This window comes from Adiantum capillus-veneris, chromosome 25 (assembly GCF_014529385.1).
Source record: "Adiantum capillus-veneris isolate H3 chromosome 25, ASM1452938v2, whole genome shotgun sequence".
In the NCBI taxonomy this organism is placed as follows: Eukaryota; Viridiplantae; Streptophyta; class Polypodiopsida; order Polypodiales; family Pteridaceae; genus Adiantum; species Adiantum capillus-veneris.
Genome location: NC_140955.1, coordinates 59,853,771 through 59,975,666, shown reverse-complemented (window position 1 = coordinate 59,975,666; position 121,896 = coordinate 59,853,771). Strand labels below are relative to the sequence as shown.

General features: G+C 43.4%; 1 protein-coding gene across 1 annotated transcript; it reads left to right on the top strand.

Moving 5' to 3' along the window:
• The first annotated feature begins 16,355 nt into the window (after positions 1-16,355).
• Positions 16,356-92,580, top strand: LOC147424963 (HVA22-like protein k). Its single transcript, XM_086500445.1, has 9 exons — positions 16,356-16,462; positions 16,565-16,708; positions 22,890-22,948; positions 23,051-23,148; positions 73,301-73,352; positions 73,507-73,570; positions 73,651-73,746; positions 92,018-92,090; positions 92,185-92,580. The coding sequence occupies exons 2-9, from the start codon at positions 16,676-16,678 to the stop codon at positions 92,334-92,336; spliced, it is 627 nt and encodes a 208-aa protein (XP_086356571.1). The 5' UTR covers positions 16,356-16,462; positions 16,565-16,675; the 3' UTR covers positions 92,337-92,580.
• The last annotated feature ends 29,316 nt before the right edge of the window (positions 92,581-121,896 follow it).

Sequence of the window (121,896 nt, the reverse complement as noted above, 5' to 3'; positions counted from 1 at the left end):
GAGTGAGAGAAAAGAGAGATAGAGAGGAAGGGAGAGTGAGAGAGGAACGAAGGGAGGGTGGGGGGGAGCTGTAGGGTGAGTGAGTGAGTGAGTGAGTGAGTGAGAGAGAGAGAGAGAGAGAGAGAGAGAGAGAGAGGTTGGTATGGATAGAGAGAAAGAGAGAAGGAAGGATAGACAAAGGAAGTGGGATTGAAGATAGAAGGGAGAGAGAGCAAGGGTAAAAAAGAGTGGATCTTCCATAGAGAAAGGGAGAGAAATAGTGGTAGATCCACAGAGAGGGAGAGGGGGTTGTAGAGATCCGAAGGGAGAGAGAAAAAGGGCAAATTCCACTTCTTTTTTGTAGATCAGAGAATTTGTGCTTCACTTTTATTTGAGACTTAAGATGGCCAATAAATCTAATGTTGGCGTTTACGTTGAATTTATTTACAATGGAGAGGCGATTGGTATAGGTCAAATAGACAAGACTTTGAACTTGGTTAAGCTTCAGAGGAAAAGATTTCCATCTGGTTGCTTCTCTGTTGCATTTTTAGAAGTATATGATGGCAAGGATGCTCCTCTCCCTCATGTTCCTTCGACGAACAAAGAAATGACTACACTGAAGAAGGCATAAAAAAGTCTTATTGCTTGGCCTAAAAGCGATCTGGTACTTTTAGGGTTCATCTCGATAAGTCTTTGAATTGGCTTCTCTTTGAGTATAAACTCTTACATGTCCACTGTAAAATTATTTATTGAATGATCATTACTGTATTGTTTGTTGATCAGCGAGTTACGAAGACAGTAAGGAAAGAACCACGAGAAATGCCTCCATCTGCAAGTGTATCTCTATCCAAGAGCAATCCAATTAGTACTATGCCATCTCCATCTATTGCGACATCAAAAAAAATCTAAAAAAGGAGCAAAAGGAAAAGCAAAAGTGCAGGAAGGAGCATCATCTGGATTAGTAGCCAATGTTGACAACTCCAAAGAAGAGATTGATGAGAGAGAAATGGAGGCATACATGACAACAAGGGAAAATGCTGGGGGTGAGTTTCCAATTAACAAAGATGTTACAGTTCACCAAGATATGTTATCAAAACATCTTGGAAATTTGAAGATACATAAGAGTATTTGAGCTTAAAGAAACAATAATTGTTGCAAAGATAGGGCTTCAACATATTTCGGACAATGCAGGTAGAGCACAAAAGTCCACTGCCTTGCGTACCTCTTTGCCGTTTGGTAAAACTAGAGAAAGCAAGACAAGTTAGTTGGGACCCCAAGCGACTGCAACCATTGGTTGATACATTCTTGTTGGAGGGGTATTATGAGCTTAAAGGATGCTTCATATGCTCTCTTGATGCACCGGGCCATCCTTCCATTGATGTAGACAACACTATCATGCAAACATGGGATCCCTTATGGCGGGTGGCTAATGAGGAGTTCGAGGCCAAAATCAAAGACACTTGCTGGGTGACCTTTGTGGAAAAATGTTGTAAACTTGGGATGGTAACCATAGGCTAGCAGCTTGGATGGGAGTTCTTAAAGATAGTAAGTTTTGTTGTTAATGGTGTTAATTAGCTTGTATGTTCTAAAATACAATTAATGTGTATTCTTCTCTTTGGTTTTAGGTGTTGCCTACAAAAAAGACGTCAATATGCACCCAAGGGTTCGAATTGAACTAGTGACAGTAGATACTTTAAATGAGGCTGATATGTTGAGCATTGTCATGCGTATAAACAAGTAATGTCCTTTGATTTTGCTTGCTTGTGCAGCTAGCTTTAGTATCAAATTGTCTTAATGGGTTTTTTCCTTCAATCCCATGTAGATTGAACAAGACAGGACACGTGGATACCTCTTACAAAGACATGCTTTGGATGGTGCGGGCAATGGGCCTTGCTTCAAAAGAGGCTATCATGGAGAAACTATTGTGTGCAGTCTATAGCTGGATGGAGGCAGACATTGACAAGAGAGTTGGAAAGAAATCATGGTACAATGTGCATGTCTCTCTAATGTCACAGCTTCTTTATCTTGTAAGTGGCATCGAATAGTTCAATTACTAATTAGCGTAAATTGTGATTGTTAAAGAATAAAATTATCATTGGCACCGTGTGTGTAGGAAAAGTATACCCTTCCCCTGAAAAAGATTATAGCAGAGAAGATAGAATGTGTCCCTCAGAGTTTCAAGCCCAGTACAAAAAAGCGTTCTTTGAAACCGACAGATCATCCATAAAAATATCAAAACATGCTTTGGCCATTGTTGATCTTGCCTTGGGAGATGATTGGTGGAGGTTGATTGTTTTGAACTCTCGAGTGGTATAAGTAAATATGCTTAGAGTACAATTCAAAATTGATCCTTCTGGACGTCGGTGCACGACATTGCGCATAATCAAGTGGACCAACCGTCGGAAGTGGGTGAGAGAGGAAAGATTGTACGGGCTAGCCTGTGCAGGCCTTCTCGCTATCAAAAAAACCTACTTTCTTCATGTGATGCTTCTAATGATCCAACTGATGTTAAGAGTTTGGACATCCCTCATACTAGTGTGTACATTAGCTGTCAACATTGTTGTTCTCTAGTTATGCAGAGAAAATATTTGTAATGCTAATACATGAGAATCTATTGTCTTTTGAGAGTGGTTGCGGATCAAGGTTAGTCATCAATTGTAAAAGAGGCACTATTTTAGGAGTATACATTTGAAATCGATGCCCGGTCTTAACCTTGACTCGTTCCTCGAGGATGCTAAACAACTACGTAGGGGCAAAACCTTTGCTTATGAGCTAGGTCTAATGAAAAAGGGATCACAATCTAAGGTGTGCAAGGCATTGATAGATGCATGAAAAAGATGTCTTTGCAAGTATGTACAATCTATACATTAAGAATAAACAGGCTACTTACAATACTATTGCTTGTGTTAGATGGTTATGAAAGTGCAACTTCCAACATTAGAAGTGTTAGAAGCTTACAAACAATGCTGAAAATTGAGAAAGCGGAGCATATTTGCAACCCAATGCAGATAGCACGCAAGTTCCATAGCAAAATTTACCAGGATCAACATTAGAATTGTCAGAAGCTTACAGACAATGCTGAAAGTTGAAAAACCGGAGCATATTTTCAACCCAATGCAGAGCGTGCAACTTCCAGAGCAAAATTTACCAGGATTTTCCATGGTTCTTGGAGTATAATGAGGGATGTGTCCCTCCCAACGAGGAAAAGCACACAATGAAGCTGGGAAAGGATAGGGAAGAAAGAGCGCAAGGAGGGACACAAATGTACATAGCGGCAGAGTCTAGTGTGCAAATGTCTAAGGGAGAGGGGTTTGCTACAACATCTCAGGTAGCAAAGTTGTTAGTTTGTGCATGACCTTTTTTTTGTACCTACATGCAAGTTAATTTTCGATAACCATTTGATATTGTTCTACAGATGGAGCATTCCAAGGAAGCTTCGGGCTCTCGAAAAGAGCAACTCCTATCAAGGAAAAACATGAGTGTTGGTGATGTACATAGGATTAAAAGGCATGATTCACTTCTTCATTGCTATCATTGTCGTGTTCACAAAAAAGAAGTGGAATATCTGCAAAGGAAGTAATTGACCTCATAACGAGTCTAGAAACAAAAATTTTGCATGTCTCGGACCTACCATTGGTTACCACCGGTAAATGGCCTTCTTGAATGGAAGTTGTAGTGTGGAGCAGGATCTTGATTGATATATTTGAGGGTTTTTGCAGATAGTGATGGCGACCATATTCAAATTGTACATTTCAACTCGGACAAGACAAAGGATGACTTGAAGAATGCTTTGTTGAGCACTATGAGGCCACACATTGTGGAGAATGCCTTCGTCCTTTACGTGATGGGTCAGTCGTTGAATCTATAGTGAATGCTTCTATTCTGTTTTTGCCACCCAATACTCCTGTGTATGGGCTATCTGATTTTGATGTGCCAGATCGGAACAAAATAGAAGTATGCCAGTTTGGACAACTCGCTTGACTCGTGCTGGCAATAGCCAACGACAAAGGCATGTTTGTAGTTGTTTGTCAGTCAGATAGTTATGGCATGGTTCGTGATATCGTTGTTGCTACTAGATGGCGTGAAGACCACCTAAACGTGATTGTCTATAAAACACCAATATGCAAGAAGGAAAGTAGGATTGTGCGCACAATGCTGGTGTCCGCAATGAGGAAAGAGAACACTTGGACATTAGAGGCCATTGACATATCGTTGGACGAGGCTTGGTTTGATTCGCTAGAGGAGGAGGATTCAACGAAAGAGGAGGATGGGACACCTATGCGAGGTACACTTTGTCACCCACTATCTTTAAATAATGTTTTCTAGCTTGCTTTAACTTTCATTTGTTGTGCAAGGAGTATGGAATGTGGGCACTAGTTTGTTTGGCAATTGCTCGTGCAGTATACAAATGTGAACGACATTTTTCATCCAATACGGAGGAGATTGTAGAGCGTTGGCTTTTTTGGGGAGCCAGATGGTCCGTACGATGACAATATTTGAGAGCAACGGAGAGTTCTTCACCAAACTACACTCTATTTTGGAAATGCAAGCCCATCGACTGAGAGAGATGCAAGAGCAAGAAAAGAGACATGCAGATGAGGTGGATCGTGCCATGAAGACATCATCTCTGTTGGAGCCGCATCCAAACATTGTGGAGTTAGATCCACTAGCCCATGACTTAGAGTAGATATTTCAAACAGCACCTTGCATTGTGTGGACAATGATCTCTTTTGTAAACCATTATGAACGATCACCACTGTTAACATTCTTTTGAATAAAGAGATATGCTTATTCTCAAGTAGTTTGATCTTGTAATTGAGTGGATTTTTCTATTCCTGTAACCCTTTCTATGAACCATGAACTGTGACAGAGTATATGGACTTGTTTGTTCTTGTAATTAAGTGGATTTTTTTAATTCCTGTAACCCTTTTTGTGAGCTGTAAGAGAGATATTGAGAAGGCGTACGCACTTGAGTGCCATATTTAGAGGGTTGGAGTCATAATGTTAACTTGGAGTTCATTGTGGTGCCGTTTCTTGGTAGTCGGGCTTGCCACTCGCAAGTTCCCAACTCTCACATCGTGATTGTCCTCTCTCCTTCTCTCTCTCTCTCTCTCTCTCTCTCTCTCTCTCTTCACTTAGGACATAAGACCTACTCTTCTTTTCGTTGATCATCATTTGGTATTTGTGGATTGCTTTGAACACTCGCGTAAGATGTTTTGTATGCTCTTCTTCGGTGTCAAATGTTCTTTATGCTCTTGTGCAGTCTTATGCATTGAGCACAACAACGGCAACCTTGCTTTACACGCTACCCACCATTAGATCGTTTCTCTTTGATGCGTTTGACCCAGTTGATTGTGTCCGTCTTATGCACTGAGCACGATCTCCAACCACCCGACCGCCACTCTATAGCATGAAAAGAAGCGCATTGCTCATCATTTACCTTACAACAACAATAGTCTTTCTTTACAAGCTACCCACCATTAGATCATTGCTCTTTCGTGCGTGCTAAATTTGTGCCCTTAGGAAAGCACCAAAGATCATCGATAGGCTTCTTGCTTGAAACCTCGCCTCTTAGGTTGTGGATATGCCCAACATGGTTGTGGCAAGGAAGCTCTTTGATAATTTAACCAAATTTGAGGGAGGCCTTATCCATATGCAGTCGCTTATGGAGACGATGCAAGTACTCTCTCTCTCTCTCTCTCTCTCTCTCACACACACACACACACACACACACAATATTTTTTGTTGCTTGTGTCTTCCTCACAAACCACATTTGTCTCCCCCCCCCCCCCCCCCCCCCCCCCCCCTCTCTCTCTCTCTCTCTCACACACACACACACACACATGTCACTTTCATATGTGGCTTATTGTTTTGAGAATGGATACTTGTTGATATTTAAGACTACATGGATGGTAGGTATAAGTTAAAAAGGTTTTAAGTAGGACATGGATAACAATCAATAGGTTTGTTGACACCTGTAATACGTATCTAAGGCTAACAAATCTATTGTCTTGTTTGAAGGAGTACGAGCGGAAGTGTGACGTGAGAGAGAGTGCGAGAAGAAGAGCACGACGATATGGTGAACTCGCTCTACTGTAATGTGTAGAGCATAGTGAGTTCTTATTAGGTTTTTACAAAAGAATATGTGTACATACCTGGCGGCCCGCCCACTTACCTGGGCGACCACATTGGGCTTTATACCCCAACAACCTCCTACTTAAAGTCCAATGTGGTACTTTAAGTGTGAGAGAAGCTACTATACAAGCTAATATACAAGAGATGTAGAGAAGTGATGTACTACCCTACACCTAACTGCTTGCGAAAGTGCGCAAAGCTCTCTGAGGGAAGTCCTTTTGTAAGTAGATCAGCAGGATTTTCTGTGGTGTGAACTTTGACAAGCTGAAGTTGCTTATCCTCGAGCATCTCCTTGATGAAATGATACTTCACATCCACATGCTTTGTCTTTGAGTGATAAACTGGATTGCGAGCCAATTGTATAGCACTTTGACTATCACAATATAACACAGGCATCTCTTCTTTGATTCCCAAATCTGTTACTAGTCGATTAAGCCAAATTGATTCTTTGCATGCCTCTGATGCTGCAACATATTCAGCCTCTGTAGTAGACTAAGTAACACAATCTTGTAATCTAGACTTTAAGTGTGAGAGAAGCTACTATACAAGCTAATATACAAGAGATGTAGAGAAGTGATGTACTACCCTACACCTAACTGCTTGTGAAAATGCAATGTCTGGGCGAGTAGCAATCATTGCATACATTAAACTACCCAATGCAAATGCATATGGAATCTTATCCATTTCAGCATGTTCTTCCTCAGACACAAGACAATCTTGTTTGCTAAGTTTCACATATGGTGGCAATGGAACACTCAATGCCTTTCCCTTCTCCATATTGAAACGTTGCAAAACCTTGTCAATATACTCTGTTTGAGATAACCAAATCAACTTCTTTGATTTGTCTCTCTCAATGCGCATACCAAGTATATGACTTGCCTCACCCATGTCTTTCATGTCAAACGATTTTTCCATCTTTGACTTCAAAGCTGAAATTTCTTCCAAGTGCTTGCCAGCAATCAACATGTCATCCACATACAAAATAAGGATCAGCCAACTGCCATCCTTAGCCTTCTTTGTATATAGACAGTGATCGAACTCACTACGTTTGTAGCCTTGAGAAAGCATAAACTTGTGGAACTTATGGTACCATGCCCTCGGTGATTGTTTTAAGCCATAAAGACTCTTTAACAACTGGCATACCAAATCTTCCTTGCCTTTCTCAACAAACCCTTCTGGCTGCTGCATGTAAATTTCCACATCTAAATCACCATGCAAGAACGTTGTCTTGACATCCATTTGGTGCAACACCAAATCTAATATGGCAACCAATGCAAGAAAGCATCTCAATGTAGTCATCTTGACCACCGGAGAGAAGACTTCATCAAAGTCAATGCCTTGTTCTTGCTTAAAGCCCTTGGCAACAAGCCTTGCTTTGTACTTTGGCTGATTATCATGAGCGGTGATCTTATACCTATAAACCCATTTACAAGGTAGAGCCTTTTTGCCCTGTGGTAATTTAACTAGCTTCCATGTCTAGTTTTTATGCAGAGCTGTCATCTCTGATTGCATGGCCAGTTGCCAATTCCCAGAGTCCTTCATTTACACTGCTTCCTTGTAACATGAAGGCTCATTGCAATCAGTCAACATGACATAGCTCATAGATGGAACAAACCTATAAGGAGGTCGCGTGATACGTCCAGATCTACGCACAATAGGTGGCTCACGCTCAGCCACAACCTGTGGTTCCAATCTATCCTGTCCTTGCTCCTCTTGAGCCCTGACATTTTGTCTTGCACGTGCTGGTCCATCTTCTTGGAAGACAACTCTTCTAATCTCCTCAACCCTCTCTGGTTTAGAATGATATTTGGATTCATTAAAGTGAACATCATTGCTGCGGACAACCTTTCTGGATTCGGGACCCCAAAGTCTGTACCCCATCTCACCAGAATTACCATAGCCTAGAAAGATGCACTTTCTACTCTTTAGCTCAAGTTTGTTCCTAAATTTCTTTGGAACGTGAGTATATGCCTCACAGCCAAAGACTCTGAGATGCTTGTATGAGGGCATTTTGCCTGACCATACCATCTCTGGCACTGAATCCTTCTGCAAAACCTTGCTAGGAGATCTATTTACAAGATGAACAGCTGTTGATACAGCTTCAGCCCAAAACCCATTTGGCAGTTGTGCATTAGACAACATACTTTTGACCTTCTCTTGTATGGTCCTATTCATCCTCTTAGCAACACCATTTTGAGGAGGATTGTAAGGAACAGTAAGTTCACGTTTTATACCTTTTGACTCACAAAAGTCCTGAAAGGCCTTTGAAACATACTCTCCACCATTGTTAGTGCGTAAGCATTTAAGCTTCTTGCCACTCTGATTCTCCACAAGTGTCACAAACGTTTTGAAAACACTAAACGCTTCATCCTTGTGCTTGAGAAAGTAAACCCATACTTTCCTCGAGTAATCATCTATAAATGTCATAAAGTAAGAAGCTCCCCCTAGAGATAGGTTAGGCATAGGTCCACACAAATCACTATGAACAAGTGCCAACTGTGTATCTCTTCTACTGCTTCTATGCTTATGTGGCTGCTGTGTTTTCTTACCATACAGACAATGGTCACAAAATTCAAAATCATTAAATGAAAAGCCAGGCAAATAACCAGAACGAGACAAGATTTCCATTCCCTTCTTGGACATATGTCCTAACCGGCTATGCCACAAAGAAACGTTCGGCTGCTCGGTTACATTGATTACATTTTTAGAGACATTTGATACATAAATCATGTAAAGTCCTCCAGAGTTTACTCCATGTGCTACTGTCATAGAACCCTTGGATATCTTCCACATGTTCTGTCCAAAAGTGGTGACATAGCCAGCATCATCAAGTAAACCTGTGCTGATCAAGCTCTTTGTAATTGCGGGAACATGTCTCACATTCTTCAGCGTGAAAGAAGAGCCATTCTGAAACTTCAATTGAACATCTCCAACACCTAAGATCTCACATGTCTGCCCATTGCCTAGCCGAACATGATCTTTAGTGGTCACATAAGAGGTAAACCACTCCTTGTTTGGAGACACATGAAGTGATGCCCCTGAGTCTATAATCAAGTCACTCAGTGCATTTCCATCAGATGCTGTAAGAAGAGCTGAGTCCATTGTATTCTTCAAGAAGTAGATGTCTCCTGACACTAGACCGTCACCCTCTGCAACAGTGTTTGTCACATTTATTTCTTGAATCTTCACTAAGGACTTGTTCTTCTCACCATGGTCTTCAGCTTTCTCTTTGCCTTTTTCTGCTTTCCATTCTCTGCAGTCTCTTTTCATGTGACCCTTCTAGCCACAATGGTAGCATTCTATGTCACTCTTGCCTTTAGCACTGCGGGACTTGCTACGAGACTGATTCCTCTTTCCACCTTTGTACTTTTCTTTGGTCCTTCCCCTGACAACTAAGGCTGTTCCTTTGCCTTTGTCCATTGTCTTTCTATTGGTTTCTTCAGTAAGCAGACTTCCTTCTACACCTACTATGTTCAAACCATCTGGAGGTGCAGAATTACTCAAAGCTGTGCGAAAAGTGTCCCAAATTTTCAGCAATGTGATCAACAGGAACATAGCTCTAACAGGTTCATCAAACTTGACACCTTGAGCTGACAATTGACTGTAGATTGTGTTGAATTCATTTAGATGATTGGACATCGGTGTCCATTCTTTCATCTTCAAGTCAACAAGCTTCTTAAGCCAGTATACCTGTGAAGCTGCACTCTGCTTCTCATAAAGATCACTCAACTTTAACCATGCTTGATAAGCCGACATCTCGTCTGCTACATTGAAGTAAACGCTTTCTGCCAAAGTCAGCATAATGGTAGAAAGTGCCAATTCATCCATTTCGCTCCATTCATCTTCGTCCATATCTTCTGGTTTTATCCCCTTGAGCTTTATAGGTTTTATCTGCTTCTTTTGTACCAACACGTGCCAAATCTGCTTCTTCCACAATGGGAAATTGGTTCCATCCAGCTTCTTGATATTGTAAAGAGCAGTGTCCTGTGATCCAGCCATAGCTACGCTTCACAGTAGTTTACTTTCCTGGGAAAAATTCGGCAGAGTTTCCCCTGTAAACTGACCTCTGAACCAATATCAACCTGTCAAATGAACCAAGAAAGCTTCAGATTCTGCATAAATTTCAGCAAAGTCTCCTTTGTAAAATGGCTCTAGTGTACTAAAAAATAGACCAAAAAACAGCTCAAAAAACCACAGTCTCTCTAACACTGTAAGCTATGGGTAAGCCTGTCTTGCACCTGTACTGTCTCTCACTGTCGTGTCACTGTCCTGTAAGCATAGACTGCGACAATGCCTCAACGGTAGTAAAGCAAAGATGCAATCGCAACTGTCTAACTCACAGTCAATACATCCTAGCTGCCTATCTAAGGGTGCTCGAGGGATCGCTCCAAGACATGTATCACCGAAAGGATCTCAACATTCGAGAATCCCCCAGCTCAATAAAACCTCACTCGACCCTCAACAATGGCTGCAGTAAATCTGACAGTACATAGACTTCCCACAAAGTCATACATCCACAAATTTCCCACTATATGCTGTAACCACTGCGGCGGTTGTTTGCTGCGTGACTCACAGCCAGCAAACCCTCAACTGACATACATCATCTCTGACAATAAATCCCATGTGGAAGTACCTGCAATGTCAGGATGAAATCTGGAATATCAAGCAGCAAACACAAGCTACCTGATGAAGTCGCCTACAGTCTGTGTGTAGATGTGCCCGTGTCGTATGTGACACGCCTCCAAGAACTGTGAGCCATCCTTCGATGTGTAGACAGCCACAAATCAACACTCTGGGAGTGCCAATATCCTTAGCACCTGCAGTCATAGGCCGAAACCCCAAATTTGCAGAGTCGGATCTGCACCCCCTGAGACCACGTAGTCGAAAATGGCCTGCGTAGAACTTTGTTGAAGCCGAACGGTGGCCGAGATGACCCCACAAGATTTGGGGCCGTGTCTTCGCCTGTTGAATCTCACTCCAATCTGAGCAGGTGACTCTGGCTACCTGCAAATGCTGCCCCGAGCCTCGATCTGAGCTCTGATACCAGTTGAAGGAGTACGAGCGGAAGTGTGACGCGAGAGAGAGTGCGAGAAGAAGAGCACGACGATATGGTGAACTCGCTCTACTGTAATGTGTAGAGCATAGTGAGTTCTTATTAGGTTTTTACAAAAGAATATGTGTACATACCTGGCGGCCCGCCCACTTACCTGGGCGACCACATTGGGCTTTATACCCCAACATTGTTTATAAGGATGCAAGTGAGGACTCTATCTTTACTTAAGATCGTTTTGGCTTAGTTGTTGTCCATCACTGTCGAACCTGGCCTCTTTCACTTTAGAATAAGTTTTTCTTGACTATCTTATATACAAAACACTAGAATCATACCAAATGAATCAAAGACTGAGTTGTTTTTGTGCTAATCATTGTCCTTTGTCTAAAGCCAGCTATCTTTTGGACTATTATGTTCTTTTGTGTACAAGTATAAGTCTAAAAACAACAACATACACGTCCTAAACACAAGGTTTTCCCAAAAATCCGAGAAACCAGGACGTTGGCTCTGGAGATTTTTGTCTATAGGCTTTGATGGACCCAATGCCTATAATTCCTTATTAGGTTTGACAAGTGTTAGGTGGTCTTTCCTTGTCTATAGATCGGATTTCTTCTCATAGCTATTGTAGTCTTTGACTCTGTTGGTTTTAGGTTGTAGGTTAATCCTAAATTACTTACCCTTGTGTAATTATTTTAATCCTTATAATTTCAGGAACATTTTACCTATAAATAGACTACTCTTGGATGGATGGTTCATTTGAGGACTATCCATAGAAACTGGTTAAAGCATGGAAAAATTCTACGACTGACTATGAACGGCATCCATACTATTCTCTACTGACTAACAAAACCTTAAAACTCCGACTGGAGTATAATCCTCTCTGTTAACATTGTACTTATACCTTTGATGAGACTCATGGATTTTTTGATATGATACAGCTCTTTGGCTTTAGGCTTGACTATTTGATTCTCATCAACTCGATGAGGCAATAGGCCCATACTCAATGGTTCTACTGTTGACTTATTGAGTATGGTGCTTGGGTTAGGGTGGGTATGGGTGCGCGCGCGCGCACACACACACACACACACACACACACACACACACACATGTCACTTTCATCTATGGCTTACTGCTCTGAGAATGGATACTTGCTGATATTAACACTACATGGATGGTAGGTATAAGTTAAAAAGGTTTTAAGTAGGACATGGATAACAATTGATAGGTTTCTTGACACCTGTAATACGTATTCAAGGGTAATGAATCTGTTTTCTTGTTTATATGGATGCAATGAGGACTCTATCTTTCTTAGGATCTTTTTGGTTTAGTTGTTGTCCATCACTGTTGAACCTGGCCTCTTTCACTTTAGAATAAGTTGTTCTTGACTATCTTCTATACAAAACACTAGAATGACACCTCATTCTCACTTACATTGATCCCTACATCCTTGCTAGACTCCTTGAAGTCTATTTAGGCGAGGCCAACCATAAGCCCTGGACTCTTGGCAATTTTGCACTTCTTGATCCCCTAATTGGAGGGCTCTTGCTCACCCTTATCAATGATAGGGACAAAGATGTAGTGAGGATAGGAGCATCACTGAATCTTACTTAATGGCCTACCCTTTTAATATGGGCATCTAAGAGACACAAAGATGCAATGCTAATGTGGGATGTCTCCTTGGTGTGAAGGGCCTAATCAACACTACTGGGGCAGCGACTCCAACTATACAACCCAACTCTGGAATGTTCACATGCCATTTATAAAATGTGGATGTGACCATGTAGGTGAAGGAGACTTTTGCAAGGATGCCAACATCCTCTGGTTTGATCATGCTCTGTGGATGATTATGCATAACGTCTCAACCTTTTTCCCAGCCCCATCCCTTAAAAAAATCCATGCTTACATTTTTAAGGTGGATTGTTATTGAAGCACATGAATCTATCAAGGCTCTCTTAATCATCTTTATTATAGGGAAAAGCTCAAGGATGCAGTGAAGCAATTAGCTTTATTTGGGAAGCTACATGCCTCAAATAGGGGCATAAGAAGATCTTCTTAGTCCTGGAAGAGGTAGAGGAAGACATACGGGATCCACCAGGCTCACTCATTCTGCACCAATCACCAACCCTATCTAGAATGCCACATCCCCAGTTGACTATGCTGGTAGCTGCATGACCCACACTGCCGCTCTCACCCCTAATCTCTTTGCTAGCATGGGGTAACCCTCTACAACCTCTAATGGTTATGTTCGCCATGCTTTCAATCGTAGATGCATCCCAACTGCAAAGTCCTTGTTGTACAACTGATTTTTGATCATTGATGTAGGTGGAGAAATTCCCTCGACTAGAAAAATTGGCCGACTCTTTTTATCTTTCAAGTACTATAACTCCTTGATGGACTTACCTAGTCTAAAATCCTTTTTTGTCCTCTTCTTTTTTGGGATGTATTTCATTTTGACAACATTATGGGATCACTATACGTTCAGTTGGAGCTTCATGCTCTCCCTAAAGCTAATCCTTTGTAATTAACATGTACCTACAGGTACATAGAACCTAACGAGACCGCCTAAAGTTAAGCAAGTCCTTCAATATGGTTTAAATCATATCCCCTCATGTCCCCCTGTCTTGGATAAAGGATGCTCCAAAAGATATTCTATGATTACTATCATGTTTGGTTGCCTATTTTTTTGGATATGTTCCAGATATTGATATGAATTTGATTTTTCATAAACTAAGAAGTCGATTTTTAATTACTAGCATTGATAGGGCCACAAATAATCCATTATTCAATCAAAAATTCAAAAAAGGCTTTCTAGCAAAGATTTTACTCTTTGCTCTCAGGACCCCACCCCTCTTGTGAAAGATATGCTGCAGAGGATGAACATACCCTATACTGCTCCTCTACCTTTTCTTATGGCTTCCTACAAATTACACAAAAATAGTTCCGGATGGCTTACATGTGGTGCCAAGAGTGCTTACTCTGAGATATCCTTACTCATGACCTGCATCTTAAAGACTTGCATCCTAGAATTAAAGCATAGGGCAAGAATTCTTAACCAAAAAGCTCTTCTCTGCCATAATCTTAAAATCCAATCATGATGGATTGTTGACTTTGTTTATAACTGTATTCTAAATCTACCGAAGGAAGCCTCCTCCTTCTTCTTTGCTAATATTAAAAAATATTATGATAATATTCCTCATTCTGGTGATTTTGAGCTAGTACCCCTATTGAATGACCTGATTTCAAATGCCTTTCAATCAATGGATTTCCCTTTTAGCTCCTTCAAATCCTTCCCCATTTTTTTCAAGATGGGGTTTGGTCTAAAATCAAATATAAGAATGGGCTTTCTTTTTTGCTTAATGAAGTGATCAACATGAATACTTGGTTAATTAACCACATGTACATCCAATGCTACCAAACTTTTTACAAACAAGCTAATGGAATCCCTATGGGCTTAGCCTGCTCCCCTATATGCGGGGTAACCTCTACTTACATGCCCTAGAATACAACTTCTTTCAGCATATGCTCTTCTCTATTGATACTAGGGACAAATTATCAGATATTTCTTACCTTTTTAGATACTTTGATGACATTCTATGGATAGATTTTCATAATCCAGACTTCTTTTTAGATGACATAAGGATTTATCCTCCTTTACTTATTATTGATAGGCAAAAATCACCGTATGCATCTTTTCTTAACCTCTGCTTAATATTAAAGATGGTAGGTGCATAAATCTTTGACCAAAAAAGATGCCATGTTACCCTTTGCTCCTATAAGATATATTCACATGGCTAGCAATAGACCTAGTATGTGGGCACACAAAGTTATCTTCTCATAAGTAAAACCCAGTTTGTTTTGCAATAGCAACTCCCTAATTTTTTGTAAGGACATCCTTCAATTAGTGACTACTTTTTTAACCATGGTTTTAGAAAAAGCTAAGCTTTGGAGACTTATAAGGCAAGCCCTACAAGGGTACATTTCCTCCATATTCACCTGTGATCCTCTAGATGTCTTGCATAATCTGTCTCTTCATGATGGGCACTAGGACCCTTGAGAGGGGGCCTAGTCCTAATGTGGGTATGGATGGAGGGACACACAAACTGAGCCCAAAATACTTATCATCTACCCTAAGGCTCAGGCACCTTGGACTTGGCAGTGCCTTGGCATAAGAACGTACTCCTATTCTTCTTGAAACACCATTTAGGTGTGCATACCTCCTTACTCCAGTACTAGGGTAAAACCCCCAATAAAAGGACAGTTCCATTACAGGGACACATTTTGAAGTCATGATGGGATTAGCATGGGGTATGAGGAGATTTTGACAAGGGATTTCTTTTCACATAAGTTTCACTCAAATCCATTACTTCAAGTGGAAGACTCAATTACCACAATTTGAATTTCCCTATATTGGCCCCTACTTTTTAATTGTCCTTAACTTGGGGGTTTTACCCTAAAGTCACTTCATGGGGCCATCATTTTTTTACATGTGGATTATTGAAATCTCTCTCCCACTACTCCTCACGGGTCGGCTTGCATGCATCCCTTCTCCCACTTCCTGCAACGCGGGGCTCGCACTCCCTGATAGTTACAATTGGGGGCGAACTCCACCTTACCACAAGCTTGTGCTTGTGTGGCCATGGCTTTAAAGGAGGTTTGGTTCTTAGATTTGGTGCAGAAGGAGACTTAATATTTGAGGATTTTTGTGCATGACATTACCACCTTGGAGTTCATAGAGAAGCTTCTTGGCCTCTATACAACCTACGTCAACTATGGAGAACTCTCCGCAGGTTTCCCTTTAAAGCTTCGCGTATATTTTTTGCATTGTGTTTTGAGCTGACATCTATAACTTGTGGGTTACTTTGATAAAAACCTGCTTTCCACTACCTAACACATCCCTTTGTTGTTGTTGGTTGTGATGGCGGGAGGTATAGAAAGAACCCTTACTCTTAACACTTTTGCAAAGAGGTACTCAAATAGAGATGGAAATCCTCTCTCTTGCATTGCTTTGTATTTCAAACCAATGTTACCTTAATTAATTAAGTTTTGTTGCTCTAGTCCTTCTGTGCTTTTTTAATGGGTAAAGCCAACTTTTGTACCTTTTGCAAACCCCCCCCCCCCCCCCACACACACACACACACACACACACACACACATGGTGTTTCCTACTGCTTGGCAATGTGTTGGTTCATATGTATGCTAGATATTGTGTCGGTTGATATGTATGTTAAATATGTGGCCTTAGAAAGCACACAGAATTATCGTTAGGGCTTCCTGTCCAAAACCTTGTTTCCTTCTAAGGTTTCAAACGTTTCACCATTCACTTTTGAAGAATTCTCAATAAAATTGAATTGGGGAGATATTAAACGTTCGCTTAATAACATGCAACTTGTTTTGGAGCAGGGAAAATTGACATGACTTGCTTTTACCGAATTTCTCCATGGAAGGACGAAGACGAGAGCTACAGATCCTTCTAAGTCAAAGCTCTGAGAGAGTCCGTATTTGCAGCTAGGCATGGCCCTTCTCAGCTCCTCTCTTGCAGGCGAGGTGCGTTCCCCCCCGTGTACATAACATGAAAAATCTGGCAAATATTTTGCATATATGTATTGTGAAGGGAATTTCTCGTAAATTATCATTGGCTCAATCGCTGAAATGCCGAGAACAATCCTTTTTATAGGTTAGATACAGCAAAAGCTCATCTATGAAGTGTGACATGTACAGCTTCTTGAAGCACTTGATCTTGTTGACCTGCAACAAACGTGCTTGATAAATTGCATGAACCTCTATCCATCACTTCCCCTTGCATCATGATTTGTGTTTGTCCGATGTGTTGTGCATCCTTGAACATGGACAAACCAAATTATGCTGGCGGTCCTCCAGCTGTAGCTGAAGGAAAGTGTGAAGAACTTATGTGACGCTGCCCTTGCATGTATGTGGAGTATGGTGAAGGCATGTCCTTCTTGGACTGATCTCTAATCGTAGTGTCATCGATATGCGGAAGAGCACCTTGGCGACGGAGATGTGTGGGGTATAGAATGATGCATTGTGAGAAGTATAGGTATAGAACAATGGCTGCGTTGTGAAAAATAAGCCAGCTTCTAGGTAAGTAGAAAAAAAATATAGATGAGATTGACATAAAAAAGATAGAGAGAGGATGTTCTCTCTCAAAAAGAGCTTAGACTTGGTATAACGACAGGGCGGAGAGAAGAGAGCATGGTATGCTTATGAGAGAAAGGGGGAGAGCTAAAGCAATTGACTTATTTTTATTCAAGAGTAGAGGCTTTCTAAACCGCCTAGATGGCATTGCCACAATTGCCGTGGCCAACCTTTCCAAGAATGGAATGAGGGCCCACAAGGAGGTCAACAGATGTACTTGCCAAACTATGCCTTACATTTTGAGTTTGGCACAAGTTTGCTTTAGAATGAATCATCTTTCCCTTTCAAGGTTAGAAAATAAGAACTTAACAAACCTTTAACATAATACGACAAAGTTTCCTACATTTTCAACATTCCCCCCTCTTGAAAGAATTGTAAGTGCCCTTGATTACGCTTGTGAAACAACCATAGGACATAAAACTTTCTTTAGTAGATACTGTCACGGGGACATGCACCACGTGTCAACGGAAAAGAACAGACTGAACAACTCTAAGCACTTCAAATAACAACTGAACTGAAAGAGATGTACGACACACGAGACGGGCAGTGGCAGAGTTTCACCCCAAGAGAGCATTGGCCCCAAACCTTGGCGCCCTTTTCGATATTTCTTTATATTGTTGAACTCAGTACGATGCCGGTGCTCGCGCTCTGCACCTTGAAGAGTGCCAAAGATTGAGCCCTCTGCACATATTTAAAGGCCCTTGGCCTATGAAAAGAAGTTACATCAAAAGCTTCAAACTCAAAGGCATCTGGTTCCAAAAGCTGGTGCCCAAAGCTGCCCAACGTAAATCATGGAAATCCGTATACTTGCCATGTAAGCATGTCAACGCAAATTGCAGAAATCCGTACAGGTTGCCAGGTGGCACTGCCAACGCAAATCACGGGCGTCCGTACAGTTGCCATGCCATCATCTTCTAGGCAAGAGAGTGTGGCCTTGCTTTATTTTAATCTCTTTAGGTCACTTGGGCCCCATTAAACGGGGTCCCATAAGTTGGTGGAAACTCTTCTTTAAACATAGGCAACTCTTCCATTTCACATTTCAATCAAGTAAACCATGCCCATGACCATCGCCACATGACATACATCCACATAGCATGCAATTTGCAAATCACACTTAGTTCACACTAACACCGTGTTTCAATCATTCAATCTAGCCATCTCATTCCGTTTAAAACTCTTGAAGCACCTAGATCACTGTGCAACCATCTCATCCTTGCGGAACTCTTGATGCACTCACATCTCATCGAGATAGACATCTCGATGCACTAGAATCTCATTTAGTTCACATTCAGTTCTCATTCACTTAGCCATCACATCTAGGTCTCGCTGATCTGTCACGGGACAGGCACCACGTGCCAACAGAAAAGAATAGACTGAACAACTTTAAGCACTTCAAATAACACTGAACTGAAAGAGATAGAGAGTGCACGATACACGAGACATGGAGTGACGGAGTTTCACCCCAAGAGAGCAGTGGCCCCAAACCTTGGCACCCCTTTCGGTATTTCTTTATATTGCTTGAACTTAGTATATCGCTGGTACTCCATCCTCTGCACCCTCCCGGGGAAAAGATGCTAGAGAATGAGCCCTTGGCTCATATTTAAAGGCCCTTGGCCATGAAAGCAGTTACATGAAAAGCTTCAAGTTCTAAAAGCATGAGGCCTCCCAAAAGAAGCCTAGCGCTAATCATGGAAATTTGTATAACTGCCATGTCAACATGCAGCAACGCAAAACGCGGAAATCTGTACAGGCTACCACATGGCATTGTCAGCGCAAATCACGGGCGTCCGTACAGCTGCTGCCACGCCATCATCTTTTACGCAAGAGAGTTAGAGAGTGTGTGCTGGTCCTATTTTATTTAATCTCTTTAGGTCACTTGGGCCCCATCGGATGGGATCCCGTAAGTTGGTGGGAACTCTTCTTTAAAATAGGCCACTTGACAAAACTTTGCAAGTTGCTTCTGCTTCTTCTATTGCTTTAGCTTCTTCTATGCTTTTGCTTCTTAGGGTTTAGGCCCCTCGGTCGGGATTTGCATGTTGGCTCAGTGTTCAAATCGTTCATCAGACAAAATGCTGCAGACATTTCATCTTTCTATACACGTCTCTAACAATACAGACATGAAAGAGAACATGTCTTCAGTTCAATTAGTACATCTGTTCATAAAGTCATTCCGCAAAATACTGTCAGCTTGTCAGTTTCCTAAAATCTCAACGAGAAATTCGTGACTTTATTCAATCTAGACAATCTGTGACAAAGGAGTGGAGTGGCTCCCCTCTTGTGCACTCCGCACCGCACCAGATTCAACCTCCTGATTCATCTTTAACTTTTGGCATAGACACTGTTAATAGCCCAAAAGCTTCAAGATACAACTCTCTCTGAAGAGAATTTGCGATGTTCTCCTCCTCCATCTACTTTACATCAAGGGCCAAAAAGTACCCTTGACCAAATCCGGTGGACCTAGCTTACCTTTCTGTGCTTTTCTTGTGCCCTATGACTTGTTGGTAGCCCTGTTGGCGTCTCTATCCTTGGCACCTATTTGGTCCTCTGGAATCCTTGATTTACTGATTCCTTCTACTTTCTTTCGTTGTGCCCTGGGACCTGGGGGTAGCCTCACTAGTCTCCCCTGTCCGCTGGCTCGCTAGTCTTAATCATTGGAACCTTAAGAAACACTATCATGTGATCCTTCTTCTTCTCTGGAATCCTCTAATGAACTTGCATCTGGCTCGGATAAGCCACCCTCTGATTCCCTTACTGCTCCGGAAGCATGTGATGAGCTGTCATCCGGTTCCCCTAACTCATTCTCTGCACTGGGAGACTCTTGCCTTGTTGAGGTGGATACTACCCCGTTCGTAGGATAAGTCAATGAGCCGGCATGCATTCCAAATCCTTGCTTAGCATGTCCCAAAAGTTTGTGAACAGAGTTAGAATTCTGTTCCATACAATACTGCCGATTCTCTTTTGCTAAACCACAACAATACTGTTCCATACAATACTGCCGATTCTCTTTTGCTAAATCACAACAATACTGCGCAAATAAGTATCCCAAAACCTGTGGCTGTAGTTATCCAACATGTCTTTCTTAGTCATCCTCAGATGATGCCAAGCCGTGATGACATCATCTTCATATTTGTTTGATATCCAAGTTGATGTGAAAATTCTCTGAATTTTACCCACGTCATAGGTGCTTCTCTGCGTAACAACATAGTAGACCACCATGTTTGTGCATTTCCTTACAAGTACGATGCCGCCCTTTGCACCTTGGAGCGTTCTGAGAACCGACCTCTTGAGAAGGTGATGTCAAACTGTTGTATAAACTCGAGGGCTCGATGGGTGTCCTGGTAGCCTGAAAACGTGTCAAACTTGATTGCTTGACCCCATCACCCCATCCTTGAACTCCTTGGTCTTCTTGTTCTTTTTCTCATTGTCAGAAGAGGACGAGCTCTCATCCTCCGAACTGCTACATAGCCTCCCATGCCGTCTAGGCCTTTTCAGAAATCTGCTTTTCTTGCTTTTTCTCCGCTTCTTCTGCCTTTTCTCATCCTCATTGGAACTATAGGATGACGACCTGTCAAAACTTTCTGAAGACGACGAAAAGTCGGGGTCATCCTTGAAATGAGCACGCTTCTTGGATTTGGGTGCCACCTGGAAAGTTGACTTCTGGCCCAAATAACCGGGGAAAATCCACTAATTTCCTCTTCTTCCAAGAGTGCTTCAAGCGTTTCATTATTTGGTTCATCTTCTTTTCAAGAGCTTTGGCCAGCTCTTTCTACGAGTATAGTCTATCCTTTCAACTTCTTTCCCAACCTGAGAGGAGAGTCTATGGTCTCATGCCATCTGAGTGAATCTCATATATCGGGTAATTCTTAGGTGTTTCGCAACTTTCGGGTCTCTAGAGTACTTGATTAGTTTTTTGACATACCCCAAAACCTAGGCGCTCCTTTCGAGATTTCTCTATATTGCTTCAACTGATTACAAGCTCGGGGGAACTTCTATGCTTCTTGCAAACGTGGAATGCCAGAAGGAGACCCCCCAACTCATATTTGAAGGCCCTTGGCCTCCTAAGAGAAGTTACATGAAAAGCTTTTGGCTTCCAAAAGCAAGCAGACCAAAATCTGGCGCCTAGAGGGTTGTTCTGTAAAACGCGGACGTTCGTACAGTGCTACATTAGCATTTCCATTGTCACTTGCATGTGTAACCCTATGTGCATGTGGACAAGCTAACTCCTACTTATAGGGTTTAGGACAGCCTAGGAAGTGTTCTGGCACCCTTGTGAGCCTATACACAGGACGTGCATGTCTAGGCACTTTAGTGTAGTTGCATACCCTCTGATTGCACATAAGCACAACAGAGTTTGCTAGGTGTAGGCACTGGGAAGTGTTCGCATAGTCTAGCATCTACCCAAGCCTAGGTAGTATCTGCGTATGAAGCACCTCTTATCAGTAGGTTATTAAGGGACATATTAGCATTCTTGTAGCAAGTTGGGGGGTTTATCAGACATCTGCTTGGCCCAGCCTTTATGTACTATAAGGGTGTACCCCAGGGTCTCCCATTGATCATAAGTTAGTAGCCCCAGTACCTCATCATTCATGGGCAGCCAGCCCATTAATACCCTCATGCATGGCGCTTTCCATCGGCAACACCATCCAGTACCTAGTGTTTTCTGCATACAGTACCATATCAGCACCTCAGACCAGCCCTAGCGTTTTGCATTCCTCAGCATCCTGTTAGAAGTTGCAGATTTCAGCCTCCTCACAGCAGTGTTTTTCAGCTAGCAGACCATCATCATCATCATTGCCAGTAGTTTGCAGATCTCAGCCCTCGAACCCTAGCATTTCCAGTTTTGAGCCTTAACATCGTCAGGTTGGCATCAACGTGCAGATCCAAGCCACCAGCGTTTTCAGTTTTCAGCCGTCTTCTTCGTCAACATTAGTATACACAAGGAGCATAATTGAAGATAACTACTTCTCACAATATTAGGAGAATAATGGATTATTATCATTTGTAAATTGGGTTCTTGTTAGTCACAACATACTTTGAAGTTATTTTTTGTGCTTATTTTTATTTTTCAATGATATCCCAAGTGGATTGTAACTATGGATGCATCTGATTGTTCCTATAGGTCAGCTGTGGGCTTCAAAGGACGTTAATAGAATCTTTTTTTTCCATTCTCTCTCCTCTCGCCCCAAAGAAAAAGGAAAAAATGTCTTGTGCCCCTTTTTTCAAGGTTTCCTGCTCTCTAAATGTTTGTTTCTGCAAAAGTTCAGCTTTGTTACTCCCTCTCTTTCAAAATTGGAATTTACTAAAATCCAGCTCTCTTTTGAAAGGCTGAATGCCTAGTAAAATCAAACTTGCATTGAGAATAAGCCTTTAAATTGTCAAGAATGGTTTGCATTTTTGATTATCAAGAATAGATCCCTCTTGGTAGTGTAGCGACATATATTGGGAAGAAGTTACCCTTTTTCTTTCTTAATGTTTTAAAATGTTTGCGGCAATAATTGGATGCTTAAATGCACAACTCGAGTCAATTTTATCATTTGTCACTTCAACTTATAATAGACTGTTTTGGTTGCAGGTAGGCATTCGATTACTCTTTTCTCCTCTTGGATCAAGGGTCTTTGCTCGATGGGCATGGTGATTTTTTTTTTCAAAACACTCGATATATATTGTTTTGTTCAGTTTCAGTCAGGTATGGTGTACAGAAGTAATGTTACTTGTACTTGCATGTCTATGCAGTATTGTTGGTGGGATTGGCTTTCCAGTTTATTCCTCATTCAAAGCTATCGAATCCAAGGAGAAGTCAGAGCAAGAGCAATGGCTGTGCTATTGGACAGGTCTGATTTTCCTAGTAGAATCTTTTTGTTGTCAATTGAAATTCTTTTTCTGTCCTATATTCTATGGTTTTTTGGGTTAATGTTGACAATCAGCGCAGTTGCTTTAGACGTGTGGTGTGCATGAAGTACTGTACGTCTTTTTGTGTGTGAAACCCTGCTCGCATCTGCCTTGCTGGCCCATCCTTAGTCTGCTGCAGCGTTTGCCTTCACTATCCAGTATAATTGCTGCCCCATGCCCGCTGCATACCTCTCTTTATTCTAGGTGGCTGGGGCACTTTTACTATCTTTAGCAGGTTTTTTCCTGTGGCCGTCTTTACAGGTTTTCAGTTTCCCCTGTGACTAGTTTGTACGAGTTTCTACAGTTCTATTTTTACAGTTTCCCACTGATCTCTTTGTACATGCACTAGATATTCTTGTATCACGACCTATGGTAGATTTTTATGTAACACAAAAGTATACAAGCCCTATTTTTTTACAAAAGAAGATAGGGAGTCAAGCTGTGTCTCCAAGAGGCAGTGAAAGTGGGCATGTATCTCACATATATAGTGGAGCTCTATCTCCTCCTCTCTGACACAGCTCTATCTCATAGTATGTTGTACAGTGGCATACATAGTGGAGCTCTATCTCTGACACAACCGGCACAACCTGGCCTCAGCTAAAATGCCTCAAAATCGGCCAGTCTTGATCTCCAGCTGGTGTGATGATGTTCGAATCTGTCCAATTTCACATCCTAAGATGTGGGACAAGTGAGTGTCCATGTAGGCCTAGATAGGAATCCATCTTTTGTGAGCTGGAGAAAATGCTCTTTATATGTAGTCATCTTCGTGGGATAGGAATCCATCCTTTGTGAGCTAGAGAAAATGCTCTTTATATGTAGTCATCTTCGTGGCCAGATCTTGTATTGGCTGTATCCATGTCCTTCGGGTATCCAATTGAAACAAATCCTTTCGTTTAAGTCTAGTGACCTCCCTCCGTTCTAGAGAGAGAGGGTGCATCTAGAGAATATTGAAAGGGGGGAAGCCTGTCCATAGAGAAACCATGTAGCTCAAACCATGCTGCTATCTGTGCATACAACATGATGTATCTCCCTGTGCTGTCAAGTGCCGTGAGGAGTCCAGGGCCAGGTGAGCATAATGATCTTGTGGAAGCTCCCATAAGCTGTGCATGAATGCCATTGATCTCGTAAGAGCCTCAATCACCAAAGGAGGGGCAGCCAGCTCTGTTCGGATGATCTCAGGGGAAACTGAGGCCTTAGCCTTGATCATCTTGGAGATCATGGAGATAAGTGGCCTCTCCATGTCTTGCCACCCATCTGTATGTCCATGCAGATGAGTCTGATGATCTGCTGAGGGTCTCCATATCTGCATTCGTGACTCCATATAGCATAGCTGAGGCAACCAAAGTATCAAAAGCCATAGCTTGGTCCTGGAATTGAACCTGTGAACACATCCTCTCCTAACCTCCCAAAGCTGCATATGCTCTAGTCAGTCTAGTCTCTGTCGCTCTTCTCATGGAGAAAATCAGGCCAGTAAAAACGACCCCAAGGTAAGTGTACATAGCCGTATACTCCACTCGGTCCTCTCCATAAGTAAAACTGGGTGCTGATCGCCGGACCCATTGCGCTGTAGTATTGAATACCTGTAACAAACTTGGACAATCCAAGTCAAGATTCTACCGCGACACAGCAGACATTCACTTCAAAACACTTCACAAATATACAATTGATGCGACACGGCCGGCGGAGTTCCGTGCCTAAGAGGTATTGGCCCCAAAGACTGGCGCCCCTTTCGGTATTTCTTTTTATATTAATCTTTGAGCAAAGTACAACTCCCGTGTGTGCTCGCTCTCAGACTCTGCGTCCAGATGCTCTACAGAGGGAGCCCCCTTGGGTTTCTTATAAAGGTTACATGGGATGCTAAAAGCAGAGCCCCCAAAAGCTTCAAAATCAAAAGCTTCTCTTAAAAAGTTCTTAAAATAAAGCAATGCCCAAAAAGCTTTTATTTTCAGCTTGCGGAGGATTTTGCTGCTTTATTTCCATACAACATTCAGTGCGAAAAGCGGGTCCGTACGGCCTGCCACGTCAGCACCTTCTCCGCAATTTTCGGATTTCCGTATAGTGCGCCATGTAGCAGTTTCAGCACGTTTTTCGGGACTGCCAGCAAGAGAGAGAGAGAGTGTGTATCTGCAGCCACGTCACCCGTTTGTGACATACCCCCCCCCCCCTTGAAAGCATTGTAATCGCCCTCGATTATGCATGCAAAACAGACAAAGGCAATAAATTGTCTTAGCAAACACTGACTGTTAGTACCGACGCACTAGGAACACACATCTAGCACATGTACCAATCGACAGTCACGTCACAGGACATCACTTGACGTCACAGGACATCACATGACAAATCACATTCAAAATTCATTCGGATCTTAGACCATGATTAATCGGCAACGTATTTAGCAATCGCATCTAGATCCTCTGGAGACCTCATAGATGCCCGATTAACTAATCCTTATTGCAACCACGTCTATCGAGATCTTGCAGACCGAAATGCTGCAGTCATTTCGTCTATCAAAGTCAGTATCGGGAATTTCATTTCATTAAGTCATACAACAGAATACTGTCAGCTCACAGTATCCCTGAAACTCAAAAGAGACATCAGTGACTTTAGTATCAAAATCGGGGCAATTTGTTGACAAAAGGAGTGGAGCCACTCCCCTCTTGTGCATACCGAGTTCGGGGTTCTGTCACAAGGCGGGCACCACGTGCCAATAGAAAAGAACAGACTGAATAGACTTTTAACACTTCAATAACAACTGAACTGAAAGAGAGAGAGACGACACGCGACACTGAGTGGCGGAATTCCACCCCAGAGAGTATTGGCCCCAAACCTTGGCGCCCCTTTCGGTATTTCTTTATATTGCATCATCAAAGTACAAGCCGGTACTCTAGACTCTGCACCTTCTCCAGGAAGCATGCCAGAGAATGAGCCCTAGCCTCATATTTAAAGGCCCTTGGCCTAAAAAGCAGTTTACAGTAAAAAGCCTTCAAAATTAAAAGCTTCTGGTCCAAAAGCAAAGCCAAAAATCTGCCAGCGTAAATCACAGAAATCCGTACAGCTTGCCACGTCATCAGGCAGCGCAAATTTCGAAAATCAGCCTACCGCCCTTAGGGTTAGGGTTAGGGTTTTTGCAGTTTTAGGGTTAGGGTTTCCCGAATTAGGGTTTGCAGGTTTTAGGGTTAGGGTTTCCAGAATTAGGGTTTCAGCAATTAGGGTTTCCAAAATTAGGGTTTCAGCAATTAGGGTTTTTGGCAGAAATTAGGGTTAGGATTTTCTGCACTCGGGCAACCACATCATCACTTTGTGACACTTCTTCTATTGCTTGTTCTTCTTAGGGTTTAGGCCCCTCGACCGGTAGCTCCGTTCTTCAATAGGTCGACACGTCAGCAGTTTGTTACAGGTTCAATTGGAATAGACTATGCTAAACCAAAAGCTTCAAGGTAAAGGTTCACAATCTGAGGAGTATCTGCCAGGTCCTCTTGCTCCATCTACTTCGCATCCAATGTGGGATAGTTCTTTGAATTTAACCAAGAACCGCCTTATCAATTTACCTTTTACCTTTCTTTCTTTATGTGCCAAAATCTGTTTTGGAAGCAGTATCTCCTCGTTTTCCTCCACTTCGGGTTGCTCATCAGGCTCCCCATCATCAGGCACATTGCCTTTAAAAGGCTTTAGGAGACTCACATGAAAAGCATTGTGAAGCCTCCCAAGTATCGGGCAACTTCAGTCGAAAGGAGACATCATTTATCTTTTCGAAATCTGGAAAGGTCCATAGTATCTATTGCTAAGCTTTGGAAAAAGCCGCTCCTTTCTCTTTTTCTTTCTTAGACGTGCCTTCTCAAAACGTAAGAGCACCCAATCGTTCTCCTTTAATTTCAAATCACGAAGATGTCGATCAGCTGCCTTTTTTTGTCTTTCCTGAGATTTCTCCAAAGCCTTCCAGACCAAGTCCAAGTCCCTCCTGAACTGGTCGGCTTCAAAAGCAAATCTTATCTTTCGTGCTAAGGAAGGGTGGAACCTTCGTAGCACATTCAATAATCTCAAATGGCGCCTTCCCCATTGAAGAGTGTATCTTGTTATTGTAGGCAAATTCCACCAAAGGTAAATACTTTTCCCATTGAGTCTTCTGATTTGAGATGTAAGACTTCAATAAATCTAGTACCATTGAACTAGCAATCTTTGGTTGCCCGTCAATCTGCGGGTGGAACGATGACGAGAACTGCAACCGCGTGCCAATGTTCTCCCAAATAGCCTTCCAAAACAAACTCGTGAATTTGGGGTCTCTGTCGGAGACAATCGTCTCAGGCATGCCATGTAATTTGAAGATATGGGCCACAAACAATCTCGCTAAGTGATCCGGCTTGATTGTTTTCTTCACTGGAATGAAATGAACTTGCTTGTTAAATCTGTCAATAACAGTCCAGATACCATCGTGACCACTCTGTGTTCCTGGGAGATCAAAAATGAAATCCATTGCAATACTTTCCCAGGGGCGGGTGAGTATGGGTAAAAGCGGTAACAACTCCTGTGCTTTATGCCTGTCAAACTTGACCTTCTGGCATACCAAGCAACTGCGTACAAAATCGTCCATGCCCTTCTTGAGTCTCTGTCAACAGAAGTATCTCTCCACACCTTTCAAGGTGGTAGCAATGCCGCGGTGACCCGTGAAAGGTGGACAGTGGCATTCGGTTAGAACCTTTTCCTTTAACGGTTGTGTAACGCACAACATGGTTTTCTTCATCAAGTAGCCATCCTGAATTGAATATCCCGCTACTACCTCCCCATTCCGTATCCGAGTGAAAATATCTACAAAATTTGTATTTGTGGCATACTGATCGACCATATCCTCAAAGCTCCTATGATGTATCATGGAAAATAGCCAGAACCAACGGCTTCCGAGACAAAGCATCTGCCACCAAGTTCTTCTGTCCCTGAACATGGACAAACTGGAAGTGAAACTGTGACAAGATGCTCGTCCACTGCATCTACTTTTCCAATAGCTGCTTCTGTGACAAGAAGTAGCGTAAAGTCTGATAATCTATGAAGACCGTAAAATCCGCTCGGAGTAGGTAATGTCGCCATTGATAAGAGCATGGATAACCGCCAAAAGCCCTTTTTCTGTGCTGTCAATTCCGGCCTTCAGAACAATCGGCTCTCGTAGGCAATTACATGACTTTGCATTAAGACCGCACCCAGACTACGACCACAAGCATCACAATATACTTCGAATGACTTTTGCAAATCCGGCAAAGTTAAAAACTGGTCTTGTGGTCAATTTCTCTTTCAATGTCTGAAAGGCAGTCACCTCTGTGGGTCCCCATGAGAAAAGGACTCCTTTCTGTGTCAAGATATGCAAAGGGGAAGCAACCTCTGCAAACTTTCTAATGAACCGCCTATAGTATGAACTTAAGTCCAAGAAGCTTTTAACTTCATGGACATTCTTCAAATCGTGCCAATCACGGATAGTCTCTATCTTGGCCGGGTCCATCTGCACTCCTGTTTGCTGAGACGATGTGTCCCAAAAAGTGTATCTCGGGTAGGAAAAATTCACTTTTCTTTGCATTAATCACCAACTTGTGATCTTGTAATGTCTGAAAGACCTGTAGCTGTTCTCTATGTTCTGCCTCATCCTTGGAGAAGACAAGAATGTCATCAAAGAAAGTGCCCACAAAAGATCTGTACTCTGTGAAAATCCTATCCATCGTTCGGTTAAATGTTGCTGGAGCATTGGTTAGGCCAAGAGGCATGACCAAAAACTCAAATAAACCAAAAGTCATCCGAAAAGCTGTCTTGTAGACATCTCTTGGTGCGATTCGGATGTGATGATATCCGCTCTTTAAGTCGATCCTGCTGAAACACGAGGATCCCTGTAAATCGGTCAAGAATATCATCGATCCTAGGAATCGAAAATCTGTTCTTGATGGTGATTTTATTGAGAGCTCTATAATCGATGCATATTCTCCAAGATCCTTCTTTCTTCAAAACCAACAACATTGGAGAGTAGTACAGTGAAGTACTCGGCTGGACAAGACCCTTTTCCAAGAGGTTTTTCACTTGGTTCATAATTTCTTCATTTTGGGCTTGGCTCACTCGGTAAGGTGGCCGGTTCGGTGGTGTGCTTCTAGGTATCAGATCAACGGTATGATCCTCGAAACGAGCTGGTGGCAACTCGCTTGGCAGGCCCTCTGAAAAGCAATTGACATGGGAGTGGAGAAAATCTTGGCGTACTTTATCATGGTCAAAACATATTCGACCTTCAATCATCATTTAGTTCTTTCCAGAAAAATCGAGTAAAGAAACTGAATTTCATCAAGTACAAATTCTGTGCCCTTCATTTGTCAAAGTCGCTTTCTCGGCCCGGTAGTCAACCACGGCGTTGTTCTTGTGGTACCAAGGGATTTCGAGTAGGACGTCACAACCTCCCAAGGGCATTACGTAGAAGTCCTCTTGCCCTAAACACCCCTGACATTGCAAACGAAGTTTGCCAATGATCGGTGTAATGGCATCATCCCGTGTCCGGGTGCCGCTAGAAGTACCTCCGTCTATGGCTTCAGCCTGTCGAGCGTAATTCCAAATCGAGCCGCCCATTCAAGGGCTCCTCCATCAAAGCAAATGAGGGCTTTCTGATCTTTCTTTTTGCCCTAAATGTGACAAATTTCTACTTTCATTCATACGATTCGGTTCGGGTTCCTTGCAATGTGGTACCAGTTATGTTTTCATGTGCCTTTTCTGCCACATTCCTCTCCTGCTCTAGAACTCTTTGGCCTGTCTCGAGTCTGTTCTTGGTGTGCCTTTGCGGGGCACTTTGCGGAGATGTGCCCATGTTCTCCGCATCCAAAACACTTCCGCTCTTTGAGATAGATAACCCTTTCTCTAAGAGTCTGTCGGAAACGTGTATCATTCTTTTCTTTGTTCTGGGAATTCTCTCTCTTTCTACTTTCATTGTGAGAGGTCTGTTGGGTTCTTTGAGTCAAGATCTCATCATTGGGGTAAGTCAAATTTTTCGAAAGTATCGCAAAAACCCCGTTTCACATGACCCATTAATTCTTCAAAAGAATTCAACTTCTGTTCCAAGCAGTAGTCTTGGATCTCTGTAGGAAGTCCGCAGCAAAATCGCTCAATCTGTTCCTTAAACAAGACCTTCGTAAATGAAGAGGCTGGTAGAAAAGAGTTCCAAAACCTCTCGCAATAAGCGTCCAAAGAATCTTCCTTGGTCATCCGAAGATGATTTCAAGCAGTTCGTATACATCTTTCGTACTCCCGAGTCAGCGAAGAAGAAATAAAAAGACTTTTAACCATTTAACGGGAGCTTCCTTTTTCAGTAGAAGAGTGAACCACCATGTTTGAGCATCTCGGAAAGGATTCAAATCGAGTGTCCACCTTTAAATTCTTTTACTTTCTTGCTTTTATCTTTGAGGAAGTCATACTGGTTGGCTTTTAGAAATGCTTCTTCTTTGCGTAAAATTTGTGATCGTCGTAGTTCGAACTGTTTGAGGATGACTCCTCTGTAGAACTGTCAGAAACTGGGCGAAAACTAGGCTTCTTTGCCTTTTTCTTGCCCTTTCCGAAGCTTTGCTTTTTGCTTTGCTTGTCCATGTTTTTCTGCGAGTACAGGTTATGCTTTTCTGCACTCGTCTGCCTTTTCGACTTTACTCCCTACCCGAGAGGAGAAGCAATGGCCACACATCGTCTCGAGTAAATCTTATCAATCTGGTAATTCTTCAGGAGTATCACCAATCTCGGGTCCTTGGAGTACTTAATCAATCTGTTCACACATATGCCAATCTGCAGTTTGTACTCCTTTTCTAGCAAACTTGTCCGAAAAACATTTGCCCAAATCTTCATTCTTTTCTTCAGTTCCCGTGCCAGATCTTCAACTTTTCTTTGCCTTCCCACTGAGAGGTGTCATCTTTGTCAGATTCTTCACCATAACCCATGTGTAATCTGGGATTTTTAATGGCTTTATGCCCTGCAAGACAGAGCGATGAAGACGGGAGCGCTCTCGATGCGCGATGTATGAAGGGTGGGAGTGGCTAAAAGTTCCGGGGTTGGCAGCCGGAGATTCTTTCCCAAAAGCTGTGCGCGCTGTAAAAAGGATCGGATCCTCCGTAGAAGAAGAATCTTTCTGCGCTCTGATACCACTGTAACAAACGTGGACACTCCAAGTCAAGATTCTACCGCGACACAGCAGACATTCACTTCAAAACAGTTCACAAATTTACAATTGATGCGACAAGGCCCGGCGGAATTCCGTGCCAAGAGGTATTGGCCCCAAAGACTGGTGCCCCTTTCGTATTTCTTTTTATATTAATCTCTGAGCAAAGTACAACTCCCGTGAGTGCTCGCTATCAGACTCTGCATCCAGATGCTCTACAGAGGGAGCCCCCTTGGGTTTCTTATAAAGGTTACATGGGATGCTAAAAGCAGAGCCCTTAAAAGCTTCAAAATCAAAAGCTTCTCTTAAAAAGTTCTTAAAATAAAGCAATGCCCAAAAAGCTTTTATTGTTAGCTTGCGTAGGATTTTGTTGCTTTATTTCCGTACAACATTCAGCGCAAAAAGCGGGGTCCGTACAGCCTGCCACATCAGCACCTTCTCCGCAATTCTCGGATTTCCGTTTCAGTGCGCCACGTCAGCAGTTTCAACGCGTTTTCCGGGATTGTCTGCCAGAGAGAGAGAGAGTGTATCTGCAGCCACATCAGCCGTTTGTGACAATACCATAGCCTTGGTCTTCCCAAGGTTACTAGACATACCCATATCTTGCGCAAATGTGTGTAAAGCATCAAGATGATGTTGCATCCCCTCAGGTGAATCCAGAATAAGCACATTATCATCTGCATACGACAATAGGCGTATCCATGTCCCTACCAACTGTGCTCCTTTGTCACCCTCCCTCTCTATGTAGTCTGAAGCCTCATCCACATACATGCCAAAAAGAGTGGGGGTAATGGGCAGCCGCGTTTCACCCCAATGGTGGAGTGAAGAATCTCTGATACCCCCTAGGGGCGTACGCACTCGTCCTGTAATTGTCCTGTACAAGGTGTTAGAGTTACATCTCCGGCTGCTTCACACTTCATGTTGTACGGCTAGTATGGTCCGGGTTGGCCACCCATGTCATGCACTTAGCCTAGGGTCACATGTGCACATTGCACATGGTCATTCCTTTTTCCATTCACCACACCCACATTGGATGGTTTTATACCTTAGGGTATTTTTCCATGAGGGTCGTGGGGCCTTTTATCTCATGAGGTCGTGGGGGCCTTGGGGCCTAGTATATATGCTAGGCCCACCCCACATGTATTCATTATCTTTGTACACTTACGATAGTAGAGAGGTTCCATTGGGAACCCGTTTACTCACTCTCTCTCCATTCCAGCGTTGGCACTCTCTCTCTCTCTCTCCATCGCCATTCTCACATGGTATCATCGCTTGGACTGGGAGCACCTTACACCTGTGATTGAGGCATACGAGGCTAGCGCTGAACCTCCTCTTCACTTCTATCTCGAAGAAGCATCAGTTGGAACAGCAGCGTTTTTGCCACCAGCGTTTTTGGACCAGCCCCCCTTGCGTTTTTTCTTGGGATTAACTCCAGCGTTTTTCCCTCATCATCGCATTGGGCAGAGATTAACTCCAGCGTTTTTTTTTTTCCTTCATTGGTCCATCTTCCCCCCTCATCGCCACTTGGTGTTTGTGTTATTCAACAACACAGTTGGAGGTTTTATCGTCTGTTGCAGTTGGCTTCAGAGTTCCCCTTCATCCCCTATCACTTACTCCTCATTGCCCCTCATCGGCTGGGCATTTACCTGAGCAATTCGGCAATTTTCAGCTTGCTGCGTTTTTTGCTACTGCAGCGTTTTCAGCGCACACACGAGGTGAGGACATTGATCTTGTTGGTTCTTACGGTACCCTCTTCATCGGGCATTTTCCCCTCTCTTCCGGTGCGAATCTGGACGAGTATTGCTTGCTGTTTTTCTCTCATTTCAGCCTCTTTAGAGCTGAGATACACAGGGATTACTCAACATCCGCTTCTGCAGCGTTTCCATCTTGTTCGGAGACGTACAAGCTTGCTGTTTTTTACTGTTCAGCAGTGATTTTCAGCACCTTAGCAGTTGCTCTTGGGTAGACAGCTTGCCTCGCACTTATCCTCTAGCACGGCTGATCACGGTACCCTCACATCGACTTGATCTCTTTGCTTTCTGGGCATACATTTCCGCACGGAGATTGACGAGACATGGCTGCCCCTGCAGCATATGGTTTTACGGTCTTCGCAGAGACCTCCAAGCTGGATAATTCCAACTACAGTGTTTGGAAGACGAAGGTGAAGACCCTGATCACCTACAATGGATTCTGGGATTGGCTTCAGGTCAGCACATTGGCTACGATGCCGGTTCTTACTCCAGGATCTGTTTCACAGGCAGATATTGATTCATGGGTCGACACTGACCGTCGGGTGTACACTTTTCTCCTTATGAACCTCTCTGACACGGTTCTACATGAAGTTAAAGCGGAGGAGCACGCACACAAGCTTTGGCAACGCATTACGGAATTGTTTGAGGACAAATCAGTTGCCAGGTGTCTTCGGCTAGAGCGGGAGCTTTACCTCCTGCAGTTCAGCCAGTTCAACTCACTTCTGGGGTTGACTCGCAAGATGCGGGAGATCTGGGACGACCTCGTTGCCTCTGGAGGCAGCATGACCACACAGCAGATGGCCAAGCACTTACTCTTCAAACTCCCTCCTCGATTTGATTCCTACTACCAGGGGATCATACGCTCACGCCCCGCAGCCCCGTCTACCTGGGAAGAGGTTCTTCCCGAGCTCATGCAGATTGAGAGCCACTTCGAGTTTCGGGCCGGAGGAGCTGTTTGGCGCGGATGGTGCATTGTTGGCTAAGGGCAAGGACAAGGGAAAGAAGGCCCAGACATCAGATTCGGGCGAACCTTCTACGTCGGACGACAAGAAGAAGAAGAACAACAACAAAGACATCGAGTGCCATTATTGCAAGAAAAAAGGGCACAAGCAAGCGGAGTGTCGGAAGAAGAAGCGGGACGAGGTTGACAAAGCTAAGAAGAACATAGCTTCCACGGCGGTGACGACTGCCAAGCCATCTGAGGGGATTTCTCTTGTTGCTGCTACCGGTGCGGCATTGACTTCTACTCAGTTTGGAGCATGGATTGTGGACAGCGGTGCTACCGCCCACATGACTCCTATGAGGGACTGGTTCAGTTCCCTTACAGCTACGTCAGATCAGACTATCACTCTTGGTGATTCCAACACGGTACCGGTCTCTGGTACAGGCCACATACCCATTTTCAGATCTTCAACTGACCCACGATACAGTGCTTTGGAGGCTTTGTATGTACCTGACTTAGCCTTCAACCTCCTTTTAGTGGCTTCACTTGATTCACAGGGGGCACAAGTACTATTTGGAGGAGGTAAGGTTGTTATCTCCGACTCTGCTACTGGCACAGTGCTAGCCCATGGTGAGCGAGAAGGTGCCTTCTTCAAGCTCACAACACTACTATCACATGGCTCGATATCTTCTTCATTGTGGCATGCCAGATATGGCCACTTGAACTATTCCTACATGCAGCAGGCATCCATGGAGTCCTTGGTTGATGGGCTTCCTAGCATTCGCTCTCCTACGGGTGTTTGCACAGCCTGCCAGATGGGCAAGCAACATCGTGACGCCTTTCCGAAGCAGGATGAAACCAGAGCTTCGAGACCACTAGCCTTGATCTACACCGACATTTGTGGCCCTCAAGCCACTCCTTCCTTCAGCGGAGCCCTCTACATGTTGGTGCTAGTGGATGATTTTACGAGGTACACTTGGGTTTACTTCTTGAAACTCAAGTCGGAGTGCCTATGCTACTTCAAGGATTGGAAGACTATGGTGGAGAAGGAGAAGGACTTAAAGATTGTCTCTCTTCGCTCAGACAACGGAGGTGAGTTCACTTCCAAGGAGTTCGCGCAGTTCTGCAAGTCGAAGGGCATACAGCGCCAGCTGACTACTCCTTACACTCCATCTTAGAATGGAGTGGTCGAGCGGAAGAATCAGATTATTGTTGAGATGGCTCGGACGATGCTCGAGCATGCTTCTCTGGCTCGGGTTTTCTGGGCAGAAGCTTGTTCCACGGCGGTCTACCTTCAGAACAGGTCGCCTACATCAGCAGTAGCATCTATGACCCCTTATCAGGCTTACTATGGGCGCAAGCCCTCTGTGGCACACCTACGCGTGTTTGGATGTCCGGCCTTCATGCATGTGCCGAAGGAGAAGCGGACGAAGCTGGATCCTAAGTCCAAGAAGATGATCTTCGTTGGATACAGTCAGGAGTCCAGTGGATTTCGCCTTCATGATCCGGTCACCAGGGCCACTACAGTGAGTCGTGATGTTGTCTTTGATGAGCAGTTCATCGGCTCTTTAGAGGGGGCGTCTACATCGGAGCCTTCTACATTGACACCTCTCTCCCTTCCCGCACGAGTCAGGCCTCCACCTCCACCTCCACCACTACCTAGACCTCTACCACAGCAGCCAGTACCTACCTTGGATCATGCTGATTCTGACACCGACTCTTTCCAGTCTGCAGACGATGCTGAGGACCCTCCAGAGGACGTACCTCGGGAGCGACTTGTACCTGGTTGACTTTATTCGACAGTTTCTTCTTCTGGATTGACAGAGTTACCACAGCCGCAGGAGCCTGGTCAACCTAGACGCTCAGCACGCCTTCAGCAGCGAAGGCAGGTATACGAGGGCAACGAGTTCGTGAACTTTGCTCTCATGATGCGGATTTCTTTTGCGGCCCCAGAGCCCTCTTCAGTGAAAGAGGCCCTTGAGTCTAACTCTTGGAAGCGTGCGATGCTTATGGAGCTCGACGCTATTGAGCGGAATGGTACTTGGAAGCTTGTTCCTCGACCTAAGAAGCGGAAGATTGTTGGGACGCGCTGGATCTTCAAGACGAAGTTCAAAGCTGACGGCTCCATCGAGAAGCACAAGGCGAGACTTGTGGCCAAGGGCTATGCACATCGCCTTGGCGTTGACTTCGACGAGACTTTCGCTCCGACCGCTCGGATGACTACTATACGGATGTTACTCTCATTAGCAGCCCACTACGGCTGGCCTATCTATCAGATGGACGTCAAGAGTGCCTTCTCCTCAACGGTACTCTTACAGGGGAGATTTATGTTGAGTAGCCGCCGGGTTTTGCGAAACCTGGCTTCGAGGACTACGTCTGTCGACTGTACAAAGCGCTATACGGCCTGAAGCAGGCTTCCAGGGCTTGGTATCAGAGGATTGATGAGTTTTTCATTAGTCTCGGGCTGAAGCGTACACATGGTGACGCGAACTGCTATGTGGCATCAGAGGGCAGTTTGGTTGCTATTGTTATTGTATATGTTGATGACTTGATCTTTTCAGGTTCTTGGACAATCAGGATCCGCTCCATCATGCAGTCTTTGGAAAAGACATTTGAGATGACGGATTTGGGCTTGCTACACTTCTTCCTGGGTTTTGAGATTTACCAGACACCTCACGGCATCTTCTTCTCTCAGCGGAAGTATGCTACGGATATACTTGCCCGAGGGCCGACACAGAATGGGACAATGCAGACCTATAGGCACTCCACTTGAGCCCGGGGAGAACCTTTCTATCCATGATCCCTCAGCTCGGGTTGACCAAACACAGTACCGCAATGTCGTAGGCTGTTTAGTGTGGCTTACCTATTCATGCCAGACATCTGCTACGCTGTTTCCATACTCAGTTCTTTTTCCTCCAAGCCTCGACAGCGACATTGGAAGTGTGCTCTTCGTACGATGAGGTACATTTCTGGCACGGTTGATCTGGGGATCTTCTATCGTCGCTCAGGCGGTTCCACACTTCGTGGATGGTGCGATTCGGATTGGGCTGGCAATCCCGACACTCGGCGCTCGACTACTAGAGTCGTTTTCACACTTTGCTGAGGACCTATCTCATGGAGCAGCAAGAGGCAACCTACTGTTGCGCTCTCATCTACAGAGGCGGAGTACCGCGCAGCTTGCTACGCTGCGTGCGAGGGCATTTGGCTACGGAGACTTCTGGGGGAGCTGGGGTTTCCACAGACTGCAGCGACACTTCTTTCCTGCGACAACCAGAGTTGCATCGCCATCGCCAAGAATCCGGTCTTCCATGCGAGGACCAAGCACATTGAGGTGCAGTATCACTATGTACGCGAGAGGATTCTGGCCGGAGATTTGCGATTGGAGTACGTCCGTACGGCGGACAATGCTGTAGACATCTTCACCAAGGATGTTTCCCAGCAGACTTTGGCTTCTATTCACCGCATTCTTTCTGTTTGCTCAACATCCGGTGCTGAGAGGGGGTGTTAGAGTTACATCTCCGGCTGCTTCACACTTCATGTTGTACGGCTAGTATGGTCCGGGTTGGCCACCCATGTCATGCACTTAGCCTAGGGTCACATGTGCACATTGCACATGGTCATTCCTTTTTCCATTCACCACACCCACATTGGATGGTTTTATACCTTAGGGTATTTTTCCCATGAGGGTCGTGGGGCCTTTTATCTCATGAGGTCGTGGGGGCCTTGGGGCCTAGTATATATGCTAGGCCCACCCCACATGTATTCATTATCTTTGTACACTTACGATAGTAGAGAGGTTCCATTGGGAACCCGTTTACTCACTCTCTCTCCATTCCAGCGTTGGCACTCTCTCTCTCTCTCTCCATCGCCATTCTCACACAAGGGCATGATCCCCCATATGAGCTCTACCGGCACTCCCAGCTCCTACAGTCTGTGCATCAATCTACCCCTCGGAACTGTATCAAAAGCTTTGCAGAAATCCACAAAGCTACAATAAATCCCCCTTCCATGAAACCTGCTCTCAATAATAGCTCGTAGTGTGAGAATGTGATCTAGGGTAGAGAAATCCCTCTTGAAAGCAGCTTGTCTTGGTGCTCGGATGCCCTCTCTTTCTGCCCATCTGCTCAGCTCATGCTCAATGATGGATGCATATGATCTGGCTAGTGTGTCTCCAATCATGATAGTGCAGTAATTCTCAGGCAAAGTAGGGTCCCGAGATTTGAAAATAGGTACAATCGTGGACATGCTCCGAGTATCAAGGAAAGGGTCATACATAGCTCTATTAAACATCAATGCAAGAAGATCAGCCAAAAGATCCTTCGCATGTATAAAATGCTCAGCTACCAGGCCGTCATGGTCATATGCTCTCCCAATATAGCCTTCTTTACCATCTCCACAGTAAAGAAAGCTGAAGTTTTGTTGGGGGTTAAATGCCTAGACGTCACTCCAGATATTCTCCGAACTGTTTCCACTGTGTAGATCTGATTGAGAGCTTCATAGACATATTTTCAGTATATTTTTGGACCACTATTTTGGGCATGTTTAGGCATTTATTGGCCGTTGGGCCACTTGGACTATTTTTAAACTGTTGACATTGTCCAAGTGTCCAAATGGGCCATTTTAAGAAAAGGTCCCAAAACCTCATCATTTTTATGGTCGTGAGCTCCTCTCTGCACTAGCGAACAGAACCCCCCCCCTCACTCTCTCTCTCTCTCTCTCTCTCTCTCTCTCTCTCTTTGCATTTGACCTCCATGCTCACACACCGCTGCTCAATCTCACTCAATCTCGGTTTGCGAACCTCCTCTTTCAAGTGCGTGGGGATGCCTATGGTGGATCTGGCGCCATGTAGAGAGAAGTTGCATACTCACTCCATGTGTCTAGTTTAAGAGCTGGTACTAGGGAGTGCTCATGAAACAATCTCCAAGTCTCACCTGAGTCCTAGCTCAAGAATAATCGATATAAGTATCTCTCCAGCTGAGTTAGGTAAGCTCTCTTGTTTCATCGCACAAGGCGCTAGAAAGTAATCCGTGACTGTCTGTGAGTGCTGACGCTCATGAGCACCTCCCGCTGCAGTCTGACTTGTCTCTCTACACTCCTTATCATATCAACTGTTCTGGGGCATCTTCCCAGAACAAGGCCTCTCTGAAAGGTGGCTATGTGGGAAGGCATGTGTTCTTGCATCATGCACTGTCTGTGTCAGGATTTATGTGAGCTCATGAAGAGGGCACCTTGGATCCTCCACGTAGAGGTGCATGTATATCTCAATAATGTAGACAGAGTTTGTCCCCCTCGTAACGTATAGCGAGTGGGCCTGGGTGCCTGCGATGGTGCAGCTATATTGTAAGAGAACATAAACGAAAAAGTCAAGACAGCATGATCCACTACAGCCCTAATTGGCCTAGGGCCCACCACAAAATCATCAATACATGGAATGAAACTGGGTGTAGTCATGACATAATCCATTGAACTAGCTCCATGACGATGAGAGAAACAAGTGAAATCGCTAGGCTCGAGGAATCTCCCTCTACCATTCAAGATGGCTAAACCATGTGCACTACCTAGCTTAGTAAGAAAATTGCCATACTCCGTCTGCTCTCTATTGTGTGAGACTCTCGCCAGACCCATGTCAGTGGTATCAAGCTCTCTCGACATCTCCGCAAAGGTGTCATAGAAGACTGACTGGTAGTGCGCTGTCTTTGCGGCGAATTTTCCAAAATTCCCATATATATTCTCATCAAAATAGTAAATGGGGATTTTCCTCTAGGTGCTGCATAAGCTGACGTACTAGGTGCAAAATAGCGTATAGCAAGATAGGTATTTGTGAGTCTCTGGCCTCAGTCTCACCCACATATACCTGGCATGATCACCTCTGTGAGCAATGTGTATCATCGGTTGTAATTCCTCTCTGTGAAGTACAACCACTGTGCTAGACCGTCGTCCCGATTTCTTCTCTTGTCAATTGGCTGACTCCCATCCATATCCACTAACATGTAGTAAACTCTGAGAGAGAGAGAGAGAGAGAGAGAGAGAGAGAGAGAGAGAGAGAGAGAGAGAGAGAGAGAGAGAGAGAGAGAGAGAGAGAGAGATCTTCACATTCCTCTTGGTTCCACACAGCGCTTGCTTGAGGAGTGGCCTCAGGATGCTTATCTCGCTGTTAGACAGACAGAGCTCACAGAGGAAATTCGTCGCGTACAGGAGGCTAGGTCTGAGTTCACTCATCATGCTTCAGTATCTCATTGGATAGCTAAAGCTGATCGAATGAATAAAGCCTTCTTCGCTGCGCATAAAGAGCGCCCTCCTGGCACCACCCTTCGGACTTTGTGCGATGCTCAGGGGACACTTCATATGCATCCTGATGTTATTCTCGATATGTCTGCAGATTATTTTGAGGCATTGTTCACTACTGATGTATGCACTACTGAGGTTTTACTTGCCCGTGAGAAGATCTGGCATCACACTCGACACCGTTGTACAGAAACTATGGCTGAGATCTTGTTGGCACCCTTTACACTTGCAGAGCTTCATGTTGCTATCGAGAGTCTAGATCCATCCTCCTGCCCAGGAGAGGATGGCCTCACTAGAGCTTTCTTTTTGACTTATTGGGATGTATTGCATATACCACTGCTTCGTGGTTGTCATGACATCTTTGCATCAGGATATATGCATCCGGATCTTTGCTCAGGTCTCATATCTCTTATTCCGAAAGGGGGTGACACAACTCAGCTCCGCCAGTGGAGACCTATTACCCTACTCCCTTCGGTCTATAAGATATTAGCGTTACTGATCAGTCATCGCTTGCGACCGTTCTTACCAGATATTATTCATACTTCTCAGACAGGCTTTGTCATGGATCGATGCATACTGGATAATATCTTCACTTTTTATGAGGCAGTAGAGTGGGCTAGATCATCTTCTGAACCTCTCGCTTTTTTCATTCTTGACTTTGAGAAAGCATACGACCGTGTTGAGTGGGACTTTCTCGAAGGATCATTAGCCAGGATGTGTTTCCCCTCGCAATGGATCCCACACATTTCCGCTCTTTTCAGGACTGCCAGCAGTGCTATTACTATTGGTGGTCGTGTTAGTCGCAGTTTTGAGCTCTCTCGATCTGTCCGACAGGGATGTCCTTTAGCAGCATATCTGTATCTGTTTGTTGGAGAGACTATGTCAGATTTTCTTCGTGCTCAGAGTCATGCATGTCGTGGCTTGACCATGCCAGTATCTTCAGCTCCGGACCTTATCGATCAGGAGTTCACTGATGACACTATGCTGATGTTGCACTATTTGCTACCAGCTCTTGATGCCATGCGGGAGGCCTTGACGGTTTTTTGCATTGCTAGTGGTGCACGTATTAACTGGCATAAATCCTATGGGTTACTAGTTGGCAGTGATGACATACCTACTTGGGGGGTAGCTGATGGTTTCACATGGCTGCAGCCGGGTCAGACATGCAGATATCTGGGCTTTCAGGTTGGATTTGATGTTTCCTCACAACAGCAATTTGCACCCGTTCTACAGTCTATTCGCAGGAAGCTATGTCATTGGTCTTCACGTCATCTATAGTTGGCTGGCCGTGCATTGGTCATCAACCAGGTCATTCTGGCTACAGTATGGTATACGGCCTCTTGTTGGATGCTACATTCAGGAGTGATAGCTCAGCTCCGCAGACTAGTGCGGAACTTTTTATGGAGTGGCACAGATGGAACTACTGATACTGGTGCTCGGGTTCGCTGGTCCACGATTATTCGAACTCGGTCAGAGGGCGGCCTTGGCATTATTGATCCAGAATTACAGAGTCACGCCCTTCTTACCAAGCTTATTGTTCGGGGTCTTTTTCCCGGCCAAGAACCTTGGAAGATGCTTCTTCAGGCCGCTATTTGCACAGCAACTCCACGCCTTGGCACTAGAGATGGTCATACTTGGCGTACAGGGTATCGTTTCCTCTTTACGGATGCCCCCTTGTCCACCAGCACTCTCTCACCCTTCATCCGATCACTCCTTCAGATTTGGGTTTCCATGAGACGAGCTCTCATACGCTCACCTCCCTCATGTCGTGAGGAGATTGAGCGCCAGCCTCTCATTTGGAATGATGTAGTTCTTGATTCTTCGGTTAACCCACCCCGTCAGCTTGGAGAGAGGACTCACATTGATTGGGTTGCTTGGGACACTGGCCCTGCTGCCTCTATGCGGTTGTTTCATGAGACGCGTATGCTAGATGCAGATTTTGTAGCAGAACATTATGACATTGGTCGCGGGGTGACAGACAGACTTCTTGAGATTGACTCCGCCATTCCTTCACAGTGGGACGCAGTCATGCGAGGCACGGTTCAGATGCCTCCACATAGTGGCTGGGAAGGTCTCTTTGCTCAGAGCACTCTGTTATTAGTTCGTTTAGACGCCATGCTATTCATAGTTGATTCAGACTCCTCTCAGGGGATTCATGCTAGATTGACATTTGCTCCCACCTCTCCGCACCTTGTCTACACCGGCGCTCGATGGGAGGCCATACGAGTAGTTGGCTCTCGCGGAAAGCGTCGTCGTGTTGACCCCCGTTTCGCATCCGCTGATGCCGCCCTTTGGAGGCTTTGGGTGTGGGAGGGTCGTGCCTTATCTCAGCTTTATTGGGACCCAGGAGAGTGGCATTGGCCTCACTCTAACTCCACCGGTGCACATGTATCATTTTTTGAGTACACTGTCAGAATTGGAAGATTAGCATTGATGAGACAACACCCGGAGCAGCCCACTCGTATGCGTTTCTGGTTACATTCAGGTCTCTCCCATGCCTATCTACAACAGTTTTGGTCAGCCATCTGGGATTTACATGCGGCTCGTCGTATTCCTTTTTTCATGTGGATGATTGCACATGCAGGACTTCCAGTTGGGACTTGGCTAGCTACTATGGGTCATGATCCGTTATGCACTCGATGTCCTTCGCGACTACATGAGTCACCGGCCCACTGTCTTTGGTCATGCTCCTCTTCTCATACAGTGTGGCTACCAGTTTGCTTTTTACTTAGCAGAGCAGGTGTTCAGGATGGATTTCTCACTTGGGGCTCTGTCTCATGGTTGATGCCGATGCCCAGACCGCATCTTTTCTATGAGGGCTCAGACACAGATCCAGCTCTTATGCTTACCTCGACTGGTTATCGGCGCGGAACTTTGGCTATGTTACCACAGATTGCATGGTAGGGGGATCCTCAGACACGCGATGAAGTTTTTTCAGTCATCACTAGCATTACACTATGGAATATTTGGAGAGCTCGTTGTCTTCACATTCTCAGTGCTGCTCCACAGCTCCTTCAGGATATCCTTACTGCCATTTGGCTGGACATCATTCACACCCTGATTTGGCAGTGGGATTCTTCCTCAGGTACATCTAGAGCAGCCGAGGCTCGACGATTTTCCTTTCTTTGGCGTTGGGCCCGAGCTCCACTCTTTTTCACACTTACAGGTGGTCAGATTATATGGCATTATGCCCCCCCTGAGTGGTTTCTACTCCAGTCATCACACAGACCACCATGAGATTGTACTAGCCGAGTTGTCACTATAGTGGCTCTCACCCTTACATTCAGCTTGTACACCCCACGTGACAGGCTATTTTGGCATCCGTTGGGGATCATATTGTACTCAGTAATATATAGCTCTTATTTTTCCCAAAAAAAAAGAAAAAAAAGAGAGAGAGAGAGAGAGAGAGAGAGAGAGAGAGAGAGAGAGAGAGAGAGAGAGAGAGAGAGAGAGAGAGAGAGAGAGAGAGAGAGAGAGAGAGAGAGAGAGAGAGAGAGAGAGAGAGAGAGAGAGAGAGAGAGAGAGAGAGAGAGAGAGAGAGAGAGAGAGAGAAATATTGATTGATTTAGGTTTGGTGGGTATGGGCTGGTGGGTGTGTTGGGCGGTTCCAACCTCGCCTATAGATTTGCACCATGTACTCCTACTTGCAGGTTGAAACATCTCATAGCCCTGTTGATCATTGCCAGGGATGGCTAGAGGCTATCTCTCTCCCGGATTTTTGGTACAGAGTCTTCTTGTGGTGGTGTTGTCTCCTCTGTTGGGATGCGTTGCTGTATACGGCCTTGGAGATCTGGAGTTAGCTATTAGAGATTCTTTGGTGGAGTTTTTGACCTCTTGACGTCAAGGTGGCTTGTTTCTGCTTCAGCTCTGTGCTACTTTCTTCCCTCACTCCCCTGCTCCTAGCTTTTGTTGTATCACTCATCTTTTGTAACTTTGCATCACTGGTAGTTTTTTCCCTATGGTTTGTTATCATTGAATATCTCAGGGGTTTTTTCACTATCAGATCCGTTATTTGTGTATGTCTATTGGCTGATGTAATGCCTTCGGGCTTGTAATTTTGGTTATGTAACACAAAAGGGTGCCAAGTTCCACTTTTTTTTTTGTGTGTGTGTGTGTGTGTGTGTGTGTGTGTGTGTGAGAGAGAGAGAGAGAGAGAGAGAGAGAGAGAGAGAGAGAGAGAGAGAGAGAGAGAGAGAGAGAGAGAGAGAGAGAGAGAGAGAGAGAGAGAGAGAGAGAGAGAGAGAGATGAAATGTTATATTACCGTCTTCAAAAGGCCAAAATGACCTATGAGACGGCAACGTTACAATGTGGTGGATGTGATACAAAGTCAGAGTAACAAAATGAAATGAAAAAATGATAAAAGAAAAATACTATGGAATCCTAAACAGGTAGGTGTGAACTAAACAGCTAGCTGGGATAGCTAAATCACAAGCACAAGAGATCCAGCATCGGTTGTTGGCGGATCTCATCAATCTCCTCCATGGTTAGCAGTCTGATCGGGCGTCGTGCATGTCGGGCCAAAGTGATCTGAATCCTCTGATGTAGCCTCCGTCGATGCTATGTAGACCTCCGTAGTCGTGGGCGTCTGGATCTCCCCAGCTCAGTCGCTTGGTCGATTAGTGTGCCTCTGGTGTGAGGCGACAAGATCTACTGTGGTAGTAGCTTCTCTGGGTGTCCAGTGTTTGCTCTGAAGAAGTCTGTGGTGTGTCTCTGAGACTGGCTGGTCTCTCCTCTCATCATGCTCTCTCTGTGTCTGCGTAGCTCAAGCAGAAACAAACCCAAGCATCTCTGATCCTCGTACCTCATGACTTTGGAGAGTGGTCCAAAGCCCTCTCTGAACAAGCAGTGGAAGCGGCCTCGTATCTCGTAGTAGACGGGACAGTGGCATGTGTAGTGTAACTCTGTCTCAGGCTCCATGTCCTGGCCTTTGCTGGTACTCCGCTGTATTTCTTAGTCTCGATCCGCAGCTGGTGTGAAGATGTGCCAATAGCACACCGTATCCCATGAGACAAGTGGGTGTCCATGTATCTGGCAAAGCTGTATGTGTAACTGACACGTCGCTTGCTTCTTTTTTGTCTCACGCACGCACGGAAGAGACAAAAAGGATTTGGATCCCATGAGACAAGTGGGTGTCCATGTATCTGGGCCTCGTCACAAAACTGTCCGCCGTAAGCTGGAGAAGATGCTCTCTGTAGAAAGCCATCTTTGTACCCAGCTCCTGTGTTGGCTGTATGTATGTCCTCTTGGTGTCTAGCTGAGTCAGGTCCTGGGGGATGAGCCTGGTGATCTCGGACTGTGTAAGAGTCAGAGAGGGTGCATCCAGTGAGTATTGGAAGGGGGGCAATCTGTCTATATTGAATCCATGCGCCTCGAACCATGATGTCATCTACCCATACCAACATGCTGTATCTCCTTGCATGGCTAATTGTCGAGAGGACTCAAGTGCAAGGCGTGCGTATCTGTCTCTGGGAAGTTCCCACATGCGGTGTGAAGGAGACAGATCTGGAGAGCGCCTCAATCACTAGTGGGGGGGCAGCTAGCTTTGCTCGGATAATGGCACGTGGTACTGAAGCCTTGGCTCTAATGAGCCGCGAGATCATAGAGACCAGAGGCTTCTCCATGTCCTCCCATCCATCAGTGCGACCTGTCCCCTTGTGATGATCCAATGAAGGTCCCCATATCTCAGCTCCATAGAGCAATGCAGAAGCCACCAAAGTGTCCAAGAGCCTGAGCTTCGTCCGAGGCTCCTGAAACTGAACCTGTGAACACATCCTCTCCAATCTACTCAATGACGAATGGGCTCTCGTCAATCTAGTCTCTGTTGCTCTCCTCAATGAAAATGCTGGTCCACTAAAAACCACTCCAAGGTAATTGTAAGCATCAATATATTCCACTGTCTCCTGGCTGTATGTGAATGCGGGCGCTGACCTTCTGATCCATTGTGGGGTGGTATTAAATATCATGACCTTGGTTTTACCAAGGTTGATAGACAAACCACTTTCATGGGCAAACCTATGCAAAGCATCTCCTCCGGAGAGTCGGAGATCAACACAATATCATCAGCACATAACAATAGCGGAATCCATGTCCTTGCCAGCGGTGCACCTCTATCACCATCTCTCTCAATGTAGTCAGAAATCTCATTCACATACATACCAAATAGAGTAGGAGAGCGGGCAGCCTTGCTTCACCCCAATAGTGGAGTGAACCGATGTAGATAGACCCTTTAAGGTGCGTACATGCCCTACTATTGATCTGTACAATGCCATGATCCCCCAAATGAGCTTTGTGGGTACTCCCATCTCCTGTAATCTGCACATCAATCTAGCTCTGGGTACTGTGTCAAATGTAACAGACTTGGACACTCCAAGTCGAGATTCTACCGCGACACGACAAGATTCACTTCAAAACAGTTTCCAGTTTACAATTGATTCAACACTGGCCCGACGGAGTTTCGTGCCTAGAGATATTGGCCCCATAGACTGGCGCCCCTTTCGGTATTTCTTTTTGTACCAATCTGTTGCAAAAGTACAAGTGAGTGGGAGGCTCTCACTCTCAGACTCTGCGTCCAGATGCTATGCCACGTGGCTGCCTGCCCGTTTTTCCCGCAACCAAACGCGTCGCTTTTTGCGGGCCTGTCCGTATGCTACAGCCACGTCATCAATTCTGCTCGAAATTCTGCAGCAGCTAGCCGGGCAGTCGATAGCCACGTCACCACTTTGTGACATACCCCCCTCTTGAAAGCATTGTAATTTCCCTCGATTACGCCTGCAAAACAGACAGAAGTCATAAACTGTTTTAGTAGACATTGGCTGTTAGTACCGACGCACTAGGAACACACATCTAGCACATGTACCAATCGACAGTCACATCACACGACATCACAGGACATCACTTGACATCACAGGACATCACATGACAAATCACATTCAACATTCATTCGGATCTTAGACCATGATTTATCGGCAATGCAATTAGCAATCTCATCTAGATCCACTCAGGACCTCATAGATGCCTGATTGACTAATCTCTATTGCAACCATGTCTATCGAGATCATTCAGACCAAAATGCTACAGTCATTTCGTCTATCAGTTCCTGCACTTAAACAAGTCAAGAACAAATCAGTATCATATTATCGGGAATTTCAGTTCATAAAGTCACTACAGCAGAATACTGTCAGCTCTCAGTATCCCTGAAGCTCAAAGAGACATCAGTGACTCTAGTATCAAAAATCGAGGCATCTGTTGACAAAGGAGCGGAGTAACTCCCCTCTTGTGCATACCCATTGCACCAGATTTCCGGCCAAGCTGAATTTGAAGCTGCATTTGGAATAGACTATGCTAAACCAAAAGCTTCAAGGTAAAGTTTCACAATCTGAGGAGTATGTGCTAGGTCCTCCTCCATCCACTTCGCATTCAATGCAGGATAGTTTTTGAATTTAACCAAGAACCGCCTTATCACTTTACCCTTAATCTTTCTGTCTTGTTGTGCCAATATCTCTTCTGGAACAAGGATCTTCTCGTTTTCCTCCACTTCGGGTTGCTGATCAGGCTCCCTATCTTCGGGCACATTGCCTTTAAAAGGCCTCAGGAGACTCACATGAAAGCATTCTGAATCCTCTGTCACAAGACGAGCACCACGTGCCAATAGAAAAGAACAGATTGAACAGACTTTTAGCACTTCATTAACAACTGAACTGAGAGAGAGAGAGAGAGAGAGAGAGAGAGAGAGAGAGAGAGAGAGAGAGAGAGAGAGAGAGAGAGTGTCACAAAGTGATGACGTGGCTACCGGTAGCAGAAACCCTAATTTCTGCCGGAAACCCTAAAATTCTTGCAAACCCTAATTTTTGCAAGAAACCCTAATTTCTGGAAATCACGGAGGTAGGAAAAAAATTTAAATAAAATAAAAATTTGAGCAACGCAAATCCTAGCTTTTGGGCTACGCTTTGCTTTATTTTGCTCTCATTGAGAGAGAGAGAGAGAGAAACTGCTTTTGAACTGAAAGCTTTTGGGGCTCTGCTTTTGGGCATCCCTTGTAATCTTTATATACACGGTTTAGGGCTCACTCTGCAGAGCATCTGGACGCAGAGTCTGAGAGTGAAACCCTAACCGCTCTTAGTGCTTTGACATCGATTTAATACATAAAGAAATATCGAAAGGGGCGCCAGTCTTTAAGGCCAATATCTCTAGGCACGGAACTCCGTCGGGCCAGTGCAAATCTATTGTGATCTGTGAATTGTTTTGAAGTGGTTATTTGGTGCTGTCGCGATTGATTCTTGACTTGGAGTGTCCAAGTCTGCTACAGTGGTATCAAAGCACGACCGATTTCTCTTCTATGGGAAATCCGATCCCCAACTTTTTTTTTTTCCCGCGGCACCTATGGCTTCACGCAAGGATCAATCGACTCCCTCTGCATCTGGAGATGCGGGCAGGGATCACAACGAAGATTTAGACAGAGAGTATGGCCCGCCTCGGCCTACTCAGGCGGAGCAAAGAGAGATGAAGCGTCGTCAATTGATCGGCGATGCAACAAAGATGATGCTCAGTTTTTGCGAAGGATCCGAAATTGGCAAAATATATGAGCGAGACTTCTTTTCAGGAAGTGTATGCACAATGGCAGAAAACCACTACACCACCACTGAAACCCGCTCTCAAGAAACCTTCTGATCACAAACAGTATTCAGAGAAGGAATTACAAGAGGTGGTTGATGCACGGATTGCTCAGCTTTTGACGCGCAAAAGAAAGCCAAAAAGCACGGCAAAAAGCAGAAGAAAAGCACTGACTTCCTGCAATATTTGGGTCGTCAGTCGACTTTTGACAAGGTAAAGAAACAGAAGAAGCGTGTTCGATTTGAAGGAGTACCTAGTTCTTCTTCTTCTTCTGACAGTTCTTCTAGCTCTTCTGATTCGAGCGAAGACGACAGAAAAGGTAAAAAGCGAAGCAAGAAACAAAGCTTTGGAAAGGGCAAGAAAAAGGCAAAGAAGGCTAAATCTCGCCCAGAGCCTGACAGTTCTACTAAGGACTCGTCTAACAGACAGCTCCGATTGAGATAATGGAAACTTCTATGCGAAAAAGAAGAATTTTTACAAAGCCAACCAGTATAACTTTCTCGAAGATAAAAGCAAGAAAGTCCGAGAGTTTAAGGAAGATGGCCACTCGATCAAGTTTGATACTTTTTCAGGATACTCAGATGCTTCGAAGGCTTTGTCTTTTATACAGCAGTTTGACATTGCTTTCGCGGGAGGACGCTATTCAGAGCACTCTAAGATTCGGAGAGCTACCTCTTACCTCAAGGGGAATGCTCGTACTTGGTGGTCCACGCTTCTTTTCAACAAGACTGCGCCAGTTAAATGGCTGAAATTCAAAAAGCTTTTTATTTCTTCTTGGTTGACGCAATATGAACGAGATATACGAGTTGCTTGGAACCATCTTCGGATGACCAAGAAAGATACAATCAATGCTTATTGTGAAAGATTCTGGAGCTCTTTTCTACCCGCCTCTTCATTCAAGAAGATCACGTTCAGAGAACAGATTGAGTGGTTCACCTTGGGTCTACCTACAGAGATCCGAGGTCATTGCTTGGAGCAGAAGTCAGCTTCTATTCAGGAGTTGATGAGTCATGCGAAGCGGGGCTTTGCCATTCGGCAATCTGACTTACCCCACAGATGAGAACATGACACAACGAGCCGAACAGACTTCTGGGAATGAAAGTAGAAAGAAAAAGAGCAACCCAGAGAAAAAGGATGCACAACCCAAGCTTACTCCTCAGGAGCGAGCTCGATTCATTAAAGAGGGGAAGTGCTTTGGATGCGGGGAACAGGGACACATCTCCGCGAAGTGCCCTAAGAAGGCACAGAAAGAACAGAATGATAAAGATGACGACAGGCCTGAGAGTTCGAGAGCAGCTGAGGAACGTGGCAGAAAAGGTAGATAGAAAAGCAAAATTGGTACCACATGGCGTGGGACATGCACCGAATCAAATCAATAAAAGTACGAACTTTGCCGCTTTTTGGGGCAAAGTGAAGGAATCAGGAAGCTCTTTTGAAGGAGCCAGGGCCAACTTCTTTTCACTTCGAATTGGCGGCTCGATTTGGAATTACGCTCGACAGACTGACGCCACAGGCGGAGGTAGTTCGACTAGCACCCGGATGGGATGTTGTCATTACACCGAGCATTGGCAAACTTCGTTTGCAATGACAGGGGTGTTCAGGGCACGCGAGTGATGTTCTACTCAGGATCCCTTGGTACCACAAGAACTACGCCGTGGTTGACTACCGGGCCGAGAAAGCGACTTTGATAAATGAAGGGCTCAGAGAATTGTACTTGATGAACTTCAGTTTCTTTACTCATTCTTTTGGGAGAGAGCTGAACGATGGATAAAGGTTGAATATGTTTTGACTTGATCAAAAGAACGCCAAGATTTTTCTCCACACTCATGCCGATTGCTTTTTAGAGGGCCTGTAGATCAGACCATTGACCTGATACATGGAAGCACGTCATCGAACCGGCCACCTTATCATGTGAGCCGAGTACAGACTGAAAAGATTATGAACCAAGTGAAAGACCTCTTGGACAAGGGTCTTGTCCAGCCTAGTACTTCAGCGTACTGCTCTCCACTGTTGCTGGATTTGAAGAAAGACGGATCTTGGAGAATGTGCATCGATTATAGAGCTCTCAACAAAATCACCATCAAGAACAGATTTTCAATTCCTAGGATCGATGATAGACTCGACAGGTTACAGGGATCCTTGTGCTTTAGCAGGATTGATCTGAAGAGTGGATATCATCAAATCCGAATCGCGACGGGAGACGTCTCCAAGACAGCCTTCCGGACTACTTTTTGGATTATTTGAGTTTTTGGTGATGCCTTTTGGCTTAACCAATGCTCCTTTGACATTTAACCAGATGGTGGACGGGATTTTTCGAGAGTACAGGCTATTTGTTGGCACTTTCTTTGATGATATCATTGTTTCTCCAAGAATGACACAGAACACAGAGATCATCTGCTTCAGAGACTTTTTGGGACACTTTGTCTTAGCAGCAGGAGTGCAAGTGGATTTGGCCAAGATAGAGACTATACGTGATTGGTCCGATTTGAAGAATGTGTTCGTACTACAGACGGTTCATACAAAAGTTTGCAGAGGTTGCTTCCCCTTTGCATACCTTGACATAGAAAGGAATCCCTTTCTCGTGGGGATCGACAGAGGTGACTGCCTTTCGAACCTTGAAAGAGAAATTGACTACGGAACCAGTTTTGACTTTGCCGGACTTGCAGAAGTCATTCGAAGTATATTGTGATGCTTGTGGTCGTAGTCTGGGTGCGGTCTTGATGCAAGAAGGCCATGTCATTGCTTACGAGAGCCGATTGTTCTCTAGGCCGGAGATGACAGCACAGATTTATGAGAAAGATCTTTTGGCGATTATCCATGCTCTTACTCAGTGGCGGCATTACCTACTCGGAGCGGATTTTACTGTCTTTACAGACCATCAGAGTTTGCGCTACTTCTTGTCACAGAAGCAGCTTTCGGAAAAGCAGATGCGGTGGGCGAACATCTTGTCACAGTTTCACTTCCAGATTGTCCATGTTTAGGGACAGAAGAATGTGGTGGCAGATGTTTTGTCTCGGAAGCCGTTGGTTATGGCTATTTCCGCGATACATCATAGGAGCTTCGAGGATATGGTCGACCAGTATGCCACAGATACAAATTTTGCAGATATTTTCACACGGATACGGGATGGGGAATCAGTAGCTGGATACTTCCTTCGGGAAGGCTACTTGATGAGAAAAACCATGTTGTGCGTTACACAACTGTTGAGGGAAAAGGTTATGACTGAATGCCACTGTCCACCTTTACGGGTCACCGCGGCATTGCTACCACCATGAAGGGGCTAGAGAGATACTTCTTTTGGCCGAGACTCAAAAAGGATGTGGAAGAGTTTGTGTGCAGTTGCTTAGTATGCTAGAAGGTCAAGTTTGACAGGGATAAGGCATAGGGATTGTTACAGCCTTTACCCATACCCACCCACCCCTGGGAAAGTATTGCAATGGATTTCATTTTTGATCTCCCGAGAACACACAATGATCATGATGATTTTCCGATTACATGGCACGTTTGAGACGATTGTCTCCGACAGAGATCTCAGATTCATGAGTTTGTTTTGGAAGGCAATTTGGGAGAACATTGGCACGCAGTTGCAGTTCTTGTCATCGTTCCACTTGCAGACTGACGGGCAATCTGAGATTGCCAATTCAATGGTTTTAGATTTATTGAAGTCTTGTATCTCGAATCAGAAGACTCAATGGAAAAAGAACTTACCTTGGTGGAATTTGCCTACAATAACAATATACACTCTTCGACGGGGAAGACGCCATTTGAGATTGTTGAAAGTGCTGCGAAGGTTCCATCCTTCCTGAGCACGAAAGGTTAGATATTTGAAGCGGATGAATATTCGCGAGATTTGGATACGGCTTTTGCCAAGGTTCGTAAGACTTTGCAGAAGTCTCAAGAACGACAGAAAAAGGCAACGGATCACCATCGTCGCGACTTGAAATTCAAGGAGGATGATTGGGTGCTCTTACGTTTTGAGAAGGCACGCCTAAGAAAGAAAAAGCGAAAGGAGAGGCTTTTTCCAAAGCTTAGTATGCGATACTACGGACCTTTCCAGATCACTGAAAAGATAAATGATGTCTCCTTCTGATTGAAACTGCCAGATACTTGGAGGATTCACAATGCATTCCATGTGAGTCTCTTGAAACCTTTTAAGGGTGATGTGCCTGATGATGGGGAGCCTGATGAGCAACCCGAAGTGGAAGAAAATGAGGAGATCCTTGTTCCTGAACAGATTTTGGCACGTAAGGATACGAAAACTAAAGGTAAAGTCCGAAGGCGGTTCTTGGTCAAGTTCAAGAACTATCCTGCACTTGATGCGAAGTGGATGGAGGAGGAGGACCTAGCAGATACTCCTTGGATCGTGAAATTTTACATCGATGTTTTGGTTTAGCATAGTCTACTCCAAACGAAACCCAGAAATTCAGCTTGGCCGAAGATCTGGTGCAGTGGGATGCACAAGAGGGGAGTTACTCCGCTCCTTTGTCAACAGATGCCTGGATTTTGATACTAAAGTCACTGATGTCTCTATGAGCTTCAGGGATACTGAGAGCTGACAGTATTCTGCTGGATGACTTTATGAAATGGAATTCCTGATAATGATACTGATTTGTTCTTGACTTCTTTTGAGTATAGGAACTGATAGACGAAATGACATCAGCATTTTGGTCTGATTGATCTCGAATAGACATGGTTGCAATAGGGGTTAGTCAGTCGGACATCGATGAGGTCCCGATTGGATGTAGATGTGATTGCTAGCTACATTGCCGATAAATCATGGTCTACGATCCGAATGAATGTTGAATGTCATGTGATGTCCAGTGATGTCTAGTGATGTCTTGTGATGTCGTGTGATGTGACTGTCGATTTGGTACATGTACTAGATGTGTGTTCCTAGTACGTAGGTACTAACAGTCAGTGTCTGCTAAGACGGTTTATGGCTTTTGTCGGTTTTGTAGGCGTAATCGCGGTCGATTACAATGCTTTCAAGAGGGGGGTATGTCACAAAGTGATGACGTGGCTACCGACAACAGAAACCCTAAAATTCTTGCAAACCCTAATTTCTGCCAGAAACCCTAATTTCCGGAAATCACGGAGGTAGAATTTTTTTTTTTTATAAATAAATTTTTGAGCGACGCAAATCCCAGCTTTTGGGCTACGCTTTGCTTTATTTTATTGAGAGAAAGAGAGAAACCGCCTGAACTGAAAGCTTTTGGGGCTCTGCTTTTGGGCATCCCTTGTAATCTTTATATACACGGTTTAGGGCTCACTCTGCAGAGCATCTGGACGCAGAATCTGAGAGTGAAACCCTAACCGCTCTTTGTACTTTGACATTGATTTAATACATAAAGAAATACCGAAAGGGGCGCCAGTCTTTGGGGCCAATATCTCTAGGCACGGAACTCCGCCGGGCCCGTGCAAATCTATTGTGATCTGTGAATTGTTTTGAAGTGGTTATTTGGTGCTGTCGCAATTGATTCTTGACTTGGAGTGTGCAAGTCTGTTAGAGAGAGAGAGAGAGAGAGAGAGAGAGAGAGAGAGACGACACGCGACACGGAGTTGCTCAGTTCTTTAGGCTTTGACACGACAGCAGTTTGTGACATCCTCCAGGTTTCGGGCAGCTTCAGTCGGAAGGAGACATCATTTATCTTTTCGGAGATCTGGAAAGGTCCGTAGTATCGCATACTAAGCTTTGGAAAAAGCCTCTCCTTTCCCTTTTTCTTTCTCAGGTGTGCCTTCTCAAAACATAAGAGCATCCAATCGTTCTTCTTCAATTTCAAATCACGACGATGGCGATTTGCTACCTTTTTCAGTCTTTCTTGAGATTTCTGCAAAGCCTCGTGGACCTTGGCAAAAGCCGTTTCCAAGTCGCGCGTGTACTCATCGGCTTCAAAAATCTTATTTTTCGTGCTTAGGAAGGGTGGAACCTTCCTAGCACCTTCAATAATCTCAAATGGCGCCTTCCCCGTCGAAGAGTGTATCGTGTTATTGTAGGCAAATTCCACCAAAGGTAAATACTTTTCCCATTGAGTCTTCTAATCCGAGATGTAAGACTTCAATAAATCTAGTACCACTGAATTGGCAATCTCAGACTGCCCATTAGTCTGCGGGTGGAACGATGACGAGAACTGCAACCGCGTGCCAATGTTCTCCCAAATAGCCTTCCAAAACAAACTCGTAAATCTGGGGTCCCTCTCGGAGACAATCGTCTCGGGCATGCCATGTAATCTGAAGATCTGGGCCACAAGCAGTCTCGCTAAGTGATCCGGCTTGACTGTTTTCTTCATTGGAATGAAATGAGCTTGCTTGCTAAACCTGTCAATAACAGTCCAGATACCATCGTGACTACTCTGTGTTCTCGGAAGATCAAAAATGAAATCTATTGCAATACTTTCTTAGGGGCGGGTGGGTATGGGCAAAGGCTGTAACAATCCCTGTGCTCTATGCCTGTCAAACTTGACCTTCTGGCATACCAAGCAACTGCGCACAAACTTGTCCACATCCATCTTGAGTCTTGGCCAAAAGAAGTATATCTCTACCCCGTTCAAGGTGGTAGCAATGTCGTGGTGACCCGTAAAAGGTGGACAGTGGCATTCGGTCATAACCTTTTCCCTCAATGGCTGTGTAATGCACAACATGGTTTTCCTCATGAAGTAGCCAGCCCGAATGGAATATCCCGCTACTATCTCCCCATTCTGTATCCGAGTGAAAATATCTGCAAAATCTGTATCCGTGGCATATTGATCGACCATATCCTCGAAGCTCCTATGATGTATCGCGGAAATAGCCAGAAGCAACGGCTTCCGAGACAAAGCATCTGCTACCAAATTCTTCTGTCCCTGCACAGGACAATTTGGAAGTGAAACTGGGACAAGCTGTTCGCCCACCGCATTTGCGTTTTCGATAGCTGCTTCTGTGACAAGAAGTAGCGTAAACTCTGATGGTTTGTGAAGACAGTAAAATCCGCTCAGAGTAGGTAGTGCCGCCACTGAGTAAGAGCATGGATAACCGCCAAAAGCTCTTTCTCATAAATCTGTGCTATCAATTCCGGCCTTAAGAACAATCGACTCTCATAAGCAATGACATTGCCTTCTTGCATTAAGACCGCACCCAGACTACGACCACAAGCATCACAATATACTTCGAATGACTTCTGCAAATCCGGCAAAGTCAAAACTGGTACTGTAGTCAATTTCTCTTTCAATGTCTGAAAGGCAGAGACATGAAGTGGGTGAGTCCTCAAGACCACCACAGACAGATGACGATATATTCAGGACCCAGTTGGCTGTTGCTGTGGCTATGTTCACACAAGTAATGCAGAATCCGAGGTTTTTAGCCTTTCTGCAACCTCCTGTTCCGTCTCAGCAAGTTGGGTCACTGGATCATATTCAAAAGCCTGTTAAGGCTCGAGCACAGGTGATTCATACTGCACAGTCAATGGAAACACCTGTACACTTGACGGAGAACATGCAGTCTCCACAACCTGTGCCTAAGGTGCAAGAACAGGTGGCTGAGATGTCAGTTTTTCAAGCTGTACCAGTTCAGCCCGCCACCTTTCAGTAGTCTATAGCTGGTTCTAATGGACAGGGAAGCAACTTACAGGCTATGCAACAAGTCTTCCCACCACCTTCAGTTCACCCTGGCTATTTTGGAGGTGGATCGGTATTCCAGAGCATGGTTGGTCATGCACCTGGAAATCAGTTTTATACGCCAGGAACAGTGTTCGGGGGTGCTCAAACGATGATGCCTAACCCCATGTACAGTGTCATGGGTATGCAACCAGGGTTTCAGAGCACTCAGGGCCAATTTGGGATGCCACAGGCAAATTTTGGTATGGCTGGAATTACAAATCAGCAGCCAAATATGGCATTTTCAGGTCAAGTTAATAGCGGCCAAGGAACACAGATGAACCCTAATAGTGTTCCCATGTTTCAGTCACTTCCATATGACAATTTAACGCCGCTGGAGAGGCCAACTCCGTACAAAGAAGGTGGCAAAGGTGTGTCTTTCACGACCTTTACAGGGTTTGATGACAGGAAGAAGGCTCTCTCATTCCTCCAGCAGTTTGACAAGGCCTTTGCAGGGGGAAACTTTACAGAGGCTTCAAAGGTCCGCAAGGCAGCCACTTTCTTGACAGGGAATGCGGGACAATGGTGGACAACTTTATTGCTTTAAGGGCAAGCTCCGTCCACATGGATTTACTTCAAGCAGATTTTTGCAGCAGCATGGTTATCTGATGACTTTGAAGCAGATGTCATGACAGAATGGCACCAGCTTAATGCTGCCACTTGTAGAAATCTGGATGATTACAATCGGAAGTTTTGGAAAGCTCTACTTCCAGTAACTTCCTATAGGTTTGTGCCATTGACAGAACAGATTGAAAAATACTGTTGTGGCCTACCTAAAGGATTGAGAAAGTACTGTACGAAGATAAAAGTCACTACTTTGACGCAGCTCATCGAGGTAGCAAACACTGGCAATGGTTTGCTCAAGGGAGAAGATTGTGAATTTAACACTGGCATCAAGGCAGGATCAGGCAAGAAAAATTCAGCCAAGAAGCACGTTCCCAATGAGGCTCCTAAAGGGACTCGGGAGTCGGCCAACGCAGGGAAAGATAAAGCTACGGCTGAATCAGAAAAGGGACCAGCAAAGAAATGGAAAAGACGTTTTCCTCGCAAGTCAGAAGAGCAAAAGAAGGTCCTGAGGATAGAGAACAAATGCTTTATATGTGAGCAGCCTGGCCACATTGCTTACAACTGTCCTACAAAGAAAAGGCCAGCTGATTCTGAAGACAAGGAGGACAGGAAAGGAAAGAAGCCCATGGTTGGTCTAGTGCCAGATATGGTGGGCGATAAGCCAAATTCAGATGCAAGTGAGCTTTGCGGAGCATGGGGAAAGGTCAGGGATCAAACAGTGCTTATCTTCTTTGATCCAGGTGCCAAAGCCAACTTCATTTCCCCAGAATTGGCTTCAAAGTTGGGAATCAGGCCTGAAGAGATGGAGTATACAGCAGAGGTAGGTTTGGCATGTCCTGGCCATACAGAGGCTGTGACGCCCATCATTGGAAAGTTGCGTCTACATATCCAATCCTATGTAGATGCTGAAGAATTTTACATCATGCCACTGGACGGATGTGATGTGTTGTTAGGTATTCCTTGGTTGTTTCGTGTACAGGGAATCATGGATGCCTACAACAAAAAGATCACTGTACAGAGCAGGGAAAAGACTCACATTCTGGATGTAAAGCTTAAAGGGGAGTCTATTCCTACTGTATCAGCTTCTGCTATTACTTCTGTAATGACAAAGCATCTTTCTGCGTACTTGGTTTTTGCACGTGAAGTGTCAGATTGTGATGAATCAAATTTATCTATGCTAGATAAAGAAAGGTCAATGTTTTTACAACAGTATAGTGACTGTTTTTCCGATTCATTACCGTCTCAATTACCGCCAGAGAGACCCGAGGACCATGCGATAGATTTGGTGCCAGGCAGTAGCCCACCAAATAAGCCTCCGTACAGGGTTAATGCGGCTCAACAGAAAGAGATAATGGGCCAAGTACAGGAGCTGTTAGAAAAGGGGCTGATTCAGCCCAGTTCATCTCCATTCTGTTCTCGAGTGTTGTTGGTGCAGAAAAAGGATGGCTCATGGATGTGCATAGACTACCGTGCACTGAACAAGAATACCATCAAGAATAGGTTCCCTATACCTAGAATTGATGATATTATGGACAAATTAGAAGGAGCAGCTATGTTTAGCAGGATAGATCTAAAGAGTGGGTACCATCAGATCCGCATTAGATCAGAGGATGTGCACAAGACTGCTTTTAGAACGACGTTTGGCCTTTACGAATTTTTAGTGATGCCCTTTGGTCTCACAAATGCTCCTGCTACGTTCAATAGGATGATGGACAGAATTTTCCGTCCACACCAGCAGTTTGTTGGTACATTCTTTGATGACATGATAGTCTACTCAAAGAATGAAGAGGAGCATAGGCATCACTTGGCCATTGTGTTTAAAGAGTTACGCAGTCATAGGTTGCTCATCAATGCAAAGAAAGGTTAATTTTTTTTTGGAAGAGATCCACTTTCTGGGACACATTGTCTCAAAGGATGGTGTCAGAATGGATCCTGCAAAAGTTGAAGCGATCAAGTCATGGCCAGATTTGAAGACGGTGCATGATGTCCGAAGCTTCTTGGGACTATGCTCCTATTACAGCAGGTTTATCCGAAATTTCGCTGAGATTGCTTCACCTTTACATGCTCTTCAAAAGAAGGCAGTCACCTTTAGATGGACACAGAAAGAGGTTTCAGCTTTTAATCTCTTAAAGGAAAAGATGACTTCAGATCCAGTCATTGTGTTGCCAGATCTTAGGAAGTCATTTGTGGTCGAGTGTGACGCCTGTGGTAGTAGCATTGGTGCAGTGCTAATGCAAGATGGCAGGGTAGTAACCTATGAGAGCATAATTTTGCAAGGGCCAGAGATGACCATGCAGGTCTATGAGAAAGAGTTACTGGCTGTGATTCATGCGCTTTTAAGTTGGAAACACTACCTGCTAGGTGCAGACTTTGTTGTCCAAATGGACCATCAAACCTTGCGATACTTCTTGACACAGACAAAGCTATCAGAGAAGCATATGCGATGGGCAAATATTTTGTCCATGTTCCATTTTCAGATTGTGCATGTGGAAGGCAAGAAGAACGTTGTGGCTGATGCCTTGTCAAGGAAGCCACAAATTTCAGCTGTGTCCATTCCTTATCATCATGAACTTGATGATATGAGAGAACAGTATGCAAATGATGAAGATTTTGCAAGGATCTTCGAGCAGCTAATGGATGGACAACGTCATGAACACTATCTTCTCAAAGATGGGTTCATGATGATGCATGGCAGATTGTGTGTCACAAAGCCATTGCGACGCACAGTTATGGAAGAGAGTCATGTCCCACCGTATGCAGGGCATCGTGGCATCGATGCTACAGTTAAAGCGGTTGAGACATTCTTCTGTTGGCCTACATTGAGAAGAGATGTGGATGCCTTTGTGCGAGAATGCCTAATATGCCAAAAGGTCAAGTTTGACAGGCAAAAGGCACCAGGGTTATTGCAACCACTACCTATTCCAGATAAACCATGGGAAAGTATTGCTATGGATTTTATCTTTGATCTTCCGAGAACGCAGACAGGAAACGATGGTATTTGGACCATTATTTGCAGATTTAGCAAACAGGCTCATTTTATTCCTGTCAGGAAGAAGATAAAACCAGATCAGATGGCACGCTTGTTTATGAGCAATATTTTCAAGTATCATGGCATGCCACAGTCGATTGTTAGCGATCGTGATCCACGCATGACAAGTTTGTTCTGGAAAGGCTTGTTTGAGAATATGGGCACCACACTCAAATTCTCTTCGTCATTTCATCCTCAAACAGATGGGCAGTCAGAAGAGGCAAATTCTACTGTCCTAGATCTGCTGAAGTGTTATGTGTCAGAGCATAAAGGAAAGTGGGAGCAGTATTTGCCATTGGTGGAGTATGCATACAATAATACGGTGCATTCATCAACTGGAAAGGCACCTTTTGAGATAGTTGAAGGTGGCAAGAAAGTTCCTCCCATACTGCATACAAAGGACAAGATATTTGAAGCATATAAATATGTTCAGGACATGGATGAAATGTACAAGAAGGTCAAAGTGGCCTTAGAGAAGACTCAGGCAAAGCAAAAGAAAGCAGCTGATCGTCACCGTCGTGAAGTGGTATATTCACTTGGTGATTGGGTGCTTTTGCGCTTTGAAAAGGCAAGGTTAAAGAAGATGAAGGGCAAGGAAAGACTGTTTCCAAAGCTCAGCATGCGTTACTATGGGCCTTTTCAAGTATGCGACATAATCAGTGATGTTGCATATAGGCTGAAATTGCCTGACAGTTGGAAGATTCACAATGCGTTTCATGTGAGTCTTCTCAGCCCCTATGTGGGTGATGTGCCAGAAGATATGCCAGCTAAAGATCAGCCGGAAGTCGAGGAACTTGACGAGATCTTGGTCCCTGAACAGATTTTGGCACACAAAGAAAGAAAAGTGAAAGGCAAGGTTGCTAGGCATTACTTAGTAAAGTTCAGAAACTATCCACCAATGGATGCTAAGTGGATGGAAGAAGGTGAACTTGCAGAGTCACCAACTGTGTTATCACTTTACTTTCAAGCCTTCGATTTGCAACCTACCTTGACCCCTTGAGTTTCAAAGCTACATGGATTGTCAGTGTGACAATGGCTTCTGAAACAAATGATGTACATGGTATTTAAAGTGAGCTCAAATGAAATACCTGTTACATGAATGTTAGAGCTGTACAGATTGTCAGTTTGGCAATTGCTCTTATGGAATGTCCAAAAGTTTGGTTAGTGCTATAGAAGTGAGTATTTTTTGTCAGTTTGTCAAGGATACAGTGATTGCTTCTATTAAAGAGTACATGTGTAACTGCATTCTTAAATTGTCGGTTTGGGTATGCTCGAAAGTGTTACGGGATCCAACGTGCACTATAAGACAGTGGCAAAATGTGCAGCTATCATTTTGTCATTGGAAAGTTAGTGACTCAAAGCAATGGCAGAGTGCGAAGATACCACTATGTCATTGGGACAGGGTTCACACGCAGGCAATACATGAGTCGACGAGGTGTTGAATACACTAGGGTTGACAATGAGCATGTATGTGTCGTATATGTGTCGACAGGTGTTGAATACATCAGTGTTGACAGTAAGCATGTACGACATAGATGCAAACGAGGACGTTTGAGATTTCAAGAGGGGGGTATGTCACCAGCGTGTGACTACTATCTATCCTTTTTGTTGATTTCTTTCTTATTATCTATTTACTTTCACTTTTTGGAAACACCCCTCGGGAAATCTAACTGCCCTGCATTGCATAGCTAGTGTGGAACTGTCAAGAGGGAGTCCAGGCCTGAGGGCAAGAGAGCACTAAGGTTGGACAAGGACTATGGTTAGCCAAGTGGGGTCATTGACTAGCCAAAGTGGAATCCTTTGCTACAGAGGCTACATTTCAGTTCTGGATGTGGCCGCAGTGTACAAAGAGGGTCGAATGACCTAGAAAGATACAATGGCAGTATCTCCTAAAATTTAGGGAACTGCTATTTTGGGGCCTGAAAATGTGTTGGCGTCATTACCTCCGGAATGACAAGGGGAACATTTTCTTACTCTGCCGTGAAGTCAACTGGGCAGCCGGTTGGGAGATTTTTAGGCGGCAACCCCGAAACGGGAAAATGCTTGTGAATGTGCCAAGTGGCACCTTCTGGTGCACTTGCCTCATGCAACAAGAGTTGGTGCTGAATTTAAGAGGGGGATAGCCTCATTTTCAGTTTTTGTCACAGGTTAAGAGCTATGGAGTGCTTGCTTTCCCTCTTATGCACAGTGCGGTGCCAGGAGTGATGCCCTGCACGCTACGCACTGCCCTCTCTCTCCCCTTTGGCAGTATGTTATGCCCCTCTAGTGGGCTCTTCATTTGACCAATGTACAGTTGTGTGGGTTCATGCGTGATTGCCGAGGCAAGAGCCTCTTGTACAGGTACTGGATTAGCTAGTGGTTAATCCCCCCGCAGGTACAGGTGAATTCAGAGAGGTTTCACGCCAGAAATCTCGTCCGATTCAAAGGGCAAGTAGCCCTACAGGTGCGGGAGCTCGAGGACTTGCTACGGATGCGACCGGCACGCGAAACGGAGCCCAAAACAGTAAATTACAGCCTGCTGTGTATTTTTGCAGGTTTAGGGTTTTGGCCCTAAACGGACCCTAATACCTCCAGGAGGTTCGGGGATGCAAGGGGACTGCTGTACAGTTGATCTGGTGCATTTTCAAGGCTGAAAACAGAGAATTCAGCGTGCTGCAGATTCTCACCAGGTTTTGCAAAGTGCCCATATACGTCGGGAAAGTCAGTCAATGCGTGGGAATACTGACTGTGAAGGGTTCTAGTACAGTTATGCTGCCGAAATCGGGCTGGAACAGTGGAAATTCAGCCGAGTTTGTGCAGGGCAGCTTGTAGGGAACCACAACGTTTATTCCCTCTTTTGAACAATAAAGAAATACCGAAAGGGGCGCCTAAGTTAGGGGCCAATCTGGTGTCCGTCTACTCATACAGGTGCAATCTAGCAGCCTGTATCCCTCTCCCCTTTGTTGTGTCTTGAAAGTACAGGTAAAATAGACGACTAATAATGGGTGAAAGCTAAATCAAGGTTTAAAGTAAAGTCTACCGTCCTTTTTGGATCATACAGGCCTCATGCAAAGAAAAGGGCGCTGATTTTTAAGCTGGGAGAGGCTTCATTTGGGTTTTTGTCACAGGTTAAGAGCTATGGAGTGCTTTCTTTCCCTCCCATGTACAGTGTGGTGCTAAGAGTGATGCTCTGCACACTACACACCGCTCTCTCTCTTGTTGAGCTTATATGTGAAGCTACTCAATATATGGCTTCTCTATATATGGCACCCAGGTCCCTCTCTATATATACATCATCTCATGTGTGCATTCTACACACTTTGGGGTTCTATTTCTGTGCTCTCTCTTTCTCTCTCAACATGGTATCAGAGCAGTACGTTTTTGTTTTCCATTTTGCTCCTGATCAAAACCGATTTTGCAGAAACTACCCGCGGGGGGGACCGGAATCGATGTGGTCTACAACTTTGCAGAAGGAAGTTTTTTCAAATTTTGCACCAATTTTGAGTTATCGTTGGCGGACTGCGTACACACCTGAAAAGCAACTTTCATTTTTTGTTTTCAATTTTTCTGCTAATTGAAAACGATTTTGCAGAAACTACCCGCGCGAGGGACCAGAATCGATGTGGTCTACAACTTTGCAGAAGGAAGTTTTTCAAATTCTGCACCAATTTTGAGTTATCGTTCGCGGACTCCGTACATACCTGAAAAGAAACTTTTACTTTTTGTTTTTGATTTCTCTGCTAATTGAAAACGATTTTGCAGAAACTATCAATTTGAGGGACTGGGATCGATGTGGTCTACAACTTTGCAGAAGGAAGTTTTTTCAAATTCTGCATCGATTTTAGTTATCGTTCGTGGACTGCGTAGATACCCGAAAAGCAACTTTCGCTTTCTGTTTTTGAGTTTTCTCATGATTGAAAACGATTTTGCAAAAACTACCCGCATGAGGGATCGGAATCGATGTGGTCTACAACTTTACATCTACATTTTTGCAGAAGGAAGTTTTTTTCAAATTCTACACCGATTTTGAGCTATCGTTCGCGGACTGCGTACATGTCCGAAAAGCAAGTTTCGTTTTATGTTTTTGATTTCTCTGCTGATTGAAAACGATTTTGCAGAAACTACCCGTGCGAGGGATCGGAATCGATGTAGTCTACAACTTTGCAGAAGAAACTAGCTGTTGCAATGCATCGGAATCGATGAGAAACTATTTGCTTGAGCCATCGTAATTGATGTGGTCTATAACTTTGCAGAAGAAAGTTTCTCTAAATTCTGCACCGATTTTGGGTTATCATTTTGGACTGCGAATATGTTTGAAAAGCAAAATTTTACTTTTTGCTTTTGATTTTTCTCATAATTGAAAACTTCTCAGTTATATTTTTTCTTCATCAATCATATATTTGTTACTGACGTAAGTTTGCTGCAGAAGCTAGTTACATATCGTTCCGATTCAGTCGAGCCGTTGATGATGGTCCAAATTCTATCGAGCTACTGTTGGTACATGATTATTTGTTATATGATATACTCGTTCATTGATTCTCGTATAATTATTCTTTTAGAGATATAGTTTACGTCGTTTTATTGATTTTCTCGTTGATACCATAGTGATTTTGATGGTACCATGATGATGTTTTGTTAGTACTTTGGTCATGGTGATTTTCGTTGATACCATGATGATATTTCATTGATACGATGGTTATTCTCGGTGATGCCATGATGATGTTTCGTTGATACCATGGTTATTCTCGGTGATTCCATGATGATATATCGTTAATTCCATGGTGATTTTTGTTGATACCATGATGTTCTTTCGTTGATACCATGGTTATTCTCGATGATGCCATGATGTTGTTTCGTTGATACAATGATTATTCTCGGTGATATCATGCTTTTCGTTGATACCATGATGATTTATTGATACAATGATGATGTTTTCTTAATACTTTGATGATATTCATTGATCACTACGTTGATAAATGTTGTTTTATGTAGTATATACACATATCATTTGCATCACGTAATCACACATCTTGTACTTTTACGTTCATACTTTATGTACCATATACTGTCGTGCGTATATATGTCGTCAAAAGAGTGGCGTCGCGAACCATCTCTTATGACATTGTGAACGTAATTATTTCACTAACGATGCTAATAATTTTCATGACTATGTTTTTTTTTTTGAGTCTATGATCTATGTAGGATTGATCAAAGAATTGATTTCATGAAGAAAAACTTGGTGACAATAAAAAATTTATGAAGACATGTTTGGTGATGCCATATTGATGACAACATGAAGATATGTTTGGTGATGCGATAGTGATGACAAGCTACACAGCAGATTCTTCGAGACACTTCTGATGACGAGCTAATCGATAGCCTTTACACCTCTTCATTGAACCTTTGTATTCATTATTGTATTTGATAGGATAGGAGTAATGTAACTCCTCATAAAACATTCATTGTACAAGGAGTGATGTAGCTCCTCATAAAATATTCATTGTAAAAAGAGTGATGTAGCTCCTCATGAACATTTGTATAATCAATGATTTTAATAATATACGGTGGGTGTATATAGAGCTGTGGGTTTTTCCCTTGATCCCCCAAGGGTTTTTTCATCCACAGTTAGGGACCCTTATTTGAGCGGGGGTGTCGAGCTTATATGTGAAGCTACTCAATATATGGCTTCTCTGTATATGGCACACAGGTTCTCTCTATATATACATCATCTCATGTGTGTATTCTACATACTTTGGGGTTCTATTTCTGTGCTCTCTCTTTCTCTCTCAACATCTCTCCCCTACGTGCAGTTATGTGATGCCCCACAAGAGGGCTCCTCGTTTGATTGATGTACAGCTGTGTGGGTTCATGCTTTTGTGCTGAGGCAAGAGCCTCCTTGAGCAGAAACAGGGGTAGCTAGCTGCTACTCCAAAGCAGTCACCGGTGAGGGTCATAACCTCACCGTACAAGTGCAAATTCAGCGCTGTGTATGCGCAGAAAATTGATTGTTTTTCAGCCATACGCACGTGAGAACCTTTGGGAATCGTGCCCCACTGGCAGAGAAAGTTTAGGGATTGTTTAGGACTGGAAACAGGGCAAAAACGAGTAAATAGAGCGAGCTGAATTTACTGTTTTTGGGCAGGAATCAGAGGGTTTATGCCAGTGCAAGTGAGATCCAGCAGGGGAGTTGATTTCGCGCAAGTTCTGGGGTTGTTATGCTACCGAAATTTGGCCAAATCAGGTAGTATCTAGTGTGATACAGGTAAAGGATTCCGAGGACCTTACTTTGTAAATTTCCCTCTAAAAGAATAAAGAAATACCGAAAGGGGCGCCAATTTTGGGGCCTACAAGTTGTCGGCATCTGCTCGGGGCATTCTAGCTTTCGAGCCGTGTGTGTATTTAAGTGTTAATTCCCGTCGCAGGTTCTCTTTGCAAAGTGCTTTGTGTGTGTGTCTAATGTAAAGAATTTCGGGTGAGAGCCAACGCCCTACCGCCCCACGGGCCGGTTTCATGGTTCCGTTGCCAGGATATGAACCCGGGTCGTCTGGGTGAAAGCTGTGTTAATTCCTTATCATCATGAGCTAGATGACATGAAGGAACAGTATATTGCTGATGAAGATTTTGCAAGGATCTTTGAACAGTTACAAGAGGGACAACATCATGAGCACTAGCTCCTCAGAGATGGTTTTATGATGATGCATGGCAGACTTTGTGTCACAAGGCCACTGCGACATAAGGTCATGGAAGAGAGTCATGTCCCACCGTATGGAGGGCATCGTGGCATTGATGCGACAGTTAAAGCGGTAGAGACATTCTTCTATTGGCCTACCTTGAGGAGAGATGTGGATGCCTTTGTGCGAGCATGCATAGTTTGCCAAAAGGTAAAGTTTGACAGGCAAAAGGCACGAGGGTTGTTACAACCACTGCCGATTCCGGATAAGCCATGGGAAAGCATTGCTATGGACTTTATCTTTGATCTTCCAAGAACGCCAATAGGAAATGATGATATATGGACCATTATCTGCAGGTTCAGCAAGCAAACCCATTTTATCCGTGTCAGGAAGAAGATAAAATCTGATGAGATGGCACGCTTGTTCATGTACAATGTGTTTAAGTACCATGGTATGCCACAATCGATTATCAGTGATCGTGATCCTCGCATGACCAGTTTGTTCTGGAGAGGATTGTTTGAGAACATGGACACTACGCTCAAGTTCTCGTCTTCGTTTCATCCACAAACTGATGGACAGTTAGAAGAGGCTAATTCTACTGTCTTAGATCTGCTGAAATGCTATGTGTCAGATAATAAGGGCAAGTGGGAATAGTATTTGCCTATGCTTGAGTATGCGTACAATAATACGGTACATTTGTCTACTGGCAAAGTACCTTTTGAGATTGTTGAAGGCGGCAAAAAGGTTCCTTCCATTTGGCATACAAAGGACAAGATCTTTGAGGCAGATCGATATGTTGAGAATATGGATGAAATGTACAAGAAAATCAAAGTTGCCTTGGAGAAGACTTAGGCAAAACAGAAAAAGCCTGTTGATCGTCACCGTCGTGAATTGCTGTTATCACCTGGTGATTGGGTTCTGTTAAGGTTCAAAAAGGCAAGGCTAAAGAAAATGAAGAGCAAGGAACGGCTGTTTCCTAAGCTCAGTATGCGTTACTATGGGCCTTTTCAAGTGCTCGACAAGATCAGGGATGTGGCTTACATGCTGAAATTGCTTGGTGCGTGGAAGATTCATAATGCGTTTCACGTGAGTCTTCTAAGACCCTTCGTGGGTGATGCGCCAGAAGATATGCCAGATGAGGATCAGCCAAAAGTTGAGGAACTTGATGAGATCCTTTTACTTGAGCAAGTTTTGGCACATAAAGACAGAAAAGTTAAAGGACAAGTTGCAAGACGTTATTTGGTGAAGTTCAAGAACTATCCGCCTATGGATGCAAAATGGATGGAAGAGCATGAACTATCAGAGTCACCAAATGTATTGCAGCTTTACCTTGAAGCCTTTGAGTTACAACCTACTTATGCCCCAACCCAACGTGTGCAAAGGAGGGGTAATGATAGAGCTAGCACATCAAATGTACATATGAATTCAGTGTAATAGATGGAAATGACAAAAGTATGAAGGTCTCGTTAAGTCATTTGTATCTATGTGTTGCGACCTTTCTTGCGGATACATGCGATGATAAAAGAGTGTTAATAGCACAAGATCATCAGTGGCGTGTATTTATGGTATGCAATCAAGGACGTTTGCGATTTTAAGAGGGGGGTATGTCACGGGGACGTGGTAGCTGTTAACTATGTCACGAGGATGTGGCAACTGCTAACTTTAGTTGTTGGTTTCTTTCCAATGGGTTTTGTTTTATTTTTGAGACCCTCTTCTTGAAGTAGCAAACGGTCGGACATTGTACGGCCAATGTGAACGGTAGTTTCACCCGCAGACGGGAAGTGGTCGGCACCGAAATTCGTATAGTAAGAGGATGTTTAGGCTCAGAGCAAGATCATATAGGTCTCCCCGTCGCACTTAGCAAGTTGGTGGATACTAGGAAGTGAACTCAATAAAGACATAAAGTCAAGGCGGGACTACCAGCAGAAAATATCCGACAGTTGGGCCACATTGCATTTTTGGATGCGGTCCCAATGAGGATAGTGTACAGATGACCACAGGGAGCCGAACGGAATCATTTCCTAAAATTTAGGGAACTGCTATTTTGGGCCACGAAATGTGTTCGCGTCATTACCTCCTGTATGACTAGGGGAACACTTTACAACTTTGCCGTGAAGTCAACTGGGCGACCAATCGGGATATTTTTAGGCTGCAACCCCGAAACGGGCAAAAGCTTGTAAATGCGCCAAGTGGCAATTTTTCATGAACTTGCCTCATGCAGAGAAAAGGGCGTTGATTTTTAAGCTGGGAGAGGCTTCATTTGGGTGTTTGTCACAGGTTAAGAGCTATGGAGTGCTTTCTTTCCCTCCCATGTATAGTGTGGTGCTAGGAGTGATGCCCTACACACTGGTCTTCCCCCCCCCCCCCCCCCCCCCCCCCCCCCCCCCCCACGTGCAGTTATGTGATGCCCCACAAGAGGGCTTCTCATTTGACTGATGTACAGCTGTGTGGGTTCATGCTTTTGTGCTGAGGCAAGAGCCTCCTTGAGCAGAAACAGGTGTAGCTAGCTGCTACTCCAAAGCAGGCACCGGTGAGGGTCATAACCTCACCGTCCAAGTGCAAATTCAGTGCTGTGTATACGCAGAAAATTGACTGTTTTTCAGCCATACGGACGCTAGAACCTTTGGGAATTGTGCCCCACTGGTAGAGAATAGTTCGGGGACTGTATAGGGCTGGAAACAGGCAAAACCAGTAAATAGAGCGAGCTGAATTTACTGTTTTTGGGCAAGAATCAGAGGGTTTACGCCAGTGCAAGTGAGATCCAGCAAGGGAATTGATTTCGCGCAAGTTTTGGGACTGTTATGTTGCCGAAATTTGGCCAAATCAGGTAGTATCTAGTGTGATATAGGTAAAGGATTCCCAGGACCTTACTTTTTAATTTTCCCTCTCAAAGAATAAAGAAATACCGAAAGGGACGCCAATGTGGGGCCTATAGGTTGTCGGCGTCTGCTCGGGGCATTCTAGCTTTCGAGCCGTGTGTGTATTCAAGTGTTAATTCCCGTCGCAGGTTCTCTTTGCAAAGTGCTCTGTGTGTGTCTAAAGTAAAGAATTTCGGGTGAAAGCCAACGCCTACCGCCCCACGGGCGGGTTTCACTCTGCTAGTGGTCCCATACGATCGGGTGTGATCTCGAACCGCGCCGCCAATTCAGGTGAAATGAAGTTGGCCTTGGCTCCTCCATCAAAGAAAATCAGGGCTTCTTGGTCTTTCACTTTGCCCCAAGCTCGGCAATGTTCTGTACTCTCATCAATCGTGCTTGGGTCAGTACCCATGCAATTTGGAACCAGTCCTGCTTTCATCTTGCTTTTTTGTTCACGTTCCTCAGCTGCTTTCGAACCCTCAGGCTTGTCTTCATCCTTGTTGTTCTGTTCTTTCAGTGTCTTTTTAGGGCACTTCGCGGAGATATGCCTTGTTTCCCCGCATCCAAAGCACTTCCCCTCTTTGATATAGAGAGCTCTCTGGGAAAGAGTAAGCTTGGGTTGTGCATCCTTTTCTTTCCTTTCTGGGTTGCTCTTCTTCTTTCTACTTTCATTGTTCGAAGTCTGTTCGTTCCTTTGTGTCATGATTTCATCTGTGGGGTAGGTCAAACTGCCTGAATGAATGGCAAAACCACGTTTTGCATGACTCATCACTTCCTGAATGGAATCTGACCTTTGCTCTAAGTAGTGATCTCGGATCTCTGTAGGAAGTCACAAGGTAAACCGCTCAATCTGTTCTTTGAACTAGATAAGAGGCTGGTAGAAAAGAGCTCCAGAATCTCTCACAATATGCGTTCAATGAATCTCACTTGGTCATCTGAAGATGGTTCCAAGTAGTTCGTATGTCACGTTCGTACTCTTGAGTCAACCAGGAAGAAATAAAAAGCCTTTTAAATTTCAGCCATTTAACTAGCGCTTTCTTGTTTAATAGAAGCGTGGACCACCAAGTTTGAGCATTTCCCTTGAAGTAAGAGGTAGCCCTCCGAATCTTGGATTGCTCTGAGTAACGCCCTCCAGAGAAAGCTATGTCAAACTGCTGTATGAAGGCCAAAGCCTTCGAAGCATCTCGAAAACCAGAAAACATGTCAAATTTAATTGACTATCCACCTTCTTTGAACTCTCTGGCTTTCTTGCTTTTATCTTCCAGAAAGCCATACTGGTTGGCTTTGTAAAAACTCTTCTTCTTTGCATAAAATCTGGGGTCATCGGAGTCCGAACTATCCGAAGACGAGTCCTCTGTAGAACTATCCGAAATTGGGTGAGATTTAAACTTCTTTGCCTTTTTCTTGCCCTTCCGCTTTTTGCTTCGCTTTTTGCCTTTTCTATCATCTTCGCTCGAATCGGAAGAGCTAGAAGAACTCTCAGAAGAAGAAGAACTAGGTAATCCTTTAAACTGCACACGCTTCGTCTACTTTCTTGCCGGGCAAAAGTAGATTGACGACCCAAATAACCCGGGAAGTCAGTTCCTTTCTTCTGCTTCTTGTGTTGTGCTTTTCTGCTTTGTTCTACGCGTCAAAAAGCTGAGAAATCCGTGTATCAACCATCTCTTTTAATTCTTGCTCAGTTAACATCCTTGGAGTAGGAGGTTTCTTGAGTACTGGTTTGGGGGGTGGTTCTGTGGTTAATGCCACTGTGCATACACCTCGTCGAAGGAGGTCTGAGTCATAAATTTTGCAAATTCCAGGTCCTTCGCAAAATTTAACATCATCTTTCCTGCATCGTCAATCAGTCGTCGACGCTCCATCTCTTCAAGCTATCTCCTCGCGCATCTCCAGATGCAGAGGGAGTCGACTGATCTCTGTCTGAAGCCATAAGTGCCGCGTAAAAAGGATCGGATTTCCCGGTAGAAGAGAAATGCGCGGCGCTCTGATACCACTGTAACAGACTTGGACACTCCAAGTCGAGATTCTACGGCGACACGACAAGATTCACTTCAAAACAGTTCACAGTTCACAATTGATTCAATACTGGTCCGACGGAGTTCCGTGCCTAGAGATATTGGCCCCAAACACTGACGCCCCTTTCGTTATTTCTTTTTGTATTAATCTGTTGCAAAAGTACAAGTGAGTGGGAGGCTCTCACTCTTAGACTCTGCGTCCATATGCTCCGCCACGTGGCTGCCTGCCCGTTTTAACTTTTTCCCGCCGTAAAACGCGTCGCTTTTTGCGGGCCTGTCCGTACGCTGCAGCCACGTCATCAACTCTGTTCGAAATTCTGCAGCAGCCAGCCGGGCAGTGGGTAGCCACGTCACTACTTTGTGACACAAATGCTTTGCGGAAGTCCACAAAGCTACAATAGATCCGTCTCCCACGGGATCTGCCCTCCTTGATGATGGCCCTGAGTGTCAAGATATGGTCAAGAGTAGAAAAACCTCTCCAGAACCCTACCTGCCCAGCTACACGCATTCCCTCCCTTCCTGCCCATCTACTTAGTTGCTGCTCAAGAATGGATGCGTACAACCGTGCCAATGTGTGTCCAATCATGATAGTACGATAATTGCTAGGCTCCATAGGGTCTCCTGATTTGAAGATAGGTACAATTGTAGATAGGCTCCAAGTATCAGGCAAGCCCTCACACATGGCACGGTTAAACATAATTGCTAGAAGCTCTGCTAGTAGATCTCTGGCATGCATGAAATGCTCAGCCACTAGGCCATCATGATCATATGCTCTCCTAGTCCTCATCCTGTCAATGGCCTTCTTCACCATCTCAGCGGTGAAGAAAGCACATGTGTATGGGCATGGATCAAGGATTGAGGGGGGTCGGGAAGGGGCGGCTGTCCAGAAACTGTGTACAAAGATGATGCGTACTGACCCCAAGTCTCTGTAGAGGTAACGCCGGGGGGGGGGGCACAACTCATAAAAAAGCGCCGCCATGCCTCACACGAGTCCTAACTCAAGAATAGTTGGTATAGATCTTGTTTTAGTTGAGCCAAAAATGCCCTCTTCTTTCGCCGCACTAGGCGTCGGAAGTCATTGTGTGACTGTCTGTGAGTGATGTCCCCCAAAAGCACTTCCCTCTGAAGTGTAGCTCTAGTCTGGCAGCATTCCTCATCATACCAGCTGTTCTGAGGCATGCTCCAAGAACGGCATCTCTGCTCAGGCTGGGTGTGTGGGTATGCCTCTGCTGCTGCATCATGTAATGTCTGTGCCAGTATAGTAGTAAGCTCCTCCAAAGGTCGCCCTGGCTCCTCAATGCATAGGCGCCTGTAGATTTTGTCTATGTATACAGAATCCGTCTCCCGCGTGAAGGTGTAGCAAGTAGGGGTTGCTACCGGTGGACTGTGTGCTACACTGAACTGGAAAGAGATGGTCAACGACACAAAGGCATGATCCACTGCCACCCAACAGGTCTGGGCCCAACTATGAGATCCTGTATACTAGAGATGAGGCTCGGTTGCGCCATGACATAATCCACTGTTGAGAGAGAGAGAGAGAGAGAGAGAGAGAGAGAGAGAGAGAGAGAGAGAGAGAGAGAGAGAGAGAGTCGTGTTATTTTTGCAGCATATGGCTGTTTCACATCGCTGGAGACATTTTCAGACAAAATATTATCTTGGTATGTATTGCCTACCTACTTGAAGCAAGATAATTTGCAATTTTCTAGTTGAGCTGTTGGTGGAAGCTCAGAATGGAGTTGATATGAACAAGCTTTGAATTTTGTATGAATTGATATGAATGGAGTTGATATGAACAAGCTTTGAATTTTGTAGGTTTCCAGGCTATTACCATGCCAAGCTCTTGTTCTTGATCTGGCTACAACTGCCTCTTAGTGGTGTAAGGGACTTTCAGCCTGGCATCCACCACTCTATGCTATTTTCAAAGGGATCACCTGGTTTTTTTGTTTTGTGTTGCAGGGAGCACGTTACATTTTGACAAGTTATTTGAGTCCATTTCTCCATAAGTATGAGGGCTTGCTGGATAGGATTGTGAATGGAACACGAACTGATATTGTAAGTCTTGATATAGCATTGCTAGAAGTTGTATAGATTGGCATCCAACAGGCATGTCTTTTGTTTATGATTGCCATTTTTTTTTGTCAAGCACTGTCTGAGTCTGCGTAGTGGCTGCCACCGTCTGATTTTGTAACTGACGGACACCACGTACCAATAAATCTGGAACACAATTTAGCACTTCGACACAACTGAAACAGAGATAGAGAAAGAAAGAAAGATCTTTTCACATATTAGAGGCCGAAGTCCGGCCTAAGAGAGACAAATCAAATATGCATGTGTGTGTCCTCTATCGATCGGGCAAGGACAAAAGTACAAATTAACAAAATGTGTTCATCTGGTACGGGGGGAGGGGGTGATTCACGAGGTACGAGAGACATTGCACATCACGGAGTGGCGAAGTTCCACTCCCAAATGCTCTGGCCCCAAAACCTTGGCACCCCTTTCGGTATTTTTTTACATTGATCTTCACAAGGTACGATTAATTGTCAAGGAGAAAGCTCTCTTCAAGTCTACAGTTGTTAGAATGCGATTAGCCTCCCCCAAGGCACATATTTAAAGGCCCCTAGCTTGAAAAGCATCAGATACAAAAAGGTGGCGTCCAATAGCCCCCCCCCCCCTCCTTGTCCCCCAAGTCCAGTGACCAAATTTCCACACAATTCTATGGTTGCGCTCTGCTTCTCCACACAGTAGAACACTAGAGAGAGAGAGAGAGAGCCCACATGGTTTATTTAAAGGCCCTTGGCCCATCCAAAAGCACTTACATGAATAACAAGGCCTCTAAAACCATGTGGTCCAAAGGCAAGTGCCTAGGGGGACTGTCTATATAGCGCTGCCACATCAGCATGTGTTCCGCAATTCGCGGGGCTGTCTGTACAACATGCCACGTCATCAGCTTCCACGTAATTTGTGTGTGTGTGTGTGTGTGTGTGTGAGAGAGAGAGAGAGAGAGAGAGAGAGAGAGAGAGAGATGGTGAGGACTTCTTCTTTTGCAGGTTTTCTAGGGCTAGGCATAGGGAGTTTTAACCCTCTTCTTCTTCTTCTTTGTCTTCAGTGGTTGACACGTAAGCAGTTTGTGACATCTAGAGGTTTCAAGTACAACTAAACAATGCAGTCTGTGCCGTTTAGAGGCTTCTATTTACAATTAAACGATCCCCATATTGTAATCTGCACCGTTCATATGTTTATTAAAACAACATTGGAACCGACATTGCAACCGAAATCAAACAAGTTCAATCGGCAACAAAACAAGTTCAAAGAAGATAAAATCTATTTCAAACAATTCCCATGTAGCAGACTTGGACACTCGAAGTCAAGATTTTACCGCGACACAGCAGAGATTCACGTCAAAACAGTTCACAGTTCACAATTGATTCGACATTGGTCCGGCAGAGTTCCATGCCTAGAGATATTGGCCCCAAAGACTGGCGCCCCTTTCGGTATTTCTTTTTGTATTAATCTGCAACTCGAAGTACAAGGGAGTGGGAGGCTCTCACTCTCAGACTCTGTGTCCAGATGCTCTGAGAAGTGGGAGGCTTGCCCACTTATTTATTCATTACAAGGGATGCCAAAAGCAGAGCCCCAAAAGCTGTCCCAAAAGCTGGCCATAAAAAGCATTCAAAAATAATGCATCTCCTCTCACAAGGATTGGTAAGAAATAAAGCAAAGCTTTAAAAATAAATAAAGCTCTCTCTCTCTCTCTCTCTCTCTCTCTCTCTCTCTCTCTCTCTCTCTCTCAAGCATTGCGTAAGATCTGCATAGCCAAAAGAAGACCCAAAACTGCCGCAAAATGCGTGTTTCCGTACAACCTGCTTTTTCCATGAGATACGCTGGTTTTTGCAGGCCTACCACGTCAGCAATTCAGCTTGAGTTCTGTACACTTGAGCTGCCACGTCAGCATTTTCCAGTACCGACAGAGTAGGGCAGTTGTGTGTGTGTACTGGCAGCCACGTCACCAGCTTGTGACATACCCCCCTCTTGAAAGCATTGTAATTGCCCTTGATTACGCTTGCAAAACAGATAAAAGCCATAAATTGTCTTAGCAGACACTGAGTGTTAGTACCGACGCACTAGGAACACATATCTAGCACATGTACCATCAACAGTCACATCACACGATATCACAAAACATCACTTGACATCACATGACAAATCACATTCAACATTCATTTGGATCTCAGACCATGATTTATCGGCAACGCAATTAGCAATCGCATCTTGATCCACTCCATCTAGATCCACTCAGGACCTCATATATGCCCGATTGACTAATTCCTATTGCAACCATGTCTATCGAGATCATTCAGTCCAAAATGCAACAGACATTTCGTCTATCAGTTCCCGCACTTAAACAAGTCAAGAACAAATCAGTATCATATTATCGGGAATTCTAGTTCATAAAGTCATTACAATAGAATACTGTCAGCTCACAGTATGCCTGAAACTCAAAGAGACATCAGTGACTTTAGTATCAAAAATCGAGGCAATCTCTTGACAAAGGAGTGGAGCAACTCCCCTCTTGTGCATACCCGCTGCACCAAATTCCGCCCAAGCTGAGTTCGGGGTTCCATTTAGAATAGACTATGCTAATCAAATGCTTCAAATGAAAGATTCACAGTCTGAGGAGTATCTGCTAGGTCCTCCTGCATCCAATGCATCCAATGCAGGATAGTTCTTGAATTTAACCAAGAACCGCCTTATCGCTTTACCCTTAATCTTTCTGTCTTTATGTGCCAATATGTGTTCTGGAACAAGGATCTCCTCGTTTTCTTCCACTTCCGGTTGCTCATCAGCTCCCCATCTTCGGGCACATCGCCTTTAAAAGGCTTCACATGAAAAGCATTGTGAATCCTCCAAGTTTTGGGCAGCTTCAGTCTAAAGGAGACATCATTTATCTTTTCGGAGATCTGGAAAGGTCCGTAGTAGCGCATACTAAGCTTTGGAAAAGCCTCTCCTTTTCCTTTTTCTTTCTTAGGCGTGCCTTTTGAAAACGTAAGAGCACCCAATCGTTCTCCTTCAATTTCAAATCGCGATGATGGCGATCTGCTGCCTTTTTTTGTCTTTCTTGAGATGTTTGCAAAGCCTCGCGGACCTTGGCAAAAGCCGTGTCCAAGTCACGCGTGTACTCATTGGTTTCAAAAATCTTATCTTTCGTGCTTAGGAAGGGTGGAACCTTCGTAGCACCTTCAATAATCTCAAATGGTGCCTTCCCCGTCGAAGAGTGTATTGTGTTATTGTAGGCAAATTCCACCAAAGGTAAATGCTTTTCCCATTGAGTCTTCTGATCCGAGATGTAAGACTTCAATAAATCTAGTGCCACTGAAATGGCAATCTTAGATTGCCCGTTAGTCTGCAGGTGGAAAGATGACGAGAGCTGCAAGCGTGTGCCAATATTCTCCCAAATAGCCTTCCAAAACAAACTTGTAAATCTGGGGTCCTTGTCGGAGACAATTGTCTCGAGCATGTCATGTAATCTGAAGATTTGGGCCACAAACAGTCTCGCTAAGTGGTTCGGCTTGACTGTTTTCTTCACTGGAATGAAATGAGCTTGCTTGCTAAATCTGTGAGATCTTGACTCAGAGAACCCAACAGACTTCTAACAATGAAAGTAGAAAGAGAGAGAGTTCTCAAGAAAAGAAAGACAAGGATACACGACCCCGGCTCACTCTTCGAGAGAGGGCCAGTTACATCAAAGAAGGGAAGTGTTTTGGATGCGAGGAACATGGGCACGTCTCTGCGAAGTGCCCCAAAAAGGCACAACAAGAACAGAATGAAGATAGGATAGAGAGTTTGAGAGCAGCAGAGGAACGTGGCAGAAAAGGCAAGATGAAAGCAGGACTAGTTCCAGATTGCGTAGGTACTGACCCAAGCATGATTGATGAAAGTACGGAACTTTGCCAAGCTTGGGGCAAAGTGAAAGATCAAGAAGCCCTGATTTTCTTTGATAAAGGAGCCAAGGCCAACTTCATTTCACCTCAATTGGCGGCGTAGCTTGAGATTACACCCGATTGAATGGGATCACCAGCAGAGGTAGTTCTAGCGGCACCCGGACGGGACATAGCCATTACACCTGTCATTGGCAAACTTCGGTTACATTGTCAGGGGTAATTGGGGCACGAGAACTTTTACATAATGCCCGTAGAAGGTTGTGACGTCCTCCTTGGAGTCCCTTGGTACCATAAGAACAACACCGTGGTCGATTATCGGGCAAAGAAAGCGACTTTGACAAATGAAAAGGGCCAAAAAATTGTACTTGATGTGAAACTGAAGGGCGAGTCTGTCCCTATTGTATCGGCTTCGGCCGTTTCCAAATTAATGAAATCTAGTCTGTTTGTTTACTTGATCTATTTGAAAGAGTTAAATGATGAATACAAAACGAATATGTTTGAACTTGATAAAGAACGCCAAGATTTTCTCCACACTCATGCCGATAACTTTTCTAAGGCCTTCCAGGCGAGTTGCCACCATCTCGTCCTGAGGATCATACCATTGATATGATATCTGGAAGCACACCACCGAACCGGCCATCTTACCGTGTTAGCTGAGTCGAGAATGAAGAGATTATGAACCAAGTGAAAGACCTCTTGGAAAAGGGTCTTATCCAGTCGAGTACCTACTGCTCTCCGGTGTTGTTGGTTTTAAAGAAAGACGAATCTTGGAGAATGTCCATTGATTATAGAGCTCTCAATAAAATCACCATCAAGAACAGATTTTTGATTTTGAGGATCGATGATATTCTTGACCAATTACAGGGATCCTCTTGTTTCAACAGGATCGATTTGAAAAGCGGATATCATTAGATCCGAATCGCGTCGGGAGATGTCTACAAGACAGCTTTTCGGACGAGCTTCGGTTTATATGAATTTTTGGTGATGCCTTTTGGCCTTACCAATGCTCCAGTGACTTTTAATCGAATGATGGATAGGATTTTCAGAGAGTACAGATCTTTTGTTGGCACTTTCTTTGATGACATCATAGTCTTCTCCAAGGATGAGGCAGAACATAGATACCATCTGCTACAGGTCTTTCAGGCATTGCGAGATCACAAGTTAGTAATCAATGCCAAGAAGAGTGAATTTTTCTTACCGGAGATACACTTTTTGGGACACATTGTAGCAGCAGGAGTACAGATGGACCCGGCCAAGATTGAGACTATATGTGATTGACTCGACTTGAAGAATATTCATGAAGTTAGTGTAACAAACTGCTGACATGTCAAAGCCTAAAGAATGGAGCCAACTTGCAGATGCTGGCCGAGGGGCCTAAACCCTAAGAAGAACAAGTCACAGCAGAAGTCCTACCAACTTATGGGGACCCCGTCCGATGGGGCCCCAAGTGACAAAGGATTAAAATAAAGCAGCACCCGCACACACAAAAACTGATGACGTGGTAGATTTTCGAAATTTGCGTTGAGATGATGACATGGCAGGCTGTACGGATTTCCGCGTTTTGTGCTGGCTGCTGATGTGGCAGCTGTATGGAATTTCGGATTCTACGTTGGCAGCTTTTGAGCATTGCTTTTGGACCAGATGCCTTTGAGTTTTGAAGGCTTTTCACGTGAACTGCTTTTTAGGCCAAGGGCCTTTAAATATGAGGCTAGGGCTCATTCTCTGGCATGCTTCCTGGAGAAGGTGCAGAGTCTGGAGTACCGGCTTGTACTGTGTTGATGCAATATAAAGGAAAATACCAAAAGGGACGCCAAGGTTTGGGGCCAATACTCTCTGGGGTGGAATTCCGCCATTCCGTGTCCGTGTCGTCTCTCTCTCTCTCTCTCTCTCTCTCTCTCTCTCAGTTTAGTTGTTATTGAAGTGCTAAAAGTCTGTTCAGTCTGTTCTTTTCTATTGGCATGTGGTGCCCGTCTTGTGACAGTGGTATCAAAGCATCAGGCGTGTGCTTTTCTGAAAGCATACCGGTCCTACAAAAGAGCAGATAGAGCTATTGGAATTTTATTTGAGGTATCTTCGTCCTCCAACCTGGACTTATTAGCCACTCCCACCCTTACTTCATTGCGCATCAGACACGCTCCCGTCTTCACCGCTCATGTCTTACAGGGCATAAGCCATTAAGATCACTTGCAAAGAAGGTCCGATATTTGTTTCGAGTCATTGTTTTTCTCAAAGCCAGTGCCATGCAGATGTTGATGTCTATAGCTACCAAGCCGCACACTCCAAGTACTTGGCAAGCTTTCAAGAAAAAAACTTGTCCGAAGTTATATGGTTTTTGACATCTTCCTTCGGAGTGCAACTTCTGGTAGAGTGGGGTATCCTGAAATGCTTGCCATGGAAACCCTAGCAGATTATAACTTGAAATTTCTCGACATCTCTCAGTAGATGTCTCTTCACGAGCAGATGACCTTGGAGGTTCGGTGTGATTGCTATCTCTTGGGACTACCATCGCCGCCAAAGAAACATTGTCTGTCCAAGAGCTGAGGGACCATGCTGTGCTCGGCTATGACCTTATGGAAGGAACTTAACCCTAATTTTCGGTGTAGGTTTCAAGATGGAAAGTCAGTCGACTTTTCGAGCTTGATTGATGTCGAGATTGCTTTTTAAGTTTGATTTCTGTTTGATCTTGTTTAGTGATCCTGTTTGAAATTTGTTTGAAATGGATGGTATTTATTTTGAACTTGTTTTGGTGCCGATTTGAAACGTTTGACTTTGGTTTTAATACCTGTTCCATTGATTGGTGATTTTACTTCGGGATTGAGAAGTGAGAAATACTGTTTTGGTATTGTTTGAACCTCAAAACGAGGCAGGCAGATGCCTGGGGAGCGTTTCGTTGTATGTTTGAAAACCTCGGAACGACGCAGACCGATGCCTGGGGAGCGTTCCGTTGTATGCTAGAAAACCTCCGAACGACGCAGGTCGATGCCTGGGGAGCGTTTGGTTGTATTCTTGAACCTCCGAGCAACGCAGACTGCGGTCTGGGGAGCGTTCGGTTGTACAGTCCTCTGAGCTCATGGCCCGAACCTTTTTAGGTTATTTGCGGGGGGAGTGACGAGGTAGTCATTGAGTAGCTAATGGAAAAAGCTACTATTTTAAGCAGTTTTTCAAATTTTGTCTCAGTGCCATGATGTTTAGAATGTTATAAAGCTTTCAAAAGTGAATTAAAATAATTTTCGTGAAAAAATTCCGAAATAGTAAGTTTTTGGTCACCCGACCCGTTTAGTTTTGACCTTCTCGAAAAACTGCATCCGTATCCCGAATTTGAAAAAAATGCATTTTCGGATCCCGGGGACTGCTAAATATGGCAGGTACTCGGACAGATACACCTTAGTTAGAGCTTAGTATAGCAATTTACGGCATTAAATTCCGACTCGTATCGCCCGTTTTAGCCTAAAGTCAAAATTTCCTAAGGTTGTGCGGGGAGGCACCGGGACTCGAGGGCTGTGTGGGAACCTCTCCTAATCATAGATTAATGCATGATTAGTAAGAAGAAATCTACCGCTAGTCATCATAGTAAATAAATGTTAAGCCAACAATGATGTGGAATTGGTCAATTTCACCTTATTACCACACAATGTTGGAGTAACTAAGTTAGATTCAATCTGTTCATAGATTAGGATGTAATTAAGGAAAATTAATCCGTCATTAATCCACTAGGAAGAAAAAATTCTCTCATCTATGCATATGGTAGTTCTGCATCTCTCTACTTACATTAGGAAGGTGATTGAGCATCTCTAATTCACCTTTCTAGTAATTTAATTAGTAAAAATTTGAAATTCCTAATTACTTAGGCCAAGTATTTAACTTTAGAGCCAATTCCCATAGAACAAGTAAGGTACTAGCCATAAATTACTATGTCTATCCAACCCTCTCGTATAAGAGGAATTGTTTAGTGATTCTAATCTGTCATCTTGGTTGTTATGGTACTCTCGGACATTAGTCTTTTTCTCCAAGTTTGTCAATTAAGTAGTGAATATAAAATGGCCCCGGTAAAGAGAACTCGCTTCGGTGGTGCTCACGATCGCGAGGCGAGAACAAGCAACGTGAATGGGAAAGGAAAAGCTCCCATGGACGACCAAGTACCGACCATCTCACGGGTCAATGACGAGGAAATGGATGAGGTAGGTCACATTTTTATTCAAGTTTGTTTAATTTAACATTGCATACGATAAGTTAGGAAAGAACATATCCCTAAAGATGTTGGAGAAATCCGACGGAAACTTCAGCATTTGAATTGATATGTATATTAAATTCTAAGTAGGAAAGAATGGTTGTTGGATATACTGTTTGAAATAGGAAAGAATGTCTGCTAGGGAAAATTTAGCTCGGCATATTCATTTCTATTTCCAATGTTGAACTAGTCCTGATCCCTCTACTGATCACAGGGGGCGGCTCGCGATGATTTCGCAGTAGCTAGAGTTACTAGCTTAGGGCCTTTACCCATGTCTTGCGTTCTTTGCGGTAGGGACCTATGTTTTGTGTTCTATGCGGTGGGAATGTCCATGTCGTGCGTTCTATGCGGTGGACATACCTAGTTGTATGGGCAGCTAGGCGACAACGGGAGGAGTAAACTGTTGGAGGGGAGATGTTGTACCTCCAGAATATTGGAATTTTAATGAATAAGTTTTGAGTAAAATTTTTACTAGAATTACTGTCTTGGTGCCGGTTTGCAATACTGGTTGCAGGGCTTTATTAAGGAACTTGTGAGTCGGAACCTAATCAAGGAATTTTTATGTTGAACAACCATTGTGATAGTAATTAGGACACACAAAGAGTGTCAGTGTGGGGGTGGAAAGTGGGGGCTTGGCCCAGGTTGCCAATGCCTATGAGAAGGGTGGTCCCGATTGGTCGGGAACTCTTTGTCCCCATAGTTCTATAAGTTGACGCTAGTATTACTCATTGCCCCAAGAGCGGCGAGGTCTCGAGTGTACGTGCCTCTGAAACATGGAGAAAAAGGCATTCTGGATTTCTCTCCTCTTGGAAGGTGGGTCTTAAGATCGCTAAATAAGTTAATCACGCTTCCCTTGCAAGGTGGAGCTAGATCTCGTTGCTAGTAGGCTCAAGCTCGACTCACTTTGTGATGAGAGATCGTCCGCTAGATGAACCCTGAACCACTTTGTTTGCTTCCGCTATAGATCTAGTGGCCACCATTGAGACGGCGGATCTGATGGTAAACCTGGTGGCCACTAGATCTATAGCGGAAGCAAACAAAGTCGTTCAGGGTTCATCTAGCGGACGATCTCTCATCACAAAGTGAGTTGAGCTCGAGCCTACTAGCAACGAGATCTAGCTCTATCTCGCAGGGGAAGCGTGCTTAACTTATCTAGCGATCCTAAGACTCACCTTCCGAGAGGAGAGAAATCCCGAGTGCCTTTTTTCCCATGTTTTAGAGGCACGTACACTTGAGACTTCGCCGCTCTAGGGGCAATGAGTAATACTAGTGTTGATTTATAACACTATGGGGACGAAGAGTTCCCGACCAATCGGAACCACCCTTCTCATAGGCATTGGCAACCTGAGCCAAGTCCTCACTTTCCACCCCCACACTCACACTTTTTTGTGCGTCCTAATTACTACCACAATGGATGTTCAACATATAAGTTCCTTGATTAGGTTCCGATTCACAAGGTTCATTAAGACAGCCCTTTAACCAGTATTGCAAAGCGGCACCAAGACAGTAACTCTAGTAAAAATTTTACTCAAAACTTATTCATTAAAATTCCAACGTTTTGGAGGTACAACATCCCCCCTCCAACGAGAGTTTACTCCTCGCGTTGTCGCCTAGCTGTCCATACAACTAGGTATGTCCACCGCATAGAACGCACGATGTGGACATTCCCACCGCATAGAACGCAAGACGTGGGTATCCACCGCAAAGAACACAAGTCGTGGATAGAGGCCCTAAGCTAGTATCTCTAGCTACTGCGAAATCTTTGCGAGCCGTCCCCTGTGATCAGTAGGGGGATCAGGACTAGTTCAACATTGGAAATAGAAATGAACATGCCGAGCTAAATTTTCCCTAGCAGACATTCTTTCCTATCTCAAACAGTTTATCGAACAATCATTCTTTCCTACTTAGAATTTAATATACATTTCAGTTCAAATGTTGAGCTTTCCGTTGGTCCTCTCCAACATGTTTAGGGATATGTTCTTTCATAACTTATCGTATGCAATGTTAAATTAAACAAACTTGAATTAAAATGTGACCTACCTCTTCCATTTCCTCGTCATTGACCTGTGAGTTGGCCGGTACTTGGTCGTCCATGGGAGCTTTTCCTTTCCCATTCACGTTGCTTGTTCTTGCATCGCGGTCGTGGGCACCACCGAAACGAGTTTTCTTTACCGGGGCCATTTTATACTCACTACTTAATTAACAAACTTGGAGAAAAAGACTAATGTTCGAGAGTACCATAACAACCAAGATGACAGATTAGAATCACTGAACAATCCTTTTATACGAGTGGGTTAGATTTCCTTCAAGACATAGTAATTTATGGATAGTGTCTTACTTGTTCTATGGGAATTGGCTCTAAAATTAAATACTTGATCTAGGTAATTAAGAATTTCAAATTTTTACTAATCAAATTACTAGAGGGGTGAATTAAACATGCTCAATTATCTTCCTAATGTAAATAGAAAGATGTAGAATTACCATATGTATAGGTGAGAGGATTTTCCCTTCCTAGTGGATTAAGGACGGATTAATTTTCCTTAATTACATCTTAATCTATGAACAGATTGAATCTAAGTTAGTTACTCAAACATTGTGTGGTAATAGGGTGAAATTGACCAATTCCACATCATTGTCGGCTTGATATTTATTTACTATGATGACTAGCGTGAGATTTCTTCTTACTAATCATGCATTAATCTATGATTAGGAGAGGTTAATGGCTTGCATAATTAACTATTAGATTAAGAATTATGTAGTAGACTAATGATATGGAGAATTGGAGAGCATCTATTGAGTAATATAGCTATGATTAATCATAATAGTTGCGAGATTAAGAGAATGATAGAGAGATTTGCAGCAAAGCATAAAATAAATTTGAGTTTAATATGATTAGGGGCTGAAATCTACTCGAAATTCTGATCCAATGGAGTTCTCAAGATGAGAATCGGGCAGCACTTCCCTCCTTTGCTTCTTCTCCAAAAACTGTATGTCGACAACACCTCCCCAAGGTGTGTGTGCAAGTGTGTGTTCTGAGTGGGTGTGAGAGCATATATGTGTGTGTGTGTAAGCACACTCTTATATAGGCCCTCTCATGCTGAAAATCGACCCAAGCTGCGCTGCTAAATATGGCAGGTACTCGGACAGTTACACCTTGGTTAGAGTTTAGTATAGCAATTTACGGCATTAAATTCCGACTCGTATCGCCCGTTTTAGCCTAAAGTCAAAATTTCCTAAGGTTGTGCGGGAAGACACCGGGGCTCGAGACTGTGTGGGAACAGGACTCAGGCCACTGAGAGCTTGCTTTAGCAGCTAAGAGGCGCCCTCTTATCTCTAGGGAGGTGTGGGAGAGTTGCCATGCTTGAGAGAGAGTGTGAGAGTCAGTTAGATAGTTAGACTAGCTAACTGGACACTTGGTAGCCATGTAACTGGACTTACCATGCATGAAGTGAGTGCTCTACAGATGCTTATAGCAGCTTGGGTCGATTTTTAGCATGGGAGGGCCTATATAAGAGTGTGCTTACACACACACACATATATGCTCTCACACTCACTCAGAACACACACTTGCACACACACCTTGGGGAGGTGTTGTCGACATACAGTTTTTGGAGAAGAAGCAAAGGAGGGAAGTGCTGCCTGATTCTCATCTTGAGAACTCCATTGGATTAGAATTTCGAGTAGATTTCAGCCCCTAATCGTATTAAACTCAAATTTATTTTATGCTTTGCTGCAAATCTCTCTATCATTCTCTTAATCTCGCAACTATTATGATTAATCATAGCTATATTACTCAATAGATGCTCTCCAATTCTCCATATCATTAGTCTACTACATAATTCTTAATCTAATAGTTAATTATGCAAGCCATTAACCTCTCCTAATTATAGATTAATGCATGATTAGTAAGAAGAAATCTCACGCTAGTCATCATAGTAAATAAATATCAAGCCGACAATGATGTGGAATTGGTCAATTTCACCCTATTACCACACAATGTTTGAGTAACTAACTTAGATTCAATCTGTTCATAGATTAGGATGTAATTAAGGAAAATTAATCCGTCATTAATCCACTAGGAAGGGAAAATCCTCTCACCTATACATATGGTAATTCTACATCTTTCTATTTACATTAGGAAGGTAATTGAGCATGTTTAATTCACCCCTCTAGTAATTTGATTAGTAAAAATCTGAAATTCCTAATTACCTAGATCAAGTATTTAATTTTAGAGCCAATTCCCATAGAACAAGTAAGATACTATCCATAAATTACTATGTCTTGAAGGAAATCTAACCCTCTCGTATAAAAGGAATTGTTCAGTGATTCTAATCTGTCATCTTGGTTGTTATGGTACTCTAGGACATTAGTTTTTTTCTTTAAGTTTGTCAATTAAGTAGTGAGTATAAAATGGCCCCGGTAAAGAGAACTCGCTTCGGTGGTGCCCACGATCGCGAGGCAGGAACAAGCAACGTGAATGGGAAAGGAAAAGCTCCCATGGGCGACCAAGTACCGGCCAACTCACAGGTCAATGACGAGGAAATGGAGGAGATAGGTCACATTTTAATTCAAGTTTGTTTAATTTAACATTGCATACGATAAGTTAGGAAAGAACATATCCCTAAACATGTTGGAGAAGACCAACGGAAACCTCGGCATTTGAACTGAAATGTATATTAAATTCTAAGTAGGAAAGAATGATTATTGGATATATTGTTTGAGATAGGAAAGAATGTTTGTTAGGAAAAGTTTAGCTCGGCATGTTCATTTCTATTTCCAATGTTGAACTAGTGCTGATCCTCCTACTGATCAAAGGGGGCGGCTCGCGAAGATTAACTTCTTAACAAAAAGAGCAAACTGATTGTCTCTCGGAAATTTTTGAGCTAACTTGAGTTGTTTTGCAGACATGCTGTAATCGCGGACGATTACTCTCTTTGAAGAAGGGAAGATGTAACAAACTGTTACGTGTCAAAGCCTAAAGAATGGAGCCAACTTGCAGATGCTGACCGAGGGGCCTAAACCCTAAGAAGAACAAGTAACAGAAGAAGAAGTCCTACCAACTTATGGGGACCTCGTCCGATGGGGCCCCAAGTGACATAAAGGATTAAAATAAAACAGGACCCGCACACACACACAGAAATTGATGACGTTGCAGATTTTCGAAATTTGCATTGACATGATGACTTGGCAGGCTGTACGGATTTTCGCATTTTGTGCTGGCTGCGACGTGGCAGTTGTACGGAATTCCGGATTTTACGGTGACAGCTTTTGAGCATTGCTTTTGGACCAGATGCTTTTGAGTTTTGAAGGCTTTTCATATGAACTGCTTTTTGGGCCAAGGGCCTTTAAATATGAGGCTAGGGCTCATTCTCTGGCATGCTTCTTTGGAGAAGGTGTAGAGTTTGGAGTATCTGCTTGTACTGTGTTGATGCAATATAAAGAAATACCGAAAGGGGCGGCAAGGTTTGGGGCCAATACTGTCTGGGGTGGAATTCCGCCACTCCGTGTCGCGTGTCGTCTCTCTTTCTCTCTCTCAGTTCAGTTGTTATTGAAGTGCTAAAAGTCTCTTCAGTCTGTTCTTTTCTATTGGCACGTGGTGTCCGTCTTGTGACAGTTAGAAGCTTCTTGGGCTTATGTTCTTACTACCGACGGTTCGTTAGAAAATTTGCAGAGGTCGTTTCCCCTTTGCACATTCTGACACAGAAAGGAGTCCCTTTCTCGTGGGGACCCACAGAGGTGACTGCCTATTAGACTTTGAAAGAGAAATTGACTACAGGACCAGTTTTGACTTTGGTTGCATATATACCAACCTCAGGAAATTGCCCTACCCAGACACATGACAAATAAGTAAAGTAAATACCTAAAAGACAAAATAGATAATGGGATCACATTGGGCAGTTCACTTGAGATGCCAAAACTCTTAACAAATGGATGGCTGCAGGCTAGGGACAAGGCGAAAGGGGCGGGCATTGGGCAGCATGCTGCAAGCAAGCAGAGGCCCCGCAAGGGGAGCAGCGCGTTGTGGTGAGAGGGATGGCAATGCGCAGGAGGTGAGCGGGGGGGGAGGGGGGGGGGGGGGGGGGGTTGGGGGGGCTACGCGAGGGAGGAAGGGGAGGGTTAGCAATGGTGAGGGGGTTGCAGGCAGCAGTAGCGAGCCAGTCCCCTGGGTTTTGGTATGTTAGTCAGGCAGATGAGAAGAAGCCCCATAAAGGGACCCCCTGCCCCTCCCTTTGCATTATTACTTCTAGTGAGAAGATAGAGCCAGCATTTGGGACTACATCTGTCTAGAGTTTTTTCCCTCCTATCTGAAGTGTTTTCTGATCATTCTCTCTCTCTCTCTCTCTCTCTCTCTCTCTCTCTCTCTCTCTCTCTCTCTCGGGTTAAAGGCCCAAATGGCCCCCTTCTAATGTATATTTTAAAGGTACTAACCTTTGGCCAAGTTCACATTGAACTTGGCCACTAACTTATTAAATTGGTCCTCATACAAATAATAAAGGGTAAGTGAGTTTCAACTAACTCACTCACTTATCTCCTTGAAACTTACGTGCTCTCTCTCTCTCTCTCTCTCTCTCTCTCTCTCTCTCTCTCTCTCTCTCTCTCTCTCTCTCTCTCTATCTGCTAACGCCCAGCTTGCTGCTGGCCTTCGCCATCTCTCCTTGCACACACCCCGCACACTCTCGCGTGCTCTTTCATTGCACACACCACCGCGCGCTCATCAACTGGTATCAGAGCCCGATTAGGGTTTGCCCCCAAACTTGCAAATGCTGAATTTCAGCTAAGAAGGTTAACTTTCACGCGAGATTTTGCAATTTTGTCGCCAAAGGACTCGTCTCCGGACACTAGAGAGCTCCCGGCAACCCAAATTGACCCAAAACAGGTTGAAATTAGGTCAAAAACAGCAAATTACAGGTTATGACAGCAAAATACAGGTTTTGCAAATGATGGATTAAGGTGTGGGAATACTTTTGCTAAGTCTCCGCTACCCGAAAACACTAAAATCGCCGAAAAACAAGTCCTAAAACAGGTGTTTTAAGCAAATTTCAGATTTACCCAGGTTTTTGCAAGTGTTTTTATAGTGCGATTACATTGGGGAAAGTGCAAATTGATGCAATCCACGCACATTTGACAAATTTTTGCTATGTATGACTATTTGTGGCTCAATTTCATGCAATTTTGATGCTACAAATTGGGGCTTTTGCGCTTACATGCTTCTAAAGGCTGTGTATTAGCCTTCTGTATCTCCTCTGAGGCTAAAAACAACTAAATTTGTTGTTTTTGGGCACAAATTCGCTCGCTGAAATTTCCTGCGCATAAATTTCAGAAATTGAATTTTGTGCCCAAATCGACCTATTTTGCCCCAAATTGCTCCTGTGACCATTTGGAGCTGTAGTGCACATCTCTGTGAGGCTATACTCCGATTTTTGCGCATTTTGTCCAAGAATTCAGCGTATTATCCCTCTTATTTCGTGCAACTATAGCCTCATCTTCTTCGGATGTGAAGAACCTCTTCGAGATTAGGAGGTTCGATGGAAAAGGTTTTGATCTTTGGAAAGATAGGATTCAGGGAATCCTATTTCTTAAGGATTGCGAAGGGGCACTTGAACAGGTGAAGCCACAGAATATGACGGATGAAGCATGGGTTAGCATGAACAGGAAGGCCGTTACATACATTAAAATGGCCATGACCGATGAGACCGTCATTGATGTGAAAGAACTCACGATTGCTTTTGATGTGTGGGAGAAGTTAAAGGGAATGTATGAAAATACAACGCCTGTCAACCAGGTGCACTTGATGCGAAAACTTGTTGGCATGCAACTAGATGAGCCCAAGAGCGCGGCATAGCACTTATTGTTCGCAGGTACTTTGTCGCAATTAGAGGATTTTGGCGTGCCCCCTTTTGATGATAAGCTGAAAGCTATCTTCTTGCTTATGACCTTACCTGAGTCATGGGAAACTTTGGTGGTTTCGTTGTCCAATAACCCCAATTTGACCTTTGATTGTGTTAGGGGTTCTATCTTGAATGAAGAAATCAGGAGGAAAGCAAGTGGAGAGGGAGGCAACTTTGCCAACATGGTTAGAGGCAGGACAGAAAAGAAAAATGCTTATGAACAAAGGAGTAAAGAGTAAGAGTAAAGAAAGGGGAAATGCAAGCAAAGACGAGGGTGATGTGACTTGCTATCAATGTGGCAGGAAAGGTCACAAGAAATCCGACTGCAGGTTCTATAAAGCTGAGTTAGAAAGGAAAAAGAATAGCGGAGACAAAAAGAAAGAGAAGAAGGAAGTCAAGGCAGATGCGTAGGATAGCTCAAAGGACAAAGAGAAGGCCAATGTGGCTTCTAGTGTCGTGATTGAGGAGCTGTTAGATGTAGAGGACATCTTGTGTGCCACTTTGTCAGATGATGATGCTTATGACTTTGATGCCTCTCTAAATGTTCATTCACAGGACATGCAGATCACCAAGAGTGATCTTATTGATGCTTTGTTGACTGTCAATGATGCATTGTCCCAGACTTGGATTGTTGATTCCTGTGCTTTATTTCATGTGACTCCTATCAAGGAGTGTTTCTCTACTTTTGATGTAGGCAAGCGTGGCCATGTATACCTTGGAAACAATCATGCATGTTCCATTGAGGGTATTGGCATTGTGCATCTCTCCATAGATGGCACGAATGAGCTTGTCTTGCATGATGTTAGATATGTGTCGGGAATCAATAAGAGTCTGCTTTCTGTTGGTCAGATGGATATGCATGGTTACAACATCTTGTTTGAGAGAGGATCATGGAAAATGACCAAAGGCTCAAGGCTGATTGTAAAGGGCGCAAAGAAAGGGACACTTTACTGTATGCATGGAATGGCCGTGTTGGGCAAGTTTATTGCATTGGCTGAAATTAACTCTCACATGGAGTTGTGGCACAAGAGGCTTGGCCATATGAGTCAAAAAGGCCTTTCTAAGCTTTTGTACTTTGAACAAGCTTGATGCTAAAGGCACAAAGCTTGATTTTTGTAATGAATGTCAATAAGGCAAGCAAGTAAAGCGTTCTTATTACTCTGGTGTCTCTCGTAAATCTTGTGTGCTAGATCTTGTACATTCTGATGTATGTAGCATGCCTGCTAAGTCTATGGGAGGTGCATGTTATTTTGTTTGAACTTGGCCACTAACTTATTAAATTGGTCCTTATACAAATAATAAAGGGTAAGTGAGTTTCAACTAACTCACTCACTTATCCCCTTGAAACTTACGTGCGCTCTCTCTCTCTCTCTCTCTCTCTCTCTCTCTCTCTCTCTCTCTCTCTCTCTCATGCAGTCTCCCCCCCTTCTCTTACCCGCCTTCCTTTCCTTTAGCCTTGTTTTTCAGGTTTTGGCTACAGGTGTTTTCAGATGTTGGTTGCCCCAGTTTGGAGGCTTGTTTTGTGGAGTTCTATCGCGATAGATTGGAGATCCAGTGGCTGCCCATGTTTGAGAGGAGGTTTGCTTGCAGTTGCAGACTTGATCATCATCCGAATCACCTTTTCTACTGCACCTTTGACATGATTGCCACTTAAGGAATGAACGGAGATGTGCTGGGAGGGTCACAGCATAATGCGAAGTAGTGAGCCTCAAGGCACACTCAAACCCATGCATAATGTGCTTTCTCGTGATCTGGATGATAGGAGGCTAGTTATCGTTTTGTAGTACTGCAGTTCCACCGGGTTCCTTTTTGGCCATGCCCGAGTGTTTGTTGGACGTACGACATCTGTTTATACAACGAAACTCTTGGTAGCGTCCCATTGGAAGGCTGCCTTGTCTCTGTTCATAACATGATGTCCCTCCATGTAAAGGCGTACTATTAACATTTCAGCATCAAATCAAAATGCTCTGTCACGATCTCATATCTTTAGCTCACAAGTTTCACACATGAGACTGGAACATCTCTGCATCCTTTTTCATCACCAGAAGAACAGGACTCCCGTGTCTTCACAATGCATCCTTATCAACGACTGACTGTAAGGAGTAGATGTTATCACGAACTGTGTTCACAACAGTGAAGAACCTATCATACCTGAATCAAGTCTAGAACCATCATCTGTACCAAGCAGTCATGCTTCTAATTTGATGGCTTTGTGAAACTTGCAAGATACTGTTTACTTATAATCATGATGCTGTTGCTCTGTGCAGAACACTTTCTTCACTCTTCATTTGCAAGAGGTGAAGCTTCTGAAAACTCTTCTCTGCAGGCTGGCTCAGCGAGGTAATGTTTTGGTTTTAATATAAATAAACAAATAATGAATATGTACATATTTGTGCGCGATGAAAACCTCAAAAGTGTTCATGCTTGCATCCAGTGTTTACAGTTGCAACCGAAGTTTATCGATCGTTACGAAGCGCAGACATACAGACAAGCTCTGTCACAGAAGTTGCTGAATTTGTCGAGATTGTGTCGGAGCATGAAGAGGAGAGCTCTTCAGGACTCCCTGTCAGTGATGGATGCCTCTGAGGGGGTGATTCTACGCTAATGCCAGTTACATACAGAATTTTTTAAGGTACATGCCTAAAATCTCCAGAATGGCCATGGGTATTGTAGAGTCTTGGCATTTCTCTCGCAAGGCCACACAAATTTTCCCAATAATTTACGCCATTTAAATAGTCAGCAGCCCACTTCGTAGTCGTGAAGGTGGTAAAGGATTTATAGGCGAGAGACTGTTTATATTTCATCTTATTGAGCATATAGTTTTTGTCTAGCTTTGTAAATTTCTGTACATCCAGACTCCAATCACACTAGCTGTGCTTGGTTTGACCTTTGCAGTACGTAGTCTCCAGTGCTTTGCCATTCACTTTCTGTGTGATTGCCCGGATGTTTTTGTGCTGTGTTAAGAGTTACAAACGTACATAACATGAATACCCATTTTGTGAGAGAACATGTCATGATTGGTTTGTTTTTGGCCTGCCAGTGACAAAGGCGTTAGTGTTCGGCTGGTCTTTTTAGTAAGCTTTGGAGATAAGATAATGATCGTTTTAGGTGGATACCTTCATATCATAGTTTCGTTCTTAAATGCTAAAGCTAAGACCTCTTGCACTCATCTCTCTCTCTCTCTCTCTCTCTCTCTCTCTCTCTCTCTCTCTAAAACTCTCTTCTTCTCGGGTGTGTGCACGCGCTCTAATAAAAGAGGAAAATGGTATAATCTTTCAACGCCTCCTCGGCTAGATCTTCAAGGTCTCTTGGGATAGTTTCCTACGATGTTAAATTTCTCTTCTTCTCCTACTCCTCTCTCACACACTTTTAAAAATATAATATCCATTATTCATTAAACATGACTTTTCCTATGGTAGGCCATCTTTTTTTTTTGGGGGTGGGGCTTGAACCCTCTGCAATACCACAATGTTAACACTTGGCCGGAAAACTCCAACATAGGGTCTTCCAAAGTTGACTCCGAATCTCCAAGCCATTAGGTGCACTCCAATGGCAATAATCCATGAGCTGGGCAAGTTTAAGTAATGAAATATCTCTAAGTTTGTTTTCCACTATACTGGTCAGTGGCAATTTATCCAATCTTATAGGTTGCCAAGGTAAAGGAGGGATTGCCTCTTTGCACTCCAGAGGGGTTTTGAGACAAAAAATCTTGCATTTAGAGACAACTTCTTTAATTCGCATTTTGTGAGAGGTCTAGCCTTGTTATGTTTGGGTAGAAACTTTCTTTTATAAGGTTATTATTGGATGACCGGTATGTGGATTTCAAGAAAATCTCTCCGTAGTTGTGGTTTATTTCAGTTCATGTTGCCCAATGTCCTAGTTATCTAGCTGGGGCCTTTCTTGATTGTTTTTACCTAACTCTTTTCAAGTGAAAAAACTAGAGAATGATCTTATCAAATTAGAGGATATGTATCTTTTCATTTTGAATAAACTGAGCCTCGATAATCAGATAGGACATGCAGCAAGCAAATAATTGTGCACGTACATTCATTGTTATTACTAGGAGATCTAAACATAGAACACAATTTTGAAGTATTGAAAAGTGTCGTCGATATGCTGAAAAATGCCACATGTAATAGATGCCTAGATCTTTAAGGTTTGGCTCATTATAATTTCTAATAATACAATATCAATATTGAATTAGTTTTGGTCATGTAAACACTTTGGTAAAGAGATTTTGCATCTGTGTAAACCAAAAGAGCTCTTTTGGTTTTTGGTTTACACAGATGCAAAAGCTGCCATGGTGGAGAATCAGCCTCTTTAGGTTAGCATATGATGTTTGTTTTCAATTTTTATAATCTTATGCCAAGTCTCAAAAAGGCTATCTTCCGGACCAAGTCTTAGAAACGGCCGGGATTGCCATATAAGCCAAAAGTGGCTCCATAGAGGGTGTACAAAGCAGTATCCACAAATAACGTACAAGATCTGGCAATACGCTCAAACAGGCACCAAAATCATATGCATACAACCGCAAGTGACTCCCACTTGTCAACAAATCACTCACTCAAGAGTATATGCAACGCATAGAAAATCTCAAATCCGGGATAACATCAACCGGAATGGTATCCCATGTCAAATCTCTGACAATGAAGAAACTAATGTGTGTTAACTGTCACTTGCATTGAAGTACCTATCACCTGGACTGAAGGAAACTCCCAATAATGCATACACAAGAGCTCTCAAGCTCAATCACATCATAAGTGACACATAAAAAAGGTCCTGCTATCAATCACCTGTACCATGCATAAACCTGTAAACTATAACCTGTAGCTGCTCACGAAAGAGCCATGCTACTCAACCACAATGACATACATCAATAGAGCATGCGAGCTCTCAAATTTGCAGAAGAACTTGCAACTTGTAAAGAGTAGGGATATGGTAGCTCAAATGAAGGATCTATGGAAGCCCTCAAACAAGAGACAAAACACCTGTAGAATGAAAATGTGCAAGAAACATGCTGTTGCTTGCTGCCTACAACCTGCCTGCATGCAAAATTTTAAACATATCTCACAAACGGTGAGGAATTAGTAGATGCATGTGAGAGGCAAAAAGTTGCAGAACAATGTTTTCAGTAACCCTCGCGGACAGAATTATGAAACTAATTTATTTTTCAAAATTTTTCTAATGAGCACTAAAAACGTGCTGAAATCTACAACACAATTCCAGTCAAATACATATCCACCTGCAAGTACACTAATCTCATGCAATGTCCCAGATCTGTGGCACCTGTAGTATGCAATACAAGCTCCAAAAGCAAGCTGAAATTACAGGTAAAGAAGCATTCCAAGCTCGAGGCAAAACATCCCCCAAAAGCTCTCAGCTAGAGGGTCTCACCACTAGCAACCTTGCTCTGATACCAGATGTAGGAGAAGAGCTGGGAGCACAAATGGAGAGGAACACACACACACACACACACACACTTTTTTTTTGGTAACACACACACACACACACACACACACACACACACACGGAGGCGGAGAGCCAACACATTGTGCCCCTTTTCTTCTTCTTTATCCAATTATGCACACAAAGGACCATATTAGGTATTATGGTAAAAATCCCTCATTATGGGAATCTCCAAATTGACTAAGTTCATATACTTTGGGAATTTTCCATTTAAAGTGGAAAAAATGTTGATATACTTGCTGATGGGGTAGAGTGCAATCTTAAAGTACGTAGTCTCCAGTGCTTTGCCATTCACTTTCTGTGTGATTGCCCGAATGTTTTTGTGCTGTGTTAAGAGTTACAAACGTACATAACATGAATACCCATTTTGTGAGAGAACATGTCATGATTGGTTTGTTTTTGGCCTGCCAGCGACAAAGGCGTTAGTGTTCGGTTGGTCTTTTTAGTAAGCTTTGGAGATAAGATAATGATCGTTTTAGGTGGATACCTTCATATCATAGTTTCGTTCTTAAATGCTAAAGCTAAGACCTCTTGCACTCATCTCTCTCTCTCTCTCTCTCTCTCTCTCTCTCTCTCTCTCTCTCTCTCTCTCTAAAACTCTCTTCTTCTCGGGTGTGCGCACGCGTGCTAATAAAAGAGGAAAATGGTATAATCTTTCAACGCCTCCTCGGCTAGATCTTCAAGGTCTCTTGGGATAGTTTCCTACGACGTTAAATTTCTCTTCTTCTCCTCCTCCTCTCTCACACACTTTAAAAAAAATATAATATCCATTATTCATTAAACATGACTTTTCCTATGGTAGGCCATCTTTTTTTTTTGGGGTGGGGCTTGAACCCTCTGCAATACCACAATGTTAACACTTGGCTGGAAAACTCCAACATAGGGTCTTCCAAAGTTGACTCCGAATCTCCAAGCCATTAGGTGCACTCCAATAGAAGAGGCATCGTCACAGCAAGATGCCTTGTATCAAGGATCCACAAAAAGCCTAGTACTATCTTGGGCAATAATCCATGAGCTGGGCAAGTTTAAGTAATGAAATATCTCTAAGTTTGTTTTCCACTATACTGGTCAGTGGCAATTTATCCAATCTTATAGGTTGCCAAGGTAAAGGAGGGATTGCCTCTTTGCACTCCAGAGGGGTTTTGAGACAAAAAATCTTGCATTTAGAGACAGCTTCTTTAATTCGCATTTTGTGAGAGGTCTAGCCTTGTTATGTTTGGGTAGAAACTTTCTTTTAAAAGGTTATTATTGGATGACCGGTATGTGGATTTCAAGAAAATCTCTCCGTAGTTTTGGTTTATTTCAGTTCATGTTGCCCAATGTCCTAGTTATCTAGCTGGGGCCTTTCTTGATTGCTTTTACCTAACTCTTTTCAAGTGAAAAAATTAGAGAATGATCTTATCAAATTAGAGGATATGTATCTTTTCATTTTGAATAAACTGAGCCTCGATAATCAGATAGGACATGCAGCAAGCAAATAATTGTGCACGTACATTCATCGTTATTACTAGGAGATCTAAACATAGAACACAGTTTTGAAGTATTGAAAAGTGTCGTCGATATGTTGAAAAATGCCACATGTAATATATGCCTAGATCTTTAAGGTTTGGCTCATTATAATTTCTAATAATACAATATCAATATTGAATTAGTTTTGGTCATGTAAACACTTTGGTAAAGAGATTTTGCATCTGTGTAAACCAAAAGAGCTCTTTTGGTTTTTGGTTTACACAGATGCAAAAGCTGCCATGGTGGAGAATCAGCCTCTTTAGGTTAGCATATTATGTTTGTTTTCAATTTTTATAATCTTATGCCACAAAAGACAAAAGATCAAGGGGTACTAAAGTGCTTTAAGGGTAGCTAAGAAGTTTAAATAATATTTAAACGCTAGGGAAGTCATCCCCATTGAACCAAGGAGGGAGGGAGCAATGCATTTACATTTTAGTATGGTGTAGGTCAAGAGTAGTCCATTTATCATCCACAAGTTTTAAGACTACAAGACCAAGTTTGGCAAGCATAGAGTTAAAAGTTTTTCTTGATCCTAGAGGCATCTTTTTCGTAAGTGTTGCATAACTTTTGCCATAAATCATAAGTAGTATCACATTCTAACACTAAAAAGTATTCTGACTGGGCAAGGTACAGTCTAATGGTAGACCTACATATCTCATCAAGCTCTTTCCACTGAAACCGAGTCAAGTTCATGTCTTCAGTTCGTGCCGTATAGATAATAGGCAATTTCTGTTTCTTTTGTATAAGAACATGTTGCATTTGGTTTTTTCAAAGCTGAAAATTAGTGTCATCGAACTTCTTTATGTCATAGATATCACGCTCCTTGTAGACATTATGACAAGTCCAAAAAATTCTGGGAAAATTTTGGCACTCCTTTGTATTTGAGACTATATCAACCGAAATATAAGAGACAAAATGACCAATATGTGAGTCAAAGTGCATAAAGAGGGCAATGACACTCACAAGGTATACAATATAGAGAGCAAATGAGGCGCATAAACTATCACACTGACGATAGACCGCCAACTTGGCATCAAGAGCACCTATCCCACTCTACACATGTCCTATGACGAGGTCATATAAGGGTAACTCTAGCACCTGTGTCACCAAAGGTATCTCCACATTTGAGAATACCTCAGCTCAAGAAAACCTCACCACGACCCTCTCAATATAGGATATGCAATAAACGTATAGCCAAGTCTCAAAAAGGCTATCTTCCGAACCAAGTCTTAGAAACGGTCGGGATTGCCATATAAGCCAAAAGTGGCTCCATAGAGGGTGTACAAAGGCAATATCCACAAATAACGTACAAGATCTGACAATGCGCTCAAACAGGCACCAAAAGCATATGCATACAACCGCAAGTGACTCCCACTTGCCAACAAATCACTCACTCAAGAGTATATGCAACGCATAGAAAATCTCAAATCCGGGATAACATCAACCGGAATGGTATCCCATGTCAAATCTCTGACAATGAAGAAACTAATGTGTGTTAACTGTCACTTGCACTGAAGTACCTATCACCTGGATTGATGGAAACTCCCAATAGTGCATACACAAGAGCTCTCAAGCTCAATCACATCATAAGTGACACATAAAAAAGGTCCTGCTATCAATCACCTGTACCATGCATAAACCTGTAAACTATAACCTGTAGCTGCTCACGAAAGAGCCATGCTACTCAACCACAATGACATACATCAATAGAGCATGCGAGCTCTCAAATTTGCAGAAGAACTTGCAACTTGTAAAGAGTAGGGATATGGTAGCTCAAATGAAGGATCTATGGAAGCCCTCAAACAAGAGACAAAACACCTGTAGAATGAAAATGTGCAAGAAACATGCTGTTGCTTGCTGCCTACAACCTGCCTGCATGCAAAATTTTAAAAATATCTCACAAACGGTGAGGAATTAGCAGATGCATGTGAGGCAAAAAGTTGCAGAACGATGTTTTCGGTAACCTTTGCGGACAGAATTATGAAACTAATTTATTTTTCAAAATTTTTCTAATGAGCACTAAAAACGTGCTGAAATCTACAGCACAATCCCAGTCAAATACATATCCACCTGCAAGTACACTCATCTCATGCAATGTCCTAGATCTGTGGCACCTGTAGTATGCAATACAAGCTCCAAAAGCAAGCTGAAATTACAGGTAAAGAAGCATTCCAAGCTCGAGGCAAAACATCCCCCAAAAGCTCTCAGCTAGAGGGTCTCACCACTAGCAACCTTGCTCTGATACCAGATGTAGGAGAAGAGCTGGGAGCACAAATGGAGAGGAACACACACACACACACACACACACACACACACACACACACACACACACACACACACACACACACACACACACGGAGGCGGAGAGCCAACAGATTGTGCCCCTTTTCTTCTTCTTTATCCAATTATGCACACAAAGGACCATATTAGGTATTATGGTAAAAATCCCTCATTATGGGAATCTCCAAATTGACTAAGTTCATGTAATTTGGGAATTTTCCATTTAAAGTGGAAAAAATGTTGATATACTTCTGATGGGGTAGAGTGCAATCTTAAAGAATTGTGGTGTTGATCAATACCAAAATTTGAGGATGCACAAAGCATGAAATGAATAAATACTAGTAATGAAATAAAAGAAAAAAAGATCACTACAATCAAAGGTCTTGTTTACAACCATTATAGTAACAATAGAAGCTCCATATAATCTACTCCAAATTGGATGCCATGTCCAAACTTTGATCCAAGTGTGGTTGATGTGCACGAGCAAGGCCAATTTTAGCTTTTAGAGCATGCCTTTGTGGAATCTTAATCTTTGAAAATGGACCTTCTTTGTTGGGTGTCCAAGACCAAACAATCACACCTACAGATTCCCACACTTGCGGGTCCTTATAGTTGATAGCCCAAAAACCCTTCCAACAATTAGTGTAAGCTTGAGTATCTGTCATCCCACTCTTTCTTGCACAAGTAGCCCAATATTGAATCAAAACTTTTTTGTAGTTTGGTGATGTAGGTTCGTTGTCAATGTTTGATAAAGCCATTGCAAGCCAAAATGGATAGATATCCATGTCACTTGGAAGTAGCATAACAAAGTCACCTTGGTGCACATTAGATAGAGGGTCAAACTCTTCCGTTGGTCTATCTCGTTGAGGACCACATAAATGATTATTTAGCTCTTCAAGACCTAGGAATCTTTTGCTCCTTGTTGTAAGCTCATTGTGGTGCATTGTTCGTGTGTTTTTCGCCAAAATTGTTCGTACAAGACTCCCTCTGATATGATTGCTCTTCCAAGCTTGTCAATTACCTTAGTTCAGTAATTTATCACGGGCCTATAATATCGTGGCACGCTTGAACCATTTCCTAAATTTTGCCAAAACTTAATATAATTTTTCAACCCTGAAATCACTTCTTCATGGGCCTTGACATACTCTGCCATTGGTACCAAAGGTGGATCTCCATGTTGTAACATTGGATTTCCTTCTATGTCAGTTTTCCAAAGGAAAATACTTCCACTCCAATTTGATACACCTACATGTGCCTTATATATCCATCAAGGGTGTCTCATCTTGCATAAAAAACCTAAATCGAAGAGGTTTGGAATGGCCAACAAGTATGTCTTGTCCATCACAAAGATAGCCATCACAATATTGCTTGAAATCAGGGACCTTTGTGAGCATAAATGGAGCTGGAGATGAAGATGAGCTATTCCTTAGTGTATCCATCAAATGAGGCAAAGTAGAAGTTTGTGTAACTCTCAACTTCTCTGAAAACTTACTGAACATTGCATCTATGTCCTCATGTGTATGCCCAACCATCAAAAATCCTAGTTGAATGGTTTTGAAAACGCCCCTTGCAACTGTTACCATATACATGTGGTAGTGATGTGTGTGAACACACTAGGACCATCGGGGCATTTTTTCCCTTGTTAGGAGGTTTTTCCCCCCGAGCATTGTATATACGCCCATCACTCTAGGGCTATCTATGTTTCCATTGCATACTAAGTAACACACTCTCTATTGTGTGCCTTGAGCTTCCTTTGTCTTCTCCAAGTTGTGTGTGTTTCTCTGCAACCCTAATTCCAACAATTGGTATCAGAGTAGGTTGCGTCCTCTCGGGCTTAGTCGCCAGCTGCTCCAGCACACGCCTGCTCACTTTCTCCGTTTCCAGTGAGCTTTGGCAAGCGTGTGCAGGTCGATAAAAATTTCGGTCTCTGTTTCCACTACAGGCAATACTGCACATGCTATTTTGTCATTTTGTGCAAAATTTCTGTCAGTGCCGTTTTCTGCATAACATGTGTCTCATAGTCTTCTACGGTTTGTGCTATATAGCACGTGTTGTTCCTGCTCCGTTTCTCCTATTTTTCGGCAGTTTTCACATCGGGTGCAGCATTTACCATGGCTGACAACAACACAAATGTGCTCAAGATGTTTGCTGGTGAGGACAGGTTGGATGGGGACAACTACCCTATGTGGGCTTATATGATGCAACATGTTCTTGTGTCAAAGGGAATCTGGAACATTGTGCAGGGCATTGATGTACGTCTTGGTTCTGAGGATGTAGGCGATGTTGAGGATGTTGCAGGTCTTGCTGCAAGGATTGCTGCTATTAGAGTTGTTTTGCCTACGGCAGAACAAGCTCGTTGGGATGAAAAGGATGCGCAGGCTCATGCATTGATTGCGTTGTCTGTGAAGCGCACCATTTTTCCTCACATTCGTTCAGCAAAATCTGCAAAACAGGCTGGGATATTCTAGCAGGTCTTTATGCAAGCCGCAATGAGGCTAAAATTGCTTTGCTGCGTAAAGAGCTGGAGTCGAAGATTATGCATGAGGAAGATGATATGGACACTTTCCTTGCTGGTGTCAAGGATATTAGAGCAACTTATTTTTGCAGGTGAAGTCATTTGAGACAGTTCCCTTGTGCAGACTGTTCTTGATGCCTTACCAGATTCCTACCAGACTTTTGCTAGTACGTGGAGACCGATGACCCAAGGAAATCCTGAAGTTGTCAAGTTTGATGCATTATGCACATTGCTGTTGCAAGAGTCACTTTCTAGAAAAAACAGAACTAGGCAGCGTGTAGTTGAACATGCTTTTATTGCTTCTCAAAGAAAGGGTGGTAACAGCAATGCAGCCACTTCTTATGGTTCTGCTGCGAGTGGCAAAACTTCTGTTTCTAATGCTTCTACTGGCAGCAATTCATCTGGAAATTCTGGTGATAAGGGCAAAAAGAAGATGCGTTGCCATTATTGTAAAGCTAATGATCACTTGATCAAGTCGTCTCCTAAGTTGAAGGCCAAAGATGCTAAGAAGAAAGAGGGTGGTTCCACTGCAAATGCTGGTTCCACTACAAATGTAGCCATTGTTGAGTCTTTTGTGAAAGGAGACTATGTTGCTGATGTTGATGCAGATGGACTTTTAGCGCAGAGTGCACTTACAATCCTGCTGTCCATGATGCATGCTTGTCAGTTGCTGCAGATTCACATGTGTGGTATTTTGATAGTGGTGCTACAAAGCACATTACCTCACATCGTGAATTGTTTACCTCTCTCGAGTCTGTCCCTCATGGGAATTCAGTCACTTGTGCCAACAATGCCTCTTATCCAGTTTAGGGAGTAGGAAAAATTGTGCTTACTGCTGCAAATGGTAGTTCCTTCACACTTGTTGATGCACTTTATGTACCTGGGATGAAGAAGAATCTCTTGTCTGTATCCGAACTTGCTAGACTTGGACTTGTAGCCAAATTTGTGGATGACAGATGTACAGCTCATGATCTCAGTTTTGGTGATGAAATTGTTGCATCTGGCCTTTTGTGCCCTAGGCTACATAAGCTCACTTCGTATGACAAGTGTGGACAAAATTTTACAAATGTTGTTGCAGATTCAAGGGCTATTTCAGATGCAAAACATGGGCATGCACGTTTTGGTCATCTGAATTTTTCCAGTTTGCTGCATTTGCAAAAATTTGATATGGTTGCTTCTTTGTCGCCTCTTGAAGCACCTGTCAAACATGTTTGTGAAGGCTGTATTTTGGGTAAGATGCACCGTTCTAAGTTTCCAAAGGATGGTTCAATTCGGGCCACATGCAGGTTGCAGCTTGTGCATAGTGATATTTGTGGGCCCATGCAAACTCCGTCCTTGGGAAATTACCTTTACTCCGTGACTTTCATTGATGATTACTCCAGGCATGCATGTGTATTTCCGCTTAAAGCAAAGTCTGAAGTTTTTATGTGCTTCAAATAATTTCTGGCTATGGCTGAAAATGTCTCAAAATGTACTATGGGCACCCTCCGTTCCGATCGAGGGGGGGGAGTATATGTCTCATGAATTTAATGCATTTCTGGCTAGTCGTGGGATAAAACACCAATGTACAGTGCCTTATATACCTTAGCAAAATGGTGTTGCTGAGAGGAAAAATGTCCTTGACGGAAATGACACGATGTATGGTCAAAAGTCAAGCTTTGCCGCATTCTTTTTGGCTTGAGGCCATCATGTGTGCCACTTATGTACTTAACAGGTGTCCTACGAAAGCTTTGCAGTCTATTACTCCATATGAAGCATGGCATGATAGAAAGCCTTCTATTGAGCACATGCGTGTTTTTGGCTGTTTGGCATATGCTTTGGTGCCACAAAAACAACGCAGAAAATTGGATGATAAAGCTATCAAATGTATTTTTGTTGGCTATAGTGTTGAAAGCAAAGGTTACAGGTTATATCATCCGCAAACAAAGTGTATTCTGGTTTCACGGGATGTAGTGTTTGTGGAAGATTCTGTTCAGCCCTTGCTGTCATGTACTAGAGACAGTAATGTAAGCTCACAGGACATTTATGACACTTTGTTGCCTCTTTTCAGTGGTGGAAATAGGAATGTTATTCCCAATGAGGCAAATGTACAGCCTATGGGGGTTTCTAAAAATATTATAGATCACCCTATTACTGATGCAGACATACATGATGTACTTGATGAGTAAAGGACTGAAAACGAGTAGGCTAGAGGTATGCCAAAATGACTGGTGCACACTTTGCGTGACAGTAAATTGGATGCACTTTTGTCTAGTCGTACTTGTTTAGGCTCTCGCCATGCATCTTATGCATTAGATTGTTATGCTTTGGCTGGGTCTAGCTTACATGATGTTGAGGAGCCTCTGTCTTTTGATGAAGCACAGAATTCAGAAAATTGGATGGTTGCCATGCAATCAGAATATGATGCACTTATAGAAAATGACACATGGACTTTATGTGATTTTCCTCATGGAAAAAGGGCCATTGGTACGAAGTGGGTTTACAAGTTGAAACACAAGCCGGATGGTGAGATCGATCGCCATAAGGCTCGACTTGTTGCAAAAGGTTATGCACAACAAAAGGCACAGATTATGAAGAGACTTGTGCTCCCACTTGTCGTAAGACTAATGTGCGTTTTCTATGTGCATTGGCAGCTCATTTTGGTTGGGATGTACATCAATCAGACATTGTTACTGCTTTCTTGAATGGTGACATATTTGAGGAAGTTTATGTAACACAGCCTCTGTCATAAAAGGACAAGAGGACAAAGTGTGCAGATGTAAGAAGGCTTTGTATGGGTTGAAGCAATCTCCTCGTGCTTGGTATGAGAAAGCTGACACTCATTTGGTTAAACGAGGCTTTCATAACACTCCAACAGAAAGCACATTGTATGTAAAGCGTGAGGGTGATGTACTTCTCATTGTGGTTCTTTATGTCGATGATTTGGTGATCACTGGACAAAATGAGAGACATATTGTTGAATTTAAGGCTGATTTGAATGCTACTTTTAAGATGAAAGATTTGGGGCTGTTGCATCATTACTTGGGTATACAGTTTAAGTAGTGTGATGGTGGTATTGCCTCGTGTCAGAAAAGTTACATAGAGACATTGCTATGTAAGTTTGGACTTGAGGATTGCAACCTATTGCCACTCCCATGGAAACAGGTTTGAAGTTGAGTCTACATGATGCTGGCGATCTTGCTAATGTCACTCTGTACCAAAGTGCTGTTGGCTGTCTCATTTATGTATGCAACACAAGGCCAGATATTCAGTTTGCAGTCTCATAGGTCAGCAGATTTATGCATAGCCCAGGGTCTAATCATTGGCAGGCTGTCAAGAGGATTTTCCGCTACCTTAGTGGCACTTTACATCTTGGCTTGTTTTATCCCAAGGGGGGATAATTGCCGCCAGACTTACATGCTTTTTCAGACTCAGATTGGGCTGGTTGTTTTGACACGCGAGTGTCCACAAGTAGTTTTTGTTTCATGCTTGGCAGCTCGTGTATATCATGGTTAGCAAAAAGCAACCTACTATGGCCACTTCGAGTTGTGAGGCTGAGTACAGGGAAGTCTTCACAGCTACGGTTGAGTGTGTATGGCTCAGACGCCTTATGGCCGATTTGGGCGTTGGACAGGACATTGCCAACACTATCCACACTGACAGTCAGAGCGCATTGGCAGTTGCGAGGAACCCAGTTTTTCATGCTCGCACAAAGCACATTGAGGTGCATTACCACTATGTCAGGGAGAGGCTCTCAGCAGGAGAGATCAGCTTGGCTTATGTGCCAACACAGGACAACCTTGCAGATCTTTTCAGAAAGGCATTGTCTTGTGAGAATCTTGAAGCTTTCCGAAAAGCTTTGGGCTTACTCCCCTTTGTGGACTGATCATGTCCTCAAGGCATGGCACTTCCCTTTACTCATGTGCCAGCTCTCGTTCACCGCATCACTCCAGGGGGGATTTGTTACTATATACATGTGGTAGTGATGTGTGTGAACACACTAGGACCGTCGGGGCATTTTTCCCCTCGTTAGGAGGTTTTTTCCCCCAAGAATTGTATATACGCCCATCACTCTAGGGCTATCTATCTTTCCATTGCATACTAAGTAACACACTCTCTATTGTGTGCCTTGAGCTTCCTTCGTCTTCTCCAAGCTGTGTGCGTTTCTCTGCAACCTAATTCCAAGAGCACAAGCATGGACAAATAGGCAAATAAGTATCGGATTTTGTTCTCCCTTGCACAATAATCTAATTGTAGCAACAAGTTGTCCGGTAACTTGCAAAATGATGGTCCAATTCCTCTTCTGTTTCTGATGTCTGCACAATGGCTCTTTTCTGACACTCAAGTTGTGGTAGCCCAAAGCATCCCTTGAGTTCAAAGCATTTAGTAGTGAGATAGAGCTCCTTGGTAGTCCGTTGGTTGCTAGATCACCAAGAGGATGCTTATCTATCCTCTCTAGATTATGTAAACAATTAGCAATTGAGCCAATTGTAAGATTTGGATCAGCTGGCCACGAACCATTCAAGACAAAGTGACCGTAATGACCTTCTCCATGTCCATGAGTGATCATACCTATCAATGCCACTTGAAAATTGTATCCGGAGTCCACACCCTTAGGAACAACGCATAATCTAGGAATTGCAGGCTTCTTTTGATCCATCTTATCATGAATTATGCATACATACTTTTGTGATTGAGTTTCTGAATATGTGTGCCATACATAATATAGGCTCTTGGAACTCTTTTGTTGTGCCATGTGAACTTATCTCTCTCTCAAGAGAAGAGATCTCTCATCAAGAGAAGGTTTAGCTTCTAGCCTTGCCTTGATTGAACTACAAACATTGCACTTAGAGAACTCATTTGTCTTTGTTAAAGTGACATGTGGATACTCTTTGTTCCACATCCTACCAAAAGAAGACTGAGATAACTTCTTCTCATAACCGATTTGGTCAAGTGTCATGTTGATTTCGCTTAAAATGTCAACCTGTTTGTACATTTATCGAATCACTAATTGAGTGTCTCTTGAGCCATCTAGTAGTGTTCTACTTTTGTGTGGCATCTTCTCAGAGTTGTTATCCACAAACTCATTTAGCAATGCTCTTGCTAAATAAGTATGTTGAAGTCCTCATCTCAATATGCATGTGTTACCATGCACATAATGGCACACACCATTTTCAAATTTTTCCTTGTAGCAGTAAAATGATGTCTTTGGTATTCCATGTAGCTCATACCATGCTCTACAACAAACAATAGAGCCATTTATCTTGAATTGGTATCGCATCTTTTCATCTTTTTGCTAGCATATAGATAGAACATCATTAACATAATTGCGTGCTCTGAGACTCTAAACTGTGACACATATCTGCAACCATAAGTGAATGGCTAAGAACCAAAGTATGGTGAGAAATCTGGGAAAAATGTGGTAGAGTTTCCCTTGTAAGTTGAGCGAAACCTCAAGTATAATCTCAACCATAAACCTTGCCAAACTGGAAACAAAAGTGGGAGGTAACTCGACCACTACACAATCATCAAAAGCATGACCAAACGCATCAAAACTGACGCTCACATATGCATAGAACCAACTCCACAATCTGCAAACTCTACAAGCATAATCTGAGACAAACTGCTCAACCGAACGTAAAGCGCATAACCATATACGCAAGTAGAGAGCAAACTAGCTTAAAACATATCCCACAAGAGAAACTGCTTGCAAAAGTCTACAAAAGCCTGTGACTGCCTGTTTGTAGCCACAAAAGCGTAAACAATCCTCAACCCTGCGAGAGTGGGTACAAGAACACCAAGCTGTGTCCAAGTTAACAAAACCTATCAAAAGTGAGAATGCACACTCGATCATTGTTAAAGTGGCATAACACTGCAAAATTTTATGGCAAGAAAACGGGAAAAAACGAACAAAATTTCCTTTGTCAAATGAGTCAAAACTCAATGCAAACCGCAAGCCAAAAAACTGCAGATAACTGCCAGAGTGAGAGTCAACTCGACACTAAACCATTAGAGAGTAAACTGCAAATACGTATAAACCATGGCGAGAAAGGCAAAATTCGACAGAGTTTCCCCTGAAAATTGAGGAAAAACTCAAAAAAGTCTCGCCAAATTGCATAAAGACCAGACACATAGTGTCTTAGTAGCAAAATCCACAAATGGCATACATAACAACTACCAAAAACTTGACAAAACACCTCACTCCTGATTGAGTGGCTCTATGGATGTATACCTGTCCAAAAACACCCGTAGATCTACGAACCTCTTGTCCGTGTGGCTCTATGGACGTATACATGTCCAAAAACACATGTAAAACTGCGAACCAAGTGGCTCTATGGACGTTTACCTGTCCAAAAACACCTGTAAACCTACTACCTGCGAGCTACGGCTAGCTCAAACTGTATCCACATAATGCATACATGGCACAAAATTGAATCAAACTGTGCAAAAACTGCTCTCTAGTGCTCCACATAAGCTGCACTAAGAAAAACCGTTGAAAATTGGCACATACTACCTCATCGATTGATAAACCTGTCGACCAAAAACGCCCACCAAGAGTTGAGTGCACTCAAGGAAAAAAATGCTCCGGAATGGGCTGTCAGAGCCAAAAATTTTGGTATGTGTCGCCGAGAGAACGTTTAAGTCGATTCCATCTTCCGTCGTCGGGTGGAAGCGCCAAAACTGCAAAGAGAACGCTCGATGTCGGCTTCTGCCCCGCTGGGCGAAAGCGCGCTAGTCAAATAGCCGCAAATCGATGTTGAGCTAATGTCAAGAGCCGAGGCCGAGGATCGATGCAAAACATTGAGAAAAACGCTAAAGTCGAGCCGCTAAATCAATGTCGTAAACTGATGTCAATATCCGATGTTCTGAAGCCGTAGGGAAGGAATGCCGAATCAGTGTCCAAAACTGATGCCGAGATTGCCTCTCGCTGCTGGGTGGGAGTCTTCGATATCGAGGAGAACGCCAAGAAACAGGCCGATGCCGTGTGATGTCCGTGCTTACTCACCGAAGTTCACGGCCGTCGGAGATCACAAATCCATGCTCTCGCTCTCTCTCCACTCACTCGCTCTCTCTATCTCGCTAGCTCTTTCTCATAGCTCTCTAGCAACTCAAGCTCTTCTTGCAGTGAGAGAATATCTCCCTCTCTCTCTATCTCCAAGCTCGGGGGTGTGTGAGTCAGTGTGTGAGAGTGGGGTGGGGAGTTAGGCTCGATAGTCAGGGCTGTCGGGGGCCTTTGGCGGGATCAAGCTGTTGAGTGGGAGAGGGGGGGGGGGGGGGGGGGGGGTGAACCTACCCTTGCACACAAAAGTGTGTGAAGGCAAAGTTTTTAAAAAAACTTTAATTTTACTTCTTTTCTGACGAGCAGATCTCTGTCAAATCGTAGCGCTCTAACGAGCGGCTTGGTTCTCCAGCTCGTGAGCCTTGCAACTTGAATCTTCTCGACTACCCGAAATCCCCCTTGCTCACATGCTCTCATGTACTACTCGTGACTCGTTACTTTGTTAGCGTAGCAGGCAACTTTGCAAATTTGGAAGCCCATTCGTCCACGTGGCTAGCATCTGCATCCGTATTTTTAACAATTCGCAAGCTTTTTTTAACGCAGGCAACGCTCGCTCGAGAGGCACTGATTACACAGAACGAATACGCGCTTTTTTTAACGCAGGCAATGCTCGCTTTGCAGCCCAACCCCTCTGCATGAAGCCCTCAAGCGCAACAGGAGCAGGCCAGAAAGCTCTCAACTATTTCTAGAGGATGCAAAGCGAGGGCCTCTCTCCAGATGCTTCTATTCAGAATGGCTATGAATGATTGCAGGCTATGCACAATAGGAGCAGGGACAGAAAGATCCATGTTGTTTTCAGCAGATGCAAAGCGTTATTTGATTGCAAGGTATGCCCAACATTGCAGCGGCATGCAACGTGTTGATTGTAGGATATGCGCAGCAAGGGTTGTTTATAAAACTTGTCGTGTTTGGGAATGCCTTGGTCGATATGTATGTTGAATGTGGTGCACTTTAGAAAGCCCTCGAGCACAACAGGAGCAGGCTAGAAAGCTCTCAACTATTTCTAGAGGATGCAAAGCGAGGGCCTCTCTCCAGATGCTTCTATTCAGAATGGCTATGAATGATTGCAGGATATGCACAATAGGAGCAGGGACAGAAAGATCCATGTTGTTTTCACCGGATGCAAAGCGTTATTTGATTGCAAGGTATGCCCTACATTGCAGCGGCATGCAACGTGTTGATTGCAGGATATGCCCAGCAAGGGTTGTTTATAAAACTTGTCGTGTTTGGGAATGCCTTGGTCGATATGTATGCTGAATGTGGTGCACTTTAGAAAGCACAAAACGAGCTTGAGGAGCTTCTTGCCCTAGTGCATTGATTGCGGGATAAGCGCATCAGCAGCTGGTCCAGAAATCTCTCAGCTGTTTTCAAAGGATCCGAAGCGAGGGCCTCTCTCCAGAAGCAATCACATACGTCTGTATCTTGCAGCCATGTGTAAACGCAAGATGTGGATATGGGCTTAAAATTTCGCTCTGATATTGTTAGTCAAGGGTTGCGGCAGAAACGTGTCGGGTTGGCAATGCCTTGGTTGATATGTACGCCAAATGTGGTGCTCGTGTGTGCGGGATGCCGTCTTTTGGAATGCATTGATTGCAAGATATGCCCGACAACGGCCTGGCCAAGAAGCTATGGGTTGTTTTGAACAGGTGCGAAGCGAGGGCCTCTCTCCAGATGATATCACCTACATATGCATCTTGTAGGCATGTGGCTCGATGCAATATGCTCTGTAAAAGAGATGGCGTGCTTGGCACTGCCTTCATCGATACGTACACCAAATGTGGGACACTTCAACTGGGGTTTTTTCAAAAAGTTGTCATGCTTGGCAATGCCTTGGTCGATACATATGCTAAATGTAGTGCACTTTGGAAAGCACAAAAACATGCTTGCGGAGCTTCTACTCCCGAATGTCGTCTCCTGTAGTGCATTGATTGCGGAAATGTACGCCAACTGTGGGGCACTTTCGATATGGCTGTTTCAAAAAATTGTCGTACTTGGCTTATGTTCTTACGGAAGACTCTCATATGGGTAAGAGAATTCACAATCAACTAGCACTGCTTAGCAACGCGTTGGTCCATATGTATGTCAAATGTGGTGCCATCATGGAAACATGAAATGTCTTTTAAGGCATGCTCTTTCGCTTGGAATGTGTTTTCTGCAGAATACGCCCAAAACTTCCTGTCCCAAGTGTTGTCTCTTGGAGTGTATTGATTGTGGGATACGCGCAACATGAGCAGGGCCAAAAAGCTCTTGGCTGTTTGCAGCAGATGCAAAGGTAGGGCCTCTCTCCATATGCAATCACATAAGCGTGCATCTTGTAGGCATATTGTTGTACGCAAGATGCCAAAATGGGCTTATAAATTCATTCTTATATTGTTAGTCAGGGGCTATTGCAAAAAATTTCCATGCTTGGCAATGCCTTGGTTGAGACATATGCTAAAGTGGTGCACTTGAGAAGCACAAAATGTGATTGTGGATCTTCCGGTCTCGAATGCCATCTCGTCGAGTGCATTGCTTGCTAGATACACACAACAAGAGCAAGGTGGGAAAGCTCTCAGATATTTTCAATGGATGCAAAGGGAGGGCATCTCTCTAGATGCAATCACATAAGAGTGCATCCTGAAGGCACACAAGACATTGTTGTGGGGTTAAAAATTCACTCCGATATTGGTAGTAAGGGGTTGTTGAAAAAAATTGCCATGCTTGGCAATGCCTTGGTTGATATCTATGTCAGATGTGGTGCTCTTGTGGGGGATGCCGTCTTTTGGAACGTACAAATTGCAGGATATGCCCAAGAATAGCCGGGCTAGCAAGCTCTGAGATTTTTTCAGCAGGTGCAAAGCGAGGGCATTTCTCTAGACGCTATCACCTACGTGTGCATCTTGCAAGCATGTGGCTCTATGCAAATTTCTCTCAAAAAGAGCTGGCGTGCTTGGCAATGCCTTGGTCGACATGTACGCCAAATGTGGGACACCTTAGCAAGGGTTGCTCATAAAACTTGTCGTGCTTGGCAATTCCTTGGTTGATACGTATGCTAAATGTGGTGCACTTCAAAAATCACAAAACGAGATTGAGGAGCTTCCTATTCCCAATGCCGTCTCCTGGAGTGCATTCATTGCAGGATACGTGCAACACGAGCAGGGACAGGAAGCTCTCAGCTATTTTCATCGGATCCAAAGTGAGGGAATCTCTCCAAATGCAATCACATACGCGTTAATCTACAAGGCATGTGTTTGTACGCAAGATGTCGATATGGGCTTAAACATTCACTCTGATGTTGTTAGTCATGGGTTGCTGCAGAAAACTGTTGTGTCTGGCAATGCCTTGGTTGATATGTACGCCAAATGTTGTGCTCCTGCATGGGATGTCGTCTTTTGAAATGCACTGACTGCGAGACAACAGCTAGGCCAGGAAGCTATGGATTGTTTTGAACAGGTGCGAAGCGAGGGTCTTCTCCAGATGCTATCACCTACGTTTGCATCTTCCAGGCATGTGGATCTATGCAAGAGGCTCTCTCAAAGAGATGGCATGCTTGGGCCTGCCTTTGTTGATGCATACGCCAAATGTGGGACACTTTCACAGGGGCTTTTTTATAAAATTGTCGTGCTTGGCAATGGCTTGGTCAATATGTACACTGAATGTGGTGCACTTCAGAAAGTACAAAACATGCTTGAGGAGTTTCATGTCCTGAATGCCGTCTCGTTGAGTGCATTGACTCTCGAAAAGAGATGGCATGCTAGGCACTATCTTGGTTGATATACATACCAAATGTGGAACACTTCAGCAAGGGCCATTTCAAAAAATTGTCATGCTTAGCAATGCCTTGGTCGATACGTCTGCTGAATGTGGTGCACTTTGAAAACCAAATTGTAGGTCTACCAGCAGATTCATGTTCTCACTTGGGAGTTCTGCTATCACATGGAGCAGCAAGAAGCAACCCCCATACCATCTCCCATTTGAACCCCTTTAACCTTGGCCCCGTGCTGAGATAGATCCATAAGCACACGTCTATATTTTAACCCTTGTTCCCGTTTATTCTCCCATATTAAATGATCAGTTTAATATGAGAAATCCATTTAGATTGGTTAGATATTAGGTTTTATGACACTTGGTGACGCAGCTTCAGGCTTTGCAATGTCCACTCTGTCTCAACTATCATGTTTGTTTAGAGCAATGCGGTGATACGAAAGGTTAAATTCAATCTGTGTGCGTCGATGATAATCGCAAGGTGAGTAAGCATTCCATTTCCTAATTTTTGACATTGAGAACGCAATTAATGAACGCGCTGAAAATTGCATGCAGCCATGGGAATGGCACGTTCTCTCGTATTATAAAAATTGGGGAGGACTGTGCAAACTCCCCCATGCAAGGAGACTTGCATGTTTAAAAAAAAAAAACATAAAACTGGAACAACAAACAACTAATAACATTGCCATCTTTTTTTATTACAAACATTGACCTTGACAAAACTCTAACTCTCTTTGTGATTTTTTGCAAGGTACACCTCTGAAACACTATGATCGGTATCCCAAACACGCTCTCAGGTAAAAACACGTTTTGACTCTCTCTCTCTCTCTCTCTCTCTCTCTCTGTGCTTCATTTTAACATCTCACCTCCCAATTAATAAATATCTTAGACATAATTAATAGCATCAAATAATAGAATTTGTCGATTTTTATTCATTTAAGAAGGTTGAAGTGGCATATACAAATGACAAGAATTTAGGCAACAGAGCGAGATTGAATCAAAATAATTGATACAATCTAAAATCTAAAAACATATTTAGACATATCAACATTGGGACATGAAGATCATCGCGTTGTCAAAATACGATTATGTCACCTTAAGGTAATAAGATTTGTGGAAAACAGAGCATAACGTCTCTCTCTCTCTCTCTCTCTCTCTCACACACACACACACACACACACACACACACACACACACACACACACACACACACACACACAACATTTTTCTTCTAGGTTCTTGTTTTCTCTTACCCTTGGACCCATTATAATTCAATACAGGTATGTCTAACAAGGAACTCTAGTTTCTCCAAGCCTTGCAGAGCTTCCAAAATGCCCCCTCTTGTAATCAATTTTGCTCGACTGTCTGCAGATCTCTGTTTCTACAGAGATGCCAAACCTCTCAAGATTCCACCTCTGCCTTGGAGGGGCTACAAACAACGGAGTTTTGAGCTCCATGATCCGCCCGGATCTCCCCCAATCCGACTCTTCTATGCCAGATCCTCCGTCGAATCAACCCGATCCGGTGCTGTGAAGTGCTGAGCTCTAACCGAACGAGCTCCATCGCCGCCGAGAGATCTCCTTTGCCGCCAAACCAAAGTTCTAATACCACTTGTGAGTGCATGTGTGCGTATATGCGTGAGTGCGAGGAAGGGGAGAAGCACGAGATCGTGTTGCTCTTTATTCATATATGTAAAATAAATAAGGGCATGTACACACGTGGACGGGCGGCCGAACATTGGACCTTCGGCTTGAGGTAAAGGAGTAGTGCCTTTAGCTAAACACCTCCCCAACCCCTCTTGGTACCCCCCTTCTCCCTCAATCTTAAAAATGTCTTCTTTCCCCTCTTTGCTCACTTAAACACCCTTGGAAAAGCCTTTACTTCTTCACCCTTTGCCCCCCCTCCCTTTCTTAAGAAGGCCCTTCATTCTATAAAAAATGATCACTCCATAGTCATTAAGCCAATCGACAAAAAATTAGGTCTCGTTATCTTATCCAAGTCATGGTATCTAGAAGAAGCTTCTAGACATCTCCTAGATTCATCTACATACACTCCTTTCTCCTCGGCTCCTTTCTCCTTTGTTGCTCTATCGTCACCAAATGCTCTCTTCTCCCTTCTAAGGAGAGGGATTTTCATCCTAGCCCCACTTTCATTGAAACCCAAGCCATGTCCCTTTTTTATTCTTCCTAAAATCCACAAACCCTCTTTGATAGGGCATGCTCAAGGTTCATAGACGAGGCCTTCAGCATTTGGCATGGCTCCGTTTCAAGCCTTGAAAAATCACTCCACGACTGTATGAGAAAAATTTCTCGCCAAAAAACCAAAAATTCAATGCCAGAATATTCGTTTTTGTCGAAAAGTGAAGTGACCAGAGAACAGTCGGTCGGTGTCCGGTGGCCAAGTTTCAGGCGGACTTGTTACCTAAGGACAGCCACACATGGGTGCATGGGGGAGTTCTACTTGAACTTGTCTATACAAGACTGACTACATACGGTTGTCTCTCATGAGAGAGGGCATCCCATTTTGGCCTATAAAAGGAGGCCTCTTCTACACACAAAATGCATTGTGAAGGTGTGAGGTGAAGTGTGTGTGAGGTGGTGCAAGAGAGTGCAATAAGGTGAGAGGTTCATTAAGGGTTTCTAATCTCTTTGTAACTAACTTCAAGATTGAAGTGCAAAGCCATTAAGTGTCTGCTCTTCCATGGACGTAGCCCACACTTGGGTGAACTACGTATATCGTGTGCTCTCTCACACTCTCTCTTTTGTGTGTGAAAATTATCTCTCTCCATTGAGTAAACCAATTTAATCCCTCTTAATTCTTAAAATTCTTGAGTATCACTAAATGTTATAAGCAATTAAGATTGACTGATTTCAAACAACTTAATGCCACCACAATTGCTTCCATAGCTCTTTGCTTTGAGATCCATCAAATCATCCCAATAATCATGAGGAATATCAATTTCTTTACACTCTCATAGGCAAGAAAGCAGGAACATGGAAACATGGCATGAGATTAATCATAAACAAACAATTCACTTTCACCACAATTGCTCCCATAGGAACTAAACACTCTAGGAATCCCAAAACAATTACAAAAATCAACAAAGTTACAAATTGCAAAGAGAGATGATCTCTCTTGAAATGTCATTTTTAAATCCCTAATTTTATTGCAATCTATAATGTGCAACAAGCATTGAACACGCATGCAGGGTTATCATTTGTGGGCTTACATTGATGGATAAACATGTTTTGGTTTACATCGGATCCAAAGATATGCAAAAAGATGTAGTATATGTGTTTGTATGCAAAGAATGGCCGTCCTTGTGTTTCTCAATTACCAAAGTCTCTGCAAGTACTCATTTTGTTCATTGCAATGTGCACATTGTACACCTCGTCACGTACTTGCAAACTTGAAGTCCCCACCTTGAAGCGGTAGAGATACCTAGATGATACCTCATAGTTGTAAGCTAAGTCACCAACTACTTTTGAACCTTAAATCTTCTTTCCTCCAACATCTTTAATTTACCTAAAGAAAAATTTGTCCCTTTCTCCATAGTCCATGTGTTTGGCACTCTCCTCGGACATTGGATAATTTTATTGCAAATTTGCCATGTGAGGTCCACGCTGTCAGCGGCAAAACCACATGTATTTAGCTTTTTACACGTTGTCCCTATTGTCCCTCATTTCCATTGTTCCAAGTCCTAATACCCCAAAATGATGGTGTTATCGTGCCTATTCTCGTATTTTTAATATTCATTTTGGATTTTCTAGCTTGGCCACCCAACCATCATTAACATTGTACTCTACTGCCTCTAGGGACTTTGAGTTGCCCACATTGTTCTGTGATTCTCAGATTCTTTAGTAGCCATCTCATGATTGTTTTCTTTAGGATTTTTGGCGGTGCTTAAGGTGTGTTTCTTGTCTTCCTCGGTGCATTTTGAGTTACATATTCTGGTCTCTGTGAATCATTTTCCTCCTCTTGTTTCATGGACCCAAGGTTCTTTGCTTATGTTTGATTGTGACATTATCGCCTTCTACACTGGGGTCATTGGTAAATTAAGGTTCCTCCAATAGCTTGGCTTACTTCTCTAGCAACATTGTAGTAGGAGCATGCCTTTGTGACATTTGTCTTGCTAGTTTCTCTGCAGAAGATCCCGTCACATGGTATCTACCCTCCACAAACGCAAGCATCTTCACAATTTGCAACAATGAGTTTGCGAGATTTAACACACTTGCATCATACAAGTTGAGCATTTTATTTTATTCCTTCTATAGCTAGCCAACTAGCAAGCTTTGTCTCAGCCAAGCTTGTTGTGGGTATGAATGAAATATCCTCTAGATCCTATTGTAATATCTTTATTTCATTATTATGAAAAATAGTGTTCAAAACATTGGCCCACTAAAAATATAAAGTAAATCTCTGCTTACTGCTACAAGATAATTTCTCTAGTATGGATATCAAGTATGCCACCAACTCATCAACCAATCCATTTTGGAATATTTACATCTGATACTTCGCCAATGGCCCACCATGCACGGATCTATTTCTACGTGGTTGTGGTTTCTTTCTCACTCCAAGCACAATTTCATATTTCACATAGCCAATTGTGTTCTTCTTGTTGAAAGATTTTGTTCACAAACTGGTTAGTATGAATGTAAAGGATTTTTTCCCTGTGAAACAAACACAAACACTCTCTTCCATCCATAAGATTTGGCAGCCTTGATCTATTAAAAACAATTCAAACCACTCTCTAGCTTACATTAGCCTTGTCAACCATGAACCCTCAAAAATATATTGGGGGATAGCCATTTTTCAACATGACCGAACTCACCATCTCCCAATGGTGACCTAAGCCTTTGTATCCTCCTCTTTCATCTTGCACATTGCTATAATTTGCATTTCTTGCACACTACAACACACATAAAAGATGCAGCTATCATGCAACATCTTTTCAATACACTAACTTATGTTGGATTATACACATGTGTTGCCATGGTTGTCTAGAACATTATCAAAGCAAGCCCAACTCTTCTGAAGATTGCTAGTAATTGTTTCATATCAATGCATTTTATTCACTAGCCCAATCTCAGAACTAGGCCTAGTGGTTGACATTTTGGAAACATGACATCTTCTATCTAGATCGTTAGTATATCTAAGAAACAAAATCCCATGAAAAAATGAACATCCACAAGTTCTTTTTAATTTCAATAGTTGTGTTTTGACACTAATTTAGTTCTAATGCCACTTGACTCCTTTATCATTTGCTTGAATCTACAAAATGCCATTCATATAAGTTCTTCAAAAATAAAAACAAATATATCTAAAGATAAATTTGTATTATGGGCACCTGTGCATATGCACCAAAAGCCTCATCTCCTCCAAAATTGACAAGAGCTCATTGTTATTGAGCTCACCACCATCCTCTCACATGACCACTCCCATCACCATACGTTTTGCTAGATTCAATTGTGAGTGTTTTGGTCCTACTATTGGAAGTTTCAAAATAGCATGATACACAAGTTCATGAGCTCTTTTAGTACTATATCTCAGTACCCCCTTATCCACAAAATGATCATGTATACCTTGATGAATGAATAATTGAGACTTGTTGTTGTCTATCAATACATAGTAAACATAGCAATGACAATCTTGTAATAGGATTGGGGCTTTGCCACAATAGAAGCAAGTGTGAGAGCTATTTGTATTAATTCTCATATCAACTGATAGGATTGCATGAAATACTATTCATGTCATGCCATTTTATTCGGTCTACCACTATGGGCTTTAATGGGACACACAATTATTGCACATTAGATGTCCTTCAAATTCACTTCTCCTTACCACATCAGGAAACCTCATCCTTGTTTGGACCGGCTTTACCCACCAACAATGCCCATCATACTTTTGTTCCATCCCCATCATGGTTGAGATACCTACAGGAACAAGGGACAATTCATACACACAATTACCCTTATAGTGTTGTGGAATCTCTTCAACCTGTTCAATGATTACACAGTTACAAATAATTTTTCTTAATATGTTATACTTATGATCAATTGAAACAATACAATGCAAGTGATTTCCATAGCAACTTCTTTGGGCAAAGAACACAAAACCTTCCATGTTATCATATGTGACATGGTTTCCATGGCCACCAAGAAAACTATGGTCGTTTCTTATTATTTTCCTCAAATTTGGAAGAAATTAAAAATGGGTTTTCCTCATGCTTATCTAAGAAGTTATCTAAAAGATCAACCACAAGAACTTTTTTTATATCTTTGGGAAACATGTTTGGAGCCATATTACTTGAGGATCCTTCATTCTGAAGGAGCAAGAATTTATTCACACAACTGTTAAATCCAACACGAAGAGAAATTCATTGCCTATTGTGACACCATCCCTCACTAAGGTTTGAATCTCTCCATTGCAAACACCTCAGTGTCTGTTCATAGCATATCTCAGTCGAAAATCAACAACAATTAGATACAAATCAACAAATCCCAAGGACACACTCACATTATTAGAGGAATCCATAAGACAAAACAAGATAATTAAGTTGTACATTAAGCTACACTTTTCACTCTATATTATATATATATATATATATTGGGTGATTATTACGAGAAAACACAAGGCCTTCAATCAACCACTTAAACATGGTTTTAACATGGCAGTTGTGTTATGCATCCTTATGAGCAGCTCAAGATCTTGTCATGTTGCCATTGCAAGGTTGCATCTCTGTGACCTTTGAAGCTTTCGGGACTTATGGTATTAGCAATGATATAGAATGTCACCTATTGTCCCTAATGCAAAGGCTTGTTGTATTTTCATGATAGAAAATTGGAACATTGTTGTTTATTGCAATCTTATATGTCTTTATAATGGATTAAATAAGAATGATGATATCGTTTGATGCCTCCTGTTGAGCCAGCAGAGGATCACACCCACATTTTTGCTCACACTCATCATTTTGTAACCATGGATTGTAATAAATGTCTTTCCGACATTAATTTTGATTTGAGCCATTCATTAAGTAACGGGACTCAATTGAGTTTCCAGCTTGTAATCCCGAAGTAATTTCACTTGCTGATGTAATTAGTTAGAGATGTTCTCACCTCCAAGGCTGAGGTATATAAGCCAAAGTTTTTGTAACCTAAGGGGATTCAGATTATTAATCAAAGTGAGTTTTTGAGCGCCGTGACTGTGTTTGAGAGAGAGTGAGTGAGTGAGAGAGAGAGAGAGAGAGAGAGAGAGAGAGAGAGTCTTATCTACTTGCTACGCGAGCTACGGAGCCGCCATTGGAGAAGCGACACCGCCATTGTGTTAGTAACGGCAAGAGCTACGCACAGATACCAAGAGTGCGCGCTATCGGCTTCTATGTGTGGTAAGTTCCTACGAGCTTCGGTGTGAGTTTTCTTCCAACTCGTGTGTCGGAATTGAGCGTGCAGCATATCTATAGAACCACAACGAGTAGAGCTACACATTAGTACCATCGGGGTCAAGTTTCGGTCACCTGTATTTTTCGGCCTGTCTTCATACGCGTTTACCGCACGGAGTGGTTATAGGTTGATTTTGCAGTTCAAGTCTTTAGGGTGTTGTTCTTACCTAGTGTATAGACTTCCCCTTGAGTTTGAGATCGATTCAATGATTCTTGATCCTGTTTCGTATAGCATTCGTTCGTAGTACGGATTTCAGTCACTTGCGTATTTTAGAACTTAGATTTGATTTCCTTAGTAGTGATTGTCGTTAGAAGGTCGAGTAGGTGATTTGACACCCACCTAGTTGTTTCCATGCGCCTGCGGGTCAAGCTCCGTCCTCGTCTGACAAATTCTGTTGTTGGTTGAGTTCTCGCTATTTAGCTTCCGCTAGCGGCGTAACTGCCTTAACATTTGGCGCCGCTGCCGGGACGAGAGCCCTAAGTAGGTGACCTTAGACTAATCCTACGAGGTGAGTCGTATAAACTACTTTGTATACTTTAGTTAGAAAAGATCTAGGAGTGGTGGACTCCGAAGATCTCGAGAGATACTAGGAAGTGGGGTATTCCTGGGTCTTCCGTGTTGACAGTATTTTTAGTTTAGCTTAGATTTGTTTGTTGTTTTGTTGGTGTTGAGTAGTTGTTGATAGAAGAAGAATTTGCTAGTCCGTGAGTGACAGTGGATATCATTAAAATCACAATTACCAAACCCATTTTATGATTAGGAATATCTTAGGTAGGACTTCATTTGATCCTGATCTAGAGCTAGTAATCATTGGAGTATTTGCTTGATATGGTTGATTGCATGTTAGATCACTAAACCGTCGAGTTAGTAGTGAAACTTGCAATAAACAAAAGTCAGAGAAATTTTCTGTGTATCTGGGAGCTGCTGAGCACTTGAGAAAGCTTTAGGAAGGATTCTGTGCCAAAAAACTAGAAATCTGCAACTTTAGACATCATACGCGTATGATGTCTAAATGACCAAACAGAGACCAAAACAAAATTTTTGACTTTACCAGAGTGTTCAAAAGGGGGGTTATACCCTAATTCAACTTAAAACAAGAGCATTAACACTCAAAGAAACCCAAAAAGACAAGTCGGAGTCCAAGAAACGCAAAGAATAGGAAATTTTGGATTCAGATCTTGTTTTTACATTCAAACCTGACAAAAACACTTGAAACTCAATTATAAACATTGGAGAAGGCTTAAAACCATGAATAGTCAAAATCTGGGACAATAGACATCATACGCGTATAATGTCTTTTAGCACATCCACTACTTATTTTTGATATCTGACCTGACAAGATTGTTACAAACACTGTAGAAAGCATAAATATCAAGTCTTGACCCAAATTGATGAAAAAGACATCATACACGTATGATGTCTTTGACCTAATTTTGGACATATTTTGATACTTTGCCAACACAGATCCATTGTAATAGCTGTCTAGAGGTTATATTTCAAGTTTCATCCCATTTGGATCACAATTGACCCAAAACAAGTCAAAAGCGGAAAATTGCCAAGAAAAGCCTAAATTAGCCATAACTTGCTCAAATAGAGTTCAAACTGAATTTTGTGAGTGGACAGAGCATAAGGGGGCTACTGAGAGTGAGCATAACCAAAATAGTCCAAATCTGTGAAAAAAGACATCATACGCGTATAATGTCTTTTTCAGCATAACTGCAACAAAATTCTCACTTGATGAAACAGAAGTTGTCCAACTGACAAGATTAAACAATTGACCAAGTATCAATCAGTTTGGATCAATTCTGACCACAAAAACTTGGGAAAACAAATTGCCGAGACGGAAAAGTTAAAGTCCTTTAGGGGAATTGATGAATTTGAGATCGGGCAGGAATCTCCAGAATAACCAACCAAAACAAGGGGAACAAGCAAGTGTCATATCAACCGAGGGAAGTGTAAACCAAAGTTGGGTGCAACCATTAGAGCCGATCTTTGAAGGAAGTGTTTCTGATACTTCTTCGGAGAGATCTTACGAGATTTTCACCGAACACTTGGAACACTTGAACCTGAACAACAGAGAAAATATGGCAGCAGGATCATCAAACCCTTCCACCACAATGAAGCTATTGTTCATAAAATACCAGTACGACAATG

Bases quoted from the DNA above. Each gene is read 5' to 3' on its own strand.
- LOC147424963 (XM_086500445.1), top strand. From the start codon at position 16,676: ATGGCCCTTCTCAGCTCCTCTCTTGCAGGCGAG. The intron at 73,571-73,650 runs GTAAGGGACTTT...TTTGTGTTGCAG, and splicing joins TACAACTGCCTCTTAGTGGT to GGAGCACGTTACATTTTGAC. The intron at 73,747-92,017 runs GTAAGTCTTGAT...TGCTCTGTGCAG, and splicing joins ATGGAACACGAACTGATATT to AACACTTTCTTCACTCTTCA.